Source organism: Gordionus sp. m RMFG-2023, chromosome 2, assembly GCF_954871325.1.
Source record: "Gordionus sp. m RMFG-2023 chromosome 2, tfGorSpeb1-WG-v2, whole genome shotgun sequence".
In the NCBI taxonomy this organism is placed as follows: Eukaryota; Metazoa; Nematomorpha; class Gordioida; order Chordodea; family Parachordodidae; genus Gordionus; species Gordionus sp. m RMFG-2023.
In genome coordinates, this window is record NC_088776.1 from 41,674,901 (window position 1) to 41,793,181 (window position 118,281).

Sequence of the window (118,281 nt, forward strand, 5' to 3'; positions counted from 1 at the left end):
TTTAAACATGTTAGCAATGCTATTTTAGCCCATTTACGTCAAAAAAATTTGAAAAACTTTAAAAACAACGATTATGACAATTGTCACTTTTCTACTGTACATCTTCACTAAATTTTTATTTAAACATGCTAGCAATGCTTATTTTAGCCCATTTACGTCAAAAAAATTCGAAAAACTTTAAAAACAACGATTATGACAATTGTCACTTATCTAGGGTGCATCTTCACTAAAATTTTATTTAAACATGTTAGCAATATTTATTTTAGCCCATTTATGCCAAAAAAATTCGAAAAACTTTAAAAACAACGATTATGACAATTGTCACTTTTCTACTGTACATCTTCACTAAAATTTTATTTAAACATGTTAGCAATGCTTATTTTAGCCCATTTACGTCAAAAAAATTCGAAAAACTTTAAAAACAACGATTATGACAATTGTCACTTATCTAGGGTATATCTTCACTAAAATTTTATTTAAACATGTTAGCAATATTTATTTTAGCCCATTTATGCCAAAAAAATTCGAAAAACTTTAAAAACAACATATTCTTATTATAGTTTTGTTCACATTAATCAGTTTCCCAAAATTTAGGAATTTACCAGATTTTATAAAAAAACAAAAAAATTGAGCAGACCCAACGAGTCAAATACACGAGCCGACTAAGCGAGCCGACTCGAGTCAAAGTCGTTTTTTCGACTAGAAACTAGGCTCGAGTCGCAGCTATGTCGACTCGGCTTAGCCGTTTAACAACACTACTACCAATCTCCTCGATTAATTTACACCTATACTTATTTTTTTTGAGAATAATTCTTATACCAGAAAATAACTCAAAAAGAGAAGAGTAACTAGTTTCACTTAAGCGTAGAATAGGTTTAGTCAAGAAGGACCTTAGAAAAATGTTTTTAAAAATTTGGTTTAAATATTGTAACTTGTTTTTCTTTTAAAATCAGCCACCCGAGAAATAACTTAAAAGAAAATGATTAACTGGATAGATTGTGTTATTATATTTTTTAAATAAAATTTAATATACTTGTCTAATTTGAATATTAGATTCCTTTATTTTACCTAAACCACTTTTTGGGGAGGAGACGGGCCTGAGCAAAAAGTGAATGTCACAAAAATTATTTTATTTATGATCCCTATATATATCTTTCTTAACCCTTTATTATCCTCCCCAACATTTAAATTAACATCAGTATACATTACTATATCTGATCTGTAAAGTTAATGTTCTTATTTATTTAGATTCTACAAGAATCGTGGAGGAAAGGTAAAATATATAGATATATTAGTAAAATAATATATTTTATATGCAACCCTCTAATAAGTTCCAAATATCTAACCTATATTAAGAATAAGAATATCAAAAGAGCTGATTGTGAAGATTCCCATGTAATTTTTAAGATGAAATATAATACATGTGTACTCTTTAGTCTGAATTTTGTGGTAAGGGAAACCATTTAGTAGATGATGGAAAGATGCTCTTACATATTATAAATACATCATGCATTGTTATAATATGCGTATCAAGTCAATTCAGCGAAACTTTTATCGCGAAACACTTTTTCGCGAAACTTTTATCACGAATGTCGTTTATCGCGAAAAGTTTTTATAGCTAAGGTAAAAAGGCGACACCAATTCTGCGAATTTATCTCCGCGAAACATTTATAGCGAAGACAATTTCGCGAAGCCATTGTCGTGAATTTATTTCCGCGAAACCTTAACCGCTAATTTATTAGAGCGAATACATTTTAGCGAAACATTTTTCTCGAACTCGTTACAGCGAATTTTTTATCGCGAATATGTTTGCCGTAAGTCATTATCGCGAGCGCATTACCGTGAAACAATAAATATATTGCGAATGCATTTATTTAAAAGAAAACAACATATTATTTATTATTTGACGTTTTTTAATAAAAAATCATATGCTACTATTGTAATATTATTTTTGTTACAATTTATTAGTTATTTTCACGCCCAAGATTTTAAGTAAAAAATATTTCTTGAAGTTTAAAAAAATTTTTGAACTATTATGATAAAAATTTTAAATCTTCTATATAAATATATCTTTTTTAAGGAATTCTTTTGTGAAATTTATTATAAATATACAATTTTTAGGTGAAATCTTTTATAGTTTTTTTTATCATTTTTGTAAAATTATCTATTTCTTAAGTATATTAAAAGAGGTGGCTAAATAATTTTTTTTGAAATATTTATATTTAACTTATTTATGTTATTTTATGATCTTTTTAAGGATAATATTTTAATGTGACAATTGTCATATTCGTTATTTTTAAGATTTTTTGACTCAAAAGGGTAAAAATATCATTTAGATTGTAAACATGCTAAATTAAAATTTCATGAAGATCTACAATTGAAAAGTGACAATTGTCATAATCGTTATTTTTAAAATTTTTTTGACCAAAATGCGTTAAAATAAGTATTGCTAGTATGTTTAAATAAAACTTCAATGAAGATGTACACTAGATAAGTGACAATTATCATAATCATTATTTTTAAACTTTTTTAAATTTTTTTCGTAAATGAGTAAAAATATAGATTGTAAACATGTTAAATTAAAATAAATTCATGAAGATGTACCATAGAAAAGTCAAAATTGTCATAAACGTTATTTTATAACTTTTTTGAATTTTTTTGACGTAAATGGGCTAAAATAAGTATTGCTAACATGTTTAAATAAAATTTCAGTGAAGATGTACCATAGATAAGTTACAATTGTCATAATTGTTGTTTATTTTGAATTCTTTTGTTGTAAATGGGTAAAAGTATAGATTGTAAACATGTTAAATTAAAATTTCATGGAGATGTATCATTGAAAAGTGACAATTGTCATAATCGTTATTTTTAAAGTTTTTTGAATTTGAAAAAAAGATTTAACTAATCATATGCTACTTTAGAACCACTAATAAAATAAATATTGCTAGCTGATGTAAATGGGTTAAAATATAGATTGTAATCCATTTTAACCATAATAAAATCTTAACATTAAATTTATAGGATGATAATTTCATATAATAATTTCATATGGTTTTTAAGTTCTTTCTATAAAAATCCTACCCTGAATTCAGACTCAGCACTATTTTGCCACGAGTATACAAAAATATTTGCTAACTGTGAATGCAAGGTTATACATTTTTACAATGTAGAATTAAAATTTAATAATTAAAGGAATAAGATTGTCAATCCATATAAAAGTTTAGAATTTAACATAGGTTACAGCTATCTTTAATAATCACTTTGCATGTTTTTATCAAATTTTAAGCAGGATAAAAGGAACGATTATGAGAATGAAAATATCGATTTGTTTTTTTGTTTGGACTGAAATTTTGTTTTAACATGTTAACAATTTATATTTTTGTCCAATTAGGTCAAACAAATTCAAAAACTTTTAAAATAACGATTATGACTATTGTCACTTATCTAGGGTACATCTTCACTGAAATATTATTTTAACATGTTAGAAATTTATATTTTAGCCCATTTGCTTCAAAAAATTTTAAATAACGATTATGACATGTCACTTTTATATGGTACATCTTCATGAAATTTTAATTTGACATTTTTACAATATATATTTTACCAGTTTGCTTTAAAAATATAAAAAAGTTTAAAAATAAATATTATGACAATTGTCACTTATCTAGGGTACATCTTCACTGAAGTTTTATTTAAACATGTTAGCAATTTATTTTTTTGCCCATTTGTATCAAAAAAATTCAAAAAATTTTAAAAATGATTATGACAATTGTCACTTATCTTGGGTACATCTTCACTGAAGTTTTATTTTAACATGTTATCAATACTTATTTTGGCCCATATACGTCAAAAAAGTTTAAAAATAACGATTATGACAATTGTCACTTTTCTGTGGTACATCTTCATGAAATTTTAATTTAACAAGTTTACAATTTATATTTTTACCCATTTGCTTCAAAAAAATTCAAAAAACTTTAAAAATAAGGATTATGACAATTGTCACTTATCTAGGGTACATCTTCGCTAAAGTTTTATTAATACATGTTAACAATACTTATTTTAACCTATTTATGTCAAAAAAAATTAAAAAACTTTAAAAATAACGATTATGATAATTGTCACTTTTATATGGTGCAACTTAATTAAAATTTTAATTTAACATGTTAAAAATACATATTTTACCGTAAAAAAAATCTAATATGTTTAAAAATACCGATTATGATAATTGTCAATTTTCCAAGGAACATCTTCAATAACGAATATAAAAATTGTCAGATTAAATTATTATCCTTAAAAAGATCATATACATAAATAAGTTAAATAAAAATATTTTTAAAAAATATTATTTAGAAAACCCACCTCTTTTAATATACTTAATAGATAATTTTACAAAAATGATAAAAAAACTATAAAAGATTTCACCTAAAAGATTGTTTATTTATTATAAAATTCACAAAAGAATTCCTCAAAAAAGATTTAAAATTTTTATCAAAATATGTTTAAAAATCTTTTTTAACTTCAAAAAATATTTTTTGCTTAAAATTTTGGGAGGTGAAAATCACTAATAAATTGTAACAAAAATAATATTACAATAAGTAGCATATCATTTTTTTTATTGAAAAAATATCAAATAAATGAAATCCATTTTTCATTTCATTTCATAATATAATAATATAAATAAAAAATAAATATTATATAATATGTTTATTTGTTAATAAATAAAATATTAACAATAAATATAAATAAAATAAATTATTTTAATAAAAATAATAATAGGCCGCGTTATATTTCGCGAAATAGTTTTCGCTATATTATCTTCGCGATTTATGTTTCGCGATATTGACTTCGCTATAAAATTTTCGCGATTATTGATTCGCGATAAAAATTTCGCTCCAATGTATTCGCGGAAAAGTATTCGCTAATGTGTATTCGCGATAAAAGTTTTGCTATAAAATTCATTCGCGATAAATGACATTCGCGATAAAAGTTTCGCGAAAAAGTGTTTCGCGATAAAAGTTTCGTTGAATTGACATGGAACCTATAATATGAGTCATTTTTCTTTATTTTGTTGTATATTTTTTTAAAATCTTTATTATATTTTTTTACGCGTAGTAATATGGATGTGTAACAACGGCGCACATATTTGGCTTTGAATTGTATAATTTGTAAGACTCAGGATGAGTCCTATATTATTCTATTTTGGCAAATATTATAACTACTAGACTTATTTTTTTTATTTTACCAATAAAATTATTCGATATTTTATTATTCTTGGGTTTCAAATTATTATCTTTAACAACTATTCTAGAGAAACAACTATATTCTTACTGTGAACAACTAATACACATGACCATGAGTGGGAAGAAGGTCATGACTGGCCATAATTTTGCTTTTTCAAAGAAAAGAGGGATTAATACTTATAGTTCGGTTTAAAGTTCATAATAAATGTTATTTTATAAATTTGCAACTTTACCCAAAAGAACCAGTTTACTTAAGATATAAAGCATTCTACATCGCAATTAGTCAGCATCTAAAATTATCATGTAAAAATATCATGCTTAAGGATGTAACACGTGGGAAATTTCAGGGAAAATTCAAAATTTCCCTATAGTTTCCATAATTTTTATGTGTTTTTGATTAAATTATCAGTATTTCTATCATATTTTACTAAAATATTTTTTCTTCTGCTTATACGTTCATTCTCAATCAACCCCAACAATATTAATATAGCTCAACTATAATGTTTGTCTGGAGAAAATGTTTTAATTAGGATAAAGGTCAGAAAGATATGAGATAGGGTTGGTGGTTAATTAAAGGTTTGAGAGATATGAATTAGGTAGGGTTAATTCATTATTTTAGTAACAAATCTGACAGGTCATGGGATTAAAACAGATTAATATATATGTTGGCATCAATGCGTTTTTTCCTGCAAAGTGTTATTTTTTCAACTTAAAATTATTTTTTGAGCGCGTTTTTTTTAATTTAAAAATCTGATTTCACCAGAAATGTATTCCATCATGTTTGGAATACCTACTCTATGAATTTCAGATAATTTTATCATGAACTTTTGAACTAAATATAATTTATATTAGTTTTTTTCATTATAAATTATAAATGACTCAATATCGGTAAAATTATTTGAATTCATAAGATAGGTATTCTAAGCATGCTGGAATAATTTCAGATAAAATCAAATTAAATTTTAAAAAACGCGCTCAAAAATTTAACGTCGAATAAAACACATTGACGCTATCATATATAGTTGAAGCTAAATTTCTTAATTTTTGTTATAAAATTTTATAAATAGTCTAAATAATTGTTATTCTATCTCATTTGCAATTTTGAATATTAAAATTATCCAAATTAGTTACCTAGCTTAGAAATTATATTATAATTAATACAGATAAAATTTATATAATATAAGAAATTTTAAAAATAATTTTTAGTATAGAATAAATTAAACTGAATCAATTAATTGTTTCCAAACAAACAATCCAATGTAAACAAAACAATTTCATGAAATAAATTTAGTGTTTCATTTGAAGAGCAAAGTAAACTAGATATTTAGAACAAGTTTAAACCTGTTCATATAACGGTTTTGCAATTATATTTATTATTTTAAATTATTAGCACAATTCGAAATATATTTACTCATTATATTTCATTATGTTAGTTCTTTTCTAATTTATTTGTTAGATTACTAGTAATCAATTTGAAAAAATATATTGTGTTTAATATAAAAATTTCAAAATTTATATAACCGGAATGAATCAAAAAGAACCGGTATGAATTTCGATATTGAAACGAAACAATATAAATTATTTCAAAAATAATCGCAATGGAACTAAACCATTTTAAAAATGTGAACTAAGACGATTAGGGAGGAGATAGGGGTACTTGTTTCCATAAATAATTAAGGGCAAGCTTCTAGAGGGTAGGAAATTAATAAATATGGAAAAGTGGCAAGGAGGTATGGGATAAATCTAGGCCTGTCGATTCCATTTTTTTTCTCTCATGTAGATGTTGTGGTTAAGTATTATAATATTGGTCAAACTAAATAACCACACAACAGTGTCACAGTAGGCATAATTTTTACAATATTTTAACAATCGTCAATCAATAATATTGCTTTTTGTTGATCGGTCGGAGATTACAAAGTGTTATAATAAATAAAAAATAAAAATTATTATTTTTTACGGATAATAATTTTTGTAATATAAAATTTTTATTCGAGAGAATTGTGATTTTGGTTGAGAAATTTAAAAGGCGTTTTGTTTATTATTTAAAAAAAAAAATTATTTAAGAATTTAGAGTAAGTTCTTATTTTATTCTAATTAATTGTTATAAGAAAGTTGAGGTCGATTATATATTTATTTAAAAATAAAAATTGATTTATATTAAATAAAATATGAAATGGGTTATTTGTTTAAGTTTGATATTGAGCCTAGTATGTTTGGTAAAGTTGTCATTTTCAAAAATTCTTGTTATCAATTTTTTATAAAAGTTTAATAAATTGGATTTAATTGGTCATTTATTTACAATGTTATTATTTTTAATAATATTTACTATTCATATTACGAAAAATTTGATAAATAAATGTAAAAAAACTGTGGCGTCAAATAATTATTTAAAAAAAATATTTGACCTGGTAAGTAGTTTAAACGTGGTTTTAAATTAAATCAAGAATAGTGAACCAGAAGTGGTTAAAATTTTAAAGGATGATTAGTGTGATAGTCCGGAATATTTGGAGAGATCGGTATCAGGATATATAAATTGATGAATATGGATAATAATGCGATTAAGGCTAGATATGTGGCAAAAAGGGTTTTTCAAGGTAAAATAAATTTGGTAAAAATTTTGATGCGAAGAACAATATTTTGAATAATATTATATGTAGCCGTTGTGGTTATAAGGGACACCTACAACTTGTATGGTCAAAGAACAAAATTTTTGTGTAGGTTTTCCATTAAGAAAATTGGAAAATTCTAATGTGAGAGAAATTTCGGGTATTAACACAAATAATTTGATGTGTTACAATAAGATTATGATGATCCTCGTTTGTGTTTTTAGTGTAAAAAAAACGAAACATGTGGCCATAAATTGTGTTGAAATGTCAAATATTTTAAACTGACTATATGATTGCAGGTGTAATCATATAAAGGTCGAGAGACAGAGTAAAAATTTTTTTAATAAAGTATTAAATAATGGTAAAATGAGATATAATTCTCATAAAAGGAATGATTATGATAGAAATTTTTATAATTATGGTGATAAAATTAAAAATGTTAATTATCATTATAATCCGAATAAAAGGGATTATAATAATTTTAAATGGGAAAAATTCCTAGTGGTATTGTAAAAAAACATATCAATATTGTTAAAAAGCCTCTAAATTCCAAGTTGAATTTATGCCCTAATAGAGATTCTAATGAAATTGATATTTCAGATAGAATGAATATTAATCAGCCTTAAAACATGTGATTTTAATGAATGAAAGATTAAATGAACAATGTCCTTGTCCTCGGGTTAAATTGAGGATTGATCATAGGTATATTGATATGTTATTCGACACTGGTGCTAGAATTTCTATAATGTCTAGAGATAATTTTTATAAATATTGGTCGAATGGCATTATTGAAAAATAAAATATGTATGTGAAACAATTTGATGGTTCTGATATTAAAGTTTTGAATAAAACCAGATAGGATGCTATTTTCAATGATACCACCATATGTTTAAATTTATGGTAGTAGAAAAAAAAATGTGAAAACTTTTATGAGGTGGGATTCGATTACCAAAATCTAACCTCGTAATTATTATTAGAATTTTTTTATCATTGATAGCGAATTGGCCAATTAATGCTAAATAAAAATAATTGCGGATAGTATCCGAAATAAAATGAAGAAAAAGAAATGCCTAATGTATTGAACGAAGGAAAGAAGCCTGTCGTAATTATCTAATTCTATCCCGAAAAATTAATGATAGAGTCGAGTAATTCTAAAGTAAATAGTGAAATTGATAAAGATAAAATGATAGATTTTGAAAATAATAAATTAAATAAGTTAATAATGCTATTATACCTATTTTAGTTAAAAAAATGTATAATATAATTTTTGAAGAAATTAGGACGTCTAAATAATTATCAAGTAGACGTTAAACTTAAAGGTTTTCCCCATTATCTTGGCATGTGAAAAATGAAATAGAAGATGAATTAGACAAATGAGTAAATGATGGAATTATTATTTGGATTGAATATAGTGAATGGGCCACAAGGCTGTGTGGTGATTTACGAGTTACTCTAAATCCAGGGGTTGTGGAAGTATTATATCCATTACCTAGAATTGGAGAAATTTTGGCCAATTTAAAAGGTGCATAATATTTTTCCAAAGTTGATTTTTCTTCTGCGTATTTAAAGCAGGGTCTAACATTTGCTCAAAATTCAAAAATCTTCACAGATCGTAGCTATTTTGAAGATCAAAAAATGCAAAGATTTTTTCGCTAAAAAAAATTTTGAGATTGCTCAAAAAAGATTTTTGGGCAAAATAAATAATGTTTTTTTGTAAAAAAAATCTTCAATGATTTTGAGAAATAATTTTTGGAATATTATAATATAATAAAATCTTTAGTGATAAAATCTTTATTATAAAACATTTTTGATCCTAAAATTTTTTGTACAAATATTTTGTGATTTTTTAAAAATAAAATTTTTGAGATATATGTTTTTATTTTATTTTTTGATCTTGGAAAAATATTATTTTTCTTAAGTTGTAAATGTGAGAATTTAACGATTACATATTTTTTAATATTTGGTGTTTTGTCATAATTAATGTTTTATATTTAATGTAAACCATAAAAGTGACATACTCATTTCAGAACCTTTAAAAATATTTTAATTAAAATAAGCTAGTTGAGCATGTTTCAAGATAGTTTCAAAAGCATATAAAGGTGACAATTGTCATAATCATTATTTTTGAACTTTTTTGAGTTTTTTTTAAGTAAATAAGTAAAAATATGTTTTGTAAATATGTTAAATAAGTAAAAATATGTTAAATTAAAATTTCAGTGAAGATGTACCATAGAAAAGTAACAATTGTCATAATCGTTAATTATCAACATTTTTAAATTTTTTTAAAGCAAATAAGTAAAATATGTTTTGAACATGTTAAATTAAAATTTCAGTGAAGATGTACCATAGAAAAGTGACAATTGTCATAATCGTTGATTATCAACATTTTAAATTTTTTAAAGCAAATAATTAAAAATATGTTTTGTAAACATGTTAAATTAAAATTTCAGTGAAGATGTAACATAAAAAAGTGACAATTGTCATAATCGTTAATTATGAATATTTTTGAATTTTTTAAAAGTAAATAGGTAAAAATATTTTTTATAAACATGTTAAATTAAAATTTCAGTGAAGATGTATCATAGGAAAAGTGACAATTGTAATAATTAATATTTTTGATTTATTAAAGTAAATAGGTAAAAATATGTTTTGTAATTGTAAATATGTTAAATTTGTATTTCATCAAATATGTATCTTAGAATAGTGACAATTGTCATATCCGTTATTTTTTAATTTTTTTAAAGCTTATAGGTAAAATTATATATTTTGAACATTTTTAATTTCAGTAAAAATGTACCATTGAAAAGTGACATTGTTATTATTAAGCTTTTTCTAATTTTTTGTGGTAATGAGCTTACTACCTATAAAGGTGACAATTGTCTTATTACTCATTATATATTTTTAAATTAAACATACGTAAAAATGTTTTGATATAATTTTAAACTAGACAATTATCTAATTCTCAACTCCCTTTTGAAATTATTTTAGTATATATATTTTTGAAATTATCGTGTTACTCATTTCCATTAATTTATAAATTAAATATAATATATTGTTGGAAAACACTTAAATTTCTGTGCAGATGATAATAGTATTATATATGTTAAATTTTTAGATGCTAGAATGGAGTTCAACTAAAAAGATGCACTAAATAAACATGATATTTTTACGACAAAAACATTTAAAAATATTAAATAAATTTTTGATCTTAGAAATTACCATTTGGATAAATCTAGTAAAATATGCCCCGTCTGATTATACTATTCATACAAAAAATCTATTTATTTTGCTATCATCCAAATCAGTCCTTGTATATGAATTTTTATTTATTAAAATTTCAATGTAAATTATTTTAAAGGAGGGAATTCATAAATTGTTTACGATAACGACCCCTATTTGCCTTTTGTAGGTTACCGTTTGGATTAAGTGTGTCAGCGCTGATTTTTCAGCGTACTATGGCATCAGTTTTCCAGGGCTTAGAAGGTGTTTTCTATTATATGGTTGTTATGTTAATTACTTGTGTAACACCGAAGCAACATAATCAACGTTTGGAAGAAGTTTTCAAAAGAATTTGTGATAAAGGTCTGAGGGCCAACAGAGAAAAAAGTGTTTTTGGGGTAATAGAAGTTATCAATTTAGGACATCGAATTAATGGGATGGAAGGGAAACCTTTGGATACAAATTTGAAAAATATATTTAATATATACGCCAACCAATAAAACGGAGGTTCCATTTTTGGGTATGGTAAATTATTATCATAGATTTTTGGATGATTTTGCAAGGATTGCAGTACCTTTATATAAATTATTACAAAAGGGAGTTCATTTTGAATGGGCCAGGGAACAACAAATGACATTTAAAATTTTAAAAGAGAAAATTGGGAAAGAACCGATTTTGGTGTGTTTTAACTATGATTTAGAAATAATATTAGCTGTTGATCCATCCAACAAGGGTTTTGGGGGTGCATTATTGCATTTAATTGATGATTTAAAAAGACCAATTTTATTTTTTTCAAGAGTTTTCCGAGAAGTGGAAACGCGATATTTCGTTATTGAACATGAAGGGTAGGCAGTCATTTTTGGTTTAACCAAATGTCGGGAATATTTAATCGGGAAAAAATTTGCCATTTATACCGATCATGATTACATGTGAATACCGCGAAAATTTTAGTGCGAAATGTATTATAACGAATGCATTACAGCGAATACCGATTACCACGAAATTATAGCGAATGCATTACCGCGAATATAATATCGCGAATGCATTACCGCGAATATAATATCGCGAATGCATTACCGCGAATGCATTATAGCGAATATAATACAGCAAAAATATTATGGCGAATGCATTAGCGCGAATGTAATACCGCGAAAGCGTTATCGCTAATGTATTATAGCGAATACATTATAGCGAATGAATTATAGCGAATGCATTATAGCGAATGTATTAGAGCGAATGAATTATAACGAATGCATTATTGCGAATGCATTATAGAGAATGCATTATCGCGAATGTATTACCGTAAAAGCATTATCGCGAATGCATTATAGCGAATGAATTATCGCAAATTTATCACAGCGAAAGATCGTAAATGCAGTTGAACTTGGAAATTAAGTTAAAGTGGTTTGGATCTATAAAAACTTTTTTTTTAGAAAATATGGCTAAGGCTTTTGATTTTTTGACTCAAAATTTATAAAAAAGAATCTTATATATAAAATAGATTTCTCTAGGATTAGGGTAAAGGAATTAAATATTTATATTAATTGATTGTTTAAATATATGTTTAGTATATTTTTCAATTAAGTTTGGACAGGACAAAATTTTGGATGGAGCTTTGGCTGAAATAAATTAAATTTGCAAGGCGCTAAGTAAAATCTTATTTAAAATATTGAGCCAAACAGATAATTAGTCTTCGGAAATCATTTATATCATTCTTTGACAAAACATGCTTTAATTAGTGAGGGATTTAGTATTAACTTGATAAGCACATTCTGATAATAAATTTGTGTAAAGTTCTCTTATTACTTAATCAAAATGACAAGGTTAAAGCTTTTTACAACAAGACATGAAACAATATTCAGCATCATAGGTAAATTGTCGAATTGAATGGCTACACATCTCGGAACTTAATTCATGTAATCACTGAAGATGAAATTATGACTATTGTAACTCAGGAATTGGGGAAAACAATAGAATAATGATTTCCTTAATTGATTCTTGTTAGGTTTTTGCTTCCTGATGAGTTTATTTTCTAGTTATGTGATTAAAGACAATAAAATTATGTCATGAGAAGAAAAATTGGAATGAAGTTTAATTCCTGAATTCTCTAGGAAAAGTGGAATATTGGTCCAGTTCAACAAGCTTTTAAGAAGTCTTAAAATACAGGTTCCATATACCGAAAAATTCTCAAGTAATAGGCTACAACCTTTTGAATCTCACAAATTTGAAAGTAAGTAAAAGGCCCTTAATTTCGCAAAAAATAATCAAAATGGCGTTTGTTAGGTGTTATACAAGAGAAAAAATAGGATAGATTAATTATATTAATAATTTTATGGATCTCAAAGTATGCTTTGTGTTTTGCGTATAATTATCACGAAAAAATTTGAAAAAAAGTGAGCATCAGGCTGTAGATCAACATAATGGGAATACGTCTAGCCTATTTTTAAATAAATAAAATAAATGAGGGTCTTAAATTATTTTTCAAATATTTGTATTTCAAATTTTCTAAAAAACGATTTAATCTAATTATTAAAAAAATGAGAATACTAAATTCCATATATTTTTATAAAATACGAAATTTCATAAATAGCAAGTGCCATGTTTTAGAGTTATAATAATTTAAAAATGCTACTTTAAATAAATATAGAAACGTGAATTAGGCTGGTTCTCTGGTTTTTTGAAAAGGTCTGAACTTGCTAAATGAGTTAAAATATAATTAGTGAGTCTAAATAATTTCCTCAGAGAAATAGAGATCCGGTGGAAAAATATTATCGAGGAACTTCCATATGGTAACAAATTTATGATTTTCGATATATTAAAAAAAACATATTAATGATGAACTCCTTATTAGAGAGTAAGTGGATAAGTAGCAAAGAATTTTAATACTTCTATTAATTATATCAACCATTTGACGAATATAAATCACTATTGCATACGTGATAATGAAATCGCTATCATGCATTCTCTGTAATACATTCGCGAAATTGCATTCGAGATAATACATTGGCGATAATGCATTCGAGATATTGCCTTCACGATAATACATTCGCGATAATACCCCCGCTGTAATGCACTCGCGATAAATTTCGCGGTAATGTATTCGCTCGAATGCATTTGAGGGAATCAGTGCTGTAAACATTTTTAAAAAAATCAAACGCGTTCGCGTTCAACGAATCTTACGCGTTCACATTCAAGTTCATGTTCAAAAAAAAGGAACGCGTTCACGTTCATAAAACCGTTCAAACTTTTATGATGAATATTTTTAAAATTTAATTTAATATAAATAACCTTATATTTTTTAATACAATATATTTTAGCCATGTTAAAAAATAATATAGTTTTATTTTGATAATATAATTATAAATATAATATAATATAATATAGCGAATAAAAAGATATTTTTATTTATAAAAATTTTTCTTATTAAATTTTAATAACAATTGTTTTCAATTTATCTGATAGACAGGAACACTTGGCAGTTAATACTGCATTAGCTATACTGAAAACGCGCTCTATATAGGCAGATGAGGAGATTGCGGTATTATATTTAATAAACAGCTTTTTAACGTGGAGAATTAATTAAAACATATTGTTTTGTTATTTGCAAAAAATTGAGATAAATTATCCTCCTCCAATCCAATCTCTACTCTCGACAAAAAAAAGAATATCTCGAAATTAACAGTTCTCTAGGGTTCAAAGCATTTTTTCAATAACGCTATAAGTTTATTTTTAATAGGTTCGTTCTGTGAAAGTTTTATCCATGGCCATTGAAGTTTAAATGCTGGATGTATAATTGCAGAAAGAACATATTGATCCTTATATATGTTCAAATCTTTAAAAAAATAAAATATATGTAATTAATTAAGAGTGATAGGTTTAATACCTTTTATTAATCCCATTTAATATGGCGTCTATCAATGGTTGACCATATTTGAGGCCACTAATTTTTTTAATTTTAAAATAACTATCGTTATTGTTGGAGTCAAATATTACAAATGCATTATTTTTTTAAATTTAGTGATTTAACTTAGTTTTATCATATAACATCAAATAATTAATATTAAATGTCGTTTTAAATGGGAACCTGAAGATTTTGACAATATAATAATTTTTGGCCACATTTTACACTTGGTGAGCATTGGATTAGTTCCTTCAATATAGGATGTTAATGAGAAAGAAAAAAAGAAAGAAAGAAAGAAAGAACATTTGTCATATTTGGCTATGGTAATGATAATTCATCTGATTTTGGATTTTCAGAATCAGATGATGAGGATTAAATAATAATATCCATGCTTATGCTAATCTATTAAATTAAAATATAAACAATAATATTCAAATTAATAAACTATGTGTTAAAAAAATTGAAATGTGAAAAGGAAATACACAGCCGATTAAAAATTATAAATAAAACATTTTTTAAAAAAATTCGGAAATATTAAATTTTTCAATTAAATAAAAATATTTTTAAAATTAACGTTAAATTCGAACGCGTTCGTCATAAAAAAAACACGTTCACGTTCACGTTCAAAGTTCGTCAAAAATAAAAGGAATACCGTTCATCATTTTTTTCAAAAAAACGAACTTCGTTCACGAACGCGTTCATTTTGAACGTGTTCCTTTACAACACTAGCGCGAATACATTTGCTATGATACATTAGCGATAAAGCTTTGGCGGTAATATCTTCGCTCTAATACATTCGATATGATGCATTCGTGACAATTCATTCGCGGTAATACATTAGCTGCAATACATTCGCGATACTTTTCGCTATGATGCATTCGCCATTCGCTATAATATCTTTTCGCTGCATTCAACATTCGCGGTTATGCATTGGCTATAATGAATTTCGCGGAAAATGTTTTGCAGTATTGACGCGATATTAATTTGGAATTGCGATATCGTCGAGGTAAAGAAAATTGTTTACCTGATATTTTATCCAGGTTGGGATTGAGTGAAGAAGATCTCGATTTAAATAGAAAGAAAGTAATGGAGAAGGAGAAATCATTAGTTTGTTCTCTTTCGCTATGTTAAAAGGTGGTCCTACAAATTAGGAAGACCTTAAATTCAATACTTTTAATAGGTAAAGAATTGAGTCATATAAAATTATTCTTAATGAGAAAAAAACCGTGGAAAAATAATTGTAAAATTTATAAAAAAATTGAAAAAGAATTGTCCGTAGTGAATGATTGTATTGTACAAGGAAATAGGGCCGTAATTCCTTTTAAATTACAAGTAAAATTGTAGATTTATCATGCCGGACATCAGGGTCGGGATAAAATAAAATCTTGGGCTTGTGAATATGTATGGTGGCCTGGATTGGAAAAATTACAAAGAAATATATTACATATAATAATATTTGAATTATAAAAAAATTGTTTGTATCTTCTCAATGTGACCTGGTATGGGTAAAGATATTGATTGTGTTGGACATTATAAATAGCTTTACCATGTGACATTTTTGTTGAACACTGTAAATTAAAAAATAGTGTTGATAAAAAAAATTCAGTTTTAAGATACTATATGCAATTATGTGGTTGTACAACAAAAAAATTTTGATTGGAATTTAACACATTTATAGTACTTTTATAAAATATAAAATTATCAAAAACATGATTTAAAAAAAAGAAATTTATCTTTCATCAAAGGAAAGATGGGACTATGAAGATCTCAGTCATTTTAAAAATTTCAGTACTCAACAAGTATTTGTGTGTAAAGTAAAACTAATTTTGATTTTTTTAAGTACTTCAAGAGTTTTGGTAAAGTCTTCTTAGAAGTTAGAAGGCACCACTTTTTAATATTTTATAATCTAAAGCCATCAAAGATTTAAGAAACATGCTGATCCAATATTTTTTATTAAAAAAAATTAGATTGGGTATGGTAATTTTTTATAATTAGATGCTTGACCATATGCAATTTTAAATTGACTGTTTAACAAAACAATGTACAATATTTTGTTAAAATAATGCGAAATGGCTGTCAAGTGGAAAGAAAAAATTTTCCCCAAGTCTTTGTGCATCAAATTTATTAGTATGCTACCATGCTGCAACCCTAATTCCATTTGATTAATTTTAATTAATATTATGCAACCTGATCCCAAATAATGCTAACATGAAAATTCAGTAATTCCGGAAATAAATCGTCAATAGTTAAAAAAAATAGTTTGTGTATTACAATTGTCAATCTGAGTGACATATGATGGAACAATATGACCGTTCTCTCAAGCTGTGAATGAATAACCAATCGATAATTCAGTGAACAAGCCAACGAATACGTCATAATATACTATGATCATTGACCTTTTCATTTGACATTATTGATGATAGCTTGGCGAATATTTCATTGACGGCGAAGGAAAATGCCATAGTAAGTACTCTCATATTATCAGTACCATCATGAACATAGATATGATGGGGGAAAATTATCTTAGCAATTATGTAAAATATTTTGTAATCTATTTCTATTGTTTAAATATTTAATAGATATTATATTTAAAAAATTTTTTGGGTGAATGCCTCGTGCCCATAAAGGAGTGGCATGTTACACTATGCATAATTTTTACAATATTTTAACAACCGTCAATCAATAATATTGCTTATTGTTGATTGGTCGGAGATAAACAAAATATTAGAATAAATAAAAATATATACGGATAAAAAATTTTATTCGAGAGAATTGTGATTTTGGAAATGAAATAAAAAATATATTTTTATTTTGAATAATTTTGATTAATATTTATTAAGAAATTAAAAAAGCGTTTTGTGATTATTATTTTAAGAAAAAGATTTATTTAGGAATTTTGAGTAAGTTCTTATTTTATTATAATTAATTGTAATAAAGTTGAGGTCGAAGAAAAACAGGAAATTTAAATATTTGTGTATCATGTGTGCAACACGATGTTTAAAAATAAAGAGAAAAGCTGGTAAGGTACCACCGCTATGGCACGATTGACTACATTCTGATGGTAAAATATTAAACATGCTGAGTTAAAAACGTGAAAGTGATCCCAAAGGAATATGTTTCCAAACATGGCTTGGTATCTTAGTTGCATGGAGGAATGGTAAAGGGGTCAAAATAAAATCCGCGGAAGTATATATAAAGATTAAAAGTTTAGAAATTAAACGAGAAATGTGCTGTTGTAATATTCAAATGAGTTAAAGAATAATGAATAAAAAAGATTTATTATTCAGATTAAATAAAGTTCAAGATTATTTCAGTTTGTTTTTTAAACGTTATGTAAATGAGTATTATAGAAAAGTCTATATAATCGAGGATATTTTACTTGAAAATAATAATTATTATGAATTTGCTAACATAATTTTTAATCTTTTAATTTTTTTATATAATTTTAATTTTTATATTTTAGTTATGATTATGTAATTACAATTTATATTAATTAATAAAGTATCAGTAGTTAATTTATTTATACTATTTATTTGTATTCTCGTTAATTCTCAACTACAACATTTGTTACCGAAACATTATGTTCTATGGGCATATTCAGTTTAATTAACTTTTCTTTATTTGACAATGGTTGGAGAGTGGGCCAGGGCAATTACCACAAATCAGTCTAATTAACTCTGAACTAAATAAAGGGGGAAGGGGATATATGAAATGACCGACTCTAAGATAAAGAATGAGAGCAATAAAACAATGGTATAAATATCAATGGCCGTAATTCGAAAAAGAATAGAATTAGTCGTTTAGTTAAAAGGAATTCGTCACAAGAGATTGATCGATGTAGCTAAAAGAAATTCGTTATAAATTTTTATTAAAGATATACGTTTAACTGTTATTTAAGTTGATAATATTTAGCAAAATATCAGGTTGTTGATTAACCAAAATCTTCATAAAGAGAAACGGCTTTCGTCATTAGAAAATATATGCCACAATCGAGCTCAATTAGAGATCGGATTTTTATTTTGGATCAAAAGATACAAGAAATTATTATCGTATAAGTGATCTCAAGGCAAATTGGATATCTTGACAAGCGACTAGGTAGAACAAGTGGTCAAGACCAGGATGCAATCGTTAATCGTTGATAAATTATCGCCAATTGCTTATCAAAACTTTAGTATAGGATACAAAATCGATGATCTTAGAAACAAGAATTCGTGAAAACAATCGTTAATCGCAGATCAAGCATCGCCTATCGTTGACCGAGATAAAGCACTTATCATTAGTTACAAGAGAAGAACGTTAGAAACAAGCAAAAGATTAAAATAATTTAACAGGAGAATTTAAGATGGGGTATCGATAATCATTGACTAGCAATCGTGAATCGTTTAAAAGCATGCAATCAATACCAGACGAAGGCAAGAAACAGAATCTACCGGTAAGAAGAAGTAATCGAATACATGCACGACTATTGGTCTTTCGCAGAATGTGGGGTCTAAGCTAAGTGGAAGGGTGTTGTAATATTCAAATGAGTTAAAGAAAAGTGAATAAAAAAGATTTATTATTCAGATTAAATAAAGTTCAAGATTATTTCAGTTTGTTTTTTAAACATTTTGTAAATGAATATTATAGAAAAATATATATAATCGAGAATATTTTTCTTGTTAAATATTAATAATTTTCGAACATAATTTTTAATCTTTTAATTTTTCTTTTATTATTTTGTTTTTTTATTTTAATTATTATTATGTAATTACAATTTATATTAATTAATAAAGAATTAGTAGTTAATTTATTTTTACTATTTTATTTGTATTCTATAAATTTTCCCACATATGTACTGCTAAGCAAAATTTCATAACGACGCTTGCAAGTAAACCAATGAGACAATCGATACCAACAAAGAGTTAGAGGCAATAAAGAAATCTAGACTAGTTCGAGAAGTTGAGAATCAATAAGGGAGAGTTAGACTCAAACAAAGTTGGCGATTTAACGACAAAGTTCTAAGAGCAATAAATGATAAAAACTAGATACTTTAAAAAGTTAAAGACGTAGGCAGATAATTGTAAATTCAATATTGCTAAACAGAATGCTACAATAGTGGTTTTCACGAAATAAGAAATTAAATAACGATATTCCATAAATTACTTAGAAAAGAATAATCGAGATAAAATAAAACCAATCAATATCTAAATTTCAATGCAGAGATACACAGACAGGGTGTAAATGTAAGATGCTCAAAATAATGCTGGTAATATTTTAATTGAGATCAAAAATGTTTGCAAAAATTACAAAAAATGAATAGTTTGTTAAAGGAATAGTACAAAAATTGCAAACAAATATTTTATGAAAGATGAACTGAAGGTTTTACATATGTAGAGTTTCCGTGTGGATTTAGTGGTAAAAGAATTTAAACACTCCTTAAAATGAACAAACTGCTGAAATGATTTAACAAAAATGCAACGTCATAATAAAAAAAATAATAAAAACCACCGGTAAAAAATTTATATAATTGATCGGTCTTTTAACTTTGGATTAATGGATGGGTTTTAATTTAATCGACAATATGTTTCATTAAATCATCACAACACTGTATTTTGCTAGGATTGTTTTTTTTATTTGGCAATTACTTTTAAATTAAATATTTGTATTATATTATATTAAATTTATTCATATCGAAAAATACTTTAATATTCAATAAAAAAAACAAAACAACAGGCTCATTAATAGATCAATATTTAAGTTTACCTTACTATTCAATTATATAATAATTTGCCAAACCTTTGTGTATATTTTAATTTGCATTACTTTTCTAAAGGAGGTACTTTAGTTGTTTTTTTTTCAATATACTATGAAACGAAATGTTTACTAAAAAAAAAGAATTTTACTTCTAGATTAAATATTTGTATTAATTGTTATATTAAATTTATTCATATTTGATTTGATATTTTTTACATAAAACAGAGACCTGCAGAGGTACCATTTCTATATTAAGAAATGTTAACTAACATTATTATACGGAGCTGAGGAATAGGTATATTTGTCACTCCAATAAATGTATGTTTATTATCTTCTATTTTATTTTTAATTCAATAAATAAACTTGTATGTTGTATTAAATTAAATTCGTAAATGTTGTCTTGAGATTTATGAGGCGTAATTGCCCTCTAATATTGAAGATTCAACAGAGCTACTCTAGTTATTCCTCATTTTCATCTAATTGGACAATTCTAAAATGGGGGAATTTATAATATGAGGGGTCTTCTAAACGTTTGTGGGCAAGCGTACTTGTACGCATGATAGCCCTAGGACTATTACTTAAACACCTGTGAGCTGATTAGAAAAGGGTTGAGCGAAGAACAAAACCCACACCCATAAATTATATACCACTCAAGGGTTAAAAAAATATCATAGTTAATTATAAATAAAATAAAATCGTAAATCATATAAATAACCAAATTATAACGACGACCTATATCAAAATGATAAAAATAAACCTACGATTTAAGAAATCGGAATATTCATTTTTGGACAAACTGAGAATAACACTTCTCGGACCTTTCTAAAAGATTCCTGCTGCTTGAATTAGGCGAAAGGGAAAAATAATATTAATAAATAGTTCTTTTAAAAATTTAAATTTAATGTTATCGTTTTTTTTACCTCACTTCAAAAATATTCTTTCCAATATGAATAAAATTTAAACTAATTTGTAGCAAACTATAAATCAACATTATATTTTTCGATTTTATTATTTACAATATCTTCTTTTTTTTAAAAAAGTATAATAAGGAACTGGTTAAATCCTTTTGAAAAGAAAATGGTTAAATCCTATTTGAAATGAATCATTAAAATTCATTTACTTTAAAATTAATGAGGAAAATGATAAAAAAAAATTAGTTTGTATTTTAAAAAATATTATTCTAATTCGATTGAAGAAAGGTATCTTAGTACTCATGTAGATTCCTATTTCTCAATATTATTCATTTTTGTTGTAATTTTTTGGTTATTATAATTATAAATAATAATATATCAAATTTCCGTTAAATGTTTAGAGCCAAAATTCTTATATATAATATTGTAAATAATTTTTGCCACATGAAAAATTTTATTATTATTTCCACTACCCTTACTACTTTTGGGAAATATGCCTTATCCTTTTTCAAGGAACTCGGCTCCCACATTCGTCAACTAACCGGTGAACCCCGCGAGGGCTTCTTCTTAAGGCAAAGGCTCTCCATCGCAATACACAAGGCTAATTATATTAGCTTCATAAGCAGTCTCTCCCCACAAGATTATCCTTCCTAACCTCAATATATTTTTTTTTATTTTTTTTTTAACACCGTCACAAACATATCCTCCAATACTATATTTATTTATTTTTTTATATGTATATAAATATATATACAAATATTAATTATATTGTATTATATAAATAATTAGCTAAATAAAGTTATAAATATTTTTATATATAAATTAAATTTTTAAATTGTTTTGTATTGATCATTGTTGATATATTTATATTTCTAGAGAATTAAAAATTTCACATTAAATTATTTGAATTACTATTTATTCAGTAAGTGATATAGTCTTTATACAATACATCAAAATATATTATTATACATCTCATAATGAGGTTGAGGTTAAATTTATGGAAAATTCGATCATATTTCATTCATAATCATTGTGAAATTAATCATACCAATACCGAAAACAAACATCTCATAATTAACAATTTTATTTTAAATATTTTTATTCATAACTGACATACTTTATAAGTTATTATAAGTTTGTTATATATATTTTGGGTAGTCAAATCACAGCAATTTAAGTAAATAGTTTTGTTATAAACTTTATAAATTAAAAAATCGAAATTTATTAATCATATTTTATTAAAATGATTATTATTTAAAAATATGAATCTAATAAACTAATCTTTCCTTACTTCAATTAAGCCGTTAAATCCCCTATATTATGGATGCGGAACACGATTTGGAAAAGGAAAAGGTTTTGATCCTTTCAAAAGCTACAAATACAGCCAATATAATTAGGCAGAAAATGGAAACTAAAGGCTTCAAATATCAACTTAGATATGGGATAATTTGCGGTTCTGGGTTGCATCACCTCTCCGACATAATTCAGAATAGTATAGCAATACCTTATTCCGACATTCCAGATTTGCCTCTGAGTCAAGGTTAGCTGTTCATTTAATAATTATTATGAAAAATAAAGGAATTTGAAACAATTGCTATAGAGGAGAAAACTCAGCATGTATAAAATATATTTATTTGTTTTAGGCTGAATTTTTTTTTTATCACGGCTAAGAATTAGCGAAGGACTTTTTTATTTTATCTTTTCTATTCCTTTTTTTTCGGAAGTGTAAACTGAAACTGTTCATATTTAGTCTAATCAAATTATACTATATTATATTTACTATATATAAAGGTAAGATAGATACTGATTAATTTATTGAATACGCACTAAGCCTATTTTGAACGAATACGAATCGAATAGTAAATTATTCTATTAGTGTAGTGTTGTTAAACGGTTCGATTTGAGCTGATCTTTAAAAACGGCTAACTCAATATTTTACCTCTAAAAATATTATGCAAGCCTTATAATTTTACTCATAGATGGAAAAAAGATTTGTACATCTATTAGCGAAATCTTGAGGCTTGAGCAATATTTTTTTGGCTAAAATATTGAATTCATTTTTAAAAATGGGATAGAGCCTTTTAACAACACTAGATTAGTAAGAATAATAAAGTACACTATTTGTAATCTATTCGAATAATTCCTTTTTTAAAAATATTATGAAATATTTACAGATTTCTAATATATCTTATCGCATATTATCTAAGTAACAGAGAAATTATTATAATAGTCTGAATATAGATAACATGCGATCAAGTTATTAGTGAAATTAAAATGCAAATTAATTTTATTTATAATGCCAAACCAATTTTTTAGGTAGAAAGTTTTTCTTATTGATTCTTCTTTGTTTGTAAGACATGAGATCCATGACAGCAAATAAGTTTCAACTAAGAAAAGCATTTCACAAGCAGTTATGTATACTTTGTTATTCACATCACTCATTATATTTATAGGTTATCAAAAGAAATAAAATGACTTTATTATAAAAACATATTTATTATTCCGAATAATTTAAATATTCGATCAAATTATTCAAATATTCGACTAAATTATCAAAATAATTCGATTCGACTACAAATAATTATTCATTATTATTTGTTTTATTTGAATCACAAATTATTCGAAACGATCAAATATTCGATTCGTTTTTGAATAGGCCAAACACGCACTTAGGTGTAGCCATGATTTTACTAGGGGGGAGGGAGGGGGTGACACAATTAGGTGTGATGTTTCCCCATTTTATTGGAGGTCATTAGGTTTATTTTTTTTCGAAATATTTTGAATTATAGTCGTTATTTTAAAAAATTGTTAACTTTTACTTATTTTTCATTAGAATTATTGTTTATAGTGATATATTGTAGATTTTTTTTGGGAGGGAGATGTGTACGGGGAAAAAACTTTTATTAGCTTATAACGAGAACAGGCAAATTTCAGAGGGGAAATTTCTTCTTTCCCCCTTACCCCCCCCCCTTCCGCCCCGCTACGCCTATGAATACGCATATACTAAAATATATTTAACTAAATTATAATTTATAGTGGAAGGGCATTGCAATTTCATAACTATAGGTGATATCGAAAATCAAAAGGTTATATGTTTTCAAGGACGCTACCATTTTTATGAAGGTCATCCTCTGTGGAAGGTTAGTACGTTGTAAATTAGTGCGATAAAATAGTATATCTAAAACTGTTTAGAATTTATATCGAAATTATCTAAATTAAATACAATTTATTATATAAACAGGATTTAATGATTTATATCTCAATTTTAAATTACTTGATAGGGTGAGTGGACAAGAGAGAAAAAATTTTTTTCCTCCATTTGGGTGGGTATCAATTTTTCTTGCCAAAAATGGTAGATGAAATATAAAATATTTTAGAAATTCCCTCTCTTTGCCTCCAAAACAAGATTTTTTCTTTCGCTCATTATTATCCATTTCACTTGTAAATTGAGTAGTACTAAATTTAACAATTGCAATGTACATTATAACATTTGATATATTCGGTATGTTACATATATTTACACGCAGGTGATAATGCCAGTCCGAATAATGAAATTATTAGGGGTCGAAACAATTTTTATAACAAATTTATCAGGAGGAGTCAATCCATCTTTCAAATCAGGGGATATCATGGTAATCAAGGATCACATTAATACTACCGGAAACAATCCATTGATAGGAATAAATGATCCCAAGTAGAATTATATTTTTGTAACCCTGCATTCATAGATAGTGCGAATTTGTGGCGCGAATTCGTACTAACTGTAAATGAAGGGTAATAAAGGAATGTTTAAATTTAAAAAAAATTGTATCAAATTAGGGATTGGAAGAGAGGTCTTCCATGATTTTACTTTATCTACAATATTTACAACAATCTGTTTTTTGTAGTATATCGATTGATAGGAATAGATGGATACGAAATAGCATTCTCCTCTCATTCGATATGATCAATCAATCTTTAAACCGCTTTTGTTATGTAGTTTATTTTGTGTAGAAGAGCTTTTATTTAACAAAATGATTTAAATTCAAATTTTTGTAGAATGCTTGTTTTATTGTATGTGTCGTATTCGGATAAGGAAAGGAATGCTTGGGCATTCGTGATCTCTCGATTTTAAATAATTTGCTATGAAGGTGATCGATTTTTGAAATCGTACTTTACCAAAAACATCAGGATGTATAGAGTACTTACCCTATAAATTTTCAAAATATTTTTTCCATAAATCTTTGTGAATTTTTTAATTTATATTTTAAAAAACCAATAAAAATTAATATAAATTGAGGGCACTCCTAAATTTCATGGCAGTATTATTTGAAATCCACAGTATAAATACTCTATACATGTGAAATGCATTTTCGGCCAAATGAAAACTTTTTAAATTTAAAAATTACCCTGAGTAAATGATTTAGAAATCATGATTCTGAATCACAATGGATTCTATATCCCGTTATGACATATATAATATTGTATCTATAAAATAAAAATATAATATAATATTGAAATTATTAAATAAATTATGACAATATTCAAGCTGGGGTACGCGGTTTCCTGATTTAAATAATGCCTATGACAAAGATCTAAGACATTTGTGTGGTTCGATCTTTGAGAAACTAAATCTTAAATCTTGTCACCAGGAGGGAGTATACTATATGCTGACAGGGCCAAGTTATGAGACTAAAGCAGAGAGCAAAATGATTTACCGTGTAGGAGGAGACGCTGTAGGTTATACAGTTTATTACCTGTATATATGGCTCAATTATTAGGGTTAACATAAATATTTTAGAAAATCATGCTTTAAGGTGTATATATTTAGATACTTCAAAACCTTTAATTTTTTTAAATAAATATAGGAATGAGTACAATTCCAGAAGTCATCGCAGCTAGGCATTGCGGAATTAAAGTATGCGCTATGAGTTTAATTGCCACTACTATCGATTTCGAAAATTATGAAGATTTTGAAAAAGATAACATATCCCATGAATTTGTATTACATGTTGCCAATACACGGGGAAAAGATATGGCAAATATTATAAAAAACGTCATTTTGTCGATACAATAAGCTCATTATGATATTATAAAAAACTTTCTGTCGATATCATAAGTTTATTGTCGCGGAATTATATTTAAAACAATTTAATTTGATCATTAATACTATATCTTTTCAGCAGAAAATCATCTTTTTCCGTGTTTTTTTAAAAAAGAAGAATGTTATATTGATGCAAAATTAAATAAATTATCCCGACATAGCGGATCTAGAAGCTAAAAATATATATACAAAAATAATTAATTAATTAGTTGTAAACGAACGCATTCATTTTGAAAGCGTTCATGAATGAAGTTTTTTTTTTGAAAAAATATGATGAAGGGCGTTCCTTTTATTTTTGACAAACTTTGAACTTGAACGCGTTCCTTTTTTATGACGAACGCGTTTGAATTTAACGTTCGTTTAATTTTAAAAACACCCTTTAGTTTTATATTTGAAAAATTTAATATCAATTCGAATTTTTTAAGAAAAAAGTCTTATATTTTACAATCAACGTTTTTCCTTTTCATATAAACTTAGAGCGTTATTGAAAAAATACATTGAAAACCCTAGAAATGATAATGCAAGAACTGTTAATTTTGAGATATCTTTTTTTGATGAGGAAGTAAAGGATGGATTGGAGGAGGATAACTTATCCCAATTTTTTAAAGCAAAGGACAAGAGAATAAATGTTTTTAATAAATTCCTCATGTTAAAAGTTGTTTATTAAGTATAATTCCGCAAACCCCTCATCTGCCCCTGTAGAGCGCGTTTTTAGTATAGCTAATGCCTTATTAACTGTCAAGTGTTCCTGTCTATCATATGAAAATTTTGAAATACAATTGTTATTAAAAATTAATAAGAAAAATTTTTTATAAATAAAAATATCTTTTTATTGGTAATAGGAAAAAAAACCCCTGGAATAAAACCCCATGGAAAAAAAACCCCCGGAACCATGGAAAAAAATTCAAAAAAAAATAAAATCGTTATTTTTTAAAATTTTTTTCTTGTCAATTTTTCTTAAATTTTTTTCTCAATTTATTATTTTCTTGCCATTTTTGCTTTAAGTATTGTTAATCTTTATTTTTCTAATCTTTTCTCAATTTTTTACTTCTCAATTTTCACTTAATTTTTTTAGTTTAACCTAGCAATAATTAATATTGATAAATAATTTTATAAGCGAATGCCACAATCATTAACAGCTACTAAACTCCAAAATACTTACGAAAAAATTTTCGAAGTAATAATGTCTAAATGTCAAGAACGGGATTTATTTCCTGATCCATTATATATATACTTGGATTTCGAAAAGTCTGCTATGAGCGTGGTTAAAACTGTCATTGGTATATCACATCATAATCAGAGGATGCTTTTACCATTTGTGTCAAAGTACCCATAGAAAAATTCAAAAGTTAGGTCTGGAAAGCCAATACAGAACCGAACCGATGAAACCTTAAGCTTCTTTTGTGACATGATGGACGGCTTAGCATTTGTTCCTTTATGTGATATGGGCAATGCAATGGTAAGGATATTCTTGAATATTTCGATAAAATTTACATCAATGGAGTATCAAGGGAGGTCACAAGAAGCAATTCTCAATCCCAAACAGGTCGAATTGGGCCTCGATTCCCTCCAGAAACTTGGAACGTGAATCAGAGCACTCTATCCAACGAATTATTCATAAATAATCAATGCGAAGGTTCGAATCATCGTTTTTCTAATCTGGTTGGGAATAAACACCCATCAATCTGGATATTGATTAATAAAATGCGAGGTGGCTGCCGATGAAACCAAACTTGAACGATGGCGTGTAGGTAGTTGGACACCGAAAACAAAATCAATCGCAGTGCTTAAACAAGAAAAAATGCTGATGTTCAAATTGGTACTGGGAAAAAAATTATCCCAGTAAAATAACCCATGTATTACTTATTTACGTAAATTTTTTTGCTATATTAATAAATACAATATCCATCCTTAATTACTATATTAAGTAGACTAAATTTGACAAAATTTGCAATAAGATCTGATTATTTTATTTATAAATCATTATTATGTATATAATTTATTATTAAATTATATTTTTATAGTAAATTTTTCTAAAATACTAATTTGTCTATACCTTATTAAATCCAAATAAAAATATACCGAGATATTATTAGATCTTAAGTAAATTCGAAAAAAAATTTCGGGGTTTTTTTCCGGGGGTTTTTTTCTAAGATTCCTTTTTATTCGCTATATTATATTATATTGTATTTATAATTATATTATCAAAAAATATATTATTTTTTTAACATAGCTAATATATTGTGTTAAAAATATATGACATTTATTTATATTAAATCAAATTTTAAAAAATTTATCATAAAATTTTGAACGAGGTGAATGCGTTTTCATTTTTTTTGAAAGTAAACATGAACGCGTTCGATTTTTTTTAGAAATGTTTACAGCACTATTTTTAACATAAAGTACTTTAATATTAATAAAAAGACAAAACAACAGGCTTGCTAATCGATCCTTTTAAAAGGATCGAATCCCAATCACGATCTTTTCAAAAAAGCATCGAAATCCAAGATCAATTTTATTAAAAAAAAAATAAGGATCACGATCGATCATTTTCTTATTTTATAAATTTCCGAAGAAAATTTATGCTCTATGCAAAATTAACTATTATTAATATAAATTAAATATAGATTTATTGTAATTGAATAATATAGCAATAATAATATATTTCAGAGACCTGCAGAGATACCATTTGTTCGGCTCGACTCGGATTTTTTTAAAAAAATATTTTTTCGACCTCGGTTAAAAATATATTCTATTTATTTTTAATTTTTATAATTAAAGGCGATATAAAATATTTCATTTTAAAATATACTGCCCATTTTTTAAATTTTATTTAGGCCCGGCCCGACTATTTAAAAAAAAAATTTTAGGCTCGGCCGGGTTATATTTAAAAAAAATTAAAATATAACCCTGCCTGTGTATCCGGGCCGGACTTAGGGCGAGGCGTGCATGTCTCTAAAGCCTCATCCACTTTTTTCCTTAAGTATATGTTTAGCTTTACTATGCAAGCGTTCCACAGGAGCGCTCGATGGAAAGGTGTCTTATATTCATAAAGTATTTTTTTAGAATTTACATAAGTATATTAAAAATATAAATTGAATCATCAATTAATAAAAAAAATTTATTCAGAAAACGTATTTTGCTAAGATTTTTCCTTAGAAAGAATCAATTTCATCCATAAGATCATTTTAATAATGAGGTTGTTCCTGCAAGTTTTCCAAATCGTTAATGAACCTTTTTTACTATGAGATTTTGAGGCAGATTAATAAAAGGCCAATTATGCTTACATGTTGGGTGAATTACTGCTACTAATATGTTACTGTCTTCATACACTGAAGGAAATCTATATTAAGAAATGTTAATTAACATTATTATCGGAGCTGAGGAATCCGTATATCTATCACTCCAATAAATGTATGCTTATTATCTTCTAGATCTATAATAGACATTATAAAATCTAAAAATAATCTATTTTATTTTTAATTCTATAAATAAAACTCGTATGTTGTATTAAATTAAATTCGTAAATGTTGTCTTGAGATTTATGAGGCGCAATTGCCCTCTAATATTGAAGATTCAACAGAGCTACTCTATATAATCCTCATTTTCATCTAATTGGACAATTCTAAAATGGGGGAATTTATAATATGAGGGGGTTTGTGGGCAAGTCGCATGTACCTGAACGCATAATAATGCTAGGACTATTACTTAAATGTCTGTGGTTGGAAAAAGAACACATCCCACACCCATAAATTGCATATACATTTAATAACATTTTAAGACAAGGGAAGAGCCGATTTTAATTTTAAATTATTCTATATATATGTTAAATGAGTAAATTACGTGTTCGATTTTTGTCAATGAACGAACGCGTTCGATTTTTTTGGAAATATTTACAGCTCTTCTAATTAATTGTTACTTTAGGTTTTAATTATATTGATGAAAGATTGTTTATAAGTTTTTTTAAAAATTCGTTATCACTAATGTATAAATAAAATATTTTGAATAAAAACTATATGAAACATTTAAAAAATAAATAAAAAAGGTGAATTGTAAATGGAGGATGGAATATAAAAAATTTTTTAAAAAAATATTAAAATGACAGATGAAACTTTCTTGAGTACTCCAATTTGGACTCTGGTTTAAGTGATAAAGCTCTGGGATCTTGTAAAGAGCCTAACTTTTAAAAATAAAGGACGAAGAAGACCCAAACTCTTCAAGCAAAAGTGGGCTAGGATGCTGGATATATACGGAATAAAAAAATAATGTGTGGCAGATCAAAATATTTATTGATTTTGTTGTTTTCTTGTTGAAGAACAGGGTCGATATTAAAATTTGGGATAAAAATATTTAGATGGAATAAAAATATTTAGATGGGAAAAAAATCCAAAGTTATGATTTTTCCATCGGGCCTTTTATGATCGATGATGGAAAAGTTGAGGAGTTTAGGGCAATTCGGGAGCTGAGAAACGATGGATTTTAAATTATGTTCACTCTATCATGAAGAATTATGACGGTCAAAGACTTTTAGGCAGGCTAGACCGTGATGGCCTATCGACTACCATATTGCAATTGTTAATATGATAGGCTGAAACCATAATATAGTCTACAGGCAGGCGATGACGATTTTGGAATTATTTTTCTGAGACCAAGCAAACTTATGAGAAAAGAATCAAGTAATTCATGGCCCCTTTTTTAAATTAAGTAGTTGAAGAGCAGCTGCATCCCATAGACCAAATCAAATTATTAGGGAATACGACATAGTTTTTGGGAAGGAAATGAGGAAAACGACATGTTAAGTGGGTGGGGGACTCAGTTCATGTTGATGACGAATAAGATTTATTGGATTACGATATTTTGGACGAAAGCCTGAAAAAGAAATAACCTCAAGACCTTTCAACTTTGGGGAAACGAGGCTAGAGTAAATGTTTTTCTGAAATGGCTAAATTGATATTTTCGAAAAGAATTTGAACTTTAGTTCAAATTTTAGGAGTAAAGGATATTAACAAAGACCGATGATGTCCTAAAAATGAAATTTGGGAGGTATGTTTTTTTAAGAGGTAAAATATTTGTGACCAGAATATTAATAAAATCGATTTTCTTAATAAAAATATAGAGACCAAAAGTAACTGTTGCATAATAACAAAGCCATTAATTTAATATCATCAAATACTTTTTTATAAAATTAAAATAGAAATTTTTATAAGTATTTATTTCAGGCATATAGTTAACTGATTTTAAAAATCGAATAATATTATCTAATATTCAATTGGCTCACACGAATATTAATTTGAATGAATAATACTCGAGTATAATTTCTTAAAAACTTTAAGCCTCAACTTTGATATAATGTTAAGAATTCTGAATTATTACTAGAATGAATACAGTATATAAATTAGAGATCTGCAAAGTCAATAATCGGGTTCGGGCCGGGCCGGGCCTAATATTTTTTAAAATCATCTTCTGGCCGGGCCTAATATTTTTTAAAAAAATTCGGGCCGGGTCGGGTCGGACTTTGGAATTTTTTTTAAATATATCTAAATTTCTCAATTTTATATTACGTGATACGTGATATATAACGCTTTTGCCCTCTAGTGTTGAAAGTTCAACAGAGCTAAGCTAGGTTTTCCTTATTTCCATCTTATTGGAACTAATTTAATTTGGGTATAAAGTAAAAATATGAGGAGCCCTCCACACGTTTGTGGGCAAGCCGCGTACTTGTAGGCGCAACATTTCGAAAAATGTTACTTAAACCTCTATAGGCTTTTTTAAAAGGGAGTAATGGCAAAAAAGAGCCTTTACCCTAGAACTACAGTAAAAATTTAATTACTTTAGGGTGGGCGGAGGAACATTTTTAATTAAAAAAATTTTTTTTACTATATTTGTACTGGTTTTAGTAAGGAAATTCAAAAGTTTTTGATATAAAAATATTTGATTTTATTTATTGAAACTAAACGACATATAACATATGTCCTTTATTTTGAGTAATTATAAAAATTAATCTATATTTAAATAAATTCGGGCCGGGCCGGTAAATTTTTTTTAAAAAAATTTCGGGTCGGGCCGGGTTTGAAAAATTAGGCCCGATGAAGATCACTAATATAAATCATGGTTGGATAGCAATTACATATTTAATTAATTCATTAAATTCCTTATTAAAAAATTAGCTTCTGTAATTAATTCCACTTTAAAAACAGGAATTAGTAATTATAATCAGGGATGTGAACCCGGCAAAATTTTTGCCCGAATTCGGGTTCGGTTTAAGGTAAAATAAAAATAACTGGGTTCGGTTTAGGGAAATATTTTTGAACCCGAGTTTGGTTCAGGGTTCAGCTCGGGTATAAGAATTTTTGAATTGATAAAAAAAAATTCTATATTTAAATCATAAAAGACTAGACATAAATTTGGCATAAAAAACATATTTTTTTTTTTATAGGCAAAATATAGTTAAAAATACCAAGCATAGTCATGTATCAATTTTAAAAATTTAATGACATATTTCCTTAAATTAACAATATCCAATATAATAATTTATACTTTGACTTGTTCACTTCCATTTTCCTCTTAATAATCATTGAGAATAAGCTAAAAATTAAAAATAAATGGCGTAAATGAATTTAATTGTTTAAAATTTATTAACACTCCAATAAGAATCTTTGAGAATCAATTAAATAAGTCTTAAAAATGGTGTATAGCATTAAGTTGTTTAAAATTTATAAACACTTCACTTAATTGGAAATTTGAAAATATTATAAAATCTCAATTAAATTACAAATATTTGTATTTACACAAATATCTGAAATAAATGACTTTAAACAATATGCTGGACCCGATGGAACCCGGATTCAAATAAAATTCACGAGTTCGGTTCGGGGTTTTGAAAATTTTATAAACGGGGTTCAGGTTCGGTTCGGGTTCAAATTTTTTCCCCAAAACCCGAGTTTTCTCCGGGTTTGGGTTCGAATCCCTGATTATAATTAATTATTCCTATAACTTTAATTATAAATTATAATTTCATTTGTATTTACTTTTTTTAAAATTAATTAATTTTTATGAAAAATGCTTAATAAATAATCAAAATCATTCATATTTTTTTTAGAATGTGAATCAAAATTATTTTTTAACTTAGAAGTCATTTTATATATCTGATGTTGTATTTGAGATTTATTATCATAATCTGTTGCTGTAATTAATATGTAGATGTGTCTTCAGCAATTAAATAGTTAATATCAGGGATGAGAATCCGAACCCAAACCCTCAAAATTTTGCTAAATTCAAACCCAAACCCTTTTTTAAAATTTAAAGTTCAGGGTCCAAACTTTTTTTAAAAATAAATTTTATTTTTTTTATTTTAAACTTTCATTTTTTAATTTTAAATTATATGTTAAAAATAAAAAACATGTAATTTACGATTTTCATTTATAAAAGATTTCTTATTTAAAACGAGTTACTATTTAAAACAATTGTTATTTTATTCAAAAAAAATAAATATTAATTTTAAAAAAAAATTTTTGATCATTTTTTCTTGGAATCATTTTTGTTATATTTATAAGTCGGCCATTTTTTGTAAAAATTTTTAAATTTTACTCAGCAAAGCAGATTTTTATAAATCATGATAATATATATTTTAGGATATTGTTGTTTGTGGATTATCAAATTGATAGTTACGAATATATTATGATAATATTTTTATTGCAATACTAATTAGAATAAATTTTTTTTTAAAAATGTATTTTTATTAATTTTAATAAGTCATTATTTTTCTGACCTCCGAACCCAACCCGAACCACTTTCAGAGATTTTTCACTGAACCCAACCTAGAACCCATTTTTTAGGAGGGTTGGCATCCCTGAATAAAGAAATTTAGGGCTATTCAAATATGGCCACTTTGTACATTTATAAAAAATGTTTAGTTTGTTTTTGTGAATAATAATTTAAGAATCATATTTATATAAAACATCCGAAAGCGTAAATTTTTCCAGATTTGAGCAGAAAGAAGTACCAGCAAAAATTACTTTATTGAACTATTCTATTTAATAAATTATTCTATTTAATAAATTAACTTATATAAAAGGAAAAGTAATAAACATACACATTATGACCAGTGAGCGCCTATGGCCGCTTATTTTCAAATGTTTTTAGAGATATAAAATCAAATAATAAATATTTTATCTTATGGTATCAATAGTAAATGATTATATATTTTCAAGTTTTCGTATTTTTGTTTAAAAGTTAATACAACTCTTGATGTTATAATTTTAAGAATTGTATCTGTAATTTAATAAACGTTAAACCCAAAGAACACTATATTTTTATAAATGATAATTTATCAGCTTAGGAAATGTCCAATAGATAAATTAAAAAATAATATTATACCTTTAAAAAATTATACAGTTTGAAAATTGGGCGAAAATGGTTATTCCTGAATATATTTTAAATAGTGGGACTTTGTTCAAAACTGTTAAAACAATCAAAAAAAATTTAAACAATAAACACCATATAATGTTGATTATGGTGTTTATTGTTTAAATTAGTGTTCTTAAACGACTAGTTTTGAGCCGATTTTTAAAAACAGCTAACTCAATATTTTAGCCAGAAAAATATGGCCTAAGCCTCGAGATTTCGCTAATAAAACTCCAAACCTTTGTTCCTTCTACAAACAAAATCTTCAGGGCTTGAGTAATATTATTCTAGATAAAAAATTGAGTTAGCCGTTTTTAAAAATTGGCTCAAAACGAGTCTTTTAACAACATTAGTTTAAATTTAATATATTAAATTTCTTGCACTTTTTTTAGAAGAGGTTCTGAAAATTTAAAAAAAAGTTTATATAAGATTAAATTTCTTGCACTTTTTTTAGAAGAGGTTCTGAAAATTTAAAAAAAAGATTATATAAGACATGGAAGATAATGTATCGGAAACGGAAATAGGTTAAAATTATGGAACGTGAAAGAAACGGTGATCCCAGGAACTATTGGAACGAAAAATTATAAATTTAATTTTTTATAATAATTATATATGATGGCTCACTTATAAATATTATTTTTTTAATTTCTTAATTCCAGTTTGCTTCACTATACAATATTATTATCCATTTAGTATCATGTATAAAAATTGATATAATATTAGTAAAATGGATATATAATTTGCTATTTTTTTAGTAAACGCTATGCGGGACATCTAAAACGGAGCCTATTTTGGTCGGAACGACAACGAAAAAATGCCTTTTCTCCCGGTCCCTGGTTTAGTTTATGATAAAGAAATCTTGATTTTGGAGATTCAAAGGAAGCAAAATAATAAAACAATACCATATGAACATTACTACCAAAATCATAAAATGCATCTTGGTATTTAGTAAAAAATATTGAGGATATTGTAAATAAAATGTTTCAAATTCCTAAAACTGTATACTGGTTCGATTAGTTTTGATACCTATGGCAAATAGCTTAGGACACCCTATTTTAATTTGCTTTTTCTCTTACTTTTTAGGTTTAGTCGAAGTTATACAACTTCCTGGTTGGAAATAAGTCGAATCAGGACACAGCTTAATTACTTATTTTTTTATTTTGTCATGTCATGACAACTTTTATTTTTTAAATTTGCAATCTAATTATTGGATAATTTTCCAAAAGAGGGCATATCATTAAATTATATGTTTAGCTCAACTTCCCTCTCCTAGCATTTTTCCTTTTAAAAGTAAAAAATACATTATTTTTAAATTATTGTATCTTTTTTTAAGGTAAACACCCCAAAATTTAGTATTTTACATTTGATAGTGGAATACATTTAAAATATGGATTAAAAATTATGATATTAATTTTTCATATTTTATTTTAAATTATAAACAACAGTTTTAAATTAATAAAAAATATAATGGGTTATTACAAATCTATAAATATTTATCTATCATATCAGGAGTATTTAAAATGACATAAATATATAATAAAACTATAAAATAAGGATATATATAAATTATCAAATGAGTATTTGATTTTAAAATTATCAGGTACTGATATAAAAATAAATATTTATATTGTTAATATATAAATTGTTAAATTAAACTATGTATAATTTCAAATAGTGGTTCCTGAAATTGATTATTAATACCTGAGTTGTACTTGTAGTATAATTGTTATATAATATAACATACATGGCTCAATACATAAACTTAGCTAATGTTTAGTTTATAAAGTTTAGATATTTAATTAATAAAATAATATGTGCATTATATTTATATTCTAACTATATTCATTATAACTTAATATATAATATATACCAATATATGATTATCATAATTAATATGAAGATTTTTAAAATATATTATTACAATAATTATTTTTTATTAAATTAACTAAAAAAAAATTTATTATGTTATGAAAGAAAATTAAAAATATTTGTAGAATTTGTAATAATAATAAAAAAATATATAATAATGTATAAATGGGATTCAAATTATAAATAATTTTAAATTGAACTAACCTAAATTAACCCAAAATAAATGCGATTGTAAATGATATTTCTTAAAAACATTTCGCTCCAGTCCTAACGAAGTTAAATTTAATTGATAAAACATTAATATCTAAAAAAAAATCATCACATTCTGGCCACCGTCTCTTTAATAATTTGTCCAATCTTTCTCGAACCCTCATCAAAGGATAGAGCTAATACCATTTCTATATGATCAGCATGCAAAGGTTCAGATGGTTTTTCTAGCGGATCTTGATAATCGGTTGTTATTAGGCTCAAACCGCAAACGCTTATTTGGCAATGTCTAGCTACAATAACCTCCGAAACGGTACTGGCCCCTAATTATTTAATGTACAAGTAATTTTTTATTCTATTTAGATTTGAAATTTATAAAAACTTGTAATAAAATAAATTATGAATATTTTAAAAATTATTAGATAAGCCGGATATTTGATTCGTCGCATATTCGATTAGATTATTTTTTAAAGTTTTCAAAAGTGAAAAAATGAATTAATAAATGTGGAAATAAAGTAAATAATCCACAAAGGACATGTTGAATACTTATGAACAATTTTAAATAGTAAAATATCAAATTTTATAGTTTAAAAAAAACTTCTACGTAAGATACTATGATTCCACAATTAAATCTTTTAAACATAAGTACGAGTGGTCAAAAACACACTGAATATAAAATAAATATAGTAACACCAAGAACATTGTACTTACTACTATTATAAATACTTTAAACAGTCTACAATAGCTATTAAATTAAAATTAATTATATATTATACTATAACTTTCATTATATATATATTTTTTTGCAACATGGCATGGTATATAGTGTATATTTTTTTTAACCTATAGCATCTGCACCAAACTTAGTCATAATGTTTTTTTCGGCGTTAGTCTCATAATTGGGGCCACATACCATTAAATAAATGCCTTCTTTGCAGCAAGGGCTCATATGGAGACTATTGGCAGATTCGAGTGTTAATTTTCTGAGTTTGATACAATACGGGGCACGCAAATCGGGAAATCTTAGGCCCCATCTAATTAAAATATATAAAATTAATGGGATTAATCGGTAAAATATTTTGAAATTTAAATAATATTTATATTTGATTTTGAAAAGCACTTAATTTAACATTAAGTATTTTAGTCTCTGACTCCTTTTTTAATCGATTGACCTTATATTAATACTGTACCAAATTAATTAGACGTAGGGTTGTGCCGATACAAATATAAGAAGGGAGCTGACACTTACCGTTTAAAAAAAATTGGATCAGGTAAATATTTTTTAAACGACCCGATTTTGAGGACATATGATTTAACTATAAATTTTAAAAGAAATTTTCATAATGATAAAAATGAATTGATTTTAATGCAGTAACCCATCTTTCAATTTTGTCAAGATGTTTAACAAGATCAATGATTTGAAACAAATTTAATATCCCATTTTGAACCTGGAGTACTCCAATAATCGAACGACGACATGTCAAGCGGGACTGTAAGTTAATTAAAATTATATGTAGGAAAATCAGAGCGATTACACCAGAACTCAAAGATCTTTAAATTATTTTAAAGAATGAACATTTTTTTTTATAATAACTTTTCAAATTATCAGTACAATAAAAATAGAAATGTGAACCCTTGGACAAAAAAATAGGTCTGAATTGAAGAATAAAATTTAAAAAGGGTTCAGGTTTGGAGAACATATTGACTCAAAATAACACAATTTTTTTAAAATTTATACTTAAATGTGTAATTTAAATGCATAGCCTTACTTAATATCACTTATAATAAACTATTATTACCTATTCTACATTTTTTAAAAATTCTTTTGGAATGTTTTATGAATAAAAAATATTCAAAATATTATAAAATCATTCTATATGTTTTTCGACTTGGAAGATGATACATTTTAGAATATAAAACAGTGAAATTAAAATTATTAATATAAATTATTAGGGATTACCTAATTAATCGGTGTCCGCGATAACCCAACTCCCAGACATTGTTACATATGATTGTAAAAGTTGGTAAATCATGTGGAATGAATCCACGAAAGAGCTCGATAATATTGGAATTTTATCTCGTAAATTAGGTAGAAGAGTGATACGAGATTTATTTTTGAATATACCAAAAAATAATCTAAGAGATTAAGCTGGGGTTATCAATATATTTAGCGATGTCTTTAACTTTCATTTGTTGTTTTTCCGGTAAGGACAACATTTTACTAACTATGCCGATTTTTTCTTTATTCGAATATTTTTCTGGGTCTTGAAATAGTAGACGAGGATTGGGAGTTTGTATTTAAGTTAGAATTGACAGAATTTGATAATATATATTTATAGTAAAAATGAAATTCAAATTAGGTAGTTAATTAAAAATCTTTCTTGAGATTTCTCAGAGAATTTATATTTTGAAAAATAATTTTAATTTTTTTTAAAGAAATTTTAAAATTAATTTTTTTACGTAAGGCTGCGTCCAAAGTCATTAAAAAAAATAAAATAAATAAATAAATTTTGAGGAAAAAAATAACATAAGCTATTTTTAATGTAAAAATAAAATAGTGTCCTATTTCATTTTTCGGTATTTGTAAAAATTTATTTTTTTTTAAAAATAATAAAAAAAAATAAAGTTGAATAAAAATATATTCAAAATTTTGAAATTTTTAGAAGAAAATTAGTAAGTAAAATTTTTAATGATATTAATTTTTATAAATTTAACCAAAACGATTATGAAAATCCAATAAATAAAAATATCAGGGATAACATGGTTGGGAGAAGTGTACATTTAAGATTAGTAAGTGTATATATTATAAATTTTGAAACAATAATTTAATATTTTGACATCACCTTATGTGATTAAATAGAGATTCTATAGAAATTAGGCAAATTTGGGAGGAAAGGCCAGGACTATGAAAAAATTTTGAAATAAAATCAAACATATAACTTCAATTATGATCAATTGAAAACAAACCCTTTGCAATTTATTTTTACCATAATTTAGCCAATATTAACTTTAGAAATTAATGTAAAAAGAATAATAGGTATGATTTATTAAGATATTGACTATTTATATAGAAAATATTTACTAAGTTTTATTGAGCTAATATTTTGACATCACCTTATGTGATTAAATATTTATAAATAAACAATAGGTTTTTGTTTAAACATTATTTACCCCTTCTTTTTTTCATTATATCCTTTAGTTGAATAATAAATATGCTTTTTTAAAATATTTATTAAATTAATATTTACCTAACTGTACATAGCATGTTAATAAATTATCATTTATAATAAAATATTACTACATACCCTATAAAAATTCACAATATTTTCCTTTAAAAATTGATATAAATTAAACCTATAAAATGGAAGTATAAAAACAAAAAAAAATTAGAAAAATGATAAAAAAAAAACCCCAGATAATGATTTTTTTCTTTCATTTTCACTAAGAGTTTACAGTTAGTAAATTTTTATTATATTGTTTCATTGATAGATGGTAAATAAAAATTAATGTAAATATAGGATCTGTTAAAAAATTTGTAAATCGACAGAGCCTAAATTGAAAGTAAATGAAACGTTTATTTTTAAAAAATTTTACCAGGAAATATTCATAGGATCCCTATCTATCTATGAAAAATTACTAATATTTTACTCAGATAGTTGGATTATTTCGCCAAAATTATATTAAAAAATTCGTGATCTCTGGCCTAATCTGAGAAAAATTAACAATATCTAACTCAGATAATAATTTCTACACACTGGTTCCACTCAAACCTAGCAGTAATGTCGTTAAATAACTTATTTTTAATCTTTACTTAAGCCAATTTTTAGCCGGTAAAAAAATCGGCGAAAACGAACTTTTAGCTGAAAACTATAACTTTGACCTTGAGGCTTTTCAGAAAAATACAGCATACATTTAAAAGAAACTAATGTTAAAGGATTTTCTCCAGTACGCTTTTGTAGATTGAGTCGAATTGGCCGACATTTAGCCATTACCCAACTATAGTCTTTATCAAACTCGAAAAGAAGTGTTTTATCTTATAAAATTCGTCTAAATCTTCATGCTGAGGCTTAAGTTAGAGGTTTAGTGCAAATTTTGGCCCAAGTTTTAAGGATAAATATCCAGCCCAGTTTAAATTTATTTGTAATTTGTTATTACTGTAATTTATAAATTATTGTTATATAACAAATAGTTTTGTTAAACAGCTCGTTTTGAGCCGATTTTTAAAAACGGCTAACTCAATATTTCATCCAGAAAAATATTACGCAAGCCAGAAGATTTTGCTCATAGAAGGAACAAAGGTCTAGACATATATTAACGAAATCTCGAGGCTTAGATAATATTTTTCTGGCTAAAATATTGAGTTAGCCGTTTTAAAAAATCGGCTCAAAATGAGCTGTTTAACAACACTATTTGTTAATTAATATAAAAGCTATAAGGGGTGCTTTATATGAAGGGGAAAAATATTATCAGCACTGTTATCTCAATCAGAAAAAAAGAGGAATGTAAAATAAATCGAAATTTAAAAATGACGACATCATTTAAAAAAATCTATCTTGCTATTTAACAGAACAGGCTTAAAAAATAAAATGATTTGATCTTTTCTTTTATTAAAACAAAACTATAATTAGAATATATTCTGCGGTATCCAATACAAGGTGACGGAGTATCGAGAGCTAAAAATTTATATGTATTGTTTTGGTCCGTTATATTATATGTATCGGTATGGAAAAAAATTGACACATTTTTATCTTAAATGATAACCAATTCTCAATTTTTACCAAATAAAAAATTTAATTTTCACATAATAAAAAAATTAATTTAAATAATATAAATTAATTAGTTGGAAAATTTAATAATAGATCGTTTTCGCATTCATGTCATGCTCATAATTTAGATTTCTTTTTTAAATATTTTACAAAATCAAAATAAGAAAATTTTAAAAATCTCTGTACAATGATCAAAATTAAAACACGTGGGCTATGGTAAAAATAATTTTTTTAATCCATACAGGGCTTAAAATTTATACATCGTAGGTCACTGATAGATATATAAAAATTATTTTATGCATTTTTGAGAAAAAACTATTCATAATTTGATAAAATTTTTTTATAAAATAATTTAATTACCTATCATCATTATCACCTATCAAAGGATTTTGTCCGGCCAACCCTGCAAAATCAATATGATCTTTAATGATCATAACATCACCACTTTTGAAATTTTTAGATAAACACCCAGAACAATTGGTTACAAATAATGTTTCAACACCCATTAATTTCATGGCTCTGACTGGCAATGTTATCTTATAGTTAAATATTTTAATATTATTATTTTTGTTAAAAATTTTATAAGAAAAAAATATAAATATAAATAAGTAAATCTGGGATCTAATACCAGATATTTCCTCTAAATCAAAAAATTATTTTTTATACATAAAATATGTGAAATTAATAAAACTAAGTAATTTCAACTTTAAAAAAAAATCATCTCTAGATGAGTATAATATTGAATGCTCATCAATATTCTACTGTTGAAAATATACTAAAAAATTCAATTCTATTTTTATTGAATTAAATTTACATTCTACGTTTAAGAGTTAGGGTTAGCAAAATTGGCTAAAAATCTCACCTAAGCCTAATTTTAAAAATCGGCAGGAGAAAATTAGCCGATTTTGCAATACTAATTACCAGAAACCTGCAGAGGTACTATTTGCACGATTCGGTCCGGTTTAAAATTTTAAATGAACCATTTTAAATAAATTCTAATTTAGTGATATTGACATTTATGACTGAGAAAAAGATCAATTTTTTTTATTTTTCAAAATTAATATAAAATTTGAAAATATTTTTTTACAAAGTAGATTCCATTTATTATATATATTTTTGTTAAACATTTCAATAGTTGATTTAGATTGTAAAAGAAGATTTTAACTACTTAAAAAGGTTATAGTGGAGTGGACGTGATAATAACGAGGCAAAATCTTTAGCAGACCATTTTGGTATCACCAAGACTCACAGCAAATTGGCTGGTATGTAAAATATTTTTGCATAATAATCTATTTATTATATGATGTATTATATTTTTAGCTTCTGATGACCAAACATGAAGGATGTATTAAATTTTGTAATATGTTGTGACATTTTCCAGCATAGCAACACAAGATTTGGAAAAATCAGCAATGAGTTGCATTCAATTCCTATTCCGGCAAAGATAGGAAAGTTGATTACATAATAAATCCTTAATTAAAAATGTTTTATAATTTTGGTCATTTTAATTGTATCTAATTTTTGTTTATGTATTTATATTTTCATTTTTAGCCTTATTAATGGTCTGTCTATTATAGTTTATATGTATGTGCCACTTGTTTTTATTAGTTATGTTGGTTTCATATATTCCATTTAAATTTTATGTAAGCTTATACCTTCTATTTTGAATCTTTTTTCAAAAATATATAATATATTCATTTTTAATTTTGATAATATTTTTAAATACAACTAAAATAAAAATATAATTAGCATATAATCTAACAATTAGAATTTATAATCTGAAAATATAATAAATAAAATTAATATAGGCCCCTTCAATCTCAGGTATCAATTGATATATATCATAATTTCATTTTTTAGTAAATTTAGATTTTATCTTATTCTATATAATATTTTTTCAGCTGCAATCATAAATAGTGGTAAGCCTCTTTACTTTATTATATCATGACACCCAACCCTGAATTAATATTCATAAATTTTATATTACATAAATTAAATTAGTAAAAAGGTATTCACAAATATATAAGATAGATGGCAATTTCACTTAACCTTAATTTCTATTTTTAACCACACTAAAATTTATTACAATTCCCTTCCTAATAGAGTATATAAATAACAATAATTTTTTATTTTACAAAAGGTATGGACATATATAGGTGTTGATTTAAGTGCTATGTCTGGTGAGAATGGCATAAATACATTGCTGTATATTTCATCAAATATATTGTAGCCATGCCTTTAAAAAATAAATCAGCATAATATTTCCTCTACTCGTTACTATGCACACATGGTAGGACAAAAGTATAATAAATTTGGTAATAAAATATTATATTTTCGATTCAAATTAATGATCAAGGAGGTGAGAGTTTTTGTGAACAAAATAAGCATAATTATCAAAAAATCGCATATCTTATTTATTTATATGGCATATCTTATTAATTTGTTTTTCTACTTTATATATACACATAAGTTTTATATACAAATTAAATAAAATATATATAAGATACACATTATTTCTTATAAATTTAAAATGATATAAACTAATTGTCCATCTTTTTTCAGTAAAATATAATTTATGTGCTTGAAATAAATTATTTATAAATTGTTGATAACTTATATATTATTTCTAACCTTAAGTGGTATGATGAAAATAAATCTGCAAGTGGTTATCTTATCTACATTTTAAAACTGTTTTATCTCACATTTCTATATTAAGCTTTGACATTTTCGAAATTAACCTTAAATTAATATATTAAACACAAAATTTTGTAAAAAGAATAAAGCAAAATTGCATTAAATATCAATATAATGATAGAAAATATAATTTGATCTTTACATGTCAGTCATAAATGTCAGTATCACTAAAAATATCATATTTAATCAATGCACGTCAGTCATAAATGTCAATATCACTAAAATATAATGTGAAATCTTAATATGTCAGTCATAAATGCCAATATCACTAAATTAGAATTTATTTAAAACATGGTTCATTTAAAACGTTACACCGGATTATTTTTTCAAAAATTTTTTTGGGCCAGCCTGGGTATTATATTTTAAAGCATAGCCTGGCTTTTTCAAAAGAAAAATTTTCAAGCTTGGCCCAGATTTTTTTAAAATATATTATATTTATTTATGATTTTAATAGCTAATAATGGCCATTTCAAATAGGATATTATTTTTTTTAAAAAAATTCAGATCCAGCCAAACATTGGTTAAAAAAATTTAAATATGGCCCAGTCGGACTGCAGGTCTATGCTAATTACAAAGTCCCTGATTCAATAAATGATTAAACCAAATTTAAAATTTTATTTTTTTTGACTAATAAAATAATTACAATTTTATTATTTTTAATTTTAGTTACTGTTATTTCTCAAATCCTTAATATTAAAATTTTGATTGAGTTTTCTATAGTGAGACCCCTAAATCAAACATTTATAACCCTCTCTGTCCACCCTATTTCTATTAAAAGTTAGTTTTTAAACTATATTATGAAAAATATGTCTTAATTGATTTTTATCTGAGGGTAAATCAATTGGTTATAACTATAAAAAAATATTACATAAATTGAATAAGCAACCTAATCATTTTAAAAGTGTTCATATCAGAATTATGAACCTAAATTTGGGTTCAGGAATTTTATACTCTATTTAGGATAAATTTTGATATCAGTAATTTAATTGAAACCCATTTTCTAAAAGAAGTCTGAACCAGGCCCATGTCCATATTAACCAACCCAAGTATTGCCCTAAAATATGCTTCTGTTTTATGTGGTCCCATTTATATGGTATTTAGCAAAATTCAAGCAAGATTATCTAAATTAGTTTATTATCTATGAGGCCAAATTGACAATAGAATGTGATTAATTTTATATTTATATTATATAGCTTATCCTAATCTTTTTTCTACCTTGATAAAATTTTAGGCTACATCTAAGTCATATAAAAAAATTATGTTTTCAGACAAAATAATAAAGTTAAAAAAATTGAATGGTGGTTAAAAGGACAATTAATTTAGGATAAAATTATATTAAACAATTATTGACACGCTCATCAGATTCAGTAGAAAGATACTTTTTTTCATTTGGAGTACATTGGAAAACTAGTTTTTTTATAAGCAATTAAATGTAAATACAATGTTGAGGATAAATATAATACTTGTGATTGTTAACCTATTATTATTAGAATCTTATTTTTTAATTTTATAAACCTATTAATTTTTTATTGGAAGAAAAAACAGATAGCATTAGGTAAATTTTAATATTAGTCTAGATTTTACATGTTAAATTTAGAATATTAAATGATTTCTCACTACAATATAATTAGAATTTATTTTATATATTATGTCAACAATTGAAATACTGAAAATGATATTAAGGTAATTTTTTCTTTATCTAATACTGGTTAAACTCTATCAGGTACATCTCTAATGTAAAATTAATGCTTATAGAATATTTTCTGGAAGTTTACTATTATGTCTAAAAAATCAATACTCATTGATTTAAACTATTCAATAATTTTTTAATGTAAATTACCTCCCAAGGTTGATATCCTTCATACAAATGAGTTCGCCCTTGAAAGCATAAAACTTGGTATTTTCCATTAAGAAAACCAATAGTTAATTGATTTAAATGTCCATCCACTAATTTTAATATAAATATATATATATAAATCTGTACCTTTAGAAACGGGCATATAAGGTATATCTTTATAAGATATGACAAGTCGCTTATTTTTCATTTTTTCATCATCCCCATCCAAAATTTCTGCTATATTTCCTAAGCCTGACCCACAAATTATAGCAATAATCGGTTTGAAAAAAGAATTTGAAAAATGTTCCTCATATTTTAATTTAATGATCGTTGCTATTTGATTTGCTGATTTCCAGATGGTTTGTTTATTAGGCCTTTCGAAACTGTCCATTTAACATTTTAAAGGCCTCCACACAATCTAAAAAAAACCGATATTTATGATTATATTGAAACTATAAAAACAATTAGCAGTCATAAGTCATATCAACTATTAAGACGTCAAAAAGAACTAACTTGACATTTGACATCTATCGACAGGTTATTAATCATTTAATTAAAAATTAGTAGATTCATTATTTTTTTCCCAATGCATGCTCTAAAAAATTTTTTAAATAAGTTTTCATGCCAATTATATTTTTCATATTCTCCTAAATCGTTATTTATAAATCACAATTATTATATAAGATGTTTATCTACATTACCTCAGCCAAAAACATTAGACAATTCAGAAGAGTTGAAATTTTGCTTGGATAAATCAAAAATTAAAAGATCATTAAAAAAATCCAAAATTCAAGTTTATTTTTTTTTTATCTTTCTAAATTTTTTATAGAGATTAGGCAGAATAAAAGCTTTTGCCACAGCTGATTCATATAATCTACAAAATTTACATAATACATTAACACAAAATTCCACATATAATATTAAATTGGCTTCTGATGGTACTTATTTTTAATAAAGTTTATGGATTGTTTATGGTCATCTCATAGATATAGAAGATGTATTATATGTTCAATTAACTTCAGATGAAACAAGAGAAAATCCTTCTATATTTTTTTTTGAAGATGGGGTCTCAGTATTTTGGAATATATATGAAAATGAAGCTTTAATAATTATATATGTATAACTAAACAAGTTTATATAGATTAAACAAATTCTATCCACTCTTAAAAATGTGTCCACAAATGCATATGAATCAAATTTAATTGAAGAAGAATGTGACACATTAGATTTTTTATTACATGAGTAAACAAAATGTAATTTTAGTTTTATACATAAACATATAGAAATCAGACTAAATTTCATGATGGAAAAATCTATTTACAATCAAAAAATTCGAACATATTAGAATTGTATACATTTTCTAATTCTTTGGCTCAATCAGGTTTACTAATGAGAGTATAATATGATCTAAATAAATTAAATTTTTAGTTAAACTTTCAATATGGGAATCTCGTTTGGATAAATATGGTGCATCACTTGAACAGATTGTTGAGGTATAACTTTATACATATGGAATATTTTTAAAACTTAATATTGAATGACTATCATCAAATGAGGGAACTTAACCCTTCATAGCACTATAGCTATGCAGACCCCAGTTGTTTAATAAACGTTATTGTTAAAAATTCTTTTGATATTCTTGTCTGGATCTTTTAGTAGTTTAATATTTTTAGGTAAGGTATATATGTGCATAAGCATTTCATGGTTTATAATGATTTTTTTATCTTGGGAACCAGGTATACATGAAATATACAAGAATCTGATTCATATAGAACTCTAAACTTGAATGAACACTTATTAATATTCATTAAATATAAATGTTATATGAATAATTTTATTATAAATTATAAATGGTGTAATAAATTGGATTTCTTTTATCCAATGACAATTTCCTATAAATATCAGTTATTAAAGTATCTAGATACAAGTTTAGGTATGTATCTGTATCTACATCACTATAAAATATATCTCTATCTAGATACTATTTTAGAGGTATCTGTTTTTAGACACTTTGCAAGATGCATCTTGATATATCTTTATTTATCATATTTGAATGCAAAATTCATTTTATTTTACATGAGCATATAATTTAAATAAATATTTATTAAAAAATATTAATATAATAAAAAAAGATATATAATATTAAATATCAAAACTTATATATATATATAATAAAACTTATATATAGAATAAAATTTATATATAAAATAAAACTTATATATAAAATAAAATATTATAATTTTATAATGTATGTTGAAAAACGTACCACTAATGCTCAATTTATTTGCGTTATAAAATAATATACAAATCCTTTCTTAGCCATGACGCCCATTAATTATTAAAAACAATACATTTGATTATTTAATTAATTTAATAAATAAATTATAAGTTTAATGTAGAAATTTTTTTTAAAATAATTGCTTGTTTTTAAGAAGAATTTGTTCAAAAGAACGATAAAAATGAGGGTATTTAGATTTTTTAATATTATTTTATATGGTATTCGAATTGAATGAGAGCAAAATATAAAAATATTATTTACATATTTTGTGCTCTCGTAATAGGAGTTTTTGTTCAGGAACCACCCTGTATATAAATAATAAATTGTATCGGGTTACAGATACATTTTTATGCTTGCATCAGTATCTAGATACGTTTTTAAATGCAGTATCTCTATCTAGATCCATTAAAAATTATCTTTTAACAACTCTGATAAATATAAAAGGAGTTTAGTAATGTCTATTAAATATTTTATAAAAATTGAAGGTGTTATTTTTAATTCATATATTGGAAAATATTTTTATTTTTGCCACCATATCTCAGAAAATATAAATGTTAGGAGGCTACATTTTTGGCTATTTCGTTAAATTCACTTTTCATTACTTGCCAAATTTTAAAAAATTTGAAGGGGGTCGCCAACTTGTTGATTTTTCATTGAATAACCTAAATGTATTTCGATATAGTCCAACTTTGTATATAATTGTATGATTTAATTATTTATTGAACTATATAATGATAAATTCTCTACTTTGAAAAATATCTGTAATTTTAAATCATTTATTAAAAGTTTAAATCTCTGAAAACAAATAAATAATAATTTTTAATAGATGCCTATATGTATAACTAATCAATTATTTATATACAAACCGATTTTTTTTAAACCCAATTAGGACATGCAATTTAGATCCAAGATTGAAATTACAGAAGACAAAGTTCTTAAAAAAGCCGGAGAATTGTTTAAACTCAGGTAATTCCATAATTTTTTGTAGCTATATTTTATATATTAAAGGCATCAGATAAATTTGACTTCAGACTTGTTAGATCCTCCCGATTTTTATTGGGACCGAGAAAATCTAGAATGCTTATTCATAAGAACTTGTAATTATTTGAACATTCCAAAAAGGACGAAAGTATAATCATCGTAATGAATAAATTAGATAAAGAGATAATTATATAAATTTGTAAAATTATATCTCATTATAATAATTTTTTTGCACAAAAACATACACATATTTTTTTAAAAATAACATTTATAGAAGTAATTATAATTGATAAATACTTTTTTAAAAAATGTTTATTAGATCATGAATGAACAATTGAATCATTGCTTCGACATAATAAATTTACTCAAAAGTTATTTGAATGATAAACATCACATACGATTAGAGTGGATGATTATTATACTTATTTGCGTCGAGGTAATTTGTCATTGGCCACACATATATGAAAAGATAACCATAATTTTCTGTTAAATGGTATCATTATGCAATGCAATTAATTTTTTTAAACATCATTTTTTATTTTTGATCACTTATATAAAACTCACTTTATCTCCAGAACGAATAAAAAAATACCCACATGTTATTTATTATAAAATATTCTCATTTTAATTCTAATCTTCAATAGAAAAAGGGAATTCCAATTTTAATTCTAAATTTATTCATTTTTGGGATTTACCTATAACATTATATTGATTTATTAGGTTATTTTAGGGCTGCTTACAACTTATAAGGCATTCGAACCAAAGGATCAAAACTAAAGCAATTGAAGATGCTAGTTACGTATGAATATATGTGCCTTTTTTAAATAAAAGATTTAAATGATAAATTTATAAAAAATATTGTATTTTTTTGTTTGCATTTATAGATGAAATAAATTTTTTTTATTATTTGTATTACTTATGTTTGCCACCACTATTTTTGGAAAAGGTATCATTCCTTACTGTAATGGTAACTAAAAAACAAAATTTAAAAAAAATATTCTTTTCTTGGGTTGCTCTAGAGTTATACTCGAACATCTACAAATTTAGAAATAATAATTTATTATATGTGTTTTATTATAGATCCGTTTTATTAAAAAATATATCGAAGACATCCAATTCAGATTTAGGAATTAAAGCAATCGATTAAAAAAATACTGCCATGCTTTTTAGAAGTTTTGAATCAAAAATGTCAAAAAATAATAACATAAGGAGCCGCATCTCAAATGATATCTTCTTAATGAATTTAAAAATTATAAAGCGGGATTCTTAGTGTCCATATGACACATCAATTTTCTTTATTAATCAATAATTCTTATGTTATTATGATTAATAGAATTAAAAAATAAAATATCAATAAAGAATATTAATCTCATAAACAATTTTAAAAATCCATCAGCTACTTAATCGAGTCAGATCAGATCCAATTATGAATTCGCCTAAAAAATTCAAAACGAAAAATGTATCAATTACTCGAATAATTCTAAATATCTAAAATTATTTCCACAATATTTACAATACATCTTAATTAAGGGTAGAAAGGGTATTCTCATCCTTTGCATACATATTTTATCTTTGCTAATAACCAAATTATCTGAAAATATCTTAAATTGTTATTTAATTATAATTTTAAAAAAATCTACTCGTTAATTTTATATAAATTATATTTTATTTTTATATGCATAAAAATATTGTTCGATATAAATGATTTATACTTTTTGAAGAAATGATATGTTAGTATAATTAATATGGAAATAGCGATTAGAGATGGCTCTGATATGCACGAAATGAGGTATCTATTGATTTGGCCCCAAAAAGCTCATATTCCTGAGTGGTGTGATCATTATCTCAATGGAGAGCTCGGCAAGTCGTGGGCGCTGATGATTAGATCGGCTTTATTGAAGGCTAGATATGTGTTGACGACGGGCGTTAACTGTAATTTAATATGACAAGAATAGACTGGACAAGACGAGATGATTTGCTACAACTAGGATTCTGGCTAAAAAGATTCGACCCATCTCAAGATGCTGAATAAGAGTGTAATTAATCTGAAAGCGTCTAGGTATATTGCTAGTCTAAAGTGGGTTAAGTTATCGGCTGATACAATTTTGTTGACCATATTTTGAGCTATCAGATATAAAATTAAACTAGTAGGGTTCACAACCGATTTTGCTTCAGAAAAAGCGAGCCCCCCTCCTTCCAGAGGGCATCTGTCTAGTTGACCATTTAAAATCGAATAGCCTGAAAGGATAATGAAAGCTTGGGACTTCTGAGAAATCGCTGACAACTATAGTTGGGTAATCGGCTTAGCCTAGCCGATTTTTTTTTGACTAAGGCGAATTCTACGCCGATTTTCTTTGGCTAAGCATAAGTCGATTTTATTTTTAGCTAGGCTTTAGCCGATTTTTTTTGAATGAGGCTACGCGGTTTATTTTGGCTAGGGCTGAACTTAAGCTGATTTTGATTGGCTATGGTTGAGCTTAAGCTGATTTTGATTGGCTATTTTGCCTCACTGTAAATTTTATAATAATTTAATTCAAAAGGTTGACAATTATCATATTCGTCATTTAGAAAATTCTTTTAATGAAATTAGGTAAAAATGAATATTTAAAATCTGTTTTAGTGGAAACTCAATACAATTTTCGTTTTCATCATTATTAATTTTCCCAATGTTTTTTATGAAAATTTTAAATCTGTTTTTTTATTAATAATGTAATTCAAAAGGGTGACAATTGTCATATTCTACATTTTAAAACTTTCTTACCCAAAATAAATCGACTTAGACAAAATAAATCTGCTAAAGCTTAGCCTCAGCTAAAAAAACGGATAATGCTCTTACGTAATAACCCTCTATGAACCATCTGATTTGCTAATGACATAAAGTTGGGAAAAAATTTGGCCTACATCAACAGGTTTGGTTACTTCGGAATCTAGTTGCGGAGCCATAACTAGCGCATATTTTTCGGCTAAGGGGATTTGTCTACCATGTCTAAAATACTTTTCCTCACTGTTGCGGATGCATAGTTCGTCTAACCTTAGTTTAAAACCTCTCGCGACTGCCCGCATAAAGGAGGATTGTAATGGCCTTATAGTAAGCTTCTTGGCGATGTTTAGCGATGGGAGTTGGTTGCCGAGGTCTGTGTGTGCTATGACTCATTCCTGAAAAGATACCCCGACGTTCAGAATTGCAGTCAAGCCCATTTGGGGCCAACCAAAATTATCCGATACCGTTAATGAGAGTTTTGAAGCACCGATAATATACGAAACCTCCTCTTCTGGTGATCTATTTTCCAGGAAACTGTTACTCTTATTTTACTTCATATTACCATTATATTTCAACTATACCAATCAAAGTAATATTAACTAAAATTAGGGGCGTACTAGAGTTTTGGTACAAATCATTTATCAGCTGTTCTTAAATATGCCATAATCGTCAAAAATTCTAACAACCTACATTTATCTTAATGAAAAACTTGAAATATTATTTATTAGCAATAAAATATATCATTATTAACATCAGAGACCTGCTGGGCCTTATTTTTATTTTTTTTTAAATATACCCGGGCAGGGCCATAAATTTTAAAACCAAATATTTTATACCACCATTATTAGCTACAAGAATAAATATAATATATTTTAAAAAAATCCGGACCAGATTTGTAAACATAAAACTTGGGCCAGGCCGAGAAAAATGTTTTTTTAATAAAATCAGGGCTCTTCAAATGGTATTTCTGCAGGTCTCTGTTAAACATCATTCTTAGAATGTAAAAAAGAATCAATATCTATTCAGTAAAGGATCATGGCGCTTAGGAATTTGGTAAGTCAGATCATGATGCCATATTCTACAGAATTTATAATTAAATATTTCAACAAAACATATTTATCACATTCAAAAAAGTAATTTAGGACCATTCTTAGTCAACTATATATGTCATTATATCAGTAATAACTAATAAGAACCATTAATATATCATTTTATATGAATTAGTTAAATTAACTCAAGATATATTTATTTTCAACAAAAATATCCAATTTTAATTTATTATTCAAGAAAATACTTATTAATAATATTCAAGGAAATAGTTTAGGATCATTCTTAAACATCTATATATGTAAAATAAGAGATGTGAACTCGGGTCCAGGTTGCCATGTCTCTCCCCATCAGCGGGAGACTCCCGCAATTTTTTAGTTAACACGCAGGCATCTCTCCCGCAAAACTACCGCAATTTTTTAATTTCTCCCACAATTTTTTTTAAAAGTATTTTAACGTTTTTAATATATAAATATTGATTTTGAGAGACATTATTTGATTATTTTTAAAATAAAATATTTATTCGAAAAACATGTCTAGTTTGTAAATTTCTTTCTGTTTTATTTTTATCCAATAATAAATCAACATCATTTTATTCATATAAGTCAGTACAGGGGAGTATATCAACATGATTGCAATACAAAAATATTCTCATATGCAACTACATTTGCAGAAATCGTACACATCTATCATGTAGTTCAACATTCACAGAGCTATATCATCACAATGTGGGTCGAATCTTTTTCTCATGATATTTAACGACTCCAATATAAATGCAAACCTTACTTGTGGCAGAACAAAAATGAGCAAGGCTATCACATGTTTTAGTACCTAAATCCTAGAGGTCAATTCTATATAATTTGAAAGATGGGCATCCATATGCAATAGATGCATCTAATAAGGGAGATATTAAAACATTAATAAGAACATTTCAATAAAACTGTTAAAATTATTTCCTCGGATAGTCAAAAATCCAACGATGTAGCTAGCCACATAATGGTAAATATAGCTGATTCAGGGTAATAAGTTGTATATCAGCTTTCTGCGCTGATAATGCCTGTGAATTTTGGCAAAAATCAAAGTGTATTTACCGAATTGAGGCAGCACAATAATGAATTAATACTAATTGGCTGTATATGCCATATATGCTAGTACATAATTCTTGCAAGAAGGCAATGAATGTACTATCTGTGGATGTCGAAATGATTGTGATGAAATGTTTTAACGAATTTAGTTCATCAACTAAAAGAGTTAATGAATTAAAAGAGTTGGTGAAGTGGTCTGACTTGGAATGGTGTGAGTTGTTTGCGATATATACCTATCAGGTGGTTGTCATTAATACCTGCCATCGATAGAATTTTAAAATTTTACAAACCCTTAAAAATACTTTTTTAATAAAGATTTTAAAAGCTGCCCTAAAATTTTGAAAAATTTTTTCGAGTATGAAATAGCAGAAGCATATTTGGTTCATTTCACATGTAGGAAATCTACTTCATGCAGTTAATATTTAGTTGCAATCAGGATATTCTTTATTAATAAAGATTCACAAAATCATGCTACAGCTCTGTTCATCTCTACAGTTAAAAATTGATAATAATTTTTATGGCGCTATTGCTAAAAATGTTATATTAAATGTTCAAATAATACTCTAATTAATACATTTTTAAATGAAGCAATTTTTATTAAGACAATTTTATAATATTTACAATTAAAATTTGATTTTAATAATTCTATTTATAAATGTATAAATATTATGACCTTGGAACAGAAACCATTAATTGATGGTTTTTATATGGTAATAAATATATTAAAAATACTGTAGACATTAAATGCCTTGTTTGAGGAGATTGAATTCTCTTTATTTTTAATGATTCGCCAAAATACTTAAAGTTAGATGGTCTAAAGTAGAGGAGAAATAGGTAGAATTTTTGCGTAATAACGACAAATCCCCATGCTTGGAAAAATATGCGAGTATGTCTTCTCCTTACCTCATTCTAATGCCTCGTCCTAGCGCATTTTTAGCCTGATGAGGACTGCCTGGAAAAATGAGAGAAATCGGATTGCTTTAACAACACTAGATGACGAGCTAATGGTTATACAAATATATAATATGTCATTCCCAGGAATTTAATAAATATCTCAATAACGATGGTAAACATTTAGTTCTATTATTAAATTTCAAGTAAAATATAATTAAGTTTTAACAATGGCGCCATAAAATTTATTATCAATTTTTAACTGTAAAGATGAACACATCTGCAGCATAATTTTGTGAATCTTTGTTAAGATTCTTCTGATTGCAACTACACATTAACAGCATGTAGTAGATTTCCTACATGTAAAATCATTCCTAAATATACCTCTGCCATTCATTATTGAAAAAATATTTAAAAATTTTAGGACAGCTTTTATAATCTTTATTTAAGAAATATTTTTTTTTAAAGGTTTTTAAAATTCTATCGATGGCGGGTATTAGGAACATATCGCAACCAACATTGTGCTGACTCAATTCTGTAAATACACTCTGTTTTTACAAATTCACTGATACATTATCAGATCATAAAGCTGACATACAATTTATTGATAATCTCGAATCTGCTATATTTACTATTATATGGTTAGCTATGTCTTTGGATTTTTCACTATTTGAGGGGAAAAAATATAGTTTTATTGAAACCACCTTAATTTTGGCTAGACAATATCTTTATGGGGAAATACCTTATCATTATGTGTTTACAAATTACCATTGGAAACTAAGAAAAAAACGATTAAATGTATTCGAGAATGTATTCCGTTCATCCTAATTCTGGTGAACGATTCTTCCTTCGATTATTATTACTTCATGTTAGCGGGGCTACAAGTTTTGATTATTTAAAAACTATTAATGGAATTTTAATGAGTACTTTTAAAGAGGCGGCTATTAAAAGAAATTTGTTATCAGATGATAAAGAGTGGGAATCATGCTTAGAAGAGGGATCAATATATCAAATGACGTCACAACTTCGGAATGCTTAGAAGAGGGATCAATATATCAAATGACGTCACAACTTCGGAGTACTTTTGCCTTTATCTACATTTTTTGTCAGCCTGAAAATCCTGCATATCTATGGAATAGGTTCAGATTTATGATGATTGAAGATTATTTGCGTCAATATTCAGAAGTAATTGCAATAAACATGGCTTTAATGGACATTGAAAACGTTTTTCTTGATCATGGTTTATGCTGTCAAAGTTTTGATCTTCCTTCACCTATAAAAATCCCCCCAAAACATTATGATGCCCATGTTGATGCCGATTCAATCGAGCGTATATCTAAATTAAACCGATTACAAAAATATGCTTTTGATTTAATTATACAAGCGATTGAATTAGAAAATATTTCAGAAAGATATTTCTTCGTGGATGGCCCTGGAGATTCAGATAAAACGTATCTTTACAACACCTTAATGTGTTATATAAGAGCAAAAAATCAAATTTTATTGCCTTTTGCAACCACCGGCATATCCTCTATTCAAGGGGGGAAGAACCATCAATAGCGGATTTAAATTACCTGTGCCTATCTTTGAAACTTCTACATCCCATATGAATTTACATAGTTCGCTAGCTCTAGATATTAAAAATAGCAAATTGATTATTATTAATGAGGCCACAATGATGAATAAACATGCTTTGCGATGCATTGACCGATTACTTAAAGACATTATGAAAAATTCCCACCCATTTAGCGGAAAAGTTATTTTATTAGGTGGTGATTTTAGACAGACTTTATCAGTAGTGCCTAAAGGCTCCAAAGTCGATATTATAGAGTCCTGTATAAAAAGTTCAGATTTATGGAGTCATTTTAAAATAATACATTTGATTGATAATATGCGTATTCCATCAGAGCAAGTTGATTACAATGGAGATGGGCTATCAAGCAGCAATTCTGATCTTCCTACAAATAGTGTTGAAATCCCACCTTATTTTCTTTATAATGATTCATTAATAAAATGTGTGTATGGTAATTCTATAGAAATTGCTGATATAGATAGTCTTTCTACTAAAATAATATTAACCACCAAAAATAAAAATGCACTTACCCTCAACAACGATATCATTAATATAATTTCAGGCCCTATCAAACATTATTATAGTGCAGATTCCATTGAAAGCGATAATAAGGATGATATAATGAATTTTCCAATAGAATTTTTGCATTCACAAACTCCATCTGGTATGCCACCTCATAGCAAGGAAATTACAACATCATCTTCAAAAACGATACCACATTGAGCAAAGAAAAGAGAACTTCTTCACCATCGCTAAACCATCTTCCTCACCAACAACATTAAATTCTATTTTATAATTTCAATTTACACGTTTTATTTCAGGTTATTTACAGCAAACTACGAGCAAGGAAATTACAACATCATCTTCAAAAAAGAAACCACATTGAGCAAAGAAAAGAGAACTTCTTCACCATCGCTAAACCATCTTCCTCACCAACAACAGTAAATTCTATTTTATAATTTCAATTTACAAGTTTTTTTTTCAGGTTATTTACGGCAAACTACGAGCAAGGAAATTACAACATCATCTTCAAAAACGAAACCACATTGAGCAAAGAAAAGAGAACTTCTTCATCATCGCTAAACCATTTTCCTCACCAACAACAGTAAATTCTACTTTATAATTACAATTTACACGTTTTATTTTAGGATATTTAAGGCAAACTACGAGCCATGGCAAAACATTAATAAATAAAAGTCAAGATACGGTGATATACCCGACTAATGCTTAAAATTCTTACACCCCTCTCAATTTTGAAAATATTTTAAATCTCCTTTTTTAGGTAAAATTTTCTATATTATAAAATTTATTATATTATAAAATTTATTATATTATATTTTTTATATGGCTACAAATGCATATGTGTTGTAACCCGATAATCATAAACTCTTGAAGTATAAATATTTATTATATTTTCTTATAATTCATATCTTTGTCTCTTTTTTTCTATTTCTTCCTTCTGTTTTTCATTCTTTTTTTCATTTCTTTGCTCCCCTAAAATCCATCTCCTACCTTCACGCGGTGGGGAGTGAACAGCAATTCTGACTAACAGGAGCTCTGGTAAATAATGTTAGTATTTAGGGTGCTAATAAGAGATATTGTTTCATTTTTGTAATTTTAAATATAAATTTATAAATCACATCTCAAATTATAATTCCCCGTCATTCTTGACGGGTGATCAGTGTGATGCTAATATGAGATATTTTTTCATTTTTATTCACTTTTGTAATTTAAAATATAAATTTCGAAATCACATCTCATAAAATAGGAAAATTTCTGATTCATCCATCATCAAATAAAGGTAAAATATATTATTCATCAATCATTGAATAAAAAAGACATTTCATCACTCTTAGTCTTAATGGGTTGGAATTGGCCTGAAGGAGGAGGGGGAGGGGTAAAAAGAATTATCGTAAAAGAACGAATAAAATTCTCATCCCCGTCATTTTTGACGGGTTATCAACTAGTTATAAATAATAGGCGGATAATTAAGTCAATTCAAAATCCCGGCGAAGGCCCAGCATAATACCAATTATCTCCCGCAATTTGAAAATTTTGACCTGGCAACCCTGATCTTGTGGTTCAAAATTGGTATAATAATATTGTTATTATTTCAAATTTTTTAATCTATCCAATGCATTGTATAATTTTTTAGGCGTCTTAACGTATCCTATAAATATACAGGTCATACTCGACTTTTAGACCAGAGGTAGACTGGTCATTTAGAAACAGCTCGCATAATTTATGAGAACTTTGAGGCTTTTAGTGAAATATTATTTTACTTTTCTAATAGAACTCTTAATATAGAAGTTTTCACTCATAATTCAGTCTAAGCCTCTGGTTTTTATCTCAATGCGTTAATATAAATTGCTTTGAAAATTTTTACATGGCAACCCTGGTCCTGAACCTTGGTACATTGACTGAACCCAAACCCTGACTTTTTTAAAAGTGGAGGGTTCTAGGTGTCAAAATGTATTTTAAAAAAAATTTTTAGATAAATTTTAAAGAATTTTCTAGGAATCATTTTTTTCCTCTTCCCGCTATTCAAAACCTTTAGCTTTTATACTTCCATTTTATAGGTAATATCTAAATAGTGTATGATATTTTATTAGTATGTAAAGTTTACTTTAGAAGGATTATGAAGTTTACGATGAACACAGAAAGTTAGATAAAAAAATAATATTTAATCAGTGACGTCGCTAGGGGGGGGGGAAGGCGCGCAGGGATTCGAGCCTCCTAAAGAATTTGAATAGCCTTCTGAAGCAAAAATTTTTTTTAATGACTCCTTAATATCCCCTTGAACTAAAAATAAATTTTTTTAATTTCTCCCTGAACAATTTTTTTTATAATTCTATTGAATAATATATAGATACTAGCTAATAACCCGCCAAGAATGACGGGGAATTAGAGTTATCTCATTTGAAAGGATTATGGATATTAATGGTGCCAGATATGTAAACTTGACACCACAAATACCAGTATTATCTACCAGAGCTCCTGTTAGTCAGCATTTTTGTTCACTCCCCACCGCGTGAAGGTAGGAAATGGATTTTAGGAGAGCAAAGAAATGAAAAAAAGAAGGAAGAAATAGAAAAAAAGAGACAAAGATATGAATTATAAGAAAATATATAATAATAATTATATATACCTCAAGACTTCACGATTATTGGGTTCCAACACATATGCATTTGTAACCAGATAAAAAATATAATATAGTAAATTTTATAATATCAAAAATTTTACTAAAAATGAGATTAAAGATATTTCAAAATGAGAGGGATGTTAGATTTTTAAGCATTCGTCTGGAATATCGATGGTTTTGCTCGATGTGGTTCGTTTTTTTTAATTTCCATGGTTGTAGCGCTTGCCCTAAAATTTTGTTGATTGTAGTTTGCTGTAAATATATTGTGTAAATTGAAAGTATAAAATAGAATTTACTGATAATGGTATCGGATCTTTGATGATTTTGCTCAATACGATTCTTTTTTTTTAATTTCCATGGTTGTAGCGCTTGCCCTAAAATTTTGTTGATTGTAGTTTGCTGTAAATATATTGTGTAAATTGAAAGTATAAAATAGAATTTACTGATAATGGTATCGGATCTTTGATGATTTTGCTCAATACTATTCTTTTTTTTAATTTCCATGGTTGTAGCGCTTGCCCTAAAATTTTGTTGATTGTAGTTTGCTGTAAATATATTGTGTAAATTGAAAGTATTAAATAGAATTTACTGATAATGGGATCGGATCTTTGATGATTTTGTTCAATACGATTCTTTTTTTTAATTCCCATGGTTGTAGCGCTTGCCTTAAAATTTTGTTGATTGTAGTTTGCTGTAAATATATTGTGTAAATTGAAAGTATAAAATAGAATTTACTGATAATGGTATCGGATCTTTGATGATTTTGCTCAATACGATTCTTTTTTTAATTTCCATGGTTGTAGCGCTTGCCTTAAAATTTTGTTGATTGTAGTTTGCTGTAAATATATTGTGTAAATTGAAAGTATAAAATAGAATTTACTGATAATGGTATCGGATCTTTGATGATTTTGCTCAATACGATTCTTTTTTTTAATTTCCATGGTTGTAGCGCTTGCCTTAAAATTTTGTTGATTGTAGTTTGCTGTAAATATATTGTGTAAATTGAAAGTATAAAATAGAATTTACTGATAATGGTATCGGATCTTTGATGATTTTGCTCAATACGATTCTTTTTTTGATTTCCATGGTTGTAGCGCTTGCCCTAAAATTTTGTTGATTGTAGTTTGCTGTAAATATATTGTGTAAATTGAAAGTATAAAATAGAATTTACTGATAATGGTATCGGATCTTTGATGGTATTGCTCAATGTGGTATAGTTATTAATTTGTAGCGACAGAATTTAATATGTCCTGATATACGACATTAAGAGTAAATACTCTATTATCATTCAAAAGTGTGCCCTGGTATTTTGTAGGTAATATTTTTATTTTCATATTTTTTTAAAATCTGCAACGTGTTAGAGCGACATAGAGCTGACCATGGAAAAACACAGGTTCAGGAAGAAAGAGGCCGACATTGTCGAATGTTTGACCTTGACTTTTGTTTATAGTGATAACAAAAGCAGGAATTATAGGAAATTGGCGTCTTTTTAATATGAAAGGCAACCGGGAATCGCTCGGGGAAAGATCAATTCGAGGAATAAAAACGCGATGGCCATTATGCGTTCCTGATAATATTTCAGAATCTATGAAATTATCATGTAAATTTTTGATAAGAAGTCGTGTCCCATTGCATAAGCCTCTGCTGGGATTCATGTTACGAAGAAGCATTATTATTGTCCCAACTTTAAGATTTAAAATATGAGGAGGCATTCCTGATGGGGTTTGAGAATGAAGAAATTCAATGGGGAAATTAAGTAAATCCTCAGGATTATCTGTTTGTATAGAATCAGCGCTAAAATAGATCTTAGAATTTCCTGGTAGTTTTTGAATAATTTCATTATTTAAATTTAGGGCTATGTTATTTTTAGTGGTTAATATAATTTTTTTTGAAAATAGGTTAATATCAGATATTTGTATGAAGTCTCCATATATTGATTTGATTAATGAATTTTCTAATAATGAATTTGGGATTTCAATCGAATCTGGAGGGAGTAAAGGATTGGAAACATTTGATAAAGATTCTCCAACATTCAAAAGCCAGGAATTATACTCAACATCTTCAGAAGATAACCGCATATTTTCATTCAGGTGGATAACTTTAAAATAAACCCATAAATCAGAAGACTTAAGACACGATTCAATAATATATGCTTTTGAACTGTTTGGAATGACAGGTAAAGTTTGCCTAAAATCGCCGCCCAATAATATAACTTTACCATCGAATGGGAACTGTATTTGCATTATATCTTTAAGTAATCTATCGATACAGCGTAAAGCGTATTTAGTCATCATTGTGGCTTCGTCGATAATAATTAATTTGGACCTTTTAATAACAGTAGCATCAGGGGAATGAAGACTCATGCGAGATACAGAGTTATCAACAATCGGAATAGGTAATTTAAATCCACTATGTATTGTTCTAACCCCTTTTAAAAGAATAGCGGCAATGCCTGTTGTTGCAAACGGTAAAACTATTTGGTTGCGTCCTCTAATGTAGCACATTAGGGTATTATACAAAAAAGTTTTTCCCGATCCACCTGGACCATCAATATAAAAACAACGCTGAGGAAAATCATTATTTTCGATAGATTGAACGATTAAATCAAAGGCTGAGTTTTGTAAAAAATTTAATTTAGTAATTAGTTTCAATGCCTCAGCTGCCTCAAGATCATTGTTATAAAAATCATCCTGAGCTATTAAAGTAGGAACAGGCAAATTGAAATTACTACAACGAAAACCATGGTCGTGCAATACTTTTTCTATATCTGATAAGGCCATATTAATTGCAATAGAATCTGTATGGGTATGTGCGAAATCTTCTATCATATATTTTTTAAATTTTTCCCAGAGGTTATTTGGATTTTCTGGCTGACAAAAAATACAAATAATGGCAAAAGATTAACGCAACTGTATGGGCATTAAAAATGTTGACGCTTCTTCCATAAATGCTTCCCATTCCTTGTCATCAACCAATAAATTTCTTTTAAAAGCCGCCTCTTTAAAAGTATTATATAAAACTCCATTTACAGTTCTCAAATATTCAAAACTTGTGGCGCCAACAACATGAAGTAATAGTAAACATAGGAAAAATCTCTCGCCGGATTTAGGATCAACAGTATACATCCTTAAAATTATATTGTTTTGTCTTTGCCTTGGTTTCCACTTATTAGCGCTGAAAGTATAATGAGATGGTATAGTGACATATAAATATTGACGGGCATTAACATCATTTTTATTTAATTCAAACCAGGCAGTTAATGTTTTCTGCTGGCAGATTTCTCTAATGCCTGACGTTCTTGTCCTTCTATAAAATATACCGGTTGATGAAATGGCAAGTGTATTGCTAATCGATTTATACCGTGAGATCGATCATGCATACGATTTTCTAATAATCCCTTATGTTGATTTATTATTAAAATTTAAAAATATAAGAATTACTCAATTTTATAAAAATAAGTTTAGTTTAAAATATTTATTATTGTGGACATAAAATAAAATTACTAAATATATACTTCATAAACATATTTATAAAAAATAATGGAAAATATTAGAATAGCCCCTCACCTAATAAATATATATTTCGGAATCACATCTTATAAGATAGGAAAAATCTGATTCCTCGTCATTCTTGACGGGCTATCAGCTAACATACAATACAAATTAAAAAAATATAAAATTTACTCTTGTTGAAGCAATAATGCCTTCTTTAGATTTTGGTAGTATGAAACGTTCCATTGTTTGGTTTTGTTGAATGGTATCTTGTGTAGGAATCTAAAAAAAATAATAAAATAGATTTTAATGGCCCACAGTATTTTTAATTTTTGGAAGGCAATTATAATAATTCCTCTATCTGCTGAAACCTATCAGCAATATAGGATTTGCAATCTAATTTTTAGTTCAACTTGTTCTTGATTTTCAGTTTCTTCAAGATGATTGGATGTTGAAGCAAATTGTTTATTTCCAGTATCTTCAAGATGGTTGGATGTTGTAGGAATACCTTTTCTTGATTCGACAAAGTGCCTGTCTCTTTCTAGCTTTCTCCTTATGTTGATTTATTATTAGAATTAAAAAATATAAGAATTACTCAATTTTATAAAAATAAGTTTAGTTTAAAATATTTATTATTGTGGACATAAAATAAAATTACTAAATATATACTTCATAAACATATTTATAAAAAATAATGGAAAATATTAGAATAGCCCCTCACCTAATAAATATATATTTCGGAATCACATCTTATAAGATAGGAAAAATCTGATTCCTCGTCATTCTTGACGGGCTATCAGCTAACATACAATACAAATTAAAAAAAATATAAAATTTACTCTTGTTGAAGCAATAATGCCTTCTTTAGATTTTGGTAGTATGAAACGTTCCATTGTTTGGTTTTGTTGAATGGTATCTTGTGTAGGAATCTAAAAAAAATAATAAAATAGATTTTAATGGCCCACAGTAATGTTCAACTTGTTCTTGATTTTCAGTATCTTCAAGATTAAGATGTGTAAATTGAAAGTATATGGTTTTGCTCGATGTGGTGTCTGTTAAAAAATATAATTATTTACTGATGATTGAAGGTTTTGCTCGATGTTGTGTCTGTTAAAAAAAATATCAATTATTATAATTATTATATTATTATATGTTTTGTAATTGTTTTTTGTATTGAAATTCTTTTTTTGAAAATGGCGGTTCGATTTGGTTTATGAATGCGTGTTTGATATGTTTAAGCTATGATGATTTTTATTGAATATATATATTATAGATTTGAATTCCTTAGCTCTTGTAGGATTATCTGCTAACATTTTTTTCATACTAATGTTCCTTCCTGCCTATTGCCTCAAAATACTTCTGAAATGCTTTCCATGATTTATAGGAGATTAAATCCATTTTGCTAATATGATCTAAATTGGCTTAAAATTGCTATGATAGATAGAAATATATATTATAGATATATAGAAAGAACAATAAATTTGACATCAATTAAGACAAAATATTACATTTCAACTTAGAAATATAATGCTATTAAAATAAAATATAATATTATAGATGGCGCTAAATATCATAGAGATTAAAACTACAATTTAACATACCTTAAATACTTCCGAATTTGTTAATATTAATTAAATATTATTAAGAATCACTCCCTATTTAAGTAGGACAAACGTCCAATAATTATTAAAGAAGTTGAATATTACATAATATATTAACAAAATTATAATTGACTATTATCAGGTAAAATAATTGACTATATAATGTCACAGTTGTGACTGTGACTGTGACAAGCCTTTTATTATATAAGATAATTTTATTATTTAAAAATTAATAAGACTATTTAAATTTATATTAAATGAATACTATTTTAATTATTAGATTAGATTAATACATATAAATTATATTTTCACTATTTATATTTTTGAAGTCAGCACAGATCAGAAGTGTGCCATCACTCTTAAAAACGGGAATGAGAAAACTAGCCCAGGGAAAATCTTGAACTGATTATATGATTTATAATCTACCCATTTTTGTGGTTCTTTTATTAATCAATTCTTGAATATGGAACACGTCTTGGTGGTATAATTTTCGGTGTTGCGTCTTGTTTAAAATGTAGTTTGACACAATTTCGCAAGATTTGTCTTTTATTTAATTTAAAATCACATTGTTTGATTAATTTTGTATTGCATCATCATAATCTACGTTTACTAAATTTACAAAAATCACAATGTTTGATTAATTTTGTATTGAATCATCATAATCTACGTATATTAAATTTACAAATTCATTTAATATATTCCCAAAAAGTTTTATCCAGGTACTACCCAGAAATGCAGATTTGTCACTTTGGACTATAGACATTCGTATCCCACCGCGGTCATGAAGTTTTATAAAACAGATGGTTAGATGATCATAAATTTTATTCTTCAAAAATCATAATGACTAAATATATATAATCATCACCTTATATACAAAAAGAATATAAGAAATTTAAAAAAATATATAATTAGAATAACAAGTAATATAAATGATGACCTTACCTGTTTTTGAAAGTAAAATGAAATATATAAAAAAAAACTCATAATTATTTAGTTTAAATGCCTTCTTATAAAGTAAAATGAAATATAAAGCTTAAAATAATTATTTAGTTCTGAATGCCTTCTTAAATAATATAAAGAAAAATGAAATAAAAAAATTTATAATAAATTTTTATATATACACATACTGAAAGGAAAGAAAAATATAAAAACCATAACTAAAATGTTTTTTTGAATAAAGTAAGAAATGATTAAATACTAAAAAAAATATTAATTCTTTAACATTATGCTATATAATAGGAATACGCTGCTTATCTTTTATATATAATATTTAAAAAAATAGAATCATAATCCTCCTATTAAATTTATAAAATAATTCTTTTTATGTGTATAAATTTTTCAATCCAATAGAGAGTTTTCTAAATAAAGTTTGCCAAAATTACATCCATCAAATATATTATATTTTTTATACTTAAATATTTCACAAATACGAACGGCTACTTCGCATGCTAGTAAATAGTAGACCATTAATGGTTTGGTTTGCCTAACGATAATTTAATATAAAAATGATAACTACTCACATGTCAAATGTTTGACATTTATCACAATCATGTGACATTTAATATGTCATATTTGTTTGGTTACGTGATTTATGGAAAATATAAATTTCCTCATTTTAACAAAATTCCTGTAAATTCATTATAAATATTTGACAGGTTTGAAGAAATTTACGCGAAATTTTTACTATGGGTTAACCAACAAATTACCTAATTATAACTTAAAAATATTGCAATCAGTACGATACCTTTTAACCCAGGTCTAACATTTCGCATTTCAAAGAATAGGGCCAAGAAATTGGCAAATAAAATTATTTGACCAGAAAACGAGCTCAACAACTTATACAAAAACTTTGACAATTATAGTGGGACTTGCAGATCTATAGTATATTATATATTTAAGCAAAGCAAATTTATAGCTGGTGATGGATAATTGTATTCAAATAATGTTTATAAAGATTGCCAATTTGTTAGCAGTAAAATTATAATGTGAATCTTTTCTCTCTCTAGAATATTTAAAATGAAAATTCGAATTTGTTTAAATATGTACATGCCTTGACATCTATAACCATCCCCTCAATATTATAATAAAAAATACTGTTAAATATATGGCGTTTAGGGATAGTTAGCTTGATATCACGTATAACGTAAAATAAGTACTACTTCAAGTAAGGTCAAAAATTTTAAAAATTATGGGAACTAGAGATATTTTGACTTTAAGCTGTGGGAATTATTCCAACTATCTCTTTTCACATTTCATTAATAATGAGGTATTGTATTTTGCGAATTTCTAGTTATAAAAGGTATGAATAGGAAGTGCAATATATTTACGAAAATGATATTAGTCATAACAAGGAAATTGATTTTTCAACAATTTTTAATGTGTCCAGTAATAAATCGTCTTGTTACCATCCTAGAGCTTTAATTTGCGATTATAAGGATAATTTTCGATTGCTTCCTATCAATATAGATTATAAAAGGCATTTTATTTACAAATATATTCTATTATTTTTATTTTAGTAAATATTCTCAAGAAGCTGATAATTGTTATTACAACGAATTTCAAAAAGCTTATTATAATTTAGAGCAGAATAATAGTAATTAATAAATATATTATATATGATTTAATATGACATAGTAATTAGTTCAAATTCCAATACACAAATATTAACAAAATTAGCACAAAAAACATATTCCTCCCTTGATAATTCTATTAATTATTGGTCAGATTTTTTACATACCAAACTATGCTCCAAGTCAATAATTCCTACAACTAATTTCAGAAATGAGTTATTATAAATTTGTTTATAGAAAAATAATTTAATTATAATATATATTTTAACTAAATAATATATGAGGAAAGGTAATTTTTACTCTCAACCTAAATTGAATCTCTAATAAAGCCTGGTTTCAGGCTTGGGTTTAAAAATTTATAAATAGCTTAATCTAGGCTCAGGCCTAAAAATTAAAAAAATATTGAGCTGGACTTGAAAATATAGAAAATGTTATTTTATCAAATAATATGATAATTATAATTTGGGGATAAGCACAATGTAATTAATGATTTTTCATTTATCTTCATAAAAATGTGTTTAATATATTATTAAAAAATTTTGGACTGGGCTAGAGCTTATAATAAAGATATGTATTTGGGACTAAAAATTACTTGGGCTAGGCTCAGGCTTAAAAATTATTAAAATTTGGGCTTATAAAATTGAATTTGCTGGTCTCTAATACAAGTCTGTAATCTGCCAAAGTCTATATCTCTTACCTAGCTTGGAGTGAGCCTTTGAATGACATCAGTGGCGTATTCAGGATTTTCTTATAGGGGGGGGGATTTTTTGGGGACTTTGCCACCAAACCTCTTTTACCTGGCCTTCGGCCTTATGTTTTAGCATTAAATTTTAACTATTATTTACCAATTCGTGCTTATGGATATTACAAGCCTATTTTTTATTATTTCAAGTTAGGTATATTATATTTAATAAAGTTTTTTTAAATGTAAAGTTGAAATAAAGTGTAAGCATTAATAATTTTAACTATTATTTACTAATTTGTGCTTATGGATATTACAAGCCTATTTTTTATTATAGTTAGGTATATTATATTTAATAAAGTTTTTTTAAATGTAAAGTTGAAATAAAGTGTAATGTCATTTTATTTTATAAAATTTCCGTTAAAAACTAGCCTCAGCTTAAATTCTCATACAATATAAGAAGAATATTTTTTTATTGAAAATACTAATAGTAGTGTGTATAAAATATTGACGGGGTTTGTAAAATTTTTATTAGCTTTAAATGATATTTATGAAAACAGCCAAATTTGCGATGGGGGGATTCCCCCCCCCCATTGTTTACGCGCCTTGAATGGCATTATTTTAAAAATCTATGCCAAGCTATATTAAAAAAAATAACTTAAGCTGAGCTAAAAATATAATTTTTTTAATGGAAAAAATATTAAAATCCAATCTAAAATTTGACCTTCGTAGATCTACAGGCAAATAATTAAAACTCCATCAATTTTTAAATTGTTCAATATTTTTTGATTGTATTTAATATTTTTACCAAATTAGTATTCAGTATAAATGATGGAATATTAATTAAGGCTATGCCAATCCACAAATTTTTCACCCATTCAATTTGATATTTTTTGATATTACTACCAAGCCGATCCAATATTAAAATTGATTTTATTTACTACCAAGCCGATCCAATATTAAAATTGATTTTATTTACTATCCATCATTGAATCGATGTCATAAAAAAAATTAATATTATTCAAATAAAAAAACTAACTTTCACGATTAATTGTATTTATTATTTTTTTTATTCTCAAAGAGTTAATTATCTCATTATAGGTAATGTTTATGGCTTAATATACTGTTAAAGACTCAATTTAAGCAATTTTTAATGGCTTTCAATAGTTTTGCTAATATATTATCACCTAAGCCTCGAAATTTCAGCAATAGATGTCCAAATCTTTCTGTCACCTGTGTGAGAAATTTCCTAGCATGGATAATTTACTTTTGACTAAAATCTTGAGTTAGCCATTTTTAATCTGCTAGATCGAGCAGTTTAACAACACTATTTAAAATCTTTTTCTAGTTTCAGATATAACAAAAAAATCAAATTTTTAGTTCAATCTTTTTAAAACATTACAAATAAATTGAATTTTATTTCCTTTTATGCAATCATAATATAACTAATAACAATAAAAATATGGGCCCGATCTGATATTTCACAATCTTTTAATGTTGGCACAGTCCTAATATTAATATAAAATGCAAAATTATTCTGTAGTTTTAAATCGGTAGAATTTAAATCTTATTTGATCACTAATAAAATAATTTGTTCAGTAAAATAAATCGCGAGTGAATCTTTCTATGGCTAGTGATAAAAACTTTTGGGTTAAAAATTCGTGTCTGGGGCAAAAAAATTTCCAAAACTAATTTTGGACAATGTTAGAGTGAAGTTAAAAGGTTATATAATATATGGGTAGGGTTATTACATTGTTTGCCTAAACTGCAAATGCCTAGGTAAAATGCAAAGGCTGCAACAGAAATTATTTATATACTGTATTAAGTTTAAAATTAAATTACTGATTTACTAATAAGGTAGTATAAATTAATAATCACTTCATTTAATATAATATTTCACCTGATAGATATAAAAATTATGATTGGTTTAACAAATATAATAATTTAAACATTGGGGCAAAGGAAGTAATACTTAATTCTTTTACATAAAAAACATATATATATATAAATAAGTATCGATATAAAATAAAATGATATCAAAATTTTGAAAAATTAGATAATTTATAGTTTAAAAAAATCTTAACATTTGGATATAATAAAATAATCAATTGATTATACTTGTAGATTAATTTAAATAAGGTAATTATTTGCTGGTAATGTAATTAAAATGATGGGGAAATAAAATACGTTTACTTACAAACCAATTATAATGTTAGAAAGATTTCATTATTACTGGCAAATGGGTAATTCCATGATAAATCGACCAGCGATTCAGCCGACCATCTCAAAAATGAATGAAACTTGGCATGTTTGTTATTTATGTTGTAAATGTTAATAAAATCAAAATTTTAGAGTGCTAGCTCAACCAGATCCAAAGATATACGCCTTCAAAGTCGAAAATCGCGAAGTGCGTGATTTCATTAAATCTTGTTTGTACTTAAGGTAGAGTTACAAATTATATATCATTTTATAGCCCTTAAAATTTTACGTTGGAAAATATTAAAAAATTTCAAGTGTTTTCTTATTTCCAGTGAAAATAAAAAAATTAACATTGTTAGGAAGGGATTATTTTTGTGTGATATTCACTAAAAATGTTTATTACCTTTATATTAAACGATTTAATAAAAAATATCGATAATTTTTGTTTTTTTAATTTTATTTTATTTTAATTTTTATTATTTTATAAATAATAAAATGTAATATAGGTGGCGTTATATTAATTTTTTTTATATAATATAATTTTTAATAAAAATAAGGATAGTATTGTGATTAAAATAAAAAAATCAATTGAGTATAACCAAGAATGATGTCCTGGGGCGATATGTAAGCAGGCAGCCCCTACAGATTTGATTTTATTAGGACGCTATATTTATCCCATTTTGTAATAGAATTTCTTGAGACGATAATTTGTAGGTATGTCCTGTCAGTGTAATAGGATCTACTATTGTTATTATTTGATTAATGGGTAACCATATCTTTTCCTCAATTGTGGGGTAAAAGAAGGATGGTGATGGTCTATGGGGATGTAAAAAGGCAATATATATCTCCTCAGTAATTTCATTCATTTTTAGTACTGTGGCTAACGACCAAAAATCGTCATAAACACATGTTAAGAATCCTTTAATATCGGCAAAAGACAAATTATCGGAATTTGAGATATTGTTAATTTAAAAGTCCTCTGCATATGAATATATTTTTGATTTAACTTAAACTCAAAGGAAATACAGCATGTATTTCCCGAGTTTCTGGAATGGGGAAAATAAATTGAATCTTTCAAGTGGTTTAATCTCTTCTAAATTGTATTGTTTGTTGGTTATATATGTAAAATTTACTGATGACTTGTTTTGTTTGGCAAACTGATATAAATCAACTGGTGTTATAATGTGTCCAGAACTGGTGCGCTGAAGGCTTTAACGTGCTGCTAATCTTTTTAATGTTCCGCCAAGGTCGTCACATGGGACTTTTCCATGGGATGTAGCTGAAAAATGCCATTCAGCTGCTACACCAAAATCTGATTCATGATAACAAAGATTTATAAAAAAATTTCTGTTTTTATATTGGACAGCTGATCCATCAGAGCAGTAATATATTTTGTTTGGCTTTTTGCTGAATTGATTGGTCAAAAATTTTATCATTTTAGTCTGGGATAAATGTACTGCAATAACATCATGTTGAAGTGACTCTGATATTACCATATAATTAAGGTTTTTTATATTGCCATTATTCAAATATGCTATCATAGGATGGATAGTGGCTTGATTATTATTCCAGTGGAATCCTTGAACAGTGTCTTGGATTATAAATGCATAATTTTCAGAGAAATCACAAATTATCATAAATTCATTTGGTTGTAAAAAATGTTCAAGTTTTGAAATATATGATGATTGATTGGTAGCGATGATAGGAATAAAAATATAAAATAAGCTGATAAAATCGTTATTTTTAAATAATGACGATAGTAGATCCACAGCAATGAAAGGATATATCTACAAATTATGGCCTTAGGAATTTCTATTAATAAGCGCAAAATTATAATAGTTTGATTATAAAATTTTAAAATATGTTTATTTTACAATATAGCATCAATAAAATAATATCTGTATGGGCTGCCTACTTACATATCGCCCCAGGACATCATTCTTGGTTATACTCAATTGATTTTTTAATTTTAATCACAATACTATTCATAATTATATATTTAAAAAAATTTAATATAACGCCATCTATATTACATTCTTTTATTTATAAAAATAATAAAATAAAATTAAAAAAACAAAAATGGCTATCGAGATTTTTTATTAAATCGTTTAATATAAAGGTAATAAACATTTTTAGTGAATATTCCAAAAAAATCCCTTCCTAACAATGTTAATTTTTTTAATATTTTCCAACGTAAAATTTTAAGGGCTATAAAATGATATATAATTTGTAACTCTACCTTAAGTATTTTTGAAAATAACAAGATTTAATGAAATAACGCATTTCGCGATTTTCGACTTTGGAGGCGTATATCTTTGAATCTGGTTGAGCTAGCACTCTAAAATTTTGATTTTATTAACATTTACATGCCAAGTTTTATACATTTTTGAGATGGTCGGCCGAAAATCTCGTTTTTTTGGTCGATTTGACGTGGAATCACCCAAATTTATTAAAATAAAATATGAGAAAAAGATATATTTAATGAAAGTTGACATTTTTATTATTCTACTGATAAAATATGTTTAAAAATAGGCAATTTCGAATAAAATATTTGGAAATAAATAACAGCCTTATTTATATAATCGATGTTTTAGAAAATCAGAATTTTTAGATAAGATAGATGAAGGCTTACATCATTTTATGGAAACTTCTGATTATTTACAAGTCAGTTTATATTACACGTCTAATACTTCATATATATTTAATTTTTAGGGATTTAATTTTCTCCTTGATTCAAGCTCATCTCATCTTTCATTACAGATCCATATGCTCCATTATCTTAAAGATGAATATCCTAACAAATCAATATTTGTTTACATGTCATTTCCAGATTACCTTTATGTAATTATACATAAATATTATTTACACAAAATTGTTACCTATTTTAGGCCTTTTTCCTTGTTAAGAGCAAAAAATTTATTGCTAAGTTAGGATATAAAATTTAATTAGAATAAATAAACTTTAATTACAAATCAAAATGGAATTATTTTATTATACTTGTTTTAATTATGTCAAAATCTTTTTTTAAATCAAACATTGTTAGGACGACCAATTGGATCTTGATTTAAAAAACGGGGTAAAGCAAACTTTTTACAGAGAGCTAATAAACTCGGCTTCCTTGCTAAATCATTTGTATAACGATAATGACAGTATCGAGTGCTTATTTCCTTTATCTCTTATAGAAAATCCCTTTGATTTAAATAAGTCAAATCACAAATCATGGTTACCCACAGCTCTCATTGATTTCTCAAAAGTATATATTATTAAACATGTTAAACCCTTATTTATTTTTTGCGTTTTTCAGGCATAACCCGCATATATATAACGTTTTCCCCTGCTTTTAACTTTTTAATCACACATTTATTTAGAAAATGAATATTTAAATATATATACACCCATGGCATTGCTGGTTTTAAGTATAATGTATAAAAAAATATATTAGGCTAAATCTCTTTACGAAAGAAGTGCTTTAATTTCCACAGCATTCGCATCGACAACGTTACCATATAGAAATTTTGCGAACGCCTATTATAGAATGCATCATTTGAGCAATTTTCTTAGCAATCAAAATTCTTTTCGCCGCATTAAAGTTTTATTTACATTTTTATTATATATTTTGTGGTTTATAATCTTTTTTCTTTATATATGATCAATTTTAAAATGTTACCCAAGTATCAAATGTATAAAAAGCAATGTTACTATAAATAATTACATTTTGTCGAGTGATTATTATCAATGATGCTTTCCGAAAATTTGCCGCATGGCACGCTATTTAAAAAAGATAAATAAAATTTAACCTATGGAAAAATTTGGGGCATTTATTTTAAAATTTTATAATTAAATAATTATATAGTATAATAAAAAACGTGTCTTAAATATAAAAACATCTTTAAAAAAAATTTAAATTACATAATTTGATCAAAAATGAACAAATGTTTATATTTATTTAATTAATTTAGAATGCAATATAAGTAAATGAATAAATAACAATGTGACTATAACATTCGCTATTTCGATTCTTTTTTGATATTTTTAATAAATTATGCTAATACAATTGTGGGAAATCTTTAAATCGGCTAGAAATATTTAATATAATACCTCGTCCCACTTAATTCAAAATATTTATCTAGCAGTAATTAGTTATTGTTCCTACCAAACATACCCTTTCACGAATCGTCTGCTTTTTCAGTTTCAGTTAGACTAATTATTCCTGTCTCAAGCCTTAAAGATAGATTCGATAGTTCTAACTGAATATAGCGTTTCATGGTTACATATAATAAGAGCTCGAAGCTTTCTAACTGGATAACCAATCCTTTATATCTTGAACTATTTGGTCAAATTTGACTTTTAAAATGTTTATATAGAATTTCGTAATCATTTCAGACTGACCTTTCAGCACTACTGCGCAAGAAAATAATATTATATTTCTCTTATTATCAGATAATTATGAAGAATTTGAATTTCGAAGATTTTGAATGAGCTCAATATCATTCGAGTAGCATCTCAAAAAATGATTTATATAAAAAAAATTTAATTGTTATCAATTTTTACAGCAATGTGTGCCCTAAAATTTGTTATGGAATGAAAGTTTTCAGAAAATATTTTTTGAGCTTACATTAAATTCATTCCACGCTTACTTTATCATTCTTGAGTCTTTTATCAATTATCTTTAAAAATGCCCTATCTAAAATAAAAAAGATGGACCTTAATAATTTTATATCATATAAATTCATACTTTTACTTTTCGTGATAATTTTGATTTTCATCTGACTGGCTGCAATATATGTCTTGCAAATTTATAATCTAGTCTATTATAAAGGCCGTCAAATTGTAGGTAATGTTTTATACATTATATCTCTATATTTATTAGAATTTTATAAAAATGATTCAATATGGCTTCTATTATTGTCTTTTCTCATAAAATATGCCGTGGGTTTAGCTTTAATATATAAATAAAAAATTCACACTTTGGGCAGAGCACACAATTCTACATTGTTTATTAAAAAAAATTAGAAGGGGCATCCTAACTTGATATTTTCAGGAACACTATAATTTTTGAAGGTTAGTTTATAGGGGTGGGTGAGCCCTCAACATTTTTACTCTAACCTAATTTGATTAAAAGTGGAGTTAAAAGTTAACTATGATAATCAAAGTAAAATTTGGGCATTTTACTAGACAAAAATTTTTTTAATTTTTATTTATATATGTTATATTGAGAATTTCGAATTTTATTTACTGAAAGTGATCGCCCTTAGTAATTATTTAAAATTAAGCACTTCCGAATCCACATGGCTTCTATCTCAATACGACTTGTATGAAAATTTAATAACTATATATTAATGCCTTTTAATTTAAAAAAAATCAAAATTATCATCACAGATGCAAAAGATATCCTGCAAATACTTTTTCTCCGATCACGATACACAAGATAACGTATTTACCTTAACACCATATTCCAATTATGATGTTAATAAAATTAATGAATCTCCCATTAATGCCTTTAATGTAACCAGGGGCTTTCAAAGTGCTGTTCGTAAATTGGAAGATATCAGGCAACCTACTATTAAAAAGTTTAAATACGAAATAACATTATTATACTAAATCATACTTGTAAAATATTTTTTTTGTAATTGAAAGCATTCGTTGAAATTATCGGTTGATGATTTTTATACGACACATCTAAACTTTACCATAATAATTATTCTCGATATTTTTTTTATTTTATTAGAGAAGATGCCTTCGAGAAGATAGTAAATTGGGAAAATTTAAACATGGTAAATGGCCTTCAACTTTCGCCCGCATTCCCTTGGATTTTTAATCAGCCATCATTAAGTAAAAGTATTCTTTCAATCATTATTTAAAATATTTTTTTAAAAAATTAAATTCATACATTTATGACTTATTAATGTAATTTAGAATTTAAAACAATCTCTTACATTAGACTAACTTTAATCATTATTCGTCACAAATTATTTTTATATGCACCTTTTTTAGTCTATCGTTGCTTGAATAGGCTCAATAAAAGCGCGAGAAATTTTTCATTTTCTTCAAGGTTGGGCTCACGGCAAGAACCTTAAAGCTGAGGGGATAGTTTTTGGCTGAAACCCTGCTCTAACGAGAAACCAGAATGTATTTAAATAATTGAGTTTTTTAAAAGATAGGTTACATATAACCAAAGCTTTTACTTAGGGAATCGTGAAAATGGTTGCTACTCCTTATTTATGTGATATCTTTATTCGTGCCTTCATATTTTTATTTAAATACTTAAAAAACGTTTAGATCTCATTATAAAATACAAAAATGATTTTAATTGCCTGGCTAAACATAGTAACGGGTAGCACATAAAGCGTATTGAAGATGAGGGAACTATTCATATAAATTCTGATTTTGTAATTTTTTAACTCATAGATGCACTTCTCAAATATTTAATCTAATCTAATGATTTAGAGGTAAAAAGTGTATATAAATAAATATTTTAAAAATAATCAGTTTGTGCTTTAAGAGATTCTAGTGAGGGTAATCAGAACTCACTAACAAATAGTATCACATATTCAACGACCAATGCTACGTAAAATTTATGAAGAAATTCAAAAAAATATTGGCGAAATAGTTTACCAAAAAGTTATAAATATCTGCATCAAAAGATCTTTTAAAAAAATTCAATCACAAAATCCTTGGTTGTACGAAAGAAATAATTAAACAAGTCAGACTGCTTCGAATAATGGCTGACACATTTGGTATTAATAATTAAATAACAATCCAAATCAGAAAAGTTTAGTAAATGTTTTCGCTTTCCATATTAAATTAAAAAATGCCTCGAATCTTCAGGTCCTACCTAAATTTGGAACAAGCTTAGACTAAAAAATCTGAAAAATTAGTTTTTCTTTTTAAATATTTTAATGATAAATTTTGTAATTGTTGAAATTAAATTTCCATTTAAAAGTAATGCTAGTTATATATTTGAGGACTGTTTTTTTAGTGTTATAAATATTTGATAAATAAATTAAACGTAAACATTTAATATTGTAATCATTTTTAAGCATAAGAAAAAGACTACTAAATAATTCATTATTAAATTGTTAAAATAAAATTTAAAAGGTATTTATAGTAAAAATTTTAACATTATTTATTTTATATAATTTAAATCAATTGATTTTCAAGTGACGAATTTTGGTAATTATTGTTTAGCTGAAATAAAAATCACTTGATAATCGCGATTTAAATCAAATTGATTTTTATTTCCACACCCTTAATTTTAAGATGAATTTCAATATTTTAAACGAATAATAAATTTATCGCCCTTTGTTTCAGTATTTTAAAATGCATTTTGATCCCCTCAAATTATTATAAATGGTGACAAAAAGAGGCTATTATAATACTATATAATTTGTAACTTAATGAACAAAAGAATCTTTTGCATCAAAATCCGAATAATCATTTATTGACATATTCTTGACATTACATCGAAATTTATAACAAAATAAAACTTTTCCTATAAATTTTAAGAGAGGGGTTCCTGTTCAAAGCTGATTGTAACATCGATAATTTCCAAAATGTATAAATATTTTGTGCTTATTAATAATATTATAAAAAAATTAATCTTTAACATTCATGCAGAATCCGATGATCCTTTCAGATCACTCAACACTTATCATTCGATGGAATCTGATCCTCAATTACAGATTAACTTCTTCAATCAATTGTTAAAGCAAATTGAATGCCACTACCGCAGTTCTTCTGGGGCTTTCACAGGCTTAGAGGAAAAAGATGAGAAAAATGAAATTATCGAATTTTTGAATGATTACGCAGCATAATTTTAATAAGTTTATAAGTATTCTATTCATTTTGAGTTAATCATTTTGTTATTCAAAAAGTCAGCTGTACAATAAATGGACTTAATTTTATCGTTAGACGATTTTATTTTAGATGTTTTATTTCTTAAATTAATAAAAATATATTATAGTTTTCAATAATTATAATTAATTTAATTTTATACGAATATCTTGCTGCATTTTTTTAAAAAAGCGCATTTCTTTTATTTCATAAAAAAATGTCTCTTATTTATAAATAGATAAACAATATTTTTATAAAAAATAATGATAATGTGGTATAAAAAAATTTGAATCAATTATTTGTAAGAAAAATAAGACAATAAATAATTTGATTTTTCATAGTTCTAAACGGTAAAGGATAGACGATATAATTATATATTATTAATATTATTTGCACTTTTTATTAATATTTTGTTCAAAATATTTTTTAAACTAAACGGTGATCACGCTCAATATTTGATTTTGGGAATTATTTTTGAAAACAGATTTGGAAATTTTTGCCATATTCGAATGTTTTGTTGAATTATTTTTTGTTTTTTTATTTGAGGATCCTTCCCCAATCTTGATATTATTTTTATGTGGCGACTTATGGGGTACCTTGTTATTCTTTCTTTCTTTTTCCGAAGTATCCTCTTCTCTTACCATATACCTAGTGCCGTTACTTCTGCGCTTAATTTTAAATTTCATCCTACATTCTTTATTGCTGATTTCTGGGTGATTTTGGGAATTTCCCGTTTTATGATCCTGTGGATTTTTACGTGGATGAAGATGATAATTTTTTTTCAATACTTCTTGAACGAGCCTTTGTTGCAGAGTTATAGTGTGCATTAAGTTTTGTGAGTTCGTATACATTACATCCGGGTATTGATCATCGTTATCCGGTTTTATCTGCTGAATTTGGTTATTACCTATAAGTTTTTCTATTAAATTTTGAATATCGTGAGTGACTGAAAACTCGTTGAATGGCATGGATATATTTCTGTCTATAAAATCTTGATCTGTTTTAATAATGTTAGCTAAGTTATTTGCGTCTATTATTGATTCGTAATTAGGATCATCGATAAAAGATATTTTGTTGATTTTTTTGTTGATGTTGTTAATAAACGGAGTTGAGTTCATATCATTGGGATCTTCATATATGTTTTCCATTTCACCCATACTCGTTAAGTCATAATTTGATGTCAAAATATATTTAGGGTCTGGTAAATTATTTGCCTTATGTTTCGTGTCATTGTCATCGATATATGTTTTGAGGCGTAATCCATTGAAAGTTTGCTCTAGTGGGAGATCGTAATAGTCAGAATTCACACCTGCGTGCGCAGATGATAAACTGTCATCCGAACATATTTTAAAATCTAAACCGCTGTCTTTTTCTTTTTGCGAGTCTAGTGTGGCGTTCATACTTTTATCACGCAGATCGCCTAAATCAAAATTTTGGAAACGTCTGTGATTTAAAGCCTTTTAATTATTTATATCAATAAATTGTAGTATATTAAAAAAAATTATAATAGCTAAAATCAATTTTAAAATAATTTTACATCTTCACAAAATTTAATTTAACTATTAAATATGTGTAATCTAAGTTTAGAATTATTATCTACCTTCTTTAATTTAGGCCGAGCGATTTCAAATTTGAAAGCTAAAGCATCTTTTTTTAATAATTCAGCGACGATTTGCAAAGAATTAATAGGTATTCCGTTTATCTGAATGAATTATTTTATAATAAATATTATTGAGATAGGTTAAAGATACAATGATGGCATCTCTCTTATCATTTATGACGTTCTAAAAAAAATTCAATTCGCACTTCAAGATTTAGGGGATTTGTTCAGCACACAATTTAAAAGGCAACTAATCGATACTCACGCTAGTGGTAAAAAATATAAGAACCTTTATTAATTGGTCACCCTCTTGGAGTTGATTGTCTAGATAAGCTAGTGCGTTTTGTTCGATCTTTAATATAGAAAATTGAAATATATAAATAATTATTTAGAAAAATTTATTTTGTTTATTATACCTGGCTTATAAAGATAAGAGTTTCTCTACTATTCTTTTTCTTCGAGATGAAGGTGAGACCTATCTTTTCTTCTGGATAACTTTTAATTATATTCACTTCCTTTAATATTTTTTTAGGGATTATAATGAATACAATTGTTTTTTGTATGGACAGAAATGTATATATAGTGAATATTCATTTTTTACAAACAATTTCGATCAAAGTTTCAACATTTACAAATTTCTTCCTAAAATAATTAGAATTGTCTACTGTATCTATCTATTCTATATGGGATAAAAACAAAGTTAAATAGTCCTACTGATCTCCAAGGGGAACAAATTTGAAAAGATTTAGCATTTTACCTTATAAAATATATTTATAAACTTGCAAAGTATATGAAAAGTAGCATTTTTCAACTTATTTAGCAAGTTTCAAATGATGTATCTAAAGTTTAAAATGATACCTTACAAATTTGAAATAACATAAAAAATATTTTGATGAAAAGTCGAATATATCATTTTTAAAAAATGTATATGTCAATACCGTACTTTAATTAGTAAGTAGTAATTGTTGTGGTCGTGAAAATTGAAATCTTCAACTTCGTCAAGATGTTCAATGTAACTATGATAACTAGATAAAGGGCTGGTAAAGTTTAAAAAAAACAAATTCGTTAATTTTTTTTGTATATAAGCGATATTTTTTATAGATAGGCTCCTTAATTCTCCTTGGATATCTGCTTTATTTTTAAAATCAATTTATTCAAGTATATGAATTTCAAATCACTTCATAATGTTAAAATTTATCAAATTAAAACTTCTAATGGTCATTCAAAAGATAAAGCAATTTTATTTTATTAGTAATAAGCTAAATATTATATATTAAATTAAAACCTTAAAAATTCTAATGTTCATATGCCAAATCTATCCTGAAAAATTGGTTTTATAAAATTTATTTACATATAGAATAATAACCACTTGCTTTACATATTTGAGTGATTTTTTTTGTTATGTAAATAAAAAAGGTGAAATTAGTTCAAAAGATTATAAAATTATGTTTTAATACAAATAAAATTACCTAAAATCTAGTATTTTACTTCTTTTTTTACGCCATATCAAACCTATGCCAACCCCCCCCCCTCTCTCGTGTAAAAGTGCCTGATCCGAACTAATGCATTATTCACAATTTTTGAATTATCCTATTCCGCCTTTAACATCTATCAAACTTATAACATATATAGAAATCATGGAATTTATTATTACCGTAATGATGATTCTAGAAAATCGGAATCATCCTTTAACAGATGTTTCAACAGCACTCCCTTTTCCTCCTGAGAAAGGAATGCTAATATTTCCAAGATATCACTTTGAGTTTGGGTGTCAGGCATTTTGGTCTCAATTTTATTATTATTAGGATTATTCATTTTTATTAGATTATCATTAGTAAAGTTTTCTTTTGAAATTTGGGTAAGGATGATATTTAATGGATTCATCGGGAGCGAACTTGATTCTTCATTACTATCTGAATATAAATTTAAATCGCGTGTGCCTAGTTCCCTTTTGGTTAATTCCATCAGGCATGTTTCCCCTGAATTTTGAATAATGCCTAATTGCTGCTCATTGTTGAGATCCCGCACGTTTAAATTATTAATCTGAATATATATTTTATTTTAAATTGTAATTATATAGTTTGTTCTAATTTTAGGAATGGATTATAAATAATAATGATTTGTTTTTTGTACTGCAATATATAATTCGGTAAATTATAAATGGGTAAATTCCCTTAGCTAATATTGATTATAATTTATTATGTCTATTTTAAAATATATGTAATATTATATTTTATTATATTTATTTAGTTAGTTAAAAAAAATTTAATCTATAAATATTTAGTATTTAACAAAATTATTAAAGATTAACGTGTTACATAATAGGATTAGATATATTATAATATATTATTTAAAAAATTATGAACATTTCATACTTCATTTAACAAATCCTTAAATATATTAATAATATCGTATAATGTTTGGCAACCCAATCTTTTCATTGTTAGTTGTATTTTTTTATTAATGTATAATATTTCATGCTAAAATTTTATTTGAAATTAGTAAAATATTATTGTTATACTAATAGGAATGAATTAATATAAACTTATTGATTTAAAACGAAATTTAAAATTGTGATGAGATAAAACTGAAAACCAATATTTTAACTTTTTTAATTTCTACTCTTTCATTTTTATTAATGAAACAATGCATAACCCCGCATATACAGTTAGCACGAATTCATGGCGAAGTATACAAAATATGGTATTTTTATATACTTAGCTGCAAATTCGCGCTAATTATGAATGCAGGGTTAAATATTTATTAATAGTAGAAATAACATCTTGGTGATTTTTAAACTTTAAAATAAAATTTGTCATTTTTGACTTAAATTTTAACTGAAATTTTAAATGTGTAAAGTTAAATTTGAGACCTTTTTTGTATTATTACCGATTTAGGAATATGAATAACAATTGTATAACAATTAGAAATCAGCGTGCCAAAGATGTTTGGACCGGGTAACTTGTGCAAAATATATTTGGGCCCTGACTACTTGGACAAACTTATTTTGCGGGCCGGGTGGAAAAATCGTTTCAAAAATATACACGGTTCGGATTTCTAATAATAATCATAAATTAAATTCATTATATTTAGGTTGAATCTTAGTATTACTCCTTTTATTAACTTGATTTTAAACAAAGGTTGTATCTTGAAATATTATTCATTATCTTTATAAAAGTTAATAATTGTATAAATAATGTTAGAGGAAGTCAAGGTTTTATTTTAACAAAATATTACTAGTACGCAGCCTTAAAATAAAGTTAAAACTCGCAAATAACATTTTCCCTTGTTCGCGCTTTGATCTTGGGTCTCAAAAATCTTATACCAGTAATGTATCACTTTCATTGTTTTCTGCTTTTTAAGTAATAAATAAAGAAACAATCATAGTTTGCCTTAATGCCTATTGTGATAACAGAACGAGAGACAAAAATACTTTATCAAAAAAAGTTATTATGCAAATAACCAGCGATTCCCCTTTTTTGATATGAATAAATAGGGCCAGCTATTATAACTTCCAATTCATTTAAAAAAATTGTTATGATCAGTGTTATAATCGGCATGGTGTTTTTTCGGCATTTTATTTTTCAACTTGAAATCATTTTTTGAGCGCCTTTTTTTATTTTAAAATATTTGATTTTACCAGAAATGTATTTCATCATGTTAATACCTCTGTGAATTTAAGATAATTTTGTCATGAACTTCTGAACATATTATAATTTATATTCGTTTTTCCATAGATTTTTATATGAATTATAAATGACTCAAAAGTTAACCATAAGGTTATCTACAATTCATAAGATAGGTATTCTAAACATGCCGGAATACATTTCCGGTAAAATCAGATCTTTACATCTAAATAAACGCGCTCAAAAATGATTTAAGGTTGAAAAAATAACACATGACTCTAACATATATACATATATTAGGTCTCTAACAATATAATAAATTTGTTTTAAAATAATTTATATTTTATAATTTGTAAGTCTTAACTATTTCTCATTTTATTACAAAAATAATATAAACACTATACCATAGGACCATTGTCTTATGTTGGATGGCGGTAATTACATGCGTAAATTATATTATATTTGTAATTAAAATTATTGTATAATATCCAATTTGCCGACATAAACCCCATTGTCTAATTTTTTATATAAATTTTTAAAGTACACACTTGTTACAATTACGAAGGTTAATTAATATTGATAATAAACTTCAAAAAAATTAGAAAGATACAATATAGCGGCATTTTTTTTAAAAAAGTAAAAGACCTTTTTAATGTCAGATTATTAATCTTAATAATGATTACAATATAAAAATAAATTCATAACTTTTTTCATATGTAATTATCGATGAATAAATATAAAAAATATAAATTACAATTAAATTTGACAATGGGTGCAAAACAAAATAAAAGAACATAGGTAAGGTAAGGGGACACTGTTTTAATACAAAACATGAAATAAAATCATTAAATATATTAGGTCATTTATATTTTAAGGAGTTATTAAGATACATTAGTTTAATTATATTGAGCACAATTACCTTAAAAGGAAAAAGAAAAATTTGAAAAAGTTAATAAAAAAAGAATTTTTTATATGAAAATAAAAGAAAATATAAAAGCAGCATTTCTTTATCATTGAAAAATAAAAACTAAAAATACTAAATTACATGCAGGTAACAACAAAGATAAAGTAAAACGGTGAAGTATAAAATCACCTGCGTAAGAAAAAAATTGATCAAATATTTATATTAATTATTTATAGAGCCTATTTCCTTTTCATTCTCTTCATATTAAAAAATTTATTATAATTATGGTTCTGATCATTTTATTGTATGGTAAGATAAGATAATTATGCAAAAATTATGGATGATAAATTTTAATTAGCATTAATTATTTATTTATTTTAATAATCCTTTTATAATTATAATTTTAAAATGATCCGATTATATATATTATTAATTTAAATTAATATGAATAATTTATGTAATTTAATCGTATATGACTTTTAATTCCGGTCATTCTCTCTATTGACCAAAAAAACTAGCTTACCTTTTGTTCTATGGTACTCTATATAATTGAACTAATGGTGTTTGAATTCTCAAAATTATATGGATATACTACAAGCTAGAGCAGAATAATTTTAATTTTAATACTTGGTATTCCCTATAAAGGGATGAATGAATCATAAATCATTATGAGAACCGAATTGAAGAATTATCATTTTAATATATTTTTTCATAAAGTCACATACAGATATATATTACATTTGTTGTTTCATTTTTAAGAAAAAGGGTTTTACCATTTAAAAGAAAATTCAAACTATAATAATTTTTATTATATATTATTTCAAAATAAAATCTTTTAAATTAAACCATAGATGTTTCTTCATCATTTAAAAGGTTCCCTCTTTCTTGGACAGAAGACATTGTATATATATATAAAATGAATATATAATATTGTATAACTCATAAGTGACCCCTATACCTACCTGAACTATTAGCGCAAAATACTTCTCTATAAGGGATACATTCTTACTTGACTAAGAATTTTATTAATTTTGGCCCCTGCCTTAATAAAAATTTAAACCCCTCCCCCTCCCCAAGTTCACGCTAGACGAATTTCCACAAAAGTCGGGTTAAAACATTTTTATTGTACAATAGCTTGTTATCTTTGGTGAAGGTGTGAAATATCAATCAACTCTAATATTTTGTGCTAAACAAGGGTAAATTCCTGGGCAATTTTTTGGGTTAATATTATGCTTATTGCTTGATTGAAATTTAACAAAAATGAAAAAAAATATATAACATTTTGAAATATCCACTACGTCCCTGATATTTTACTGACGAGGTTACGTCTAATACCTACCGTTATAGGCTAAACCATTCCTTTTTAGTAGTTGTAATAAAATAAAAGTCGGCTGTAAAAAATACATATATTTGTCTAACAAAAAATGTAACAGTAACTATTTACAATTACAATATTTTGGATGTAACGACAAAGTAACTAGTTACTTTGTAAAATATTTATATATATAATGCAGTATCTATAATGATTTACCAATTTTAACTTTTTATAATATCAGATAAAAATTTTAAGCCCAAATTTTAATGAAAAATAGTATTATATTGGGTTATTTATATATTTTTCAGGTACAAATAAATGTTTTTAAATTTTATTTTATTTGATTCTATTAAAAAAATGAATTATATAAAAAATATTATAAAGCAACGTTCATTGTACCTATTTACTTTTGAGTAGTTCCAACTATTAACAAGTTCCTTTTTATATAAACGAGTAACTGTATAGTTACATTTTAAGGATACAACTGTTACTTAACTTTTAACAAAACTAATTGGTATATTTCGCGGGAGGGTTAATTTATTTCATTGTAAATTCCTAAACTAATCCTATTAAAAAATTACATGAACGATGAGGTGGAATATATAGAATATAGATACAACCCACAAAAAAAATAATTGAATTATTCAGAAAATCCTATATAAATTATTTGACAGAATTGATATAAAAATCTGAATATACTATTTTTATGAAAAGGTTAAAATATATTATATGCGTAGCCATGATTTTGATGGGGAGGAGGCACTATTAGAGGGGTCTCCTCGATAATTTTATAAGGTCTTGGGTTCATATCGTAGGCCTTTGTCTATTATATTTTTAAAAAATAATTGTTCTATCTTTTTTAAAAATATATTTTTTTGATAATATTCTTTTAAATTATTGTTTATTTAGTAGCAATATTGTATACATTTTTAGGGGAGGGGTGGGTGGAGGGAGTGTATGATTTTTTTACTAACTTAAATGATATTTACGAAGTGAAGTCTTTTTGGTTCCCACCTTGACTATTTATTCTTAATTATGTTTTTGATGAATCCGCAATACCATACTATTTGGTGTTGTTAGTATTTATAAAATTATGATAAAAATTCATCTTATAAACAATTCATATTATTTGAAGAATTTTGATTATTCACTTTTACAATCTTAACAGGAACCATATTAACGAACGTGGAATTTATGATTTTCTCACTATAATTTAATCTTAATATTTATCCCATTCTCGAAATTTAGCATCATATGTTTTTCATCAATATTAAAAAAACGATTTCCTCTTTACTTAAAATTAAAAAATTTAACATTGTAATTCTATCTTTTTTAAATTTATGATTGACTAATGAATGCTTTAATTGTTTTAAAAATAACCTTCTTCAACAGCATGATTTCATGCCATATTTTTTAGAGATATTGCAATTTGTAGCATAAAATGGTGTGATTAAAAAAAATGTTTCTATTATTGTAATGGAAAAAAAATACATAATCATTTTAATTTTTTAAATAATCCATATTAAAAAAACAAGACATTTAGGAAAAATAATGTTCCTCAACATGACCATAAATTTAAAAGGTTAAGCGCCAAATATCCATTATTTATAGTTGAGTTAATTTTACATTAATTTTGTTAATAAATAGCTACGCCCGTGGTGACCTCTATACGGTTTAGCCCTAAACCAGTTTCGCATAAAATATACTAGCTCAAGGCTGAAGCATGAAGCATCTCATGGCTACCTGAGTTAATCTGATTTTTGCTTGGCCAAGTGATTTAAACCATTTTAGAGTAGGTTCTAGTTCCCCCGATTGAAAACTAAATTTATTGGGATCTAATTATTATGAATAATTTATTTTAGTGGTCGCAAAAAAGTATATTTATTCATATTTTTTTTAATTTTTAAGTCACAAATGGTAAATTAAAAAAAATCATAATTGCATAATATTGAACATTTTTTCATGAATATGAGTTTTTAATAACCTGAACCGACCTCAAAATGGCGCCACGAACTGAACCAAAAAATTAGTTTTACTTTAGGATTTATTTTTGGATCAACCTCGAGAAACATATAAAAAATTAATAAAATGAAATTTAAAAAATCGCTAAATTTTAACTTATTAAATTTGTAATAAAAAATTGAAGATCTGACCAGTCCTACCTACCTAATGCATAAGTATAAGGTTTAAATTTGAACTCTTGTATTTCAATTATTTATTTTTTTTTCAACATCTTATAATCTTATAATTGTCATTTTTGTCACAAAAATATTTTTTTTGAAAAAATTAGTTTTTCTTCCATATAAGAAAATTATGTCTTGCTTTTAAAAAAAACCTACATATTTTAATAAAATACTTTTAATATTATTGATTGTAAACGTGACGTATTGTCAGATATTATTTTTTCCTTATTTATTAAAAAAATTAGAGTTTAATTTTATATCAACGATTTAAATTCCATAATATAGCGTATTATTTTTTTTCATCACCTTAGTTAGATATTTAGAATCGAACTGTCCTTTTTAGGATTCTGTGTCCATAAAATACATCTTATTAAAAAAAAATTATAAAATTTATTCTCAACTAAATGTCAACCCATTCAGGATTTTTTAGAAAATGAACTAATATAACGTAGTTTAGTCATTTTTAATATTTGAAACAATATAAATGGCAAAATTTAGTCGTTTCATATAATAATATGCGGAATATTCTTTCTAACATCAATGTGATAACAATTTTGTATTTACTAGTAGCTTAGAGTTTGTATTGCATGCAAGTAATTTTGCCCTAATATATATAGACCAAATGCATTAAAAATTGTAATTACACTAGAATCCGCAATTGAAAAACAACTAGACGAAATGTCATTCGATGGCGTCTACTTCAGCCATTGACATTGATTAATAAATGAATCGCCAGTCTAGTTTAGTATTAATATCTTTGATATAGATATATGTATATGTAATGGCTATTAAATTACAAGGTACATGCTAAATATGATCATTGCTAATTATGATGAAGTAAATATAATAATATATCCAAACATTATGCTATTATAATCATTATAAATTGCTTACATTTACAGATTTTTTATAAGGTCTCCAGCCTTTAACATTTTAAATTTCAGGCCTATTGAGGAAAAAAAATATATTTCCAGGTAATCTTCAATATCATGAACGCTCACAACCAGGAATGGACGATAGTTTATTTGAGATCTTTTAAATATTATATCATGAGGGGTTTGCATCTATTAATACAGGAAAATTAAACTTAGAAAAGGAATTTAGATGAAACGTGATTTAAAAATCTTTTCCTATATTTTTTTAAAAAATTATTTTTATCAAGCTTTTATTTAGAAGTTTTTCTATAAAATTATATAACGAGTCTTTTTTTTATTGTATCGGTTCTAACTTTTGATAGGTTTTTTAAACAAAAATTTAACACATTAATATAAAATAAACGACCATTAAAATAATATATATATATAATATGTTTTTTTTTTAAATTAAACACAAAATAAAAGCGGTATTTTTATAATAACTCTTTTTTAAGTTTTATATAATGTTTTATTTTTTTTTAAATTTATAGCTTTTTGTTGGGTTTATGAATGCTCATAAAATTATTTGATACAAGTGGGAAAAAACAAATTGGAATATTATGCTGGCTTTACAATCACAACATTGTAAAAAAAAAATACATAAAATCCAGAAAAAAACACTTTTAATAACAAATACATAAACCCGAATATTAACAAATATAAACTCCTCAAGGGAGAATTAATTTAAAAATATCAAAAGCGGGAGAAACGTTAGTGCCTAGAAACATGACAGAATTAACTAATAATTTTAGGACCCGAAATTCAACTCTGAACTAAATGCTTGAGAATGTAACCAATAAAGTTACAATGATTAAACGAGTTTAAAATGTAAAATGTAAGGTATACTAATACTAATTTATAACTCATAAAATTTTATTGTTTTTTCCCATTTCATTCCATAATTATTCCTATACAAATGGTTTTTTTTAGAAATGGAAATTATAGAAAAATGTAATATTACCATATTTTTTTGTTTAATGATAAAAGATAAAAAGAGCTATAAATTTTTATTTTAATATTCTTTTTGAAAAAAGTGTTAACAAACCCCTAAAGGATAGCTGGTTTAATAATAAATATAAATTGATAAAATAAAATTGATAATGAAATTAATAATGGAATACTGTAGAAAGACATTCAAGAAGATTTGGTATGCACTTAATTCAGGGGCGTTACTAGCCTTAACAATCTCAGGGGGCTAAAAAAAATTTTTATCAAAATACTTTATTTTTTTAGATAACATTTTTAATTACCTTTTTTTAGCACTAATAACATTACCTATTTTTTAGCTAACATTTTCAAAATTATATTCTTTTTTTAAGCTAACATTTTCAAAATAACATTTGGTATAAAAATTTTAAGAAAGTTCGAGCTCCTGCACCTTCCCTTTTCTTTAGTGATGCTACTGACTTAATTTAAGAAGTATTTAAAATTTTTCATATATTTATAAGGGTCTAAGCAAAATTAAATTACCTGGTATATATTATTTTAAAATGAGTTAGACTTACTTTATTGATTACGAATTCGTATTCCATAATTTTTGATAAGGAAGAAAACTGATAAAGAATATTTTATATATATTTGATTGTATAAATGATTTTTACTTTTATTTTTAAATATTATTTAAAAAATAAAATATTTTGAAAAATTAACTGCAATTGTAGCAAACATTAAATAAATAAATTATAAACTATTTACATTAGTATATTCTATATGTTCTATAATTTTATAAAAATAAATATTAAATTTTCAAAATATTAAATTAAAGTTTAATTAGTTTATAAAAAAATAAATAATGAATTTTATTTTAATATAGGTTGAAATTATTTTTTCATATTATAAAAAAAATTGAAATATAAAAATAAAGAAAGTATAATATTAAAATAATAAAAAAGAAAATATTATATATACATTTTAACAAAAAAAAAGTAAAAAATACTATTGTCATAATTAAATTATTATATTAAAAAAGAATTGTATGTATAAGAACACTAAGTACCTAACATAAAAATCAACCCATCCATATGCTTTTAAAAAAAATCGTTTGTTTTATGTCTTTTTAGATAATTAAGACGCTAGCTATACAAATAGTAAAAGACTTATTATATGCATTGTTTTGTTATATATTTTTGTCTGACATTGCGACATAAATTTTATAATTATATAAAGGTTTTGATCATGTACCTTGGAAAAAAAACAAGATATAATAATAACAAATTCAGTGTTAAAGGTGTTTTAGTGAACTATGAATCTTTTCGGCACCCTTTTATTAACCATTTATTTAAATGAACATGTTAATATCTGTCAAAAATACTCACCTCCATTTATTTATTCTGGATTTTGTTTGACTCAAATATAATATCAAAGTCGCTAATTCAAAAAAATAGAACGAATATAAATATTTCCTAGGTAGTTACAGAACAGAATTAATTTAGAAGAAGATCGAATACTAGAGACTTGTAAAAGACTAATTTTTCTACAGACCAGACCCGCCGGGGGAAAAGCATTTTCGCCCCAACCCTATTTAAAAATAAGTACTTGACCCGATTTGAACATATAATTAATTTTATATGACACCAAATTCAAATATTAATAAGAAATTTCCCTAAAATTTATTTAAGAAATAATCGAAAATATATACTTTATATTAAAATAATGTAAAATCTATATAACTAAGATTTATAGATGATATCACTATTTAAATTTAAAATTGTGAAAGAATATTTTCAAACCCGACCCACCTCAAAAAAATGTTTCGGACCAACCCACTGTTGCAGACTCTATCGATTACAATTACTAATCATTAGGATCGTAGCAACTCCACCCGAGAAAGGTTAAGCCTAGTCCTGGGACTATCGTGAGAACCAAAAAAAATTGACCATTTATATATATATATAAAAGTATGGTCTAAGTGAATTGATATTTATTTATTCAAAATAAGGTGTGTTTTTTTTCTTATATGAAGATAGTGTTTAGTTAGATTGTAAAAATTTCAAATTTTTAGAAAATTGCAAAATTCAAAAAATCCCTTAATCATACCATATTTAATTTTTTAGTAATAATTTTATAATTATCAAATATAAAATAGTTTAACTTGAGATAGGGGAGACTAAAAAATTAAAAATAATATTTTGATCTTATAAAATTAAAATTATATATAATATTTTTTAGCTATTTTAGGAAGGAAAAATTAGTTGTCTATTATTTGAGATAAAAATTCACAGTTGAATCGATTCCGATATATATAGCAACTTTAAAAAAAAAATTATTAGGTAAAATATCGAAAATAAAAAATGGTGAAAAGTTAAAGCCTCATACACAAAAACGAACAATAAATAATTCTTGTTGTTTTGAAAATACTATTATTGTTATAAATTTTAAATTATAGCAAATAAGATCAAAGGGCCATATACTAATAAAAAATAATATATATAAGTTAATGATGTCAAATAAAATCGTGGAGCATTAAAGGGTTAATATTACACAGGTTTAAAACTAAATATAGGCGTAAGTTACAGAATTTGTATTGCATTATAGCAAAATGCCAGAATTTTCTTATATAACTTGTAGTTCTTCACTAGTGATGGATCTTAACCATTCTAACCTTTATTAATATTAACATATTTCAAGTCATTCCCACAGCTGTATATTTTATTATTTTGTTAATATTATCAAGGTCATTCTACCTTTATCTCGTTTAAAATACCAAAAAATTATATATTGTTATGGGTCTTTGAATTTGCATATTTTTCAATCTTCTATTAAAAGTTTATGAAAAATTAACAGGAATAAATATTCATATCGTATACATTTAGTATTAATGTCATAAATGATGGCTGTAGAAATAAAAAAAATTAATTTTTATATTAAAAATTCCAAATTTGGGAATCGAATTGGAAATCTTAATGATATTTCGCCTATTTTTAGCGATTTAAACAGAATTTAATTACAGGATTCTACTTCCCTAACACGATAATATTTTTAATGCTGCTTAAATTTTTTTAGGAGATATAAGCCCAATTTTTAGCGATTTTTGTTTTCGCGATAGAACGGGAGTCTTAAGTTCATAATTTTACCCAACACAATATTGAAGCTTAAAGGGAGTTTTTTTTCCCAATTTCTATCAGTCTAAGATTTAAGTCACCAATCCACCTAAATTCGACAATTCATTTTTCAATCTTTATGATATTTTGAGTTCATGAGTATGACAACTTGCAACATGGTCTAAGATTTAAGTCACTATTCCACTTGTATTCGAAATGACATTTCATTTTTCAATCAATCTTTATGATATTTTTTCTTTAATCTTTCAACTATTTTTTAACTTTAGCGAATAAATGTATTTGGGAGAAGAGGGTGGGGTCTGGTTCTGATTCTGGCTCTTTTAAATAAATCAGCCCCCCCCCCCATCCTTTCCCAAAAACAAAAAACAAAATCTAATTTGTTAAGATTTTTACAACTTTATAGAATTTTAGAAATTAAGACTATCCCAAAATTAAATAATTACATTACACTACAGTTATCTTATAAGCATCATTTTTAAATATTATTGATTTTGTTATTTTTTTTATAACGCAACCAAACAATTTATATTAAAATTATCAAATATTAATGATGAGTTATTATGGGTTTAAATTATTTTAAAATCATTAATGATTATTATTTATTATTATGTAATCTTCTTTTTAGCCTTCGCATGTACTATGAATTCTTTTATAGTCTAATCTAATGAATGTTATGTGCATATGTCGTTTTTTAGGTTAGGTTAGTGCCTCATTAAAAAATTAAAAAAAAAAATTACTTTAAATTTGAATATGCATTAGTATTTACTTCCCCCATTAATTTTAATTTATTATTTTACGTAATCTATATTAATAACTCAAAACAGAGTAGTAATTACACTATAATTAATATATTGAATAGTTCGTATGACAAATTTAAAAATTTATATTATAATATATTGAATTTCAACACCTTACTTTAATGGTTTGATTTTTTTTATTTAAATATTCAAAAAGTGTAATGAATTTTTATAAAATAAATAATTCGAAACTAAAATTTTCATCGCATATTAAAAATATAGTTTTAAGTTTATCAGGATACTCTAAAATATTATAATAATCTAATATATTAAACAATTATTAATTACTATTACAAACCATCTTATAAAAAAAATATAATATTGTAGGTTAAAATTTGGAAAATTTATATCTAAATGAGAACCTTTATTAAGTCCAAAAATAATATCCTTCGAATAATTAATCACCATCCTAAAGTACTATGCTAAATGCTTATCGTCTATTGAGAAGTGCGGTAGCTCACCAACCCCAATTTATTTTATTTTATACATATTTTCAAAATATAATTTTAAATCTATTCACAAGTCATTTACATTATTGAAATTTTTAGGTCTGCTGCAATAGAATTTATTTGATATTCAGAACATTATCTAGGTAAAAAAAAACTTAAGAGCAAGAAAACAAACTCATTGTAAGTTTTTTTCTATCCATAGAAAACAAACTACTAGAACAAATTTTTAAATTTTTTTTAAATTAAAATCTGGCAAATATTATGGGGTGGAGTTATCTTATAAGGTAATAATATTAAGACTTTAAAGTTATTGATATTTTATGTTTTTTAAAAATGATAACGTAGTAAATTAGCCTTCTACCAAAAAATATTTTTGACTGGCTTGTGTAGCTCAGATTAAGATGCTAAATTTGATTAAGAAACTAGCCATATTAGTTTTTGCACGGAATGCATTTTTCTTCCGAAAATTTCACTAATTGGTTAGACTTAAGATTAAAGAGGGAACAATGGTACGGTTTGGTGTTAATATAATATACTGCTATATGTTGACTGATGTCATATAATACAATATATTCGTTTATTTAAAAAGAAATATTTAAATATCCATATTATTTAATTATAAATAACTCAAGCTTATTTCTTTGTTTAAAAATATATATTAAAATGGATATATTAAAATTATTAATTATTGATAATATTATAATAAAAATATAAAATTTCCTTATAAAATATAAAAAATTATAAAAAGAGTGTAAATTTTAAAAATATCGATGGCTCTAAAAAGAGCTTATAGTAAAAATGTACCTAAAAAACATGTATAGGTTAGGGGGATTAGCAGTAGTGTGTTGGTTCCATTTTTTATATATTATCAAAAAATAAAATATATATATATAATCGATTTGTTATTATTACGAATAGCTTAAAAAATAAAATTAAGATTATCAGTAAATATTCAAATAAAGTAACCCATGACCGGAAAAAAAAATATAAATATGAATTAAAAAATTTTCATAAATATCTACTCTAATTTCTTCGATTATTTTGGGCTGTATATTTTTGAAAAGATTTTATTCGCTCACGGTATTTCGTTTCCCATATTTTGATATGTGGATCACAAATCCACTCCGATATTGAAGATCCTTTAATATTTATGAACATTAAATTTGACCAATTATTTACTCTCAAACTAGCTCGATGATCTACAGTGATTAAATTCATAAGATGAGGACGTCTTTTACACTTGAAGATGCTGCAGGATAAAGTATCCACGCAGTTAAGGAATATTTTAAATTTTATTAGGAATATCTCAATTAATATACAGTCGAAGTCCAGCAATCGTTTCATATTTATTTTATTTATAACTTTACAGATTCTTTTTAATTTCGCCAAATCGTACATCTTTTATCTAAAATAGAGAAATTCTAAAATAAAATATAATTAAAATTTATTCAAGTCATATAACCCTCGTTTTCAGAGCTAATCATTAGACGCAACTGCATGGTGCTTTCTAGGAAAATCATAAATTGGGATAATTTTAATCTTACTAGTTTTTGATTACTTTTATAGCATATTCTTAAAGTTTATTTCTGGATCTAGCGATCTTTCTTTCTTCTTACTTTCTATTTGTAAATATTGGCCTACATGATATTCATATATTATTATCAGCAAGTACCTAATGATTTAATTTTTTTTTAGATATTAGTGTTAAAATGGTTCAATGGAAAAAAGACACCGAATAACTTGATAAAAAATTCATTAATCCTAACAACTAATAACCTATCTATTTTCAAATTTCTATTAAAACATTTAAAAGACTTTGTTAAAATTGGGATTTCTTGTCTGCAATGTTGTTAAATTGGTTCAATTCTAACAGCTTAAAAAATTTGCAAGGCCTTGAGGCGAGAGTATATTTTTTTAAAATATTGTCCTACCTAAGTTTAAACTTAGATCGAGGCTAAGATGATAGTTTTTGCTTAAAAATTCTTTCTAACCTTTTAAGAGTAGGCTTGCAAAAAACGGAGCTATTTATAACCAATAATTATGCCGAACCTTACTCAATACATTAAATAAAGCAGAAGCGGCGGCGATTTATAAAAATTTATATGATGGTGTTTTTTTTGAAGAAAATATTAATGGTCCAATAATATCTATTTTATAGACTATTTCAATGGGTTGAATCCCACTGTCCCAGTGGAGTTGGCATTATCGAAATAAAGTAAAATTTTAAAAACCTGTCATCAAGTTCGATTGTTATCGCATATTCTTCTCAAACCAACAGAGGAGACCGGGGATCTTATTTGTCGAGGTTCTAGCGAGCCTTGGGGTTATCTTCTAGAGTACAACTCTAATGGTTAATTTTTTAACCAGATAGGTATAAACTACATTATGTCTATGCATTATAATTTTTTTTATATAGGATCACATATAAAATTTTTATAACATAATTATGATTTATACCCTCAAATTAAAAATAAAAATTTTCAATTATCCAAACATTTTATATAAAAGAGATTAAACCCTATTCTATATAAAATTATTCTTTTATTTGAACAAAAAATATGTTTAAACAACCACAAAATTTAATTTTAAACTGGGGCTACTTTTCAGAGGTTCATACAAGCTTTTTGAGGAGCATTTTAAAATTTACTTTTGCTTATTGAAATTTGAACATGGTAGGAAATTACATTAAAAAATAAATAACAAATAATGAAATCATGAATATATTTAATGAAAATCCGTCTTTGCTAACCGTTATAGAAAAAATAAACTTAGTATATGCAAAAGCAAAAATTACAAATCAAGATTAATGAAACAACGAGATTTCAATTGTCTACCTCAAGACAAATATTCAAGAAAGAGCAAAAAAATATATTATACAATTTTCTAATAAATGCATCTAAAATTTTGTCCCTCGTAAATTCATTTTTTGACACATGGATTCTGTTGCAATTTTAATCCATTCTCTATTTGTTTAAATTGAAAATAAATTTCGATAATTATTTTCCATTATGTCTTATTTTAATCAATAAAGTTTACAATACTATATATATATCATTTATATTTTTATAAATTATCAATATTTTACAGCTCAAAAGCGTCTCATATAAAAAAACTCATCCTTCTCCCAGTGTAGCTCATCCTTTCCTAATTTTTTTTTCCCCGAAAATTTAATGCTGTTATTAATTTTTTAAAAAATTATTTTTATTCATAAAAGTAAATAATTGGAATAAATTGAGATATTATTTATTCAATATTATCAAGTAGCTTTAATATGATTTTCGTTTATCTTTTAGCCTAAAAGCAAACGATGCTCCCCGATCTTACCCTTTTTTATAAAAAAAGAAAAAAAAATTTATTTTTGATATAAAAATTTTAATTTTTATAACATTAATAAGGAAAAAAGGGATTCGAATTTAACACTTTTGAAAAAATATTAAAATTTTTTGACGAGGGAGCTCACCCCCCTATGCAAAATTTAGAAAAGGTTCCCTCGCATTATGCTCCTGGGGATCAGGCAGGTCAAGTCAAAAATAAATAAATTTGAAAACAAATTTGATATTGAACGAGGAATTTCTTCCCGGTAAAACAAATTGATCAGGGTTAAAAAATTTTGATTTGAATAAAAAAAATATCAATACAGTATTTTAAACAACACCGATTGGTCTTGGGAGGCAGACTACAAAACAACAACTAATAAATCAATATTTTAAAAATAATGACTTAACATGTATATTAAATTATTATGACTGTTACAATTAGCCCTCATTATCAGAAACGCCTTCCACCCCTCCCCTTAAACTACTGACAGAAAATACTCCCCCAATGGTTACTCTTCACATCTCACCTCAATCCCCCACACTACAATCGACTTGATAAAAGGTCGTTTTACTTTTATTGCACAAATTTTTATAAAAATAAAATACCTTTTCAATATTTGTGGATTAAAATAAATTCAGGATGATTGTTGAAAAAATATTATTTGGGCCAGACCGGGTACAATTTTTTTTGTATATATATTGGATAAATTCTGATGTTTGATAGAAGTGATAATCCATAAAGTATAGTTTTTTAATTTAACCAGTCCCACCCCAAAATTAGAAATAGTTACTTATTTTGGTGTTTAACAAGATATATTTCGGGCTCGGCCTAAATTTAAAAAAAACTAAAAACCAGGCCGCAGAAACTAAATTCTCGCAGAGCCGGGCTTAATAAATTTGCCATTTGAACATCTAACATAAACTTAAAATAAATGATAGAAATTTAAAAAAATGTATATTAGAGATCTGCAAATTACGGTCAAGTCCGTACTCGGGGGTCTATTTGAAAAATAATAATTTCGGTTCTGGCTGGGTCGGGTCTAGTATTTTTTTAAAAATTTTGGGCCTGGCCTGGTCGGGCTTAAATTCTTAAATATGATGTCATTACATATTGTCAAATAAATTAATATATTTTAAAATTCTTGCAAGAAACAAGGCACTAATATTTTTTATTTGCAAAATATTTTTTTTAAATCAAAAAAGAAAGATTATTTTTTTTATATTTAATAAAATTTGGGTCGAGCCGACAAATAATTTTTATTTTGGGTTGGGTTTTTTGGGACAAATAAAAAAAATTTAGGGCCGGATCGGGCTTAAAAAGATAGGCCCGATGCAGGTCACTAATTCAAATATTAAAATTTGGATTAATTAAAAAACTTTTATTACCCTCCTGAATGGCGCGACCACTTCAAAAATTCTGACTGCGGAAACGAGTATTCGATTCCGATTTAATAATATTATAAATAACCTTATCATTTTAGCATATTAATATCGATTAATTGTTATTATTATTCGATCTTTATTATTTTAATATACGTATCATATATAATCTTATTTTATTCAAGAATAAAATATTATTCGAATATAAACTGACTGTAGATAAATCAGACCTGCCACGATATTTCCAACCCCACCCACATCCTCCTCATATTAATTAATATTTTCTTATATAATTTTGTAGCTTATAGTAGTATATCTTTATTCAACATTTCTGCCATGTTTATAATCTACTAATTACTAATTATTTTACTTCTAATTATTAAGTATATCTTAATTAAAGCTATCTTAATTGTTAGCATGATATTTTAATTATGATTATTTAATGTTTGGAATTCGTTTTTACTTTTAATTTTTATATTAAAACACATGATATGTGCAATATATAACTTTGATACAATTTTTTTTTATACATATATATAGAATCATGCTACTACATACATTAAGTATTGGTAGTAAATCTAAATATTCCCACACTTAAATCTCTATATATGATTTAATAGAATTTTTAGACCAAGGCCTGATATAGTTAAGATAGCTTCAAATTTATAATGCTGAAGTCACAATTTTTAAATTCGTCTAAAGTTGCGTCGAAAACCTGTTTTAAAATTAGAAAAGTTTTAAACTTAACGAAACCTAATGAGAAAGTTATGAAAATTTAATAAATATTTTTTATACATATTTTTATTTCCTTTATAACAAATTCTTATTTCTGGATGAGTTTTGAAAGTTTTTTGAATGAATTTTTTTTATGTTTTGGACGTAGCCTTTTTATTTAACTAAATGCGAATGTATGTTTCTAATATTTTTGGAAAATGATAAAATATTTTTAAGAATAATGAGTTTATTCAAAATTCTTATCATTTCAGTATAATAATAAATCATATTTTATGTAATAGTTTTTGAAATTATTCGAATAAACGAGTGAATTTGGAGTACTGTTTATATTACTTATTAATATTCGAGTAGTTTTAAATTTTCGTCATATAAAAGATTTTTAATATCTCGAAGAAAAATCACGTTAAAAATTTTAATAAATTCCTAACAGCAAAAATTATCATGTAGTTTCCAATCTCAAAGACATATCAAAACATCATAGATTGGAAAATGAATTGTCATTTCGAATCCACATAAATTGGCGACCTAAATATATTATCAATTGTGGAAAACAATGATTTTGACATTTTTATTCATTTACATATTGTTATATTATAAATTAATTGTTTTAAAAAACGCGTTTTTTAAAAAGAAAATTTGTTAATAGGAAAATCATCATTTTAGAAAGAAAAACAAAATTCCCTTTATAACTGGAATCAAATCGTGATACATTATAAAACGTAATCAACATATGTCATTCCTTGAAATAAGCGATTCTTTGGATAAATATATTTTTATTACCAAAAATAAAAATATAAATATTATACATATAAAATTTCTATAATACATTATACTACCAACGTCAATAATGTTCAGCCACTCATATTTTAAGTTATTACCATTATATTTCACAAGTGACTAGGAACATTAAAAGTCACTTCATAAATGATTTATGAAACTCAACTCACCATATTGAATATATAACTTCTTTTTTTTATTATACAAAATAATTTGCTATTTAAAAATTAAATAAGGAATTTAAATGCAAACATGATTAAAACAATTGCACTGAAAAAATATCATGATAAATATTAATTTTTCAAAAAAATTGGCTTAACAAATTATTTTTATTAAACATTAACTATTTTTCTAAATTGATATATGAAATATGTGCTAAATTTACTATAAGAATTAGCCTTTTAGACTAAATAACAAAAGGGCTTGATGTAAGCAGACACAATATTTGATAAATAGCAATTTAAAATTTGGGAAATTATCATATAGGAGATAAGGAATGAAATTTATTATGTCCTATTTGTATATGGAATTGATTTAATTTTAAAATATTTACTGAGGATGATTTTTACATTTGAAATCTGAGTTTATTATCTATTTCAGCATGTCAGACAATTTTTACTATAAACTTTTGTGTACATAGATTCCATATTGCGATAAGACATGTATAAATATCTGTCATATTTTAAAAATTAACTTGAAAAGTAACTAAAGAAAAGGGAGCAAGCGCCCCCCTACCCTAAAAAATTTTGGTCACCTAAATGGCCTTTAGATCTGTTCTTAATGGCTTATAAAAAATAATAACCCACAAAAAATATTCGTTTCTAAATAAACTTTCACCCCCCCCCCCCAGCTCCCCGCACTCTCCTGGCTACGGGCCTGAAAATATAATAATGGTAATCTGGACGCCCAAAATCAGCCAAAATGAGAGAAAATAGAATGTTAAAATAAATCAGGTTGGATCATCGGCATTCCAATATAATGCCTGATAAAAACGTTTTATTTCAGCAAAGTGGAGCCTCATTTCATGTATTTAGATCGACAAAAAAATTATCATTAGACAATAATTTTACGACTTTATAAGGGCTGGGGGCTAATCCTATCTCCTATTGTAAACATTTGGAATATAAAAAAAATCGCAAGGAAAGTATGATGTCCAAAAACCAAAGATTGGCTCAACAAAAAACTAAAATGGAGACTAGAATAACTAATATGAAACATGCTCCAATGTTAAAAGCGCATCCTTTATTTTTTGTTTAAAATAAACTTAAATTCTCATCTAGACATAGCAAATATTTTAGGAAATTTTTAGCGCGAATATCTTTATTTATATTTTTTTCAAATATTTTTAAAATGCAATAATTTGTTATTAATTTTATGTTAATAATAATTTTAAAATATATATACACATATGTCTTTTTAGGATATGGATAGAATATAGGAACTCTGAATTTCTTAATAGAGGTGAATTCTAAATTTTTTAATTTAACAGGAAATGTCTTATACCCTTTTAATTTCAGAAAACTTTCGCAATAAACATTTGCCATTTCTCAATTTATGTGAAAAATTCATATAAAAATGAAAATAAATTAAAAGGTGTTTCTAAAGTTCAGACAAAATTATTTTGATTTCACAGTGTAGGTACTATAGATGTTAAAATAAATTTACGGTCAAATCAGATTTTTGAAATTTTAAAATCGCCTTCAGTAAATGATTTAAAACCAAGAGATTTCAAATCCCAATACGACATATACCCTTATATCTAATAACACTGAAGAAAATGTAATATAAAATTTGTTTCATACCAATTTCTTTAAATTTAGAGTTGATAGTTTAAAATAATTAAGGTGACCGATATTTTATGCTTCTATAGCAACAAGTACTAATAGAATATTTTTATCAAGCAAGGAATTTCATTCGAAAGTTATACCTACCACTAGTATATGATGAACGTCTATAATCGATTTTTCAAGCATCTTAAATCTCGTTTGGTTGTAATATTTTTCCTATCTTTCTTTTTTTTTTCCAAGAACTGTCAAATTTAGTATTTATGGATATGTATATGTTATCGTGAATAGTTTCACAACTAATCATTAATATTTTAGAAATTTTTATTGGACATAGTATGATAATTTTTTGTCCCTACCTTTATTACATTAAAATTATTTTGACATTTATTATTAAAATTTAATCCTATCAATTATAAAATTAAATAAGTGCATCAAAATTTAAGAATGTATATCCTAATTTTATTGACTTCTTTTAAAGGGGCAGGGAGCTCATCATAACCCCGCCTATCACACCAATGTTCTTTTTAAAGGGGTGGGAGGGGAGGGATAACGTAATATGTTTGCCTAAATCTTGAGAGGAGTGTATGGTTGAATTTATGTGAATTTTTTTTCATTATTTTTTTCGAATTCTTCATTATGCCTAGGAATATAATATTCAACCAGAATGTACTCAAGCCTAAATCTTTTCATTGAAATAAATAAATAAATACTATTGTGCTATTGCTAGTTAAATGTGGCCTATTTCTATAATTAAAAGTATGTGCATTGTTGGGGTAGGGGATATATTCAAAGGGGAATATCTGCCAGAGAAGAATGGTAAGTGGAGAGGGGAGGCGTTTTTTAGAGAATCCGGATTTTCTACTTTTCGTTATTTAAAATCTCCACTCACATTCTCATATTTTTTTTAAACCTAACATGGGTTATATTTAGAAAATTCACAAATATATGAGGTCGAATTCGGCCAAAATTCAAACAAAATTGGGCCGTACTGACTCAAATAAAATTTTTAGGCTTCTTATAAGATTTAGCGCCAATTTATCAAATTTTAACCTAAAATCTTATATTTTATTTTTATTTAGGATGTTTTGCAAATATTAATTAATGTTTTATATATTAGATTATTTTCATATTTGATTATCCTGGCAAATTTAAAAGTATATTTAATAAAACAAATGCAAATTTTATATATTATTTTAACTAAAATTTACTAAACTTTATAAATATTTTTCTAAAAATTGACCCCTGGACGCCCCCTGATGTGTGGGTTGGCTTGTGTTCTAAACCAGTCAATCACAGATCTTTAATATTATATTCTACCTAAAAATGAAAAAACTTGTTATTTTCTTTTTCTCTTTTCTTTTCTTGTCATATAAAATGATATAATTATAAATCTTTAATTGTTTATTAAATGTTAGGTTTCAGTTCGGTTGATAAATTTCATATTAGAGTTTAAAAAAAATTATTACGAAATAGAAAAATAAAAAGATAGGAAAAGATGTTTTATTATCAAAAATAAAACGTGTTGAAAATAGTTTTTCATCAAAATAATATTGAACTTTTAATTTTTTCAAAATCTTTAGCAATTATATAATATAAATTGATAAAATTTTTGATACCATCTCAAAACTATATAATTAATTTTATAATTTTCAATTTGAGATAATGAAATTTTAAAAATATTAAAGAAAGGTATTTATTTGAAATATAATTTTTTTTTAAACATATACAATACAATAGCAATCATAATTTAAATGAGTTCAACGATACGCAGTATTTAGTGTAGGAATTTCAAACTTATGGCTGTGTAATAAGAAAAATAGTATCAATTTATATGGGGGAAAAAAGAGAAGTATAGGTGACTGGGGCTTAGCAAATTTTTTTAAAATCGTCTAAGATTTTTGTACCCTTTTATATTTTAAGAATATATTTAAGATTCCTCTAAAATACTATTAGTGAGATTATTATAATTTATTAATATAGTATCTTTTTTGTTTTATTTTTTGAAAAAGTGTTGATTTTGCCTTATAAGCACCAACCATGAGGTTAGTCAAACTCAAACCACCTTACTGGGCTTCCTAAATCCTTGGATTATTTCTTACCATAATTATACCTACAAAAATACGAATAATAAAATGATTATTCGATTTGATTCGTCGAATATTCGATTCGAAAATTTTATTTAACAATAAATTAAAAAGGATCGATTATAAAATTTATTTTGTAAAATTTAACTATGGATAAAAGACAAACAAATTTTGTTAGTAAGATATAATAGAAGCATACATATATAGTATATTTATATATAATGTAGAAAAATAAATATAATATTTATATCATGTATATGACATATCTGACAACAATCAATTCTTCAAACACAAAGTTTTTTGACAATATATATATTTTAGTGAATTTTGATATAAGTTTAAAAAATACTATTACATGTACTTATATTAAATTTTATACAGATTTACTTATAAAATATTTTTTACAAAAATGATTTGGAATTATAGGTTTTAATATAAAAACTGTTCATAAAATTTATAAATTACCCCCAACATTATTTTAAAAAAAAGTTAATAGATTATTAGTACCTTGTATATGAGTACAAATAATTGTAGGGAATAATAGATTGTCAAAAAGCTATGCAATCTAAAAATACAAAACTCACATCTAGCAATATTTTACAAATAAAGTGGTAAAAATTTAGGCAAAAGTAAAATTTATGATTTCTCCATCATCAAACAAAGGAGAAATATCTGCATCGCCCGTCATTATTGACGGGATAGCTACTAGTTTATTATAATTGTGTATGTGTTATTAATTTCATAAAATAAATACCTTCGTCCATAAAAGAATTTTCTGAAGTTGTTTTGTATTATGAAGTTATATAAAATTTTTAAAATATAAAATGCTTCTTCAATATTCCACTAGGAAATTTTATTAAATAAGAATAATTTCAAGTAATTCCTAATTATCTAATATATATATATATAATTATTTTTCAACATTTATTAATATAATACTATAAATTATTTTAGTCGAATAATCTCGAATAATTCGATCGAATAATAGAAAAAAAATTATTCGACGAATAATATATTTTCCTTATTCGTATTCGATTCGTACTTTCGAATAAAATAATTGTGTTATTCGTATTCGTAAAATACGAATCGAATCGAGTCGAATATCGAATAACAAATAATTCGTTTTAGGTATAGCCATAATATACAATACAATCTATCCAAAATAAATATATAAATTAAAAACATAATTTGAGAATTTTACAAACATTTAGCACATAAAATGTTTATTAATTTGATATAAGTAATCCCCAAAGTAACCAAAGATAAAATATAAATTTAAAAAGTTATTTATAAAGATGCATTCGTAGTTCAAAGTACCCTAGTTTCGAAAGCTCCACTAGCACTAGCTATATATCCTCGAGATTTCGCTTGTTTGTAAAATTTGGTCAAATTATAAAGAAAATTCAAACTTTGCTAAAAAAGTTAAATTATATATTAATAATTTTTAAATTTAATATAAATTTTATCTACAAAAATTTTCCAAATTTGTTATCAAATTAATATATTAAATCAATTATTCAAAAATATTTTATGTTAGACGCACTCTACTAAAATCTATATTAGGATAAAATATTAATTTCAAGCCCAGGTCTCCCCTATATTTGATTTTCTAGTAAAGTATATTATATTTATTTTTAAAATGGGTTTTTTTAGCTGAACATTAGCTCAAAATTAAGTCAATGCAAATCCTTTACTTTTCTAGCTCATCATATCATTTGGGAGTGCTAAAATGCTTGATTTAAATATGTTAACTAAAAAAACATTTTGATAAAAGGTTTACAGGCCCAATAACTAGAAATTTAAAAATTGTATAGAATTTCTAAATTATATAAGAGAAACCGGAAAATAAGTCTGGGGTTCATGCGAGCCCGTGAGTTTTCTTCTAGACTATGCTAAACTCTAATGGTTATTTTTTTTACCAAAAATATATTATATTATTTTAATATGGAGTCACATATAAAATTTTATAACAGAGTATATGATTTTACACCCTCAAAAGTAACTTATTAAATTTATTTTTTAGTAAATAAAAAAATATATATAAGAAAAAAAACACTATTTTGCATAATATATTGATTTAATTGAACAAAAAAGAGAATCTAAAACTACATTAAATAAAATTTTAACGGTATTTAATTAAGACTTGGGTTTACTTTTCGAGGTTGTTATTGAGACCAGTAATTATTATTTTTTTAATATAATTTTCAAATAAATATATGGTTTTATATTCCACAAGAGCCTTATGCATAGTCTCAACTTTCCCTAAATATGGCTAAACCATCCCCGAAATTAGTAATAGATAAATTTAATATTGTATATTTTTAAAAATAATTTTTGAATAATGTAAAAATAAGTTAGTGGGAACAATTGAGATATCATAAAATAGTTTTGGTATTATCGAGGCTTGCCGCCTGATGCCTGTATGTTAGTAAGATGCTCCCGAAAATATTTTTAATTAAAAAATATGTTTTAAGACACGTTTTACTCCTCATAACAATATTAACAATTATCTAATCAGATACCAAGCAATAATATGTCGCCAAATGAGATTGGAAAGATGCCAGATCTTATCATTAATATAAAATCACAATTCATTAGCATAAAACATTTTTGACTTGAAAATTTTTTATCTTTCGTTATTCTTTTTTTAAACTAATTTTAAGTAAGAATGAGAATGACAAACTTATTTTTCCATTTTTTATACTAGATACCCTTTAATTTTAATAGTTTTATATGACACTTAAAAAATAAAGTTGATAAATAACCATTTAAATCTTTAATTTAATTTTATATTCGGGGTTTTATTTAGAATTAAATATTTATTCGACTCATGTTAAAGTGTAGAAGCAACCAGATAAATAAATAGCTCCAGATTGAAAAATATTTTAGGCAACACATAGGCGTATCTAGAATTTTCCTAGGGTGGGGGTTTCAAAGCTTTTCTCCCCCCACTTTTTAATGTCCGTGAATTTGACCCCGAACATTTGGATTTTTTATGGTTTTCAGCTTTATGAAATTTTCACATATTTTAAATTATAAAAACTGGATTGATTTTTACTGAATTCGTACCGCTTTAAGCTCGATTTGTACTGTACCATTATCGTTTTCCATATATTGATCGTTAAATATTTGGCTCCAAAAATAGAAAATTTGTAAAATAGGTTAAAAAAGATTTTTTAATAGAAAATGAAAGAAAACCTTCCTCCTTCCTACGGGTGCATTGAAATCATTTTTATCATTATTAATTTTTCTAGAAATCAAATTTATATTGAAGAAATATGAAAAGTTGGTCCCACCTTTTCGGGTTCACATTTTTTAAATTTTATATACTGGATTGATTTGCATCCATGTACAGCTTTAAACTCGATTTGTATTGCATTATTACTATCTTTTTCCAGATTGATAGCTAAATATTAGCCGCAAAAATTAAAAAATCTTTAAAATAGATTTAAAATTTTTTTTAATAGAAAACTACAGAGAACCTCTCCACCATCCTACTGGTACATTAAAATCATTTTTTATCATTATTAATTTTTCTAAAAATCAAATTTTTATTCACATTTTTTATATTTTTAAAATGGGATGAATTTATACTAGATTTGCATCCATTTATACCGTTTTAAACTCAATTGTGCCATTACCATAATCCAGATATTGGCCGTTAAAAATATCACACCAAAGATTAAAAAAAATTTTAATTGGTTTTTGATTTTTTTTTAATAGAAAACGATAGAGATAAGATATTTTTATCTTTTAAAAAAACCTATTTTAAAGATATTTTATTTACAGCACAAAATTTAAATAACTAATATCTGAAAAACGGTGTTGTTCAAATCAAACTGAAAACGGTACAAATCTGGTACAAATCCGTCCAATAGATAAACCAGTAAAAATCTAAAATGACTGGGCCAATTTCACGGATCTCAGTTGCCCCACTTTTTTTAATTTTCATTTTTTTTTAATTTTTAAAATGGGATCGATCTTTACTCAAGATTTGTGCCCATTTGTAACGTTTTAATCGATTTGTACCAATACGGTTTCCTGATATTGACAGTCAAATATTTGGTGCCAAAAATAAAAATTTAAAATGGATTAAAAAAAATATTTTTAATAGATAGCGATAAAGAACCTTCTTTCATTTCTAATCGCGCTTTGAAATTATTTTTAACATTATAATTTTCCCAAAAATCAATACAATTTTAAAAATATAACGTTAATTTTTAATGAAGACAAAAAAGATTTTATAACATTTTTGGAAGGAGAAAAGGTTCTCTATCGTCTATTTAAAAAAATAGAAATTATTATAGGTATTAAAATTTCAACGGTCAATATCTGGAAAATGATAATGGCACAAATCTTGTTTTAAACAGTACAAAGCCATCCTGTTATAATTTTTAAAAATGTGAAATTTGCAAAAAGGTGGAGTCAACTACACATTTTTTTAACCCAAAATTTATTTTTAGAAAAATTAGTAAATATAAAAATGATTTTTAAAGCACCAGTAAGAAGGAGGAAATGTTTTATATCGCTTTCTATTAAAAAAAAAATTACTGTCTCCTATTGTTTATGTTCAATATCTAAAAAAGGTAAAAATAGAGTTAAAAACAGTACAAATAGATATAAATCGAGTATAAATCGATCCCGTTTTAAACATCTTAAAAATGTAAAATGCAAAAAGATGGGGAAACTTAAGTAAATTTTAGAAAAATGTCTAATTTGCACTTAAGGAAATTTTTTTTGAGCATTCAATATTTATTCTAAGCAAGATAATATAAGTCTTTCAATTTGGCATTATGCATATTACATGAAAACAAATTTATCTTAATTGCATCTTTAAAAATTGTGATTTGTATCTAGATATATTTTAGTTTACTGGTCTGTATCAAAATACATTTTTATGTAGCGTAATCTAGATATATTTAAAAAGATCTTCCAACAATTCTAGGGGAGCCCATATAATTTATCAAACCAAACACATTTGATATTCAGAATAACAAATTCCTTCAGCAAAACACATGTTGCCTAGACCTTTTTTTCAAAACTTCATAACATAATATTTTAGGAATATGGTGGACATTTTAATACAGGTGGTTTCTTGCTTTTATACTACAAAATTCTCTACAATTTAGTATTCAAGCTCAAATCTATTTCCATCACTAAAAACTATTTGCACCCCAGGATTAATGTACTTCTCTTATTTGAGTCTTTTTGTTTTTGGCATGTCAACACAGGATTTTTTGCCTTATACGTAATACAATTCGAGGGACATTTTTTATGGTAAAATATCTATGAGGGTATAAAAAATTTCAAGAATATACTCAAGACTTGAAAAAAAAACTCACAATTTAAGCAAATTTTTATTAATTGTAAAAAAAATAATGAACTTCTTAAACTTAATTCCTTTACCTAATAGATTTTTGATTATAATTTGTCTAAATTACCATCTAGTCATATTGCAGATCAGCATTTCTATTTTATATTTTTCATTTTGAAAATAGAACTTTGAATTTTAGCATTAAATCAAAACTTATTTTCTCAAATTATGTTATCATTATTCTTAGTATATTTCGATAGTTATTTCATTTTAAACCTTTTAATTGATTTTTAGCCACTTATCTTATTTAAAGCCAAAATGTATCACATTAGCCACGGTTTTTTTATATTTCAAATATAGCTCAACTTTGAAGAGAGAAAATAAAAATTAACTCGTTTTTTATGATGCTCAACCAATTTTCTTTGGCATGTAGATTTACTGAATTAACCGATTTTTAGCCAAATTATAATTTTAAGTAATATAACGTTTTAGAAAGTCTTATTTGGTTTAATAAACCATAGCAATCACACGAGTTTACCAAAAATAGGCAAGAACTAAAGCTGAATTATCTTTTCCTTTTAATCATTGTTTTATTTATCAGGGTTATTTTTATCCGGTGATGTAATTTATTTCAAAGGTTTTGTTATGATATCATGGAAGGAAAATCATCTTTAAAGCAGTTCAATTACATTTGTGTGAAACATTTTGAGCATAAATTATGTAAAGTTTTATAATTAGATATTTAATTTTATAACTTATATTCTGTAAAAAAAAGTTATATTCCCACCTTGTTTTTTTATATAATGATATATAATGCATAAAAAAACTTCATCATATTTTATATAGTTATATTTATAATAATTTTTATGAATATGATACATTCCAACTCCAACTAAATTCAAAAAAATAATAATAAATAAAATGACTAAATGTTACATAAAGAGGAGGAAAGATGAAAATTATAAATGACATAATTGGAGAGAAGAAAAGAAATAAAATTCTCACCTTCCTATTTTAAAAAAGTTATTAAATCTTATCATTTCATGTTTAATTTTATAAATGTTAACATAATAATACAATAAAGCCTTTAAAGGTAATCATTTTAATGATGATCACCTCCATTTTGACTCCCTTATTGATCATCTTTTTAGCGATTGATAACTTACCCAAGAAATCTGCAAATCAAATTTTTCGGCCTTAGCTCACCTGTTGCGTATTGGAGATGTATTTTAGGTCTAAAGCTAACCCATGGCTCAGTGCCCAAATTCCATATGGATAAAATCTCAGACTCAATATTTATTTTATTCTTTATGCATTAAAATTTAATATTCAGTAATAACTTTGATGATTTAATGATGAATATCCATTTATTCTCATATATATAAAATATGATACGAATATAAATATGGAATATTTTGTACCTCGTAATTTTTTAAAACTTTTCTTATTTTTTAAATTCATATAAAAATTGTAATTCTGAATCAGCTAAAACTATTAATTTTATTGATGATACCAACCCTGTAGACTCTAACTTAACTTATCTATTATTTACCAATCATTTTTTGATTTATATAACTTATTTTAAAAAAAATTCATAATATTGTATTATATAATAAGGGCCAAACTAAAACCTTTAGGGACACGTGGTGAAAATATATATGGAGTCCGCTTTAAAACCCTCAGTTTACCTTACCTAAGACCTAAGAAAATGAAATCAAAATTAACAAAAGTTAAGAAATCAAAATTATTGAACAAGAGCCAAAATTTAGCGACCCCTAAAATGGCCACCCGAGATGCTGCCCTACCAGCTTCCCTTTTGCACGGGTTTTTAAACTGGTGACGTTGTGCTCGCTAGCTCATTCCATTTAATATAGTAGATGCATCAATGATTTTTATCTAAGGAGGTGCTTAAAGGTTATAAAAAAGTTAAAGAGTGCTCAGGTCATAAAATCATAAAAAGTGATATTTTGGCAGCAACTTTAGATCCATTAATTTTTTTTAAAAATAAACCTAAGAATGCTTAAAAAGAAAAAATAAATGGGGGGTGGGGGGATTTTGGCCTTCTCAATAAAAAAATATTGTAGGATTGCTTATAATTTTTAGAGGGTATATATAAATATATTGAACAAAACGACACTTCTATTGTATAATTTAATTAAATAATAATTGTATATAGATTAAACGTACGAAAAAAGATAGGCGCAATGGAATTACAAATCATCATGATAAGGCTTATTTTTTTAAAAAATAAAAATTTACACCTATAAACGATACAGGTGAAAGAAGAAAAAAAATGTCTTTTGTAAACACAAAAATAATTATAGTGGAAAAAAATTTTCCCATGCAAAATATCAACTTATCATTTATATATCCGTTTTATTATATTGACTCTTTTTTATGTGTCAAAGTGAATAATTAACAAAAATATTATATTAAATTATGCGTACATGTAATTATAATTATATATAATAACTAAAATATTAATGAAGGGAACCATAAATTTTATTAATTTAAAATTTACAAATGTTTTATTTATCGCATGCTATAATTTCTAAACAAGCCCGAAAGGTAATGCCAAACCCCAAAATCATTTTTTTTAGAACCTGAACTAAAAATAAAATGTTTAAGCTAGCATAGGAAACGGCCTTAAGCCAACGGCAACAATATATTTTATTTGCTTATAGAATAGAATATTAAAAATTCGATTATGTTCAATGAAATGTAAAGCTATACTATAAAAAAAATTAATTTCTATATTTATTCTGGTCGGGCGGATAAATTATTTTTATTTGAGGTCAAGCTTAATTAAAATAAATTTCGAAATCAGGCCGGATCGGGCAAATTATTTTAAGACAATTTCGGATGGGACCGAGTTTAAAAAATTAGGCCCGATGTAGATCACTAATAAAATTGTTATTCAGAAACTATAGTTAGCACTACCTTTCAATGTACCAGTGGAAATACTTTAAGTTTGGCTAAAAATGTGTTTAAAGATAAACCGGGACGCCTCACTGATAAAATTTTGATAATATTTTATTAAAAGTTAACAAGAATATTTTCTCATTTAATATGTATAAATAAAATATAAACTTGAATAAAAAAGTTTGGTTTACTTCAAAATTTAAGTTTAAAGATAAATTTCCTATTTAAATATTATGAACGCCTTGCCTTATATTATTATTTCTAAAAATATATATATCTTAAATGTGTCTTAAAAAATTGATGTATAACTTTAATGCCATGTATAAGCATCTAGATACATTTGAAAATATCTTTAAGAACTTTGGATAGTAATAAGAAACCTTCTTTGAAAATTTAATTAATCATGCTTAACTATTTCATATTTCTTCCCAAGATTATTTCCACATCAGGGATATAACCAATATAATTATGAAAAATTACCTTAGCCAAATCAATACTACCTGTTAGATATATAGGCTCTAGTGGAAATTGATATTAAATAAAGAACTCCATGTTTAGAGCTTATTTTTGTTTCATTCAAATTTTATTTATTTGTTTTATGTATATAATTTTATAATTATAATTATGACTTCTTTTTAAAATGTAATCAGTAGTTATAGTTAATTAAAACTCCTTCTGAGAATAAAACTGGTAGTTTGTAGTTAAACTAAATTTATGATGGTTTTGTCCAATCCCTGCTAGAAGCAATCCCCAGTTCAAAAAATCTTCTGCTCACCAATAGAATAGCTATTTATTATAGGTTTGTAATTTAAAACTCTCAAAAACTATATACAGAAAACTTCTTCTATCACCAAATCGCTAAGTAATTTAATTAAACTTTATAGCTATTAGTGTTGTAAAAAGCTACTTTTAAAAGTAGCCCGATATCGCTACCACTATTTTACAAAAAAAGGTAGCTCGCTATTAGCTACTTCGCTACTTTAGAATTTTTTTTAAATATTTTTTACAGGATATTTCTATTTACACAAATAAAAAATATGACTAAAATTTTAAATAAAAAAAATTAATTTATTGCCATCACAATAAATAACATTCTATTATCATCCCTAAGTCTAAAGCGACAATCAGAAAGTATAAGCTATAAATGATCGTTCAGCACTAGCATGCAATGATTTCATATTTTGTATATAAGAAAAATCATCAAAAATTTTCATTTCATTATTTTTAGATTTATAAAAATGCTTCTAAAGGATTTTCAATAGTATTATTTATTTCAAAAATGTTATCTATAGTAGGTGGCGTTTTGATCTTGCTAGGGTCAGTTTAAAATTATAATAGTAATAGTTAGAATAAAAATTATGTAGGGGATAAGTGGATGGCCATGTTTGCTAACTTTCCAGGCCACTATCCTTTAGCTTTTTATTATTGGACCAATTTCTTCAAAATTGGTGTGGTTAATTTTAAGCATGTCTAACATCCAGATAATAATTTATAAAATATAATCATTAAGAGTCTGATGATAAAATAAAATTTTAAAATAATTATTTAGTAATTTTTAATTTATAATATAACTCTTGATATATTTTATATGGACAGTTAAAACAAACCAGGTTTGGACTGGGCCAGAAAATAAACTTTCACATAAACTCATCGCTCAAAATCAATTATAGATACAGCTTTGATTCAATTTTTATTTTAAAGATTAGGGATTAGGCTGCACATTGATATTAATTTGATATATTACTCTAAAATGTTTCCTCGTTGAAGCTACTAGTCATGCTTGATGATATAGCCTTCCGGCAAATCTTACAATGAAATTTATACCCTGTGTTAATTTTTTTTATCTAGATTAAAATATTTTGTGAATTCAGGAAGAGGAAATTCCATATTATTATCATTTCAGGATTACTTTGTCGATATGATCTGTAAACAAAATTCTCTATCGTCAAGATTTTAATTTATTTTGTAAACTTGATTTATAATGCAGATTCATAATCAAATAAAATAAAAAGATGATGATTTTAGAATTATTTATAAAAATATTTTAATAATTTTTATGTGATTTATTATATAAAACTGAAAGTAAGGAAGTAGCGCGCTATACTTTCTTAATTAGAAGTGAGCCTCCGCTATCGATATTTTTTTTAAAGTAGCGTGCTAAAGATACCCCTACTGAAATAAGTGGCTCGCTATAGTAGCGCGCTACTTTAACAACACGGGCCGATATCTGGCAAATTCAATCCATTTTATTTATTAAAATAAATATAAATCTAACCCTAGAGATCTCGTTTAGATCTATTCTAGCCCACATCCTCCCATGCTTACGTAATTTAGGGAAAAATCTTTAAACCCCTCCCCCAAAAGAAAGTAGAGGGAATATATTATTAAAATTTTATTTGTCAAAATTAAATATGGAATTTTTGAAAGTTTTTAAGAAGTAAATAAATTCTTGATTTTCTATGAATATATTAAATATATATTTTTTAAATTTGATATTAGACGCAGAGTTCCCTACCACCAAAAATTAAAATGAAACTTAATATTCCGAAGCAATAGTCAGTAGCTGATTGGATTTTATAGGAAATAAATATGACCTAAGATCGGATCTTTTTAACTTTAAATTCAGCTAATTTTCTTGTGGTCAGGAGTGAAGTGAACGTGGTGTAAATCAACCCAACTCTGGCTGTGAATAAACTAAAATATATTGAACCAAGAAAAGAAGAGGAGTGAAATATTTAAGTAGAAATTAATGACATAGTAAATAAATAAAAAATGTAAATGAAAAGAGGTATTATAATGGAAACATATGATAGAAAAGAATATTAAGGTTAAGAAGATTTAAAACAAAGTCTCGAGTAAAATAAGATAGGAACTGACCCCCCGATTATAACAAGAACAAAGATAATATTTTCAATAAAAATATAATTATTTTTTTAAAATTATTAATATATTATTAATAATAACGTTTTCTAGTTATTCTGATTTCGTAGTATTATCATGTTACAATCGTTTCTTTGAACTTTTTCCTCTGTTTCAAATTTAATTATGCCGTTAGAAATGATCATACTTAAAATTATTTAATCGAAGTTGTAATGAACACAATATGATAAATTTTTTTTATTAATTATAGAAAGATTCAACGCTCTATCTAATTAAGGATTTAACTCTTTAATTGTTTAATAAGATCGAACTGGGAAAATTCCGGAAAACTTATTCTAATCATAAAAAAAATTGTATAATTAATCAAATGATAAAAATATGTAATATGCTTTTAAATTCTAAGGTCGTGTCTTGGTCCTTCTTATTTAAACTTATTTATGTTTAGCCCAAAATGAACATATTATGAACTAGGACATTCTATTTTGATTTGTTTTTTAGTTAAGAAATTTGATTTTTTTAACGAAATTTGATATAATATTATTCGACCACATTATTCAAACTATGAATAGTGAAGTAGATAATCATTACCTTGGAAATAATTTAAAATGAAATTATTAACTTGATAGGAAATAAAATCGTAGGAAAAAAAATTGTCAATGGTATTTAAAACGCAATATATTTTTCCGTAACATTAGATCGCGCACCACATAAGCCACCAGAAACAATTAACCTTAGCGATATGTAGAACTTAAGAACAACTCCGTTAAAATAAATGAAGGATTTGTTGGCTTTCTAAAAATCGATTCCAGTACTGGCTAGGCCTTGGTAGAAACATTTATATCATTATCTAAATAAATAGGGATTATAGGTAAAAAAAATTTGCGTGGGCAAGGTTACGATAATGGATCAAATATGAGAGGATGTTATAAAAGGGTAGAATATTACAAATAGATCGGAGAGCGTTTTTTATACCTTGTGATTGTCACAGCTTAAACCTGCTATTTGGTGACATGGGCAATCATCATTTTGCAAAATCATTTTTTATCATTCGTTTATTGAAACGCGATGGGAATGTAAGATGGAGAGTGTAAAGGCCATTAGAAATCAGATTGGTAATATTTACGATGTACTAATAGACGTATTCAAAAAACTAATGATCTCAAATGCTGCACAAAAGCCATTTCATTGGCTAAAGAATTAAAAAAATTTCATTTTTAATAACTCTTTGGTTTAATATATTAACCCAGCTGAATTTAGTAAGGTTATGCAAAAGACAATATTGAATTGGAAAGTCATTACACTTATATAAAGTACGCAAGATATTTTAGATCACTTTAAAGAAAACGGCTTTTAGAATTATCTTAACTCAGCGAAAAAGCTTGCGCAGGGATCGGAAATGAGTTTAGAAGGACAGTGATTTCCTTCAATAACATTATTCGTAGACAGAAAATTGGAAACCATTCTTATGAAGATGACGCGCCTATACATGATCCTCAAAAAGAATATGGGATTGAATATTTCAATGCATTACTAGATCAAGTGAGAAATTTGTTGGAAACGTTTCTAGAATTTAAAGATCATTTTAGATTCTTATTTAATATACCAGAATTGATAAATGCGCCTGAAATAGAGCTAAAGGAAAGATGTTGAAATTAAATATTTTATCCACAGATTAGGATACGTTAGGAAGCGATGTTAATCCGCAAATGGTAATTGAATTAAATTTTTAGTGAATATATTAAGCAAGCATCCCATAAAAACTTTGAAATTTTAAGCTATATTAACACCAATAAGTTAAACAAAGCCTTGTATTAAGGATTACTTTAACAATAACTATGGTAGCATTCGCAGAACGCAGCTTCTCGCTCAAATTAATTAACTGCATAGCACAGGACCGACTTGTTACTCTCTTTAATTTGAATAGAAAATTCGTTAAATTATCCTGACATAATATCCTCTTTTTCATATAAAAAGGCGAGGAAGATAATAAAATTGCAATATTTTATTATGATTATATTCATTTTTATGATGTGTATTACACATGAGTTCACATTGCAAAAAATTATCAAAAAAGATTAGATATATTGTGTTTTTTTAAGGGGTCATTAATTTCTTGGGCTGGGCCGACAAAAAGTCTCGGCACGGCGCTGCCTTTGTTCGAAACTAAATTACATCCTTTCTAGGCTGTCCTAGAGGAAACTATATAGCTGGCCAAACCGACTACTGTTCAAAAATAAGATCGCCCACCTGGCCTAAGAAATGTTAAGTACATAAAAATGATAAGAATTACTATTAAAAAGATAAGAAATTCATTATAATTGCATGGTGATATAAAATAGTCATGAAAAAAAGGTTAGATAGTGGATTACAATAATGTAATAAATTTCTACTTATTACATTGATAGTTAGAAAATAACAAATTCTTCCTTTTCAATATAATATTATATAAAAATTTTTATAAAAAACTTTCGATATTTGCCAGGGGCCTATAGAAATCAAAATTTTATGCCCAGCCCAGATTTGAGAAAGAAAATTCAAGCATGGCCCCCGGCTCGGATTTAAAAAAAAACATTAATTTTCGAACCGGAATATTTTTAAAATATTTTTTAGCCCGCCCTGGATTATTTAAATTT

General features: G+C 25.7%; 6 protein-coding genes and 1 long non-coding RNA gene across 10 annotated transcripts; 5 read left to right on the forward strand and 2 right to left on the reverse strand.

The window, feature by feature from the left end:
* Positions 1–22,930: 22,930 nt before the first annotated feature.
* LOC135924342 (purine nucleoside phosphorylase 1-like) lies at positions 22,931–28,281 on the forward strand. Its single transcript, XM_065459400.1, has 7 exons — positions 22,931–23,150; positions 24,647–24,750; positions 25,138–25,304; positions 26,139–26,329; positions 26,458–26,591; positions 27,811–27,973; positions 28,043–28,281. The coding sequence occupies exons 1-7, from the start codon at positions 22,931–22,933 to the stop codon at positions 28,279–28,281; spliced, it is 1,218 nt and encodes a 405-aa protein (XP_065315472.1).
* An 8,855-nt stretch (positions 28,282–37,136) lies between these two features.
* Positions 37,137–47,047, reverse strand: LOC135923328 (purine nucleoside phosphorylase-like). 2 transcript variants are annotated; one of them, XM_065458013.1, is made up of 6 exons: positions 46,932–47,047; positions 46,617–46,887; positions 46,473–46,579; positions 42,299–42,474; positions 38,016–38,206; positions 37,137–37,495 (listed from the first exon to the last, which is right to left on the reverse strand). In XM_065458013.1, the coding sequence occupies exons 2-6, from the start codon at positions 46,858–46,860 to the stop codon at positions 37,284–37,286; spliced, it is 930 nt and encodes a 309-aa protein (XP_065314085.1). In that variant the 5' UTR covers positions 46,861–46,887; positions 46,932–47,047; the 3' UTR covers positions 37,137–37,283. The 2 variants fall into 2 exon arrangements, with proteins under 2 accessions (XP_065314085.1, XP_065314086.1); XM_065458014.1 differs by lacking the exon at positions 46,932–47,047 and having other exon boundaries at positions 46,617–46,914.
* On the forward strand, positions 39,894–43,378 carry LOC135923330 (uncharacterized). Its single transcript, XR_010571185.1, has 3 exons — positions 39,894–39,962; positions 43,115–43,200; positions 43,259–43,378. It is a non-coding gene; the product is annotated as an uncharacterized LOC135923330 (long non-coding RNA).
* On the forward strand, positions 47,025–50,640 carry LOC135923327 (required for meiotic nuclear division protein 1 homolog). The gene is made up of 10 exons (XM_065458012.1): positions 47,025–47,262; positions 47,299–47,407; positions 47,456–47,568; positions 47,611–47,711; positions 47,753–47,850; positions 47,898–47,962; positions 49,637–49,713; positions 49,756–49,876; positions 50,048–50,164; positions 50,449–50,640. The coding sequence occupies exons 1-10, from the start codon at positions 47,056–47,058 to the stop codon at positions 50,503–50,505; spliced, it is 1,065 nt and encodes a 354-aa protein (XP_065314084.1). The 5' UTR covers positions 47,025–47,055; the 3' UTR covers positions 50,506–50,640.
* Positions 50,641–56,496: 5,856 nt separating this feature from the next.
* Positions 56,497–57,072, forward strand: LOC135924343 (uncharacterized). Its single transcript, XM_065459401.1, has one exon. It carries the CDS (start codon positions 56,497–56,499, stop codon positions 57,070–57,072), a length of 576 nt encoding a protein of 191 aa, XP_065315473.1.
* A 10,517-nt stretch (positions 57,073–67,589) lies between these two features.
* Positions 67,590–78,702, forward strand: LOC135924825 (uncharacterized). The gene is made up of 10 exons (XM_065459947.1): positions 67,590–67,618; positions 67,836–67,912; positions 67,954–68,104; positions 73,365–73,434; positions 73,483–73,611; positions 73,814–74,023; positions 74,213–74,359; positions 76,150–76,340; positions 76,499–76,602; positions 78,388–78,702. Exons 4-10 carry the CDS (start codon positions 73,411–73,413, stop codon positions 78,582–78,584), a joined length of 1,002 nt encoding a protein of 333 aa, XP_065316019.1. The 5' UTR covers positions 67,590–67,618; positions 67,836–67,912; positions 67,954–68,104; positions 73,365–73,410; the 3' UTR covers positions 78,585–78,702.
* Positions 78,703–79,000: 298 nt separating this feature from the next.
* Positions 79,001–96,757, reverse strand: LOC135924701 (uncharacterized protein MAL13P1.336-like). Of its 3 annotated transcripts, none has more exons than XM_065459800.1 (7): positions 96,684–96,757; positions 81,858–82,246; positions 81,147–81,240; positions 80,620–80,718; positions 80,493–80,555; positions 80,204–80,305; positions 79,001–80,060 (listed from the first exon to the last, which is right to left on the reverse strand). In XM_065459800.1, exons 2-7 carry the CDS (start codon positions 82,166–82,168, stop codon positions 79,035–79,037), a joined length of 1,695 nt encoding a protein of 564 aa, XP_065315872.1. In that variant the 5' UTR covers positions 82,169–82,246; positions 96,684–96,757; the 3' UTR covers positions 79,001–79,034. The 3 variants fall into 3 exon arrangements, with proteins under 3 accessions (XP_065315872.1, XP_065315870.1, XP_065315871.1); XM_065459798.1 differs by lacking the exon at positions 96,684–96,757 and adding an exon at positions 90,651–90,752; XM_065459799.1 differs by lacking the exon at positions 96,684–96,757 and adding an exon at positions 89,126–89,220.
* Between the last annotated feature and the right edge of the window lie 21,524 nt (positions 96,758–118,281).

What these genes read in the sequence shown, in the direction of transcription:
- LOC135924342 (XM_065459400.1), top strand. Translation starts at nt 22,931, where the DNA reads ATGGATGCGGAACACGATTTGGAAAAGGAAAAGGTTTTGATCCTTTCA. An exon ending in TGTAGGAGGAGACGCTGTAG is followed by an intron (nt 26,330 to 26,457) that starts GTTATACAGTTT and finishes AAATAAATATAG; the next exon opens with GAATGAGTACAATTCCAGAA. An exon ending in ATAACATATCCCATGAATTT is followed by an intron (nt 26,592 to 27,810) that starts GTATTACATGTT and finishes TAATTTTATAAG; the next exon opens with CGAATGCCACAATCATTAAC.
- LOC135923328 (XM_065458013.1), bottom strand. Translation starts at nt 46,860, where the DNA reads ATGGACAGTTTCGAAAGGCCTAATAAACAAACCATCTGGAAATCAGCA. An exon ending in TTATATGCCCGTTTCTAAAG is followed by an intron (nt 46,580 to 46,616) that starts GTACAGATTTAT and finishes TATTAAAATTAG; the next exon opens with TGGATGGACATTTAAATCAA. An exon ending in ATAGGTGATAATGATGATAG is followed by an intron (nt 38,207 to 42,298) that starts GTAATTAAATTA and finishes TATTTTAATTAG; the next exon opens with ATGGGGCCTAAGATTTCCCG.
- LOC135923327 (XM_065458012.1), top strand. Translation starts at nt 47,056, where the DNA reads ATGCATGCTCTAAAAAATTTTTTAAATAAGTTTTCATGCCAATTATAT. An exon ending in TTAGATTTTTTATTACATGA is followed by an intron (nt 47,712 to 47,752) that starts GTAAACAAAATG and finishes ATAAACATATAG; the next exon opens with AAATCAGACTAAATTTCATG. An exon ending in TAATTCTTTGGCTCAATCAG is followed by an intron (nt 47,851 to 47,897) that starts GTTTACTAATGA and finishes TTAAATTTTTAG; the next exon opens with TTAAACTTTCAATATGGGAA.
- LOC135924343 (XM_065459401.1), top strand. Translation starts at nt 56,497, where the DNA reads ATGCTTAGAAGAGGGATCAATATATCAAATGACGTCACAACTTCGGAA.
- LOC135924825 (XM_065459947.1), top strand. Translation starts at nt 73,411, where the DNA reads ATGGAAACTTCTGATTATTTACAA. An exon ending in CTCTCATTGATTTCTCAAAA is followed by an intron (nt 74,024 to 74,212) that starts GTATATATTATT and finishes AAAATATATTAG; the next exon opens with GCTAAATCTCTTTACGAAAG. An exon ending in AGGCAACCTACTATTAAAAA is followed by an intron (nt 76,341 to 76,498) that starts GTTTAAATACGA and finishes TTATTTTATTAG; the next exon opens with AGAAGATGCCTTCGAGAAGA.
- LOC135924701 (XM_065459798.1), bottom strand. Translation starts at nt 90,677, where the DNA reads ATGGAATACGAATTCGTAATCAATAAA. An exon ending in TTTCTAGAATCATCATTACG is followed by an intron (nt 81,241 to 81,857) that starts GTAATAATAAAT and finishes AAACTTTACCAG; the next exon opens with CCCTTTATCTAGTTATCATA. An exon ending in CTCGGCCTAAATTAAAGAAG is followed by an intron (nt 80,061 to 80,203) that starts GTAGATAATAAT and finishes AATAATTAAAAG; the next exon opens with GCTTTAAATCACAGACGTTT.